The sequence below is a fragment of the Xyrauchen texanus genome, chromosome 22 (genome assembly GCF_025860055.1).
Source record: "Xyrauchen texanus isolate HMW12.3.18 chromosome 22, RBS_HiC_50CHRs, whole genome shotgun sequence".
NCBI classification, from domain to species: domain Eukaryota; kingdom Metazoa; phylum Chordata; class Actinopteri; order Cypriniformes; family Catostomidae; genus Xyrauchen; species Xyrauchen texanus.
Genome location: NC_068297.1, coordinates 8,452,605 through 8,566,119, shown reverse-complemented (window position 1 = coordinate 8,566,119; position 113,515 = coordinate 8,452,605). Strand labels below are relative to the sequence as shown.

Sequence of the window (113,515 nt, the reverse complement as noted above, 5' to 3'; positions counted from 1 at the left end):
TATATACATGATGCATAATAAATTGTGTTTTATAAAACTATATGATAATACTGTTAATGCTACTGCTACTACAACAACAAGTAATTATTATCATTAGGCTATTATCATTTTCCTTTTCTTGATCAACTTTCTTGATTATTTTAGAGATCGCATTATATTGAGCTTCATATAGAACCAGCTTAGCTTGCAGTCAACTGAAATATTGATTTCAGAACCAAGGACAGATCAGTGTTTCGGTTTGACGGTTCCATATGATTCATCTAGAATCCGCCGGGTGGCGCTGTAACTACTGTGATTTATCACGTCTCAACATCTATTTCTGGAGAACATTTATGCACGTTTTGAGAGCCGAGGTTAGCCATTCATGTTCCCAGGTGAATATCAGCAGGGACGTAACCAGTGTTTGAAATTTAGTGAGGTCCACGGTGAGGTGTCTTTACCAAAATTTAACCTACAAACGCAACAGATTCTATCTATACATAAAAATTAAATAAAAATTAAAGGACAGAAATCAATAATAATACAGAAATGATTTTGTAATCGCAAATGCAGTTAACTATATTAATACTGAATTTTTGTCTAATAGAAATGCACATTTGACAATAAAGCATTGATTTTGAGTTGGGCAGCAAAATGTAGGCCTACTCATACTAACTACAGAGAAATCAGCAAAAGTTACATGAGTGTACTTCTTATTCACCTTTATCAATTAAAGTTCATTAGAACTGAGTGTATTTACAACGGAGAAAACGACATAACTTCACACTTAATTCATGTGTGTCCAGGCTTTAAACTTTTTTGATAAATTCTGCTGTGTAGTTGCATTTATGACAATTTATCATTGTTCGTGCATATTATCCAGAGTTTAACTATGGTATTAATAAGATAAAACATTTTTTTTTTTTTTACTATGGTTAGATGTAATTATGATTTGTAAAAAAAATAAAATCTATGGAATTTGTCATGAAAACAATATCCTAAACACATGTAGAAATAATAAAAACAACCTCCATAAAAGTGATATTATTGCCCTAATATACAATATTTCCTATTTTTGTAAGCTAATAATATTAACATTTATTATAAATATATACACTATTTCTGGCAAAATACAATAGTTACTACTACAGTTAGCTAATGTTAATACAGTACCTATCAGGTATATTTCTATAAGGGTGCTGATTTGTGGAATGAGAAGCCTGTAATTAGTTTGAAATATTTTCCTGTTTACCTCGTCACTGTAGTTTAATATGATGGGGCTGTTTAATATTGATTCAACTATACAGCACAGAGCCTTTAAGTGTCTCATACCAGATTTGTTTATAACATAATTCTGTATCAAAATCAAATGACTCGCACGCGACTCGCACTGCGTTAACCTCGGGACAGCACTAGTTCCTTTTGTCAGAGAGCTTGTATGCATGTAAGAGTCTGAAGCATAATTTATATATATTCATTCAATAAAAGCTTTTATCCAGCGAGATGTGTGAGGAATAGTGCAACACAAGCAATTCAATCATAAGTCAATTACTTTGAAGTAGCTACTGCAATACATTTTCAAAAGTAAAAAAAAATAAAAATAAACTAGCCTTGTCACCAAAATTCAATAATAAATATACAAAAAAATAATAATAGATTTAGATTTAATTAACATGGGCTCCTGCTCAAGGTTGCCTCAGAAACAGCTTTATAGCTATATAGTGAGATATAGTATTCGGATTGTTTAACTCCACCCCATAAGAACTCCACCTCTCTGGAAAACCATCATATAATAGTGTCTGAGGTCTTTCAGGATTTAACCCACTGCAGTGTGACGTATTCTGTGCTGACACAAAGCCTACAGACTGACTGCTGGTGGTAATTTCCTCTGGCAGTGGTGGTTAGATGAAGTAGTACAGATGTTTAGTGTGTGAACTTTGCCCTCTGCTGCTCTTTCAATCATGGCACTGATACTGGTACCACTTCTGACCCAATGGAAAATATAAGGAGATTCTAAAGAGGTAATATGTATGTTATTGTTGTTATTAATGATTTCAGATTTAGTTGAAGTTCATGCTGTAGAGTGATTATTTGCTTTGGTTACTTGCTGTGATGATATAGGCTAGTTTTATAGTATGTAGCCTATGTGGTGATTCTAGGTCACTGATCTTAATTTTGAAGTTTAATTGTAATTCCTGCAAAATGTAGACTTAAACGAATCAATGTACACTATTATTTTATAGACTAGTCCTCACACAGTGCAATATAGTTAATAATATAGTGTACAGTTTAGTAAGTGGTTATGTTTACTTGAGTATATTTGTAGTACATGGTTCAGTCAGATTATGTGTAATATTACTTTTATGTAAAAATACTAACTCAACCATGTACACTTACACTAGAGTCTGCAGTGTGTATTTTTGTTACACATGCTCTCTCTCTCTCTCTCTCTCTCTCTCTCTCTCTCTCTCTCTCTCTATATATATATATACTGTATATAATGTAATAAATACTTGATGAAATATATTCAAACGTGTGTACTTTAGATCATATGTTGTAGCTTAATAACTGGTAATGAGTGATGTCAAAAGCCAAAACTGAATGTGCTATAAGTCATTTTGTTTTGTTCATAGCAGAGCATGGATCAATATAAGCTTTGGGGTCAGTTCATTTTATCAAAGATAAGCTTATAATGAGTCTCACACTATGAGCAGCAAGAATGCTGTTGTCACAAACAAAAGAAGCTTTACATCTGTTATGATTTCACTTTTCATAAACAGTAAATGGAGGATCAAGTTCTTTCATATAGGACAGTTATGAAGACCTGTGTCACTGACCTGAACAACGTTTTAACATTACAATATATGTTGACAAAATATAGATTTACAAAAGGAACCACTGTTGATCATAGTTTCGTTTTGTATTGAAACTGCTATTCCAATAGCAGTTTATGAAGAAATTATAGAGGTATAGAGGAATAGGAGTAAACCTTTTAATATTCAACTGCTAAAATTGAATATATAATTCATTATTATATAATGTTAGAAAAATGTTAGATGTAAGAAAATAAATATAATTTTCTATTATTTAAGGGACTATGATTATAGTAAAAATAATTAAATTGCAAAAATATGGAAATAAATTGAAGAGCGCCTAAGCTTAACAATCTCTTTTTGTGTTCCACGGAACAAACAGAATCATACAGGGTTGGAACAATATGAGGGTGAGTAAATTATTACATGATTTTTATTTTTGGTTGAACTATCCCTTTAAAGTAAAATAACAATAGGAGAAATTGTCAATGGATAGTCTATTTAGGTATTTAAGTTTTAATTTGCCAAGTGTACAGATCAGGTTGAAGTTGGTACTAATTCTGTCTCTGATCTAATCTGACATAGAGAGAAAGAAGTGGGTCAGGGTACAGGGCACAGGCACTAGCTGAGTAGACAGAGGTTGTTCAGATGTGTGATGCTAGTGGCTAAAGCAAGCGCCATGACCAAAACTTGCATTATTCTATGGTGGTCCTACCTCCGATCCATCTGGAAACATCTATAGAACATTTAACTTTCATTTTACATCATTTAACATTTAACTTTTCATGTTTTAATTATCATCATAGTTCCCCTGCGGGTTGAGAGATACAATATTTCCATTATTTTAAACCGCTTTATAAATCTGATCCATGAATTCTGTGTTATTGTGATTGCATGCAATATGAAAATCAATTTAAAGGAATTTTCTGGGTTCAATACAAGTTAAGCTCAATTGACAGCATAATGTTGAGTACACTGTTAACCCTTACTGTAGTTTATATGGTCAATAACTGTAAAATAACCAGTAAATTACTATAATATAATCATACAGTATTTAACTGTAATATGCATTGCATTGTGGGTAATTTCTATAATGTCACTCATTAATAACAGTAAATTACTTTTTAACTAATTAATACAGTAACAAACTGTAACTAAATACAGAAAATTACTGCAGATGTATATCGGCACAAAATCCATAACGTCTTTGGGTTGATGTCTTTCTGTGATCATTTGTGTTTTGTTTTGTTTTTAATTAGTCAATTCCGGTAATTATTTGCATTAACCTTCACCTAGGCACCTAGACTTGATCTCAGAGCATTTCTAGAGGAAAAATAAGCCATCAGCACCTCTGCCATCAGCCTTTATTGTGGAGTACACACTGAGACAACTGCAGGTAAGTTTCACAATGAAATGTTAAACGATAGGATAGTTTACCCCAAAATGAAAATTCTCCCATTATTTACTCACACTCATGCAGTCCAAGATATGTATGACTTTCTTCCTTCTGTAGAACACAAACAAAGATTTTTAGAAGAATATTTCAGCTATGTAGGTCCATACAATGTAAGTGAATGGTGACCAGAACTTTGTAGCTCCAAAAATCACATAAAGGCAGCATAAAAGTAATCCATAAGACTCCTGTGGTTAAATCTCCAGTTTCACTTCCAAATTCTTCTTCTTTTGAATTATTTGTGCATATAAACCACCTTTTGGTTGAGGCTGGTCAAGATGGAGATTTATAGAAAAAAATGAAATTTTTTTTAATTTCTTTTTTTTTTACAATTTTTGGATGAACTATCCCTTTAATGTTTTACTATATAGAATTACGGTATGTCGTGATCCAGTTCCCCTATTCTTGTCATGCTCCAAAAAAAATTATGTGTTTTCTTTATTATTAATAAATTGTATATAATAAAAATAAAATATAAAAACAATAAAATATAAAAATAAAGAGATATTTAAAGTAAATTTTCTGTACAATTGATATTTTTACAGTAATATATAATATAAGGTCTAACAGTGTACCTCAGATTTTATTTCGATTTGTCCCTACTTTTCTTAAAAAAAAGAGTTACAGTGAAGCACTTACTAAGGTGAATGTGGCCAATACATAAACGTTCAAAAATCGTTCAGCTGGGGGCCATATAGGGTCTGCCAGATGGTGCCCCGTCCCTGAGAAAGAAGGTCCTTCTTCAGGGGAATTCATCAGGGGGATTGGGGCTGTCGTGAGGAGCGTGAGGTCCGAGAACCAAGTCTGGGTGGGCCAGCAGGGTGCTACTAGGACGACCTGCTCCTTGTCCTCCCTGACCTTGCACAACGTCTGTGCAAGTAGGCTCACTGGGGGGAAGGCATACTTGTGTAGCCCCAGGAGCCAGCTGTGTGCCAGCACATCTGTGCCGAGGGGAGCCTTGGTCAGGGAATACCAGAGCGGGCAGTGGGAGGATTCCTTGGAAGCGAACAGGTCTACTTGCACCGGACCGAATTGACTCAAAATCAGCTGGACCACCTAGGGGTTGAGCCTCCACTCTCCCTTGAGCATGACCTGCCGTGACAGCATGTCCGCTGTGCTGTTGAGGTTGCCCGGGATGTGAGTGGCTCACAACAACCTGAGCTGCTGCTGACTCCAGAGGAGGAGACGGCGAGCGAGTTCGGACATGCTACGAGAGCGCACGTTGCCTTGGTGGTTGATGTATGCTACCGTCACAGTGTTGTCTGTCTGGACCAACACATGCTTACCCTGGAGCAATGGCCGAAGCCTCCGCAGGGCAAGAAACACTGCCAGCAATGCGAGGCAGTTGATGTGCCAACACAGTCGCAGGATAGTCCAGGGAACTGCGGCTGCATGCCCATTGCACACAGCCATTCTTGGAGGCATCTGTGGTAACCACGACACGCCTGGAGACCTGCTGAAGCCAGTGCTGAAGCGGTCTCATATGCATCAACACGAGCGGCATGACTGTCGTCAAGGATGCCATATGCCCCAGGTGCCTCTAAAATGTTTCAGTGGGACCGCCGTTCTCTGCCTGAATGCCTTCAGACAGTTCAGCACCGACTGCACGCTTGCTCGTGAGGTGTGCCATTGTCGAGACTGAGTCTAACTCCATGCAGAGAAAAGAGATGCTCCGAACCGGGCAGAGCTTGCACTTTTCCCAGTTGACCTGAAGCCCCAGCCGGCTGAGGTACCTGAGCACTAGGTCCCTGTGCTCACACTTTCCTTAACGGGACAAGGGCTGCCTCTGCAACTTTCGTGAAGGTGCGAGGTGACAGGGACAGACTGAAGGGGAGGACTTTGTACTGGTATGCCCGGCCCCTGAAAGCAAACCGTAGGAAGTGCCTGTGTCGACATAAATCCGAAACATGGAAGTACGCATCCTTCACGTACGCTAGATAAAGCATCAGCATCTTTGACGGGAGTCTGTGCAAGGCCTGTTTCAGAACTTGCAGGTCCAAGATTGTCCACAACCCACCATCTTTTTTTCGGTATGATGAAGTAGGCTGTAAAATCCCTTCTTCATTTCGGCTGAAGGGACAGGCTCCATCGTGTCCTTCGGTAGAAGGGACACAATCTCTGCGTGCAAGGCAGGTGAAGAGGACACCATTAAACCTGGGCAGGTGCCTGGCAAACTGAATCACGTAGCCGAGTTGGATGGTCCTGATCAGCCACTGCTACACGTTGGGGAGCGCCACTCGCCAATTCTCATTGGCCTTTTCTCAAAGATCAGTGGTTTTTGGGGCTCCCAAGGGCGACCCCTAGTGTCACTACATCGACACAATGTGGAGTGAGTGACAGATAAGGAACAGATACATATTTATTTATTTACGTATTTATTTCTTGTTTATCTGTTGTTTTAGTAGAATACTAACATAAGTATGCTTTGTTTGGTTGTTGTCTTTAACACATTAACAGATATTCTATTTAATCTTTATGTTGTTTATTTATTTTTCTTCTATGCAACTAGTCATCAGAGCTTTTCTCCATCTGTTCCACCATGTCCACAGCTGCAGCTATTAGGACCAACATCTGGGATATCTTGCTAAACCCTCTCACGAGATCAAACTCTGTAGTCTTAATGTAGTTTGTTTTTACAGCACATTTAGTCAAGGGTTAATATATCATTTATTTAATTAATATTTTAAAGCTTTTTCCATCAGATGGAAATCTCTTTAATACATCAGTTTATACTATATGCAATCATAGACTTTTTACTCAGGATGAGACAGTCACGTGCCCCTTTCCGAGAAATATTTGAGCCAGTAGTTGTGGGTCAGAAGTCCATACTGGTTCATGGGTGTTAAGACAGACCTGAAATTAATTCATAGAGATCTAATTCTAAGAATTCTTCTCCAGATATCTTCTCCAGAAATGTTCCCTCTCCCCCGTTTGTATGACCTGGAGTAAAGACTACAATGAATCTCCACAAGGGATTACCCACGTGATGTTTTTAATGTCTGAAAAGCCAGCTGGTCACACACACACACACAGTCCGTAAGTCCCCATGTGCTGGATTGTGCTGCATCAATGTGCGCTTTCTTTTATACGAACATGCGTGAATTGTTTTCCACAGGACGGTTGCTGTCCAGTGCACCTGATCTCATGTAACGGTCACACGGAGGCAGTGCTCGTTCTACAAAGAGCAGTCGGCGACAATCAGGGCAGTCTGGAACATGTAAACTCATGGTCTATCTTTTTTGTTTCTCTTTCTGTGTCTGTGTTGAGCTATTATTCCCTTGAGACAATACTATAAATGCTTAAAAGATTAGACCAGCCCATATTCTAAGATAAGATTTATTTGCAAAAGGCTGCAATTTTAAACATTTCTTTCCACTGGGAAAGATGAGAAGTATGATCTCTGGTGGCCTTTAGCTGAGATGTAATTGGAATATATGCAGAATGTACAGTATAAGCGCAAAACCGTGTTTCCTTGTTTTATGTTAACTGCATTGAAATGCTGTGTTTTTCTTTTCCCCATACAGGGTCACCAGACGGCCCTCCACCGGGCAGCCGTAGTAGGAAATAATGATGCCATCTCCGCCCTCATCCTTGGAGGCTGTGCACTTGATCTACAAGACAAGGTGTGTTCATGTGAAATCCAAAAATGCTTCTTAGATCTTGAATACAGTAAAAGCAGAACTATGTGGTTTTCAAGAAGCAACTTTAATTTACTTCACAAAACTTGGCGAGAAGGTGTGCTGCTGTTGTGCTCTAATACAGTGGTTTTCAACTGGTGAGTCGCAACCCAAAAATGGGTTTTGAAACTGCTCTGGAAAGCAATGCTATATGCAACCATATAATTGTGCCTGGATTTTGGTGCAAAATAAATATGCTTTACTTTTAAAAAAGAGGAGAAAACATTGTCCGCATCTTGTTATTGGCGTCAAAGGTTGTGAATTCAGTCAAACTCTTCACTTGATAGAAGCTGGCCAAATTGTGCAGGTGACAAAATGGCCAGGTTAAGTCACTCATCCACAAAATCCATGAACAAAACTATGCAAGGAAAAAAAAAAAATCACCAAAACTACATTGAATATTGGTTATGTTTGGTAAAGTGTTGGGTTGCCACTAGATTTCTTCTTGGTCTGGGCCCTGATGTAAAACACGATGAGATCAGAGCCACAGTTCTATTATATGCGAAGATATTTCTTATTAGCCTGTGAGACAAAAAGTCATCAGACTCAAGAGTATAATACATATTTTTGTTTTGAGATGCAATCAATTATGTTTCCTGAAAAACGATTTACTAATAGCACTGTCAATGATACAATCAGCGCTCTAGAATGTGAATTTTCTTCAACAGGAGGGTAACACTGCTTTACACGAGGTTTCATGGCATGGCTTCAATCCATGTGTAAAGCTGCTGGTCAAGGCTGGAGCCAATGTTCATGTAAAAAACAAAGTATGTGCATTTTTTGTAGAATTTCTTAATTATTTCTTAAAAGGTCTTTTCCCCCAAGTTTCCTTAAAAAAAAAGAATAATATTTATTTCCTGTGATGACATATATTTTGGTGAAACAGGAAGTTTTTAAAAAGCCAATAGCCTTTCATTTGCATCACAGCCCAGCAAAAACATGGTTTACTACTTGCTATTGCTGGTCGGTAACGTGTGGCATTGGAGTGAGGAGACATTCTCAGTCTTGAGAGCATAAACAGTATATTTGACAAAATTGTTAAGTTTTCCCGAATACTATTTTTAAATGCATATATCTGCTAAAAGTTTGCCATCTTTGTGGAGTACAATAGCACATACAGTAGATATCTTCAGCTAACAGCTAGCAGACTTGGACCAAAAGCCACAAAACTCCCATTTCCCAATTAAAATGTTCTGTGAGTTTATTATTAATATTCAAATTCAGTTTTAATGGATGACTCTAATGAATGATCATTATCTTCATTTTGTATTTTGTAAAGGCAGGAAACACACCTCTACATCTGGCATGTCAGAATGGACATTTACAGTCTGCTCGAGTGCTTCTGCTTGGTGGAGCTATGCCTGACAGCAAAAACAATGCATGTGCACCTTTTATATATATATAATTACAGCTAGAGTCATTAGAAATTAACTATTAATATTAGATTAATTTAAAATGAAGAGTCAAAAAATGTATGTAGATTTAAAAATGAATTATTTCATTCATTCTAGGCAGGTGATACATGTTTGCACATTGCTGCCCGCTACAATCACTTGGCCGTGATTAAAATCCTCTTGGGTTCTTTTTGCTCTGTGGCTGAGAAAAACCAGGTCTGGTGCTCCTTCACTCATTGTGATCGTTATGGATCCAACACCGAGAATGGTCATGTTGTTCACATTATTATTTTGCTGCTGTGTATAGTTTATGAATTTGTTTATGTCTGGGAAGTTAAAATATATTTAACTTTGATACATATACAATGAGTTCAACTAATGCCAATGCAAATGTAGTTTCCAAAATTTCATACATGTCATTCATTTTAATTAAGTACTTCACAATTATTCTGAATTTATAATGTCAATTAAATATAGCCTACTTCAGTTTCATTGACAATTGTCTTTCAATTGAAATGCGTAACTCATAAATGTAATATGAAATATTTTTGGAGTGTATTATATTATATTATATATTATATTATAGGTCATCATCTCTGTCACTCAGTTTGGGGGCCAGTTTGCACAAAATTCAAGAAAAAATAAAAAAAAAATTCTCTGCTTATGTTTTAATAATTTACTGTATATTTTGTATATCCATATACAATTTGAACAATTTAGATAATAGCCTTGTCCTGTTAATTTGGTCATCCTGATCTACATTTTCTTACAGGTAGGGGACACTGCTCTCCATGTCGCTGCCACCTTAAATCACAAGAAAACTGTCAGTCTGTTACTAGAGGCTGGAGCGGATGCAAGCATAAAAAACAATGTAAGTCGTGGAATCGCAAGACACACGTGAATGCTGCGTCAATTTGGGGGGAAATAAACGTCCCTGAACTGTAATCATTTGTAATTTGGTGATTATGAAGCTATCAGCATTTTACCCTTGATCAAGAGACTAAAAGTGATTGTTCACCCAAAAATGTAAATTCTGTCGGTCACTCTCCCTTATTTTGTTCCACATCATATGACTTTCTTTTTTCCACAGAACACATAAGATGTTAGGCAGAATGTCAGCCTCAGTCACCATTCACTTTCATTGCACCTTCAATGAAAGCAAATGATGACTCAAACTTCCAGTACATACAATTCTGCCTAACACTTCTTTTTGTGTTCCACAGAAGAAAGTCAGACAAGTTAAGAACATCATGAGGGTGAGTAAACGATAGCAGAATTTTCTTTTTTTGGGGGGTAAACTGTTATAAGTGTAATGTAAGTAGCTTTAGATGAAAGTATTTACTAGTATATATGTATATATATATATATATATATATATATATATATATATATATATATATATATATATATATATGATAAATCTACCAACAGGCAGGACACACTGCTCTTGATAAAGCCCGGGACAATAACAGCAGAGATTTAGCAATTCTTCTGGCAAAATCCAATCAGGTACGTATGGATAATCAAAAGTGTTCGCTTTACCACTTACAACCAGGAGTAACCCCCCTCCCCCCACACACAACAATCTTTGGGCTGATTCCTATTTAAAATCCATGGCTGAGCCCTTACGTAAAGAAAATATATTTCCTTATATATTAAAGCTCAATATATTTAATAATTTTCAGTATATTCATAATTATATAAAATAATACATTGTGTTAATATATTACAATATACTGAGTAATACATAAGGAATTGCCGCTTTTCATATATTGGGAAATATATGACAATATATTTCCTTATATATAGTAATGTATGTCATTTTTTTATTCAATAATACACTTCGTAATATGTAGATCTGCATTTGATGAAAAATGGTAGTGTGTGCTTAAATATATTTTAACATATTGTTGTACATATAGTCACATTTATATGAAAATATGTATGAGCAATATATGTACACAATTCTGAGGAAATATACTGTATATCCATATATGTGAATATATATATATATATATATATATATATATATATATATATATATATATATATATATATATATATATTGAGTATATATACATTTGAAGAAATATACACTATATTTTAACATATATATGGGAACATGTATGTTAAATAAATATATATACACAAATCTGAGAGAAAAAGAGTGCATTACGTAGTAGTTTTTGCCTTGTTATTGCTAAATATTTTTTTTATATGTATCAATATATAGCCAAACATGGTTCATGCATATATTGCAGAATATTGAAAAATAGCACTAGATTCCATATATGAAAATGTATTATTTAATTTATCACATTATATTTTCCAATATATTCACATATATATTGTTTCGTAAGGGAGTTCTCTTCCCAGTCCACCCCTGCTTACAACCAATTCATTGATTAATATTGATACTTTCTCTAACTCCAAAACTGTATTTTTCTGCACTGGTCCAGAGGTTTGCACGTGGCAAGACGGTGAGAAAAAGAAGAGACATACTGCGGGCACAAAGGAGATCTCAGTCCCTCCCCAGAGATCCAGAAGCAACCAGAGTGAAGGTGGGAACTTCAGATAAGGCTCAGTCATTTAGTATCACATCTGTCCCACTGAGATTCATCAGTTATAATATTGACTGGTGTTTAGAGGGCAGGAAGAAGAAAATGTCATGTGACTACTAAGCTTCTATTACCCTAAGAGATCAGAGGACATGTGATGTTTATAGAATAAAAATCCTTCTCATGTTGAGTGCTCCCATCATTGCAGGACTCTGTTGAGGTGGCTGGAGATACAAACAGCAGTGATCAAGTATTTCACAGGATACAACCCGAATGTAACAAAGTCGTTTCGAGCCCCTGCACAAGGAGAAAGATCAAGAAACCAAGCAGGAAGGTACTACTGTTTACTATTATATTATGTGCAATACTCCGTAAGGTATAATGTACCAGGATGTCATATGGTGATTTGATCTTGTATCATCCTGAAGGGGTGATAATGAACATTAACCCACTTAGTGTAAAACCAAATAAATAAACAAATGTACATGATATATTGAATTAAGTTGAAATTATTTTATTACGTGAGTACTACGAAAGACATGACACAAGCAGTGTTGGAAATTGGTTGCCAGGGACAACAAAAATATTTTACAAAAAAATGCATTGGCTGGCCAATCAGAATCAAGTATTCCAGAATGTATTAAATAAACTTTTATAGTAAACGATGATATTAAGTTCTATTATGAACTCATTCTATTACATAAATATATTCTTAAAAACAGAAATCTTAAAATACATTTAATTGCTGTAACACTTAATGCGTTGACATTAGTTTGTACATTAGGCATTGTGAACAAATAATGGATAGGTTTTTTTACAGCATTTATTAATCTTGATTTATTTTAATTTACGCAATATTGTACATTGTTGATGTTAGTTCAAAATGCATTAACTGATGTTAACAAACTGTATATACCTTTTAATGTTAAAATGTATGTAGAAATGAACATTAATCAAGATTAATAATGCTATAAATGTATTGTTCATAGTTGCTTTGTTATTTCATATCATCCCTTATATTTATTAATGTAAAGGTATACAATTTTATTGTACATTTTTGGTTTCCTAGAAAAACTCACTGCTATTAACTGCTGTGTTTACTACTTAAAAAGTCAGAGCATGTTTACCGGAGAGAGCATCACCTCCATGAGAGAGAATCGCCATCTCTGAGAGTAAAACACAACAGCCCCAGCTCTCAGGAAGAAGAGGAAACTCTACATGACAAAGCCTTTCAGCTTTATACTCTGTATCGTGACAAAGATGGGCAGATAAAGCAGGTAAAGTGTGAATTAGAGCTCTTGCGATGCATTTGTCTGTTTAAACCTCTTAACCAGTGACTCTGCACAGGCTCCTGCAAATGCATGCCACTGTAAGCCCCTCATCAAAAAGCTGGAGAGTAAGCTGAAAGCCACAAAGATGGAGATGAGATCACAAATTCACACTGTGGAAGAGGAGATCGACTGCAAACTGGGCAGAATAGAGCATAAAAACAAACATCAGGTTTGTTGGCATACATTGTACATATTAATGCAGAATTCAGTCTTAAACATGCATTAGAGGAGACCAGGGAATTTAAAGGCCTAGATATACTTATAGAGAAGTTCCCTTTCATTCTTCAATCAGGGGTAAAAAGAAGTTCTAAACAGACAAGCAATGGTATATTCAGACACCCTGTGGTAGGCGTTTAGAAGTACATTTAAATATGAGGACGTTACATGTAAAACCTTAACCAATGTGTTAAACTAAAATGTGTTATCAATGACTTTATGCCTCATTCTATGAGTAGACATCACACGAGGTCAGTAAAAGAAGCTGTTTTATCACACAATGATTATTTAAAGTAATATACACTCACCTAAAGGATTATTAGGAACACCATACTAATACTGTGTTTGACCCCCTTTCGCCTTCAGAACTGCCTTAATTCTACGTGGCATTGATTCAACAAGGTGCTGAAAGCATTCTTTAGAAATGTTGGCCCATATTGATAGGATAGCATCTTGCAGTTGATGGAGATTTGTGGGACGCACATCCAGGGCACGAAGCTCCCGTTCCACTACATCCCAAAGATGCTCTATTGGGTTGAGATCTGGTGACTGTGGGGGCCATTTTAGTACAGTGAACTCATTGTCATGTTCAAGAAACCAATTTGATATGATTCGAGCTTTGTGACATGGTGCAATATCCTGCTTTGAAGTAGCCATCAGAGGATGGGTACATGGTGGCCATAAAGGGATGGACATGGTCAGAAACAATGCTCAGGTAGGCCGTGGCATTTAAACGATGCCCAATTGGCACTAAGGGGCCTAAATTGTGCAAAGAAAACATCCCCCACACAATTACACCACCACCACCAGCCTGCACAGTGGTAACAAGACATGATGGATCCATGTTCTCATTCTGTTTACGCCAAATTCTGACTCTACCATCTGAATGTCTCAACAGAAATCGAGACTCATCAGACCAGGCAACATTTTTCCAGTCTTCAACTGTCCAATTTTGGTGAGCTCTTGCAAATTGTAGCCTCTTTTTCCTATTTGTAGTGGAGATGAGTGGTACCCGGTGGGGTCTTCTGCTGTTGTAGCCCATCCGCCTCAAGGTTGTGCATGTTGTGGCTTCACAAATGCTTTGCTGCATACCTTGGTTGTATCGAGTGGTTATTTCAGGCAAAGTTGCTCTTCTATCAGCTTGAATCAGTCGGCCCATTCTCCTCTGACCTCTAGCATCAACAAGGCATTTTCGCCCACAGGACTGCCGCATACTGGATGTTTTTCCCTTTTCACACCATTCTTTGTAAACCCTAGAAATGGTTGTGCGTGAAACCTTTCTTTCCCATTCTGACATTCAGTTTGGAGTTCAGGAGATTGTCTTGACCAGGACCACACTCCTAAATGCATTGAAGCAACTGCCATGTGATTGGTTGATTAGATAATTGCATTAATGAGAAATTGAACAGGTGTTCCTAATAATCCTTTAGGTGAGTGTATGTGCAGTAGAAAATGTTTAAGTTGTCTTGTTTATATTCTGATGTTGTGACGCTAATGCTCTAACATGCTAAACGTGGCCATTAAATGCGCCTGTTATTGTGATTTATAATGACGCTGATACTATTGCAAAGATATAGTGTATAAAAGTGATAATGTTCAGAATAAAGACAAAAGAATGATCATGAGCATATCTTAATTTAGACAGATGTGTGAATGGATTTTGATGCAGATGGCATATGACTGAATGGGCACTTGAGAGATCTGAGAAGATTTGATTTATTTTGTAGACTAATCAAAAAACGAATCGCATGGCATGGTCTTGGAAAATATATCTCAGCGAATGGTAGATTATCAAAAGCAATGATAGGTTTTAAGAGTGGCTTATGTGTTAAATACTTATGAGGTCACTTTAAAGGGATAGTCCACCCAAAAATATTAATCTTTATGATATCTACTCTCATTTACTTTCCCTCATGCCATCCCAAGATATTTATGACTTTATTTCTTCTGTAGAACACAAATAAAGATTTTAGAAGAATATCTGAGCTCTGGAGGTCCATACAATGCAAGGGAATGGTGACCAAACTTTAAAGCTAAAAACTAAAAACTAAAAAACACATAAAGGATGTATAAAAGTAATCCATACAAATCCAGTGGTTAAGTAGCTGATGTTTTCAGTAGCTAAATGATAGGCGTGGGTGAGAAAAACAGCTCAATATTTAAGTCCTTTTTTACTATAAATTCTCCTCCCTGCCCAGTAGGTGGCAATATACACTAAGAAAGTGAATCGCCAAAAACTTAAGAGAGAAGAGCACTTATGAGGGCTGTTTTGAAAGTGGAGATTTATAGTGAAAAAAAAAAAAAGGGACTTAAATATTTTATCTATTTCTCACTCACACTTACCATATTTCTTCTGAAGACATGGTTTTGGAAAATGTCTCTGAGCGAACAGATGTAGGTAAGTTGCACTAGGTCGCTAATAACTCTACACGCCGATGAGTTAATAGTGACTGATTTTGACTTGCTAAACAACAGAACTTGATTTCGGCATCAAGGTAGGTGGACCTCTAGGCCACACCTACAGATTTCGTTGACCAATTTCAGTAAGAAGGTGTTTTGCTGTCAAATTGAATTTTCCTAAATGTTCAGCCAAGCAAACTGTTACAAACCACCACAACGAACACAAAAACACATTCTTTTTGGCCAGATTTAGTTCTAAATGACGTCACACCCGTTCGTTCTTCAATTTCGTAGGAAGTATATCAAGGCCTTAACTTACATTTTCCCTCAGAATTCACAGACTACAAAAAAAAATCTAGTGGCAATCTTTAGGTATAAAAACATTTATATGTGCCCAAAATACTGTAATAGCACTGTACCAGTAAAGTGTTTACATTGGGAAAGATTTTTAATACAAATGTTACAAACAGGGGGCCTGGGTAGCTCAGCATTTAAAGACACTGACTACCACACCTAGAGTCGCGAGTTCAAATCCAGGGCATGCTGAGTGACTCCAATCAGGTCTCCTAAGCAACCAATTGGCCCGGTTGGTAGGTAGAGTAGGGTCACATTGGGTTAACCTCCTCGTGGTCGCTATAATGTGGTTCTCGCTCTCGGTGGGGCGTGATGTGAGTTGTGCGTGGACGCCACAGAGAATAGCGTTACGCCTCCACACGCGCTTGGTCTCCGCGGTAACGCACTCAATAAGCAACGTGATAAAATGCATGGATTGGCGGAGATTCATCCTCCGCAACCCAGATTGAAGCGAGTCACTACACTATGTCACCACGAGGACCTAGAGCGCATTGAGAATCGTGCATGCTAAATTGGGGAGAAAAGGGGAGAAAAAAAAGAACGAAAAACACTGTAAAAAAATGATATAAAATTGTGGTAACAAAAATGTGTTTCATGTTAGTTTTATTCAAGTAAAATATATAATATTAGGTTACAGTAACAGTAGATAAAAAAAAAAGAAAAAAAGAAGCATGATTTAGCTTTTTTTACAATGCATTTTACAATGTTGGGTAACATGAAAAATATATTTTTCCTGCTGTATCCCTAATAACTACACAGATCCAAGGAATAATATTATAATTTTAATAGTTATTTTATATATAGTACACAATAGTTTTCTCCATTATCTGGTACAATTAATTTAGCTGTCAGGAATAATATTTTTTTAAAGCAAATGTCTCAGCGGTACATACATTATAATTATTTGAAATATTTTTACTCAAATATATTGATCAGTTGATAAGTCCGGTACTTTAGGATCTAGAGGACGATACTTAAAGAAATAATGCTCATGACATGCTTTAAAGATTGAGCGATCTTTCAGTTTAGTCACAATTTTTATGTCGTAAACAAGTGTAACAACTGCCTCCGATCTCAAAATGAATGTAAAATCTTGTACGGTTGCTACCAGCAACAGTGAATCTATCACTGAAGTTAACTTTCAAGCAACAACCAAGAGATAAATTAGATTAAGTGCACGTAAAATATAATGGCATCCAATATGTAGAAAAAAAATTAGACATCTGAAAATAAAAAATAAAAATAAAAAACAAAATCACAAAATGAAACAACTGCTCTAGTTTTTTTTTTCTCAGGCAGAGAGAACACTACTTATTTTTGATACAAAAAATGTAGTGTTACAATTGCCCCCTTGTGGCCCTTTTCTGCCAAACAACAGGAAAGGGTGAAATATCTCAAGTAATTTATGAGATTATTGTGTTCAGTGCTATTAGAGACTGTTATATAGTGTATCTTTGTTGTGATCAGTTTAAAGTGCTTGAGAAACTGACGCAGGAGCGTGTATCAGCAGAGACGATGGAGTGTCATTATCGAATCAATCAGAGAGCCACAGTGGAACGAATGGAGGGCGACAGAAGACAGGTACAACAGAACAAGTGAAGAACTCCAACATCAAGATAATCAGACTTATAACTTAGATATATGTAGTTCACCCCAAAATGAAAATTCTATGATTATTTACTCACCCTCATGCTGTTTCAGACCCATATGCTGTTATTTTGTCTGTTGAACAGAAACATTATGTGACTCCGGCATCTAATAGTTAATAATAATAAAAAAAGAGCACTATAAATTAGAAGTCCATATTAGTTCTGCTCCATATTCCAAGTCTTCTGAATATATACAACAGTCTACTCATGTATTCCACTGAAAAAATAATGGCATATGGTTTTGGAATGACATGAGGGTGAGAAAACAATGACAAAATTACATTTTGTGGTGAACATCCTTTATATGATCTAGACTTAATTAAACTGATGCTGCTCTATTTTGTCTTTCAAGCAGGTAGCTGCTACCAATGAAGTGAAAAGCTGGTGCATGTCTAAGATACATGATCTTGAATTGCGAATGCCTGCCGAGACACAGTGCTACAAACTCCTGCAGTCTCCATCTGCAGATCACTCTCTGGTGGACACAGACTCAGAGGGTCTCCCACTGCTATCACTCATCTCTGATGAGAGCTCTAGCACGCTGGCCAACTACGTCAATGTGTTACCCATCCCAGGAGCAGGGCCACGCTCGGGTGTGAAAAGTCTTGAATTTGAGGACACGCTGGGGAAGAGATACTTTGAGATGAAGCTAGATGGTTCTTCAGGTTTGAAAAACACCTAAACATCCATAAGAATAGATACTTTTCACAGAAAAAAGTATTTGTTTTCAGAGTATGTATCTTGATTATGTGGTGGCTGCAAAAAATATCTTGAGTCTTAAAATATATAAATGTCATTGCATTTGAAAACAAAATATCAAACCAAGTGGCATCTGCTAACATATGATGCCTGACCATTTCTCAGAACTTTCTTCACTTTTCTGAGCAATTACTTTTAACCAATTGGTCCCAAGGTGAATTTTAGTAGATGTACCAAATGAAGTCAGTTCTTTCTCATCAAGTTCACACATGTGTCCTAGCACAGTGACCACAGGTGTAGTTCATTATATGAACTATGCACATGTTCATCTAATGTTTAATAACCAGAAAGTGTCCAAACACTTTTTGTCTTCATTTTGAACAACAGTATTTTTATTTGGTATTTTATCAAATGCAATGATACGTTTTAAGTGTGGCTTAAGTGTTAAATACTTATGTGGTCATGTTAAAGGGATAGTTCACCCAAAAATGAAAATTCACTCATTTAATTTCCCTCATGCCATCCCAGATATGTATGACATTCTTTCTTCTGCAAAACACAAATAAAGATTTTTAGAAGAATATCTGAGCTCTGGAGGTCCATACAAGGGAATAGTGACCAAAATTTAAAGCTAAAAAAAGCACATAAAGGCAGTATAAATGTAATCCATATGACCCCAGTGGTTAAATCCATGTCTTCAGAAGTCCTTTTTTACTATACATTCTCCTCCCTGCCCAGTAGGTGGCAATATGCACGAAGAATGGGAATCGGCAAAAAGAAGAACTCTTAGGAGAGAAGAGCACTTATGAGGGCTGTTTTGAAAATTTAGATTTATAGTAAAAAAGGACTTAAATATTGATCTATATCTCACTCACACCTATCATATTTCTTCTAAAGACATGGATTTAACCACTGGAATCGTATGGATTACTTTTATGCTGCCTTGATATGCTTTTTGGAGCTTCAAAGTTTGGACACTGTTAACTTGCACTATATGGACCTACACAGCTGGGATATTCTTCTAAAAATCTTCGTTCATGAGTTTGCTGGTAGATTTAGTCCATTGAGTTCACTAAGGTAAACATATTTTCCGTGCAGTCCATAGTGGAGGGAGGGGCTTGAGCAGAGGACTGGGTTTGAGCTCTGAGACATTTTGGATGAACTATTCCTTTAATAGTGAAAATAGGGAAATAATAGGGAAATAGTGAACTATTCCCTTGTTCATGCACAAATGGACAATATTTTCACTTGTGTTAAGAATTAAATTCCTCTCAATATAATATTTTGTAATATCTTATTTCTTATATCCCGAAGCCATCCTGTGGGTTTATGATGTACTAGATGAGACCTAGTTTACATTCTTAGCAAAACAGAGTATATTTCATATTTCACTCTGGAATATATGACTCTTTATCAATCGTACAAATAGTTAGTACTTTGTTTTGCTAAAATCTCTTTCCATGTTCACACATATGATTACTATAATTTGCCAGACCTATCCACGGTGAAACACAAACTGTTATCACGGAAGCTGGCTACAGCTGACCCCAAGTGGCGGAGAACAGAACTGCAGGAGGTAGATTTCTCAAAGCCCAGGCCAGACAAGAGGGATGAACTGTTTGACAGCAGTGCCAGCAGCAGCCAATCCACATTCAGCAAGCAATTCAATAACAGTGATACAGATCAGGCTCCCGGTCCAGCCTGGAAACATCCCAGACACCTGAAGGACAGGATTAAAGCACATCACGCTCACTCCCAAGATGGTGGGGCCATGAAGACCTTGGAGATTTTTGCAGATAGGCCCACAGAGGCCACCTTCATCCAGGAGCGAGCAAACTTGCATGCCATGGAAGTGACGCACCGTTTCTTTGAGACTGTATCCACGCAGCTGGAGCGCTGGTATGAAAGGAAGATTTTTGAGGCCCAGAAGGTGGCAGAACAGAAAGCGTTGCAGGACAGAGCCAGCCTGCTGGAGAAGATCAAAATACTGGAGGAAGAGCTACAGAGGCTTCGCACTAACTCTAAAACTAAAACCAACTCTTGACACCATTGAATAGGTTCAGAGTGTTGGTTTCCATCTCAGAAAAGTGGTGACAATATGAACTAGTTTAGAGCTTTCAGCTTTGTAAACTATAGTTTTCCAGTATTAAAGACCCCATGAAATGGCTTATAAAATAGCCAATAGGCTTTAGTTTACATTATAGCCATGACGTTTGGATTTGCTGCTTGCTATAGAGTGCAACAATTTTTTAACAGTGCTTGTTTCACAAATATTTTTTTCATTTTTCATAAAATAGTTCTAAGCCACAAAAACAACCAGCCTGAGATGATTCACAACATTACAAACTTTGATGTGAAGCAAATAAGTATTTGAAAATTGGACAAAAAGACAACGGTACAAGCCTGTGAACTTGAATGTGTTTCATGAGAGAATGAGCTGTAATTCCATGAAGTATTGCAAATGATGAAACTGAATTAAGAACTATTGATTTAAAGTGGTTTATTATAAGTATTGAATCAATGTGTTATAACTATATACACTACCGGTCAAAAGTTTTGAAACACTTGACTGAAATGTTTCTCGTGATCGTAAACATCTTTCGATCTTTTGATGAGGCGTATGCTTAAATGTTTGAAATTAGTTTTGTAGACAAAAATATCATTGTGCCACCATATTAATTTATTTCATTATAAAACTAAAATTTAATAAAATAAAAGTTTTTGAAATTGATGACTTGGACCAAATATTAAAGAAAAGAAGCCAATAACTGCCCAACATAGATGGGAACTCATTCAATACTGTTTAAAAAGCATCCCAGGGTTGGTTGAGAAAATGTCAAGAGTACATGTCTGCAAATTCTAGGCAAAGGGTGACTACTTTGAAGATGCTAAAATATAACACAGTTTTGATTTATTTTGGATTTTGTTTAGTCACAACATAATTCACATAGTTCGTGATGACTTTACTATTATTCTAAAATGTAAAAAATGTGTGTGTATATATATATATATATATATATATTAGGGCTGTCAATCGCTAATTTTTTTAAATCAAATGAATTACATGGTGTCCCGATTAATTAATCGCGATTAATCACATTTAATTGCATATACAAATATTTGCTGAGAAAGACCTCATATAACAATAATTCAATAAAAAATGATGAAATAATTATACATAGTTATCTTTAAATATAAAAATTATATATATATAATTATATATATATATATATATATATATATAAAGGAAAAAATAATCATAATTAAAATGCATTACATTCTTGTGGTAGAAGAGTTCATCATTGATAAGACAATACAAAAGGTGGTTTTAGAATACAATGTACAATACAATGTATTGTTTACTACCATATTATTGAACATAATTGAGCACACAGTTCACAGCAATCCATTTCACAAGTGAATTTGTCAATCAGTTCGAGATTTATTATGAGGGCTTGTTTAAGGACCCGTCAATGTACACCTGCGTTAGACATGCTTGTGTATTGTCTCGGGTGCGTCACATCATAAACATACATTTTTAGGTCACTGGGTCAAGTTAAATATAGTTTAATACATCTTGAGATCTCTTAGTTCGGATTTGCGCTCCATCAAGTGTTTTGAACGCAAGAACATAACACATGTTTGTGTTGTTCTGCTGCTGAAGGGTTGTTTTGTTCACTTTATAAACTGTGTGTTGCCCATACAGCTGAAGTTTCACTTACTGCCCTCTGGAGTAAACAGGTGGTACTACAAGCTAGCATTTCTTAGGAATGTTCCTTATTAGGGTCCGGGGGCATTGCAATTAATTGCGTAAATGTTTTTTAACGAGTTATTTTTTTATAAAATTAATCGCACCGAATTAACGCATTAAATCGACAGCCCTAATATATATATATAAATAAAATATAGAATGAGTGTTTCAAAACTTTTGACCGGTACTGTTAGTTTATTGCAAAATATTTCATACATTTACATATGTATACTGTAAGTAAATTTGAAGGTGTAGGAAGAACAACTCAATTGCTTCATTCGCAGTGCACCATAGCAGTGGACGATTGCTGCTGAGCTCTTTTACCGCCTTTTTTGCACCAACTTTCTGATAGTTTCTGGTAGATTTCCCCCTCAGGATCATGGGTAATGCAATTCTTGACTAGAACTTCCACTAATAAACTAATTTTAAAAAATGAAGCTGAAACAAAATTGACTGATGGCTTCAGCAGAATCATATACCATCAATTAACAACCTCTGAGCTCACACTAGCATAGCCAAAAAAGGCTGATTTTAATTTCATGGGGTCTTTTAAAACAACAATTTTTTTTTCTTTCCCAATTTGGAATGCCCAATTCCCACTACTTAGTTGGTCCTCGTGGTGGCGCACTTACTCACCTCTATGTGGGTGGCAGAGTAAAGTCTCAGCTGCCTCCACTTCTGCAACAAGTCAATCCGTGCATCTCTTCACATGGCTCATTGTGCATGACACTGCGGAGACTCCCAGCCCACGGAGGCTCATGCTACTCTCTGCAATCCACACACAAATTACCACGCGTTCCATTGAGAGCCAGAACCACTAATCACAGCCATGAGGAGGTTACCCCATGTGACTCTACCCTCCCTAGCAACTGAGCAAATTTGGTTGCTTAGGTGACCTGGCTGGGGTCACTCAGCACACCCTGGATTCGAACTCGCAACTCCAGGGGTGGTAGTCAGTGTCAATACTTGCTGAGCTACCCAGGCCCCTTAAAACAACTATTAACACAGTGATGGTACTACTAAACTCAGTTATTAAGCTGCCATTCACAAACCCCATTTCATCCATTTTAAGTTTCTTAAATGTGACTAAAAGTATCTTCACTCCAACAAAATTAAGCTGTCAAGGAAACTGTAATTATGGTAATATGTTGTATAGACATATGTGTTGTCAGTCAATGAATTAGTAATGGCCAGGTGAATAGAGAGCTCAGAAAATAAATGTTTTACATTTAGACTAAATCACTGAAATGTTATAATAATTTAGATTTTTTTTGTTGATGTTGTAAGTAAGATATATATATTGTTCAGTTGTTAAGTCTGTGTACCTGTACATACTCTATATATATATTATGTGTCAGTGGGTGGGTTTAAGTGGTTTTTGTGAGGGTTAGGGGATAGAATTTATAGTTTGTTCAGTATAAAAATCATTATGTCTATGAAGAATCCTTATAAGGATAGCTTCACCAACATGTGTATATATGTGTGTGTGTGTGTGTGTGTGTGTGTGTAAGCATGTATTTATCACTTTGTGGGGACCAAATGTCCCCATAAGGATAGTAAAACCAAATTTTTTGACCTTGTGGGGACATTTTGTCGGTCCCCATGAGGAAAACAGCTTATAAATCATACTAAATTATGTTTTTGAAAAGGTAAAAATGCAGAAAGTTTTCTGTGAGGGTTAGGTTTAGGGGTAGGGTTAGGTTTAGGGGATAGAATATAAAGTTTGTACAGTATGAAAACCATTATGTCTATGGAAAGTCCCCATAAAACATGGAAACACAACATGTGTGTGTGTGTGTGTGTGTGTGTGTGTGTGTGTGTGTGAGATGGAGAGTATTGCATTGCAATGTGATACTAGTTAAGCTTGAGAATAAAAAATATTCTTTAGAACTTTATGCAAAACAGTATATTTTGTCATAATAAATAATGATTACATGTCAAAGCAATTAAACATTTGGCCAGTCATATGTTGTACAACACATAGTTCATGACCTACGTAGCACCATGTTTCTATTTTAAACAGTACTGTAACTTTACCAGATACATCATACTTGGTTGTAAATGTAATACTGTATATGATGAAGTGAATCTGTAAATCTCTTTTTTCATGAAGAAAAAAATAATCTTTTCTACCAAATGACTCATGATTATGTTATTGGTACAAAACACAACTCTAGAGTGCCACAAAGAAAACGGATATAATAAAACTCTTAATATGTTTCTCTATGATGATCTAGCATTATTTGTAGATGTGTTTAAGTGAATGTCGTTCACACCCTGTTCTTTACCCCGTTCACACCCTAAACCTCTTTTCATTAAATATCCGCGGGCATGCTGGAATCTCATTATCTCCAAACAGGCAGATCAGGACTGCACGAGCCTGTATTGATTGAAATGTATCACAGTGAAGTAATCTATCAGCATGGTGGATGTTCATCCCACTGCTTCGAACATCCATTTTCTAACTCCCTGCCCCCCATACACTGTCTTTACACCACAACAAATATAAAATCCTGTCTTTTTTTTTCTTCTTCTATACAAATGTAAAGTAAAAAATCATGGCTACTCTTCTCTTACACTTTAGTGCATTTAGACCTGCAAAACTCAAAGGAAGATATCTATAAAATACAATGATGCACGTATTGCACTATTAGTTTTCCCTACTTTCAAAATACCATACAAAATTTTCAAAAAAAAACTCCCCTGAAATACACTGAGCACATCCCCCAACCCATTGAAGGCAATTAGCTCAAATGAACCACAACAAAACAAACACCAATGGATGCTTTTTTTATAGTTCACTTGATGCCGTATGAACTCATTATGTAATGTTCCCGATGTGACTTCTGGCATTTGCAGTTAAAGCTTCAACAAGGGAAAATCAAATCAATCCCTCATTGTCAATGTCAACATGTGATGGAAAGCTAATTAAAGGCCTTGAGGGGTGGCTGGTCATTTTATGAAGCATGTAGTGTGAGAAGCGCCATGATCCAGTTGTGCAGTGCCTGAAAGGCTCAAGGCAGGGACGAATCAGGATACCCAACTCCCATGCACGTGCTGATTGGTGGGGGTCTCTGTTTGCGCCACTTTTGTTTCAATATAAAACCATGTTTTTTTTCTTTTAGATCAATTGCTACTGGATTTCTAGGAGAAATGTGCAATATTGTGAAAATGTGCTTTTAACAAGATTTCCGTTACATAAAACTGAAAAAAATGAGCTAAATAAATCACTGCAGTATTGATGAATTTGGTTGTGGTGGTGGTGAGGGTAGGGGTGGGGGGTGGAGTGGGGTTGGGGGCTGATGCAATCCAGCGCAAGGTCTTTCATTTGACATTGAGTGCTGAGAAATGTAAACAACATGGCAAGCTTCGACACCAATTCAAATGGAAACAGAAAGGAAAAGATGAAACAGAGTTGATATATTTCACATTCTTGTCTGCGTTTCATGCAGTGTGGTGGGTTGGATATAAACGGCACCTTTTGTGCCATTTTGACAGACAAAGCAATTAACTCTGAAACTGGGATTGGCTCATTGACTGGCTCATCTGACATTATAGATTATACATTAGATTAATCAACTATGATAGATATGTGTGCTTGCCCTTTTTGTTGTTTGAGTCGGAGCTGAACTCAAATGAGCAGGATTGTGAGCAAACGGCCTGCTAGAGAGCAATTTCATGATATTTTGTTGAGCAGTACATTGTATTGACTGCATGAGGGGCATTCGGTTGGTTGGCACCACAAGCAACTTTTTATGTGTGGGGGGGTGCTGCTTTCAGCAATTGCTTGATAAGATCTGCCATGGGGCATTGTCCCATCAGTTTCTGATCAATTACTACATCCTGTGAACTTGCTGCATGCAACAACTGTGGGGAACATTCACTGTAGCCAACATTATGTGGAGAGACTGGCTGTGTTTTAATGGGCGAACTCTGTGGCTGTAAAATGAGGGAAGGATAGTCCTAGTTGGGGAAAACATGCTTGTTTGGAAACTAGACAGCACATCTCACTGAAATGTAAGTTTACTTTTGTTTTGATTAATCATCTGCACTTTAATTAGTTTGGATGTCATTTTGTTTACATCTAAGTACTGTAATTTTGTGAAAAGTTTAGCATGCTACAGGTAATTTTTTTCTGAAGCTTGTAGCTGCATGTGCCTGACTTCATGACATTTGAACTTGCAAATTACGTCAAAATAGGCTTTTTTTTTTTGACTCCATGCACAAAACCATGCACCAATGCATAATGAAGAAAAACAATGAAAAAGTGATTCCCCCATGCTGAACAGTAAGATAAACCTATTTAAATAATGACATTATTTTTCTTAAACCAAGCACGGACATGTGGCGGTGAAGATGGGGGACTGGAACTTGTTGGGGAGCATTTTAGAAGAGGTTCACATTCACTCCAGCATTGTGGGGAAAATCTGGCTGACAATCCTGTTCATATTTCGGATGTTGGTTCTTGGTGTAGCGGCAGAGGACGTTTGGGTGGACGAGCAGAGTGAGTTTGTCTGCAACACGGACCAACCGGGATGCAAGAACGTCTGCTACGACCAGGCGTTCCCAATATCGCTAATTCGCTTCTGGGTACTACAGATAATTTTTGTGTCCTCACCCTCATTAGTGTACATGGGACATGCTCTGTACCGGCTTAGGACTATGGAAAAAGAGCGGCACAAGAGAAAAATCCAGCTGAGAGCGGAGCTGGAAGAGATGGAGCCCCTTTTGGAGGAGTACAAGAAGTTGGAGAAGGAACTGAGAAGGTTAGAAGAACAGAAGAAAATTAAAAAGGCTCCTTTGAGGGGCTCCTTACTGCGGACATATATCATTCATATCCTTACCAGATCAGTGGTGGAAGTGGCGTTCATTGTGGGGCAGTATATCTTATATGGGATAGGTCTGGATCCTTTGTACAAGTGCAAGAGGGTGCCTTGCCCAAACAGCGTGGACTGTTACGTGTCAAGACCGACAGAGAAGACCCTCTTCATGGTTTTCATGATTGTCATCGCAGGGGTTTCTTTGTTCCTGAACCTACTGGAAATATCTCACTTAGGGGTGAGAAAAATTAAACGGACTCTAACCGGTCTCCATCTTGAGGACGATGTTCTTTGCAAACCAAAGCACCATTCAACCATTCAGCAACTGTGCGTGATGACAGAATTATCACCCCACAAAAAAACACAGTTGAAAGCTTTTATCCAAAAGGGGCAAAAGGACCCTCCACAAATGTTTCCAACCAGTGCTTATTCAGGTTCAAGCAATGATGTGCTGAGGCACAACAGTGTGGCTGCGGCCACCCTCCCGGTGTCCTGCATAACACAACAGCCTCGTCAAATGCTACAACCCAGCCAGGGCATGATCCATGAACTACATTCCCAAGCTTCCATGGACCAGCTCGAGGATAGGGACAACCAAAACCATCTAGAAAATAGTATTGACTCGGAAAGGGACATTAGGCCTTTAAACTCGGGTCATCAGGGTCAATATGCCCAATGGCCCAGCCATCCTGAAATACCAGCTTGCCTTCGCAACACTCTAAACAGGCCCAGTCGTGTGCCGGACCTGGGGGATGATGGTATGGAATCCTCTGAAAGCGACTACCATCCACAAAACAGGAAGGCCAGTTTCATGGCCCGTATGCCCTCAGATAGCATGTCCGGCAGTCCGTCCTGTCCATCCACAAGGAGTTCGGAGTCCGAGCTAGGCTCCCTCAATGACCTGCCTATGAACCCACCTCCAGGAGGACGACGGATGTCTATGGTAAGTAGAGGCAAAAGACACATGGCTACTGATTTGGTCAATAAGAGTCATGGACTTATAAGTCAATAAGACTTAACTTAAGATCTGATCAGTTAAGTTATGATTTTTCACAAATTGATTTTACAGAAACAAATCCTATCTATAGTTAAGATAAGATAATGCACTTAGGAAATTCTATTATTTAATAGCTTTTGTGCTAAATGAGATCCTTACTGAAATTACCATGGTAACCAAGCAGATATGTTAGGATCTTTCTGTAAGATGCCCCCAGTTCTCGCTATATTAATTTCTTTAAAAATAAGTCTCAAACACTCTGACTCTAGCTCATACCTGCAAGCTTCCTTATTTTTTGGAAAATAAAAATTTTAATGATTTTGCAATTATCAACAAAACAATTAAATTCTGGACATAAACCATACATTTTGATTACATTACAACATTACATTTTCAGCTACAAAAGGATATGTATTTTTATTCCGTATTTTTTTTTATTATACAATGGGCTATATACACATATATATATATATATATATATATATATATATATATATATATATATATAAAAATATATATATATATTTATATAACACAAATATAATTGTTTAAATTATATATCATATTTAGAACCAGTAGATATATATATATATATATATATATATATATAAGCATAATATTTTAGAGTAATATCATGTGTTATTTTTATTCTGGAGGAAACCAAAAGTGCTTTGTGAGTAAAAAGCTTCCATATGCTTCAGCCATTTTTTGTATCTTTTGGAAAAGCAAAATGTATTGATTTGCAAACTATCCCCAAAACATTTTTTATATAGAAGAATAATCTAATATAACTATTATACATAATTTTACTTTTTTTGAGTGACATTCTTCCCATATTCCACATTAAAACTGAATTTTTCAGCCACAAAATGAATGTAGCCCATTTTCATTCTATATTTTACAATTATATTCATGCATTTAATACCATTTATATAATTAGTTAAAATGATATAATGTCATTTAATATTTAGAATTATGTAAATCAACAATTCGATTATATTATGCAAAAATTCTATAAAAGTATTCTGGGAGTACAAATTTGTTTTCTGAATGGAAACGTTTGTGTTTTTACAGAGTGTGTTCTTGGATATCTCTTCCATCATGAAAAAATGAAAGAGAGGAGGACAGGAAAGACAACAGGAATGTAACAGTCCGTTCATGAGCAGAAATGAATGGCGATATCAGCGACAAAGTGTTTAACTCTGATCTGCTCTGCTTGGAAAGCACTGGTTTTAATGCAGCTTATTGTGGTACAAGTAGTGCTGTTTCATACCGTTTATTTTTTTTATAAGCACCTTAATTTACCAGTAAAGCATGGAGTACATCTTTTAGATTTCTAATGATGGAATATAAAGGACATCGGTGCATATTTATAAGAGCTTCATACTTACAGACAGCTGGCAAATAAGAACATTTTTAAATCATTTTAGCTTACATCCATAAAATGTGATGCAAGCTATTGTGTTCGTACATCCAATTAAGAAAATAAAAGTTTTCTTGATTCCAAGTGTGTTTGTGCTTGAATTCTGGACAATACCGCTACCTTTACATCATGTGGTCTGAGGATTATGAACACATTAAATCTGCATAAAACATGCTTGGCAATTTATTTAGACAAATTAAATGTGGACACGTTCAAGAATTTTACAAATACAGATTGATAAGATTATGAACACTGAGGTCACAACTTTTCAAGATTTGATTAACAAATAAAAGCAAAACAATAATTTATAAAGAATCCCACAAATACCTATAAACAGAATCATTATATGTACAATAAATACAAAATCTACATAAACAAAATGACTGTAAAACATCTTTTTAAAAGGTTGTAAACCAGTTCTGCTTCAGACCTTGTCTGAGACAAGAGGTATATCGATTTTACAGGTAGATCTGTGAATTTCCAAACTCTCCTTTTATTATGTAAACTCAAGAAAGATGAATCATCATATCCGCCCTTACTTCATATCACAATTATGTTGCATATAACAAAGGCATGATAAAAAGCGTTGTCCAAATCCATCCTTAAGCAAATGTACAAATTCTGAAAAATGTTCTATGGTAATTTGTAAATGTCAAAGATATTTGGATACTTGAGTCAAATATTTGAGTGCACAAATTAACCAATATTACTGGATTTCATAAATGTCCAAGCTACTTTAATTTTTTTGCCTAATATAAAAATAGAAACTGACTTAGGCGAACATACTGTAACATTTATGAGTGCCAAAGTTTTGTAGAAACAAAATACCAAAAATGCTTTTAGTTAATTAAAATCATGCAATTTACTATATAATTTATAGGATTAAATTAATCAGCTAAATTACTAACACCTTAAAAATGCCACCTTTAAACTTCAGTACTGTGACGGCACACAGGTGAGTAGCTCATAAACATGGTTAGAGCCAAAAAATTGTGAACAAAGCTTTTTTGTGTTTAGGGAGTAACATTGGAAAAACATAGATAATTGAAGGAGGGACCGAAATGTGTTTTTTTTTTTTCGAGGCGAGGAGAAAAAGATTAACATTTTCTACACCAGAAGTGTGACGTGTACTATTTCTTTAACATCAGGAAGTTTACATACTAAATTAGACTACATTCAGACCATTCAGGAGATTGAGACAAACAAGTCAGCAACCCTAACAAAACATAACCCATAAACAAACATAGGAGTGGAAAATAATATTGATTTGATTCTGACAATAGCAAAATGATGCTGTGTGCACATCAACACCCTGCAGGAATCAAAGCAGATCTAAAAGTTCTAAATGTGAGCTGCCAAAAATGTACAAAGTCGGTATGATATAACCCAATCATTTTAACAGTCTAGAAATCGGAGCTTCAAACAACCTCTAGAAGATTGCTGTTATATATGATGCTACTTCATCATAAAATATATGAGAGGACAATAGTAAATTGTTTAATGATTTAATGCGATCTTTATAAAATATCATGGAGATCAGATGTTCAAATAGGTTATATTTCTCCACTTTGCTGACAAAAAGACTAGGTTTCTGCCAGAAGTAAAATAATTATAAATTGTTATTATGAAGAATGGAAATGAACCCTAAAAAAAAATATCAGAAGATAAGCTAATTGCTTTCATGTGCAAGTGTTTCAATTAAACTTTTTCTCTTGGTGTACATAACGAATGCTAAAATTATGCAGCACAGGTACAAAACAGTTTGAAACCCATTAAAATCACATTTGTTTATGTTGCTTGATTTGAAGTTTCCACACCCACACACTCGCACACACACCCCCACACACCCCCACACACACACACCCCTGAGATAAATATTTAGAGATTTAGGTACCATACATATGGATGGAAAGTAAAAGATTTTAGGAAAAGAAAGATTTTTGCATCCTATACAGCATATACAAGATCTTATCCATATGCATGCACGCACACGCGGCACACACACACACACACACACATCACAATAATATACAGGTGTAATACATCATGAACCTGATAACATGCAGTCAACAAACAAAAGCAACAAACAAAACTTAATGCTGATGAAATAAGTGTAACATTTAAAAATCTGATTAAACCAATAGTTGTTTATTAAAGAAGGGAAAGTTCACAAACAAATGAACTACTCACCCTCAACTACTCCTGTATATCCAAACAAGACTTTCTTTCCTCCGTGAAACACAAATTGAGATGCAGAATGTCAGGCCCAGCCATCTTTTTACAAAAAAGTGAATGGGGACTCGGACTGAGAAAGAAAATCAGACTTTTGGAACAACATGAGGGTAAGTAAATGATGGCCAAAAAAATGAAATCCAGGAAACTAGATTCAGTTCCTCTGTGGTTGCTCTTCTGTCGTGCATTTCTCAGTCATTTCCTGGCAGAAATCCATCGTCACGCTCGAGCTGGGTGTCTGGAGTGAGGACTCAGACCTCAAAGAGGTGACACTGTCCTGGGACAGCACAGCCTCTCTGGTCACTCTTGGTTGTGGACATGGTGACTCAGCCATGGCCTGGCAGTCTGAGAAGTTTTGGGATGACACCATGCTGCCACTGGAAATGAGCGTGATATCTATACTGGTGGGACTGGGAGAGATTCTAAGGTCTGTACTGGTTGAACTGGATGAAACAGGTCCTGGATGCAGATGATACTGAGATAGGGTCTGGCCTGGACTCCCTTGTTCCTCCCTGTAGACCTCCTGAGACAAAAATGAAAAGTTTTCCCAGAGCTCTCCCATACAGACCTTCAACTGGTTCTGTTCGGTTAGGAGCTTCTGTCGCTCGCAAACCTAATTGAACAGAAAACAAAACACAAACAAAATAATTAATGAGACAGTAAAAAAATAAAACTGTATAAGGGTGATTCTTCAATTAGGGGAACACTTCGGTCCACTAGAATGATTTTAAAAGAAAAAGTTTTAAAGGGTAGAATGGTACAGCTCTACAACGTCTTCTTGTGTAATCATTTATTGTACATATAAACTTTTTTCACATTTTTACAAGGGGCCTTTCAAACCTTTCAAGCAGTGCTTCAAAACGTAAAAGTTGAAGTTCTTATTAACTTGACACACCTTCTTAAAAACAAAGCAAATCTGTACAAGATGCTAAAAATAAAGCAAAATGTGGCGCAAACATCAAATAAAACTATTAAGTGCATGTTTACATGGAAAATACAGCTGAAAATTAGCCCAAAAGATGCAAAAAAGCATTCAGTGTGAACAGCCCCTAGAATGCTGAAATGTTAATTTTAAAATAATTTCTCTATTTTGGGCTTGTCCCTCCACCTTGACTTAACGTCCTCTCTATAATACATTCATAAAGCATAATAAAAAAACAAGGGACATCTACTTTGCCTTTTTTGTTTGAGAACTTAAATAATATTTTGTTAATTTGTGTATTTACTGCACATTTTTTCTTTACAACAAAAATTGTTGTGCACAATACTGCTGTCATATACCATCATGCAAAATTTCACAATAATAATAAAAAAGTACATCAAGGCAAAGAGCAGATCAGAAGTTTAATTTTAGTCAGAAATAGTCAAAAGAGCCCCTAGTTGAAAAATCACCCATGTACAGTAATGACGCTTTTTACATTCTGGCAGCCTGTACAAGCAAACACTTCATGGTTGTTAGTGCAGCTTACCAGTTTGTGAATCTCACACTCCAAGTTCTGAATGCTGTCCAGCTTTCTTTTCCGGCAGCGCTGAGCTGCGATTCGGTTTTTACTGCGTCGTCGCATGTCGTGGATGAAGTCTAGCTGATCCGAGGTCAGTTTATGCATCTTTATCATCAGCTGAAAGTCATTCCGTGGAAGCTTTGTGATGTGATCTAATGAGAAAGGCAGTTTCACCTGCAAATATACAGAATTTTTTTGTTGTTGTTGTTTTGAGTAGGATTATATTACATTTTTACGAATTAAATACATTAAAGATTCTACTGCAAAAAATGTAAGAATGCACTTTCAACACCTTGCACATCTTACCAACCAAACTGAAAAATAAAATCTCAACTAGGCAAAACCACTGAAAATAATACAATGTTTCACCACTAGATGACACTGCCCTCTATTTATTTATCTTTGTTCAGTGTGCTAATGGAAGAAACCTTGGCTGTCAATCATAATATTTTTTCATTAATAATATAAAACAAATATATAATACTCGAGTCTACGCTGTGGCACAGTGGCAAGTATTTTATAAGTGCTTTAGACATGTTGAAACAGCAATGCTGTGAATGGAGGTTTGAATCCTACCTTCACCCATCCTTTTCTGTCTCTCCATGTAAAATAAAATATATAATATTTTAGATATAAATATTATAACAAAATATAAATATTTGAAGACTTAAATTATCAGAATATCTTCAGTTACACAAGTTAAATGATCAGTTATAAAAATTGTTTTCAGTCAATGTTTTTTTATGAATGAATGAACGAATGAATACAAAAGACAACATTTCTAATTGGCATTTTAATTGTCTACATATTGTGAATCTTATCTGTCAGAAGTGTTTATCTGCATTTGTCTTTGTTGCGCATCTTTACATATTTTCAGATTCCGTATAACTGCTATATGATAATAAAATTAGACACAAATTATACAACATCCTGAATTTAAATTTTCATTCAGATGCTCAAGTTACTAACCCATGGCTACAAAACTGCAAAGAGCTTCAGTTTAATTTTTCTTCAGATTGTTCCGCCAATCACAGCACAAATTTGAAAATATCATGCAAGGTGACCTTGTGCAACTGCTCAGTCTGTGTAAAATAGAAGTCTATATTTAACCACTCTACTATAGCGAGTTCTGTAATGAGGCTAGAATGACAGATTAGGCTTCCAGCGGCACATGCACGTTTTCTCCTCTCTGCAGTCAGGTTGTTTCTGGGAGAAGGCGCTCAAACAGTGAAGTAGGGCTCATCTGTTAGTCATTGAGGTGAAGCAGCCCATCATCAGATGAGAGTCTGGGGGGCCACTGCCCCACTTCTCTGTCTGGGGACCTGCAGCTGGGAGCTTTAAACGCTGGCACAGTGAAGGGCAGAATAAAGATGACTATAAAAAGTGTTTCTGCAGGGATTGCTACAATAGACCATACTAGACTGGAACTGATCAATTTTGTATTTAGTTGTAAAGGGATAGTACACCTAAAAATTTAATCACTATTATCATTTACTCACCCGCAGAGGTGTATAGTAACGAAGTACAAATACTTTGTTACTGTACTTAAGTATAGTTTCTTTAATATTTGTACTTTATTGACTATAAATATTTCTTTGGAATTTTACTTTCACTTTACTACATTTTGAAGAGAAAATGTATACTTTTACTCCGAAATTTCTCAAGACCCTTTCCTTACTTTACACCTAAAACAAATAAATTAAAAAATTAAAAACAGCAGTACGTGCAAAGATGCATGCAGATCGGAGATAGTGATGTGCGATTCATTGAAATAATCATTTGAGTTTAATATTTTACATTTGAACTAAACAAAAAGATTCATAAAGTGGTCTGAATTATTCATTTTGAGAATCAGGAATCTGAACCAAAATCACATGCGAAGCAAAACTAGTTTTCTGGTGTTTGCTAAAGTGTTATATTTGCTTTGTAGAACATTTATGCAACAGTATGTGGTAACTAGTGTTTTCTGGATGGTTGCTAAGGCATGCTTAGCAGATATCAAGGTGATCTCAGTTGTGTGTTTTGGCGCATTGCTACAGTATGTGGTTGCCAGGTTGTTACAATGCTGTTGCCAAGTAGGTTTCTGTGTTTTTTGCACATTGCTTTGCACTTGACATTGTGTTCTAGGTGGTTGTCAGGTTGTTGCTGTTAAGTTGTTTTAACTGTGTTTCAGCACATTGCTATGCAGTTGCCAGGGGGTTCTGTGTGGTTGCTTATTGGCACCATAATCCCATAAATATGATTATTCTGATGTGATTGAATGTGCCATTAAAGGGATAGTTAATTTAAAAATGAAAATTCTCTCACCCTCATTCGATCCAAGATGTTTATGACTTTAATTTTCTTTATGTTCTGTGGAACACAAAAAGAAAAACGTTTTCAGAAGTTGCTGTTATGTAGGTCAATTCAATGTAAGTGAATAGTGGCCAGAACTTTAAAGCTCCAAAAAGCACATAAATGCAGCATAAGGGTAATCCATAAGACTCCATAAGACAACAATGTCTTTGAATGGATCAACTAGATTTTTGGGTGAGAATAGACCAAAATACAACTCCTTTTTCAACTATACATTTTGACATTGGCACTCTTCTTGGCAATCAGGATTTCAAGTTCGATTACACTTCCTATAAAACCACCTAGGGCTCTGCGCATGCATCAAGCACTAGAAAGTGAAATCAAGCTTGAAATCATGATCGTTTTGAATGATCGAAATCATTTCACCCAAAACCAACTGAATCGCTTCAGAAGATATTCATTGAACCACTGTTGTAGTATGGATAACTTTATGCTCCCATAATGTGCTTTTTGTAGCTTGAAATGTCTGGCCACCATTCACTTGCATTGAACTGACCTATAGAGCTGAAATGTTCTTTTAAAATCTTTGTTTGCATTCTGCAGATGAAAGAAAGTCATACACATCTGGGATGGCATGAGGGCGAGTAAAAAATTAGCACCAACAATCAAATAAATTACCATGGGTTTAATGAACTATTCCCTAATTTATGCAATTTACCTGTAATTTTGATACTTTTACTTAAGTCATTTTGTCATGAGCTACTTTAAATTTTACTTGAGTCAATTTCAATGAAGGTAACTTTACTTTTACTCAAGTATGACAAATGGATACTTAATACAACACTGCTCACCCTCATGTTGTTCCAAATCCATATGACTTTTCTTCAGAAGAATACAAAAGGAGAAGTTAAGCAGAATTTTAGCTTCCGTCTCCATTCACTTTCATTTGGAAGTGGAAAAAAAAGATACTAGAAAATGTGATTGATCAGCCAGGCTAACATTCTACCAAACATCTCCTTTAGTGTTCCACGAAAACAAATAATTTGGGTTTGGAACAATGTAAAGGTGAGTAAATTATATATTACAAAATATATTTTTGGGTGAACTATCCCTTCCAACATTTTTTTTGTTGTTGTTGTTTTTTATGGTCATGGCCCTCTGGTAACACCATTGTATTTTTTTGAAGTTCCTTGTAGCACCAGGAAATAAATGAAAGTGCATGTATATGGCAACAGAGACCACTCAAGAAAAATGAATGGGTGAAATTGCTCTGAAAAGGAGAAATGGAAGACATGTATTTCAGCATAAACAAAGCAACACCTCTTTGATGCGTCATATTTCTTCCTCTAAAATGGGCATATAAGCCATAAGAGCCTGAACATTACAGTGATTTTACTACAGATAGAAATGTTCTTAGGCACAAAGCAAAGCGGTGTATTAAATATTGGCAATAGTATTATAACATCACCAAAGTTCAAAAAGAAGCTAGGTTTATAATTAATAATAATCAATATAAACAACTCTTACACCAAATAATATACATATACAGTAACTGAATGCTTTTTACGGTTTCCAAGCAACTTGCCACATTATCTTCCTGAGACCCATGCTGTGTGGATTTTCCATTTCCCATTTGAGTTGTAACTAGTAGCACCTAATAAACAAATTGGCCTCCATACGCTTCCATTGAAAGTGCCTCACTGTAAACCATTTTATTTTATTTTATTGTTTTTTAAAAAAAGAGGGGCAAGTCTAAATAATTGTTTGTGGTAATCAATATTATGCCATAAATGCTGTTCATTGAGCTTAACTTATATTGAACCCGGAACATTCCTTTAATAAATAGAACCATATCATGCAGTATATAAAATATAACAAAATTAAATTAAAAGCTAAATGACCCAGAGATGTGTGTGTAAACCTTTTTTTTTTTTTTTTTTACTTTTGAGGGAATAAGGTACCATTTTCCACATATGTGGACAACATCTTTATCAGTGGTTATTCTAGAATCATAAATGCGGTCCCAGGTGTGCATATCTGCTATTTTTCAATGACTAGAAGTTGGTTCATCCAATCAGATTGTAAATCTGAAGTTACCCATTTCGTAATTCTGCTTTGAAATATCTCTGTTTTTATGCAGTTGCCTGCAAATCCCTTTCTGATAATACCAGAAAATAAGTTATTTCTGTTTAATTCATGTTAAATCTTCCCTCTTAACTGGGTCATCAGAAATCAAACGAATAATTGAGACAGCAAAATATCATACACAGATTTTTGAACTGCCAGTGTATACAGTCTTGTCAGGAGGTGGTACAGTTATGTCAATGAGACCTACGGAACATGAACAGCTCAGAGCTTATTGCCATGGCAACACTACAGTGTTTGCCAAGTTCTTGCAGCTTGATACTCAGTATATGAAACTTGGGTATCAAAAAATATGCAAATGCTTTGTAAAGATGATTTTTTTTTTTTTTATTGATACCCCACAAAAGGCCATATTTGTTCAATTGGCAATTGGACTGGGAAAGATGTAGCGTTTTTTTCCCCACTTTCGGGCCAAATGGTTCTGAGCACTTTAAGTCACGGTTTCAGTAGCATTTCCACTTGAGCACAGTTCGGTACGGTTACAAATCGTTCCTGACCTGGACTTTTCAGAATGGTTGTCTAACTGTACTAACTCAGACAGAGAACTGTGCTGTTGGAACGTATATAGTGCGTGCCGATTCACGATTAGTCACTTGCTCAGTCTATTCTAATCCTGATTTTGCAGTAACACACAGCAAAACGAAACTGCAATTGTGATGAGCCCGGATCAGTATAAAAAGGCATGGTTCTGCAATGTGAATCGTTCAGCCCAGTGGTGAAAAATGTCACTTATGTTATAGCCTAACCATTAGTCACAAAGGATTTAGGGCAACCAACAAAATTTTGATTTTAAGGCCCTGATGGTTTGTGACCGTTGTGGTAGAATGGGATCAGGAATGGGATTAGAATCTATACCTTTATGACAGCACCATGGCTGGAAAACACATGTACGAACCACTGAACCACATCTTCGAGAAAAGTTTTAATTTCAACTAATGTTTTTGGGATAAAGAGGATATTCTTGTTTCTCTATCAATGTTATTTGAAATAGTTTTCAAGGGTGGAACAAACTGTATACCAACCTCTTGCCTGTGCTCTTTGGTGGGACATGATTCGCTATCTCCATCAGAGAAGGATCCAGACTCGTCACTGGAATTGGTGTCATACGACATCTCGCACTTGATCTTCGGTGGCCCTGACATGCTGTGCTCCTGGTGCTCAAGAGCCAGGCACCGAGCCATGGTGGAACAAGGAGATGTAGAGAGCTCAAACTGGGGAAGGCTGGATGACGAACCTCCACTGCCATCATCAGCGTAAGAGTAGGAAGAGCAAGAACTAGAGGTTCTGATGTGGCACTCAGTGCGAGAGGACCGGGGACAGATTTTGATGGGCACTGGACAGCTGCTTTTTGGGTGATAGGACAATGGAGGCTCTTGAGAGACAGAAGTAGGGGATAGTGTTAGGGAGCATGTGAATGACTGGCTAGAACCTGCCCATGGGTCTTCCGGGGTCTCCTTCCCCATACAGCTCTCTCCAGGGTAGGAATAAGCTGGTGCCTTCAGATGGTTGGGGGCCCGAGAGGAGAAAATGACACTCCTTCGGTCACTCTCCTGTTCAACTTCAGTTGAACAGATCCTTTCAAAGGACAGTGACTTGAAGGACAAACCATCGGTTAATTTCTCAACCTTCTTTGAGGAAGTCACAAGTCCCCCAACGAAAGCGTGATAGTCCTTTTGAAAGTCACCCTGAGCAACTTGTCCATCTCGAACGTGAGAGGTTCTATTGGCAAGTTGCACATCAGAGGTAAGACACTGATCCAAAGTTGTTACTTCCTTTTTAACAAGGGAGCGCAGGCACACTGGTGAACGTTTGCTTGGAGGCAGTTCAGTGGGTGTTGAACTTAGCTGCCTGCCATCTAACTCTGTTTCCATGTCTTTTTCCATGTCAGTCCCTCTACCCCTGACCAGAACATCCTGTTCCACCTGGCACAGGTCCAGTGGTAGGCACTCCTCCCCACCAGCTGGTTCTGTTTTCACGTTGGAGAGATCCAGGCCCCGGGCATCACTATTGGTGACGGTATCTTGCATCGATCCGTGTAAGCTTGAGGTACTGCTATTTGACGAGGTGGTTACGTTGTGCTTCGCATATACCTGATGGTACTTTCTATATTTGGGACAACGAGGGAGATCAAAGGAAGAAGCTTGGTCTGATTCATGCTGGTTGTTTGGGACATGCAATTGCTTTATGTCCTTGGAAGAGCTGAGGTCACAAGAGTGCAGCCTTGATCCAAAAAGTGGTGGTTTGGAATCATTTGGTCGCACAATTCCATACCTTATTCCATGATGGTTCTGACCCAGTGTATGAGGTAATAGGGGGTTCTGGCTGTTGTGCATGTCATCAACCTCACTTTTCAACTGAGCCTGTAGAAAGCGGAAGCAAGAGTCTTCCAGGTTATGCACACCTAAGAATTCTGCACAGCACATGACTTCCTGGATGTTGTCCCTGTTGAGTAACAGTTTAGCTGTGTAGGCAAACTGCAACAGTGGAGCAAAGCCTCTCTCTGTGATCTATAGAGAAAAAAAAAATAGAAGCTGACATTTCACAGACAACAGATTAACTTTAATCAAATGAATGGGGACATGCTCTTATTTTTTTTTTTATAGGATTTTATTTTTTCCCCAAAGTCCACTTATATTGTTAGTCAAAGTTTATTGCACCAAAGCAGTTTTACATGTCCTACCCTCTCTATGACCCTCAGAATTTAACAGGTTGTTTTTGCTATTGTACAGTCTTCTTTATGTAGATGATCTCTGTTATGGATAACTCTTTGCAAGTAAAAACTATCGGTGTAGTTCACATTGTCATTCATAAGGTTGGATTACAGTAGAACTCATTTTGCAGATTAGTTTCCATAACGGATTAGTTGCCACGGGTGGACTACTCTAGTAGATTGAACCCTTACTTAAAAAGCACAAGAAAATCCTTTTTTTATGATATGTCACCTTTAAATGCAGACAATTGGTGCACAGTCAAGTTGCTAGAGACCAAATGACTTTGCGTACTTCTTATCATCTAGCCAACCGATAAAGGTTAGAAATTAAAAAAAATGTGTTTGAGCTCCTTATCAAGGGCTTACAAGCTCTGTGTTGGGGAAAAGATGAAGAGAATCACAGAGTGTCTATGGAACTAAAATAAACCGCCCTTCTCATCACTTTCAATCATCCTATCACTCTCGTAGGTATCCATGAATGCTTGGGGCAGCACAGCCACATCAAGAACATCATCTTTAAAATAGAAAGTCATACGGCTCCCCCAGACAGCCGGTCCTCCCAGAGCTGCTAATAAATAGAAAAGCTAGGGGGGAAAATGCTGAGCATTCTGTGGATCTATTTTCAGCTGCCATCAGCAGCTGCCGCCTGCAGAAGCATGTCTTTATGGAACCCAAGCACCATATGAGACTCCTTTAATGTTATAACCAGCGATCCTAATGAGGGCAGCAGGCAGCGACGTACGCGCACACACACACACACACGCGCAAAAGAAAAGACTCTACACTATTAAGCAATAGGGAATCAACTCAGCATGGCTCTGAGGAGAGAAAGAGATATGAACCCCATTTCTCTGTCATAACAGACTACAATTCGACATTAAGCATTTTGTAGATAACCGACAATTAACATACAAGCAGAGACAAATGGGGTCCTTTTGACATATCTGGGATATTCTATGATAGGTCTGTGCTTTGAGATCACAAAGCACCTACAGAGTTACCACAATACAGAGAATTAACCATTAATAAATTATACATCCTGCAGCTCTCATAGTGAAGTTCTGAAAGGGAACTCTTAAAAGACCCCTGACAAAGACAACAGATGCCATTACACCAGCAATAAGATTCAGAAGATAAACATGTTTTATTCATTGACACTTTCTCTCTATTCATCTTCTCTATCCATCTATACATCTATTATGAATTTCAATTCAGGGTTCCATGAAGGAATAGTACAGTACATTGAAGTATAGTGTATGACATACAGTAGATAGTCAGCTCCGGTGTGATAGTGGTATACAATAGTATTAAAACATACATACAGAATTTTCTGTATACTTCACTATGAATTACTCCTTTTCACAGCCTGTGATGCAGTGTTTCCACATTATTTAGCAGTGTAAATCTAATACATTTTTAATATTTTAATTATTAAATGTACATTTATGACATTTTACTTTGTTATATTACCCGGGCATTAGTAAATTAATAATTAGGCAACACTGCTCCGATGGGGTTTCATATACAGCTGCTGAGGGAGTAAATTTGGCATCTTTCACTCTTCTGACTAGCGTAATCCACAACTTTCCATTTTTCTTTTCTCTTGGAAATTTGTGGAAATGCAATAGTAGATTTTTCTTTTGCTGCTGGAGCAAATGGAAATGCTAATTATGTACCTCTGTTATGTACCTCCATAGAACTTTACATTGTAGTTTACTTCCATATACCAAATTGGGAAATGTGAAAAGTATTTCCCAATTTGTAGGGGGCCTGGGTAGCTTAGCGAGTATTGATGCCGACTACCACCATCCAGGGCATGCTGAGGTCTCCTAAGCAACCAAACTGGCACGGTTGCTAGGGAGGGTAGAGTCATATGGGGTAACATCCTCTTGGTCACTATAATGTGTGGTTCTCGCTCTCAGTGGGGTGCGTGGTGAGTTGTGCATGGATGCCGAGGAGAATAGCGTGAAGCCTCCACATGCGCTATGTCTCTGCGGTAATGTGCTCAAGCCACAAAAGATACAGAGAATTGGGGAGAAAAAGTAAAGATTTTAGATTTCTTGCTTAATCACTGCTATCACATCGGAGTACTCAAGTGCTCGTGCCTTGCAGTTAATTCAGGTGCATTTGTGCAGGCGGTTGGTTAATGTATGCAAAATATGTAGCACCACCACATGAGGACACTCACCTTCTGTGGCAGGCTGATGACTGGCTCATGTTCTGTCTGGGCTCCGAGCAGCTGGGAGAAATACTGGCTACAGGCTGCCAGCACTGCCCTGTGAGCACGGATCTCCCTCCCTTCCACCAGCACGGTCACATCGCACAAGATGTCCTGCTTCCGCTGTTCATTCAGGCACAGTAGGATGTTGGCACAATGCACCGTCGACTCATACACATACATGGGAGCTTCAGGCTTCTCTTCTGAAGACATTCCTCGCTAAGAGCCTGGAGACAAAGCAAACATACAGGATCCATTTACGAAAGGAGCCGCAGTAGGTCAGCAGCCATGACATGGACTATTGCGCTTTCCTGAACCTGAGCATGCATTACTCGGTAAATATTGATCCATTGCATTTAATATTCTGGCTTTCATCATATTTTAGGTTTATCTTTCTTTATTAAAAGGAACACTCAGTAAATTATTATGTCATCTTGTCGTCTTGGACATGGACACCTAGGGGAATGGATGCAGCATAATTTAAATGCAAATGTTTTCAGTTACCAATGCCATTTTAGAATTTCACCATTCATGCAGTCTATTTATAATAAGCCTATTATTTCAGTCTTTGCACTGAAAAGAATGGCAATGAATTATTTTAAATATAGCACAGTGCTATTTCAGAGCATTTAGCCCCTGGTTAAACCAGATCGTTGGTGGTTAGAAAATCAGATGCAGGTTTTGTCGAATTCGTCCCTTTGATGTTCAAAGCCCACAAATCATGCTGGGGCGTACTGAACCAATCTAGCAATTCAATCACCAAATCATATCACAAAGAAAGGGGAGTAAAGTTAACTAAAGCTGAACATAAACCATAAACTACAACTCATTAACCCACTTAAAGGGAAGAAGTCATTTATTTGAAAGAGATTGCTGGTATCTCTAGAATCCAACTCCTACTGTTGAAACCACTAACAGAACACCACACAAATAAAAGGAGTAAATTGCAGTAAATCATAAATGTCAGTGCTACTGCACAGATGTTTCACATTGAGTTGATGGACAATTAGCAGTTTGTGTCAGCTATAAAAGTGGGCTGACAACTAGCACTTTGATTTGAGGATTTCCAAAGCAACATGATGCAGCTAGCGTTTCAAACATACAGATTCCAAACCTTTTCCAAGAATGCCAAGGCCAATGGTTAAAAATAATGATAGTTATTACATTCATGACATTGCAGTAAAGTAGAATAATTAAGAGTAGTCTTATTAAAAAATAAACATTATAAACATTTTGCAATTCTTCAAGGGGTACGTTAACTATACTGTTCTTATTAATTCAAATCATTCTGTAATCCCTCTTTCGTTTGTTCATTACTACAGGCATTGATAAGCTGAAAGGAGGAACTGTTGAAGGGGATATTCCAATTATTTTGAACCAGTCTACTGAAGATGAGCTTTTGGGTTGCAATTACTCTCTCTAACACACTTACAGGCATACAGAACATCACAACATCTCAGACCTTGGTAATCTCAGAATCAGCTTGTGAATCATTTACACTTCCCAATAAAGCACTTTTCTCTCTCTCACACACACACTGACATAGAAATGTCTGATAGCAGCTGTCATCGGCATGCTCTACCCAGACTAATAAGATATCAACACTATGTCAATTAATTCAGAGATGCTGCTCTGAAAAGAGAGAGAGAAAAAAAAAAAAACATGTAAATAAACTCAAGGAATTACATGATATTTCATCATCATCAACAACAACACTGTAGTGTATATCCATAGCAGACAACCATGACCATAAATACAGATGAGCAGTTTTACAATGGAGCTTTGTGTAGTAACATGGCACAGCAAAATAAACTAAGATATCAAAAGCATGTCAATTTTTGTCTTTTGACTTTGAATTGAGTCAATATTTTGTCATGTATTATTCATTCATTTTAGTCTGATTTAAATTACATACTGTACTGTAAAATTTTAGATAATGGAAACATTTTAGTTTCAAGTGACAAAAACTTAACAGACGAAACATCAGGTAATCATTTTCAAACATGCTTAAAAATGTATAATCATTTATTAATTATTTTTTTTTACCAAACATATAAAACATTCATCAACACAAACAAAATAGGCATTCTTATTGTTGTAATAACTCGAGTTCCTAAAAGATATCATGAGTATACTAAAATAATAATAACTTTTCAAAAGATAATGTATAGTGAATTCTTCATAATTTAGAGACAGTTATTAATTTTTCATGTTTTAGAGACAATTTAAGACATAGTTTTATGTGTAGCATATTTTTACGGCAACTAAGTATTCACAATGTGAGATTCACATTCCAGTACACAACTTAGTTCATTAACCTGTGCATTTTCTTCATTGTTGATGCAAATGCTGTAAAATCACATTTATTTTGTGGATATAGATCAATCGAAAAACCCTTAAGAAACAAATATTTTATCAGTAATTTTGTTGACGAGATGAACCTTGTAAAAGACTAGAGAGGTAAAAGATTAAGACGAAAAGATACATATGGAATAAATAATGCTGAGAAAAGTCATCTATTGAAAAACACAAGTGTAAAACTAGGTTTATTTCGATTGTGATCTGTACTACAGAGCTAGCCTACAGTGTTTCTGGTCCTCCAGGACTGAATGGAAATATAATTAGAGAGCATTTTCTAAAATGTCCACTGTGTTGACCAGCCCTGCAGTCTCGCTAATTTATGAAGCCCCTAATTCCCTGACCTAGATCCACAGCCAACATCAATATGGCTTGATATTAAGCCGTAATAATTCATTTGATGGACAAGACACTGTAATCAGCATGTACAAACTCTAGGAAACAAATTATTGTGTAATAATTGTTCTAACAAAACTCTACAGTATAATCCAGGAAAAATCAAGCTCAATTTGTTATACACATTATACATTTATTTAAACTACAATTCATTAAAAAAAAAAAAAAAAAAAAAAAAATTCCAGTGATTTGCAATTAAACTAAAAAATAAAATGAAACTCATTAAATCCTTCACGGACAAACATTAAATAATTGATTACAAGGCACAAACGTGGTGACCCCATTTTCCACATGATCACCAAGACATTAAAGGAAGTACATATAATTTAAGGCCTCCTTACTTCAGGGGGTAATATGGCTGTTATGACCACCAAGAGAAGCCTGGCCTAATTTCATCCTGACCTGATTAGAGGATATTCTTTCATTTCCAAGCACTTAAAACCTTTCTGAGAATAATAAAGAGTGTATTGTCTTTTATAAACAGCTAAAGTGAGATTTCAGTTACTAACCCACATCTTTAACAACTATGCCACCTCCAATTAATGCTAAATCTTAGGAGATATCTCATTGAACTACATATGAACTCTACGACTGTCTAGTGTTCTTGTGGAGAGATTTGATGAATACTTAAAAGATAGCGAATGAACATTTCCTCATAAAATATATAGGTTAACTATGGCTGCTTTGCAGATTCCATGAGCTCATCTTTTTTGTTGCAGGACGTGGCAGGTTGCTTGAGCAGTAATCTAGTGCTGGCTGCCACTTTTAACCCTGCAGGTTAACAGTGAAACCCACACAGAACCCAACAAAGAGACAACACAATTCACATAGAAGCTCATCTTGGAGGGATTTTCCAGCAGAAAATAAAACAATGACATCATAACTTTTAACAATGAACTATTGTGTTCAAAATAAGGTTAGCTGTCTCTTTTTCAGTGGGTCAAAGTCATGTTCAAAATCCAGTTTAAAGGATGTGAACAAATTAAGTTTGGAAGAATGGACCTCTTTGAAAAATGCAAGCAAAATTTTGGTACTCTGTGTGAAATTTTCCACAATACATTCATGATCGTGAACACATCTTCCCTGCTTGAGCTGTAAAGTCCTTAGTACAGCCTTTAGAGTAAACGTAATTCTGTCATTTAAATGAATCAAGCTGTTGGGGGTAATATTTGTCACTCTTGTCACCAAATGTAAGTGCAACAATAACTTAATAATGTTTTTTCAAACAAGTCTCCTAAAAACTCCCTGCTGCCTGCCATAGGTATAACAAAAAAATATATATAAATAAATAAAAACAGGCCTGCCCCAAACACTTTATTGGTTAAGTCAATGAGTGTGTTTGCATGCATGTTCCTACAGCAATAATGCTTAATTAGCAGACAACGTATGTGGTCATTTATACAAATTAAATGGCTTTCTTTATCGGTGTTAGATCATAAATGGCTTAAGAATAAACCGATTGACACCGGTAGATTTGTGTCCACTAACCCAATTTCACATTGCATGTAAACACCTTAACCGGCGTTCTTACCGGCTTATCCAATGTCCGCACATGTTGTGTGCATGCTTCTTCGCAGTTTGATATGAGGCAGAGAAAAACCTGATTATTTGTTAAGTGGTTTAACAATATCTCATGTAAACATGTTTTTTTAAATAAGCTGATATTTAGGAGTATTCAGCGTATTGGTGTGCATGTAAACAGTATCAATGTTGCAGTTTTCAACTCATCAGGGTGCTTAAACATACAGAGCAATGTTTTAAAAGTGCCACAGGGTTTACGCTTTTCAGGGAAATCAACTAACTAATGGCTTACAGCTGACTGCTAATAAAAGTGTGGGGTGGAAATTTCACACATAAATTACATTTTTAAAGAGCCCATATTATGCTAATTTACAGGTTCATAATTTTATTTTAGGGGTCTACTAGAATAGATTTACATGCTTTAATCTTCACATTTCTATTCCCTGCTCTTCGTATTCTGATTTACCTCCTGTTTTTTTAAAGCCCCCCTTTCCAAAAATACAAGTCTACTCTGATTGGTCAGCTGGCCTTGTCTGTTGTGATTGTTTAACCGCATAAAGCGTGTGTCGGAAATGTAACTCCCCTTATCATAACCCAGTTTCAGCTCCTGAAAACACTAATGTAACTATGGTAAGTGACATAAGTTTTTGCCTTTCCAGCTCGAGCCAGAGTCCGATAATTAATTAAATAATGACAGTTTGGAAGAACAAGCTGATCGACCCGAACCACCTTGGCAAGCACAACTTCAGCAGGACATTTCACAGTGGCAAGTTTTAATTTAGTAGCTTTCTTACAAGTACACTGTTGATTATTTTGAATCTAACAAAGCTTGAAGTAAAAGACATATAGCGCATCTAAGTTAGTCATTTTTTTCAGGAATGGGTGTAGCCAAACTGTTTTGCCCAAGCTGTGAATGGGGAACAGAGGCTTACTCCCGGTTGGACATTACCTGGGATATTAGAGAGTTATTGAGCAAGTTAGCCATAGACTACAGTTAGTGGCCGTAACATTACAGCTTGAAATTATATAAGACTCTTGAGATTGATAATTTTGTTACACAGTTTTAGGTAAAAGCCAGCCCATAGCTGAATAGTAAATCCTTACCAAAACATTAGCATTACACAGCAAGTTAGCCGAGCACTAACGTGGATCGCAAATGTAAACTGACCATTTGTAAAAATAAATCCATCCACACTTGATCACTATTCATGATAGTAAAACGACAAACAATCTGCATGATTCTACACAATTGTAGGCAAAAGTGGGCCAGCAGCTGATTAGCAAAAACATTTAAACACAATAAAATTTGCTAGCAGGTTAGCAGAGGCCTACAGCTGTGCACTGGATGCACACTGTAGCTACAACACAAAACTCTGTATTTGAACTCTTGTTTGCAGATAAATCCACAAATAATCAAACATACATACATACATACATACAGGTTGTGATTCTGAAGTGCCAGATTGTCCCAACATAATGGGAACTGCAACATCTTTCAGGAGTAATTGTCTTGAAAATCCGGATTGGTTGTACTGCTAAAAATGTAAATAAATTTTAACCACTGATTCTTCAATTAGTCTGCTTTTGGAAGTCCAAACAAAGAGGTTTTGCTTTCGCAGTGAAGGAAACAGCATCTTCTCGACATAGCGACAACACTAACCCAACTCATCCTGGCCTCTGCTATAATTACGTTTGTTACAAAGCGGTCCAAAGTAGCCCTTAGGTGGGTATTATGCAAATGTGTTACACAGTGACGTAGATACTTTACGGAAGAAATGGCTGGACTACAATCCAGCCGTTTCTTGTAGTTCTTGAGCAGTGTTGTCTGTGGGAGAGAAAAACTTCCTTTTGTGTGGACTTTGTACTTTGCAGAACTTTTAGATGCACAAAGAGCTATGTTACACACTAGGTAATATCCCCAAAAGCATAATAGGTCCTCTTTAAGGGAATTTTCTGGGTTCAGAACAAGTTAAGCTAAATCCACAAGTTAAGCTAAATCCTGTGGCATAATGCCGATTACAACACAAAAAAGTATTTTGAATCATCCCATCTTTTTATTAAAAAAGGCAAAAATCGAGGTTAAAATGAGGTACTTACAATGGAAGTGAATGTGGCCAATTTTTGGAAGGTTTAAAAAGGCAGAAATGTGAAGCTTATTATCTTATAAAAGCACATAAATTTATTGTTTTGTTAAAACTTGTGCATTATTTGAGCAGTAAGTTGTTTAAATTGACATTTTTACAGTCATTTTAGGGTTTGTTGAGATTACATCGTCATGGCAACGAAGTTGTAAAATTGAAGATAGCTTTACACAGAAAAGGGTAGTAATTTAATCAAACAAAAATCACGTTAACACATACTGTTATGTTTTGTGGCTATACTTTTGAAACAGTGAGTATTTAAATGTTAATAAATTGACCCTCATTCACTTCAGTGGCGGCTGCTGGTCTTTCAAAGAGGGGAAGCTCATTTTCGGTCTACATTATAAACTTATTTACCCTATTTTTTGCACTAAATCAATCTTAGGTGTTGATCTGCCCTGCTGTTTAATTCTAATTTTTTCCTCGTAAGGAAGACTTTCAAATGGCTTCGCCAAAATCAGGTCGACAATATTAGCACCGTCTGCCATCGTGCGCAGTTTCACCCGTACTGACGCTAGCCTAGCCTACTGTATGAATGAATGAATGAATGAATGAACGAACGAACTGAACGAATGCTCTAAAACAAAATATATTAAACTTGGAAAACTGAAACAAGGAATGTGGTGTATAATTGTGTGAAATGTATTATGCAAATTGACTAGCAATTTCGCCAAACAAATATAAAGAAATAGGTTGCAGCAGTTTGTCTTTCGACTACACTTGAGAAATCACTGATGGCACTGAGCCGAAATAGCTTCAGTGACTTCTTATAGTACAGATTAGCTGTCAATCAAAAGGAGATGCAGTCTTTCGACAGATCCTCCAATCATCACGCGGAAGCCCGAGTCCGGGCCAGCCCACTCCTCATTCACCCCCAGAGACGCTGAGCGTCCGTGGGCGGACATAATCGCAGCATTTATCCAATGATCGTCTATTTTCGAGCACTGAAAAAACTGTTCAGAGCAGCCCCATTGAAGTCAATGGACGCTCGGCTTCAACAGGGAAATGCACTGACGCTACGGGAATGTATGAGAAGTAAATCGAGTCAGCCGACCTGCTATATGTAATGTAGCTGATTCTGAACGAACTCGTCTTCGAGATGAACGTGTTCTAACGCATTTTTAGTCAATAAATTGTTTACACAATAGTACATATTTGACCATTATTTTTTTGACATTATAGGGGAAGCTGAGCTTCCCTTGCAGTCTTAAAGAAATCCCCACTGATTCACTTCCATTGTAAGTGCCTCACTTGAACCCAGATTTTCTTTTTTTTTTTTTAAGAAACGGAAGGAAGAGTCAAAATTATGTTTTGTGGTAATCAATATTATGCCACAAATGCTGTTGATAGAGCTGAACTTGTATTGAAACCGGAATATTCCTTTAAGGTTGTGTAAAGTACATTCGTTCACTAAAATACAATCAGGTGTTAGTTTATTCTATTCTAGCTAAACAGTTGCAATATCTCTCCCCAAGTCATACAGGGTATTCCTAAGAAGGCTTTCCAGTGTAGAGATAGGGGTAACACCATGCCAGATTATTTTGGGCTCTGGCTGCTGAAACATAGCTTGAATTAAACCTGATTTCTCAGACTGGAGTGAGAAGTGACTCATAACTTTCTTTAAATGGGTAAAAGCATCTGTGACACAGAAACACTCTATAAATATACACAGCAGCTCACAGTGTGGTTGATAAACATACTACAGTACAAGCAACCTTTAATACAATCAGCAGATGTTCACGAGCGAAACAAGAAAACTATATCAACCAGATTTTAGACTAAAGATTGTAAAGCAACTTTGGCAAATGCTTAAATCCAAAGTGATTTACAGTTAATTCCTTTTATCAATAGATGCGTTCCCCTATAATTGACTCCATGACATTGGCGTTGCTATTAGTGCCATGCTAGTTGAGCGACAAGAAAATAAGCCCTATACCGCATCTACACACCAAAACTAGAAAGCTCCCATTATAATCAGAAAAGTTGCTTACAGCGCAAGTGTACCTTTGCAATTCGACTACAGTTCAGCTACATTGATTATGGGAATGTTCTAGTTTTGAGGTGTTGCATCATGTTGGTCATTCTCAGTGTAAGAGTTGTCAGCATGACCAAGGTCTGGACATCCTCACTAAACAGATGGTAATTGAGACCAGCATGGGAGGTATTAACAGTCTGTGTTCAAACAGCAGTTACACCTGATTTTCTAACTAGAGTGAAATATCTCAATTCATATCATGAATTTCAAATGAATATAACATATACGGTATTTTCAAACATTTCAGCAGAAATGATTAACATAATGAACTAGGAATGATTGAAAAGCTTTGAAGATTACATTTATCTGTGATCTCTTGACTGATTGTGAAACATCACACAGAAAAAAAGGCAAATTCTGCTTGAGCATTTGTTACATTTTCTTCATACTCTACTAAAGGAGAATTTGATTAAGTTTGATATAAACATGCATTTTTAACAAAAATATGACTTTTTATATATCCACCTCAACCTGGACATGTAAAAAGACACGTTGGGACAACTAACTCAGTCAGTCTTCACCAACATTCAACATTCTTCTTCTAGTGTTTTTGATGATTCACGTTCTTCACGCATATCACACCAACTGGGAAGGGAGAATTTCTAGCAAAAATTACTTAAATATTGATCTGTTTCTCACCCACACTTATCATATCACTTCTGAAGAAATGTCTTAAAACACTGGAGACTTTTGGATTATAAACCCAAAATGATTAAAGTGCTAAATTGAGGTTATGGGGAATACCCGTAATGCCTTAAGTTGAATTAATTAATTATGTTTCCTTGGTCAAAGGGAACATATGGGTGCATTTAAATAGTTGTTATTAAGAATTAATTGATGTTTTAGCTCTTTTGTAGTATTATTTATGTTGTTTTGTTGCAAATAGTTACTTTGTGTTATCTCACCATTAGGGTGATTGATGTCCCCTTTGGTCAAGTTGGACCCTGTTAACACTGTCTCAGTTCTCTATGTGCAACAGACATTCAGGTGTATACTTCTATTGCACATGCACATGGAGAACTGAGACAGTGTTAACAGGGTCCAACTTGATATATATATATGTTTCTGTGGAGAATAAAGTTTAATTATTGACCTATAATTAGTTGTAATATTTGTTTAAACTGTTATTTTATTACCTAGATTTTACAGCAACCAATCAAACTTATTAAGTCTACTTGCATATACAGTAGGTACCATAACTTAATAGTTAAGTTTACTCAAGTTTACTAAAGTTAAAGGTGCATAAATTTTTTCCCCATTAAAAAAAGTTTTACTCTTAAAGAAATGTATTGTAATTTTGAAACAAATCATGACCACTCACATGAGATGAGGACTCTAGTCATATCAGTGACCTTATAAAAGCCGTTTTATTCTACATGGGGCAGGGGCGCCCTCATGGGGGCTGCCATTTTAGAATCACATGACCAGCTGAATACTACTCGCTTAATCTCAGTAACCATCTTGTTATTGGACACTTTCACTCTTGGATTAAATTAACCATGGCTGATTGTGAATAATGAATTTCTACAATGGCATCTGTAATGGAAAACAATTGATTTTGAATGATGCTGCATCCACACCACTAGGTGTCACTGTAAGTCCAAGAAGACACAACAAAAAGTTACCGATTGCACCTTTAAATTAACAGATACACATGTTTTATAGATGCCATTACTCGGTTAAATCGAGGGTTTACTCAATCAATTACGTAAAGTCAACTTATTTTAGAGTTTTCAGTGTATTTAAGAACTTGTTTTACAAGGATTTCCCTGTTAATATTCACAAGCATTATTACTCCTGATTTCAGTCTCAATTGTGTTTGTAAAACTCAGGAACCGATTTTACAATGACATTTACAATCACCACCCTGAAGCTGAGAAGTTGTTCAGTGTTGTCATTTCAATAGATCGTTCCCAAAATAAGAACAGGTATTTTAATCCACTGGGAATGTCCTTTCTTTCCTGTCACTCCATTTCCTAGGATGTCCCCCGCTCCTCTCTTATTTCAGCAGAGCCACTGACATCACATCTAGCCTGAGGTAAGTTTCCTGTGTGAAGCCAGTGTACAACTCGACTACTCACTTTTAGTCAGTAAATGAAAAGAGATTTCTGTAAGCATTCTCTGGAGGCACCAGAAAAATGTAGCAAAATAAGGTTTTCCAGTGAAATATTGTATATTTAAGATTAAATTATAATTTATGAAATGGATAACTGCAGTCCCAAATGCTGATTGGACAATAAAGCGCTCCAGCAGTGCTAAAATACACAATATGGTAACTGTTAGAACACAAAACATATTCACCTTGCTCCTGTTATACAGTATATATATATATATATATACACTCACCTAAAGGATTATTAGGAACACCTGTTCAATTTCTCATTAATGCAATTATCTAATCAACCAATCACATGGCAGTTGCTTCAATGCATTTAGGAGTGTGGTCCTGGTCAAGACAGTCTCCTGAACTCCAAACTGAATGTCAGAAAGGTGATTTAAGCAATTTTGAGCGTGGCATGTTTGTTGGTGCCAGATGGGCCGGTCTGAGTATTTCACAATCTGCTCAGTTACTGGGATTTTCACGCACAACCATTTCTAGGGTTTACAAAGAATGGTGTGAAAAGGGAAAAACATCCAGTATGCGGCAGTCCTGTGGGCGAAAATGTCTTGTTGATGCTAGAGGTCAGAGGAGAATGGGCCGACTGATTCAAGCTGATAGAAGAGCAACTTTGCCTGAAATAACCACTCGTTACAACCGAGGTATGCAGCAAAGCATTTGTGAAGCCACAACACGCACAACCTTGAGGCGGATGGGCAACAACAGCAGAAGACCCCACCGGGTACCACTCATCTCCACTACAAATAGGAAAAAGAGGCTACAATTTGCAAGAGCTCACCAAAATTGGACAGTTGAAGACTGGAAAAATGTTGCCTGGTCTGATGAGTCTCGATTTCTGTTGAGACATTCAGATGGTAGAGTCAGAATTTGATGTAACCAGAATGAGAACATGGATCCATCATGCCTTGTTACCACTGTGCAGGCTGCTGGCGGTGGTGGTGTAATGGTGTGGGGGATGTTTTCTTGGCACACTTTAGGTCCCTTAGTGCCAATTGGGCATCGTTTAAATGCCACGGCCTACCTGAGCATTGTTTCTGACCATGTCCATCCCTTTATGGCCACCATGTACCCATCCTCTGATGGCTACTTCCAGCAGGATAATGCACCATGTCACAAAGCTCGAATCATTTCAAATTGGTTTCTTGAACATGACAATGAGTTCACTGTACTAAAATGGCCCCCACAGTCACCAGATCTCAACCCAATAGAGCATCTTTGGGATGTGGTGGAACGGGAGCTTCGTGCCCTGGATGTGCATCCCACAAATCTCCATCAACTGCAAGATGCTATCCTATCAATATGGGCCAACATTTCTAAAGAATGCTTTCAGCACCTTGTTGAATCAATGCCACGTAGAATTAAGGCAGTTCTGAAGGCGAAAGGGGGTCAAACACAGTATTAGTATGGTGTTCCCAATAATCCTTTAGGTGAGTGTATATATACAATATATACAACTGAGCAGCACCCACAGAATAACTATTATTGTTTAGAAACTATATATTCTAACAGGGGAATGTTGCTTAATTTGCAACGTTCAAGTAAAATATTTTGTCCTCAACATTTTTATTATGAAGTAACTGTTTTAGGAGAATAAGACTGTACTATACTGTGAACACCATATTAAATAGCCTATTTGAAAACTAGAAAGTGTGACATCCCATATTCCTTTGTAACTTCTACCCGTTTCTTTAATCCTCCAAAAATATGCCGTACAGAAAGACACCCCTGTGATAGATAGTAACCCAACAATTTATTTCACTCTCAGTATAGTAGGTCTATACAACCCACATGTTTACTGAAACCTCAGTGTGTTTACTGCTTACTACGCAGCTGGTTTCCTGCATTTATAAGTCAGCTGATGACCTACTTCAAATACAGGATGAGAGTCAAAGACTCTCCTCTTTTATCGGTCAATCAAACGGTAAGATTCCAGTAAAACCTAAAAAATTGCAGCGGTAAGCATCACAACACTTATATTCAAAGGAATAATAGACATGAGATGGGAGTGTAGCTGGTGATTCTTGTGCGATATTTCCATTGGAATATATCTCGAGGCCACATATTTGGATTTGGTTGTTGAGGCTGCAATGGTTGAGATATGCAGAAACTGCTTAAAATACACTGCAAGATACAGACTTGTCTTAGGCAACTTAGGCCCTGTCAAATTATGCAATGTACATGATGCATGACTTTGGAAAAGATGAACCCAAATAACAATGCCAGAAATAAAGGCAATATATTATCTTCGAGCCAATTCAAATTGATAATTATAAACTGGACAGGTCAGTTTGTTACATCAAACTTTGATGTAACCTTGACAAAGCCTTGTTTAAAATATTTGTAAATGTCAACGGACATTCCCGGTGTAGACTGGATATAAGAGTCCAGTGGTTAAATTCATATCTTCTGAAGCCATATGATAAGTGTGGATGAGAAACAGATCAATATTTAAGTCCTTTTTTACTATAAATCTCCACTTTCATTTTTTATTTTATTTTTGGTGCATTGTTCCTGCATATTGCCACCACCGCTATAGTAAAAAAGGACTTAATGTTTCTGTTCAATCTGTTTCTCACCCATACCTATCATATTGCTTCTGAAGTCATGGATTTATTCACTGGAGTCTAATGGATTACTTTCATGCTGCCTTTATGTGCTTTTGGAGCTTCAAAGTTTTTAAAATAAACAAAATAATTAAAATTATGCTTATATTATTTACTATTTCTCATGTCATTCCAAACCCATATCCTGCAACTCTTTCCCGTGGAACACAAAAGGGGAATTTTTTAATAAAAATGCAGCTCTTTTCCACTCAACAACAGTTCATTAGTGACCACATCCCTCAAGCTTCAAAAAGAACAAAAAAGCACCATACAACTTGGTATTCCACTGAAATAATAAGAGCATATGGATTTAGAACAACATAAGGATGAGTAAATAATGACATCATTTACATTTTTGGGTTAAATATTCCCTTAATGATCCCATTAGCAGTGTTTGTATTCTTTGGATTGCATAATTTCCTCTCTCACAACCGTCCTCTTGAGACCGCATACAATGTCAGTCTCTAAGACTAACAGCACTCTAGCTGTTCTGCAGGAAATTCATCAGTACTTGATCAGTTCATTGAGTCTGTACGGTTAATAAATGTCAGCTGTGGCCAAGTCACCCAAGTCCTTTGGCATATCTGTGGGCATTAAAGGCATTAGTCTTCTTATATCATGACCCAGCTCTTCATTATATGCTGTGAACCACTTTAATTACAATGTATGGGTTACAGAGGGGGCAAACAATGAGTTAATGATACTGTGGTGAAAAACCATACCACAACATACAGTTAGCAAAACTAAAACTACATGAGCAAAAACAGAAAATCTGATTACATATTCAGTAATTTCATTGTGTAGAGATTGAATAAAATTCATGTCTTGTCCATATCACAGTCCTTGTTCTTATTATGCATGTACATATGTAGCATTTGAAATGTAAATGTTGTTTTCTTTCCTGCACAAGAGCGTTCCAAAGATGGCCACCAAGTGGGTCGACTTGCCTTGAAAGGGACTTTAGTGATTCTTTGCACATTTATATACGGTTGACAGGGTGTTATGGGTGGTGGCTAGGTGGTTACTTATTGGCCCAAGTCAGAAGATTCCAACTCCAAGTCTATATGATATTCTAAAACAATATTTGGCTTGAGTCTCTCCTTCAGTGTAATTCAATGGGATTTCATCAACTGCCACGTGAAAATAAATAGTGCAGCGCTCTATAACAAGCCACACAAATTGAGGTACCATTCATATCTATAGTATAAATGTTTTGGGACGAGTTACGCTCAGGATTCTAATACTTAAGTGTTATGGGTTTATTCAATTACCTAATTGTAAATATGATCAATAGTAATATGCTTGCCTTCCACTGTTAGGGTCACTAAAGGTCAAATATATGGTGACTCAATATTTTCATGACGCAGAACCTGACTTCTGTTTGTTTGCTCTATATCGAACTATTACAGAAGCATTTTTTACCAGCTAATGAAGAAACATTGTGATGTTGCAAACACAAGCAGAAGACAAAGAATGTTGGTTTCTCAACCGGTGATAAGCAACAAACCCACAACTGCTGACAAGACACACATCTGTAACACAGGTGCTTTTATTTGAAAACAAGGAGACATTGTGTTACAGTCAATAGTGAAGACTTACCATTGATTTGGAACTGGCCATTGATTGGGGGTGTTATAAATAGCACTATAACATATCCATGATCAAGATATGTAAAAAGTCATAAGCGCACTATATATTAGAAGTAATAGCAGTGAAGCTGAAACTCATTATCACATTAGGTCACGTGTTTAAATAAAGATCTATAAAGACACTGAAAAGTGTCAGAGAAAAGCGCTATACTTTGCAAATTAACTTCTAATATAGAAGGGTGATAAATCTATTCATTATAAATCTGAATAATTCAAGAATCTGATTAAAATTTCCAGAAAAAGTAAACAGGAAATGAGCTACACCTCTATGTGTTGCACCACAAAATACCTGTGAACATCTCAAAGGATGTAAACCACTAACACTTCATCCACCCTTATTGACTATATCATATCTGCTCTCTGCTAAAAAGCACATCAAATCTTGGTCTATGTGGTGTGATCATTTGTTTGATAACAGTTAAGCAATAGATATAAAATAAAACATGACACAATAGTAAATCCAATGTTGAATAAAGTAGATGTTTCTGCTCAACGGATTCTGTAGCATCTGTGTGCTGTATCCTTTAATTAATCCAGTTAAAAACATGATAATAAGATAAAGCAACATCTTGCAACAAACACAAGCTAAACCAAAACCTTGTTTTGACAGGCTGGCAGAACAGGTCCGCAAAGCCACCAACCAATGCCCTGTCACACCACTTCTTTCATACAACAATGATGCAACTCCTCTTATTTGTTATAGACGCTTCAGCATCCTACATCCTCAAAAGAAATGTTCAAGAATTTCCAAAAATTATAAAATCTGTTGTAACAGGGATTTAGTTAAGTGTATAATATTTTTATTTACTTTTGGATTTGTTTATAACTTTATCTTTAACAGCTTTGCATCCCCAAAGTCTTCACGCTTCTAATGAAAGAAACAGCCAATTTTACACAAATTCATGGTTTTAGAATTGTCAACATCAGTCAACTTTTACATTGAGCCTATGAGACAAGTACCAATTTGTTATTATGAGAGAGATAGATAGATAGATAGATAGATAGATAGATAGATAGATAGATAGATAGATAGATAGATAGATGAGCATACTGTACACAAAATAACATACACTAGTGCATAAAATATGGTCTAGCTGGTAGATAGATATATGCTATTTAATTATATTTAGAAGATAATATACAACAGTGCATTGCATATTAGTTTGCTGAATCACTGTTTCCCATTATCTCAGTCAGAGTGCATCTAATCCAATCCATAATTGTACCTGCCCTCCACTAGTGACTGAATGCACGCGAACCTCAAGACCTAAAAATGTCAGTGCAGACTGTGGATCCAAAAGCGTTGACGTAATCTTTCTCAATGCTGCTGAGACGTTGCCTCTTCTTTTCAAGGCTTAGACCACAATCAACTTACTCAGACAGACAAGTCGCTCACACAAAAACATAAATAAACTGTAATAAAAGTGCCTGAGTCGGCTTTGTCACCCACCTTAACTTTCACTTGTTCCTGCACGAATATATTTTGCAAGACGCCTTCACATGGTCTCTTTCTCCGCGCTTTAAATGACCACCTTTAACAGCTGGAGGAGCGTGCACGGTTATTCATTTCTGCTATCTTTGAAACGGGAGGAATCGCGCGCAGACTATGCTGAATTACATTCGATACCGCGTGGTTTTGCTTGGCTTCTTTGCTGATTGTGGCATTTCTAGCACGCGCCTCCTCTAAATTGCTACATTGTTGACATTGGGGCGATGACGTCATGGCGATGCGCCCCCGGTTTAGAAGAAAAAATCCTGTGTGCCATTCAGTGTTTCTACGATCTGTATATCTTACATTTTCACACTTGTATTAATGAATCACATTCTAAAGTGCCACATACTGCGGATGTAATATTACGCATTGTGCGCGCTAATGATTTCATAGATAATGGGATCTTTACACTTCATGCAGCTTTCATGCTTAATGTACTGGCTCTACAATGGAATTTATTATTATTATTATTATTATTATTATTATTATTATTAATAATAATAAATGCAAATGCACAGATTAATAAAAAACATATATATAGCCTACTATTTATGTTATTTGAAAGTATTTTGCGTGCATGCATATGTACATTATGTATTATTTCAATACATTAGTTTTTTACATTTTTTTATATTTAATTATCACATCTATCTATAAATAGTAACTAATCAGAACTTGTATAATAGCTAAATTAAGCTAAATTTTAAAGTGGACTGACAATTTTTAAACAGTCTAGAAATAGTTGTGTCTTTAAATAGGGAGAAACGTGATTGCTGTCCAAAGTTTCTTATGTATTTCTTTATTTTTTTAATTTATTTTTAAACTAAATCCAAAATATTTTCCCTCATTTTAAACACATATATTATTTTTAACATTTTAATATGACAAGGAAATTTGATTTTTAGAGTGCAATGACAATTCAAGTTATCTTGTATGAAAACAGAAAACATCTGGGGAAATCAGAGAAACATGGTGTTTCCTGTGGTATGTAGGCTATATGGATGAGAGCAAGGCCAGTCTATGTTAGAGTAGGCCTAAGCATATAGCAACACTTATAACTGTACCCCAAAGGAGCTGGCAAGCAATTATATGAATTATCAGGTTGTCGCAGACAGCCCTTGCTTCTCCTTTGATTCCCATCCAAACTATCCATAATTTCACAGTTAGGTTTAAAAATAACTGTGACTGATTCTCAAAGGCACAGAGTGGCACTGACATTAAAGTCATCTTTATAGTAGATAATGGGGACCTTAAAAATGCCTTGGTTCTCCATCCACATCACAAAGCATCAGTGGAACCTGTCACAGCAGTGTGATGCTCTTTGGAAAAGATTGCTTTCCAGCTTTATTTGAGTCATTAAATTCATTTCAAACAAGGGATTGGTTGTCATTTATGAAGCAGCTCAACAGTCACAGTTGATGGTGGCATATATCTTCTATGACATTTTCTCCTTTATTATAATTTTTTTCTATTTTGATATAATTTTAATAATTTGTGCTTTAGAGTTGCTCTGGAGCAACTTCATTAAACCAGCAGCAAGCTGCAGGGAAAATCGAAGTACTAGTAAATAGCAAATCCAGCAACACTCATCGAATGGAGAAAAATTAGGAAATGAAACTTATTTATTTTTCTCTATTTTTAATTTTATTTTTAATCCTTGTTTTTACCCATTCCAGGTGTGTTGATGGATTTTTTTTACTTGATTAAAATAATTACAAAGTTAATTTTCTTAAGGTTGCTGGGTTTTAAACGTGTAGATTTATATTTATTGTGTAGGCTCATATGTAGGATTGTAGCCTATTAAATATGAAGTTTATATATATATATATAGACCAGACTAGACTAGCAGTCTAAAAGCGATAAGGTGGTTAATCTTCCAGCATACATTTGACAACATTAATTGAACATCACTAACTGTGCTACTGTATGCTCTCGCTGCCATCTCAAATCCTTTTGTTTCAATGCAATCAGTGCCACCTTATGGCTACGATTGAGAATGCAATGCGTTTGGAATTTTAAATAAAACAAATACCCCAAACATTTGTGAATCGGGCTTCCCCCTTTTACTTGTAAAATAAACAAATAAGAAAACACAACCATAGAATGCTGTATTACTTTTGCAAGCTCTGTTATCCTAAACTGATTTCACATAAAATACATGTAAACTACATAAACTGATGTTGCCCGTGTTTATTTTGCTCAAAAAAAAACTCGAGAGAAGAAAGAGAGAAAAACGGTCCAACTGAAACAGACAATGAGTGAATAAGACAATATTTCTTATCAGTTTCTAACTATCCGTCTGAAAGCTGTCATAGCGATACAATCATTGCTTTCCAGTCCAGTCCGCAAATTGACGAATCCTACTATGATGAAGCATTTGCTCATGAATATTCAGCAGGTTACGGGACTTCCCGCTTATTTGCTAACTTTAATCAAATGTATTTAATATTCATGAGCTTAGACTTCGCAGTAGTAGGATTTGTGATTTCGCCTCCCGTCGAGTAGATGAGAGTAAATATCGCTATAATCAAGAAAATACTATGCACTGACACTTGCGCGTTATTTCTGCATTATAAGTTAATGTACAACGATAAACTTAGTTCAAACAGAATCATTAATTTCATTAAATGCTTAATGTCTGTCAGCGGAGGTATGATATTTTCACTATACAAGTTCTGTCACTAATGCATTTGCATTAGTTAAACTCGTGTAATTCTTTTTATGCCATTATATGGTCAACTGTGTTTCTTGTTTGTTTTGGATTTAATGCATGATCATTATTTTCTAACAACACTTTATTATATGGCTTTTCGTGTAAAACATGTTCATTGTTACTATGGGTTCCACTCAGCTTAATGCAGAGAGATCTTTGCACTTTCAGTATTGCAAATCATTTATGATGTTTAAATTAATGTTGTTAGTGTTGGCTGACTGCCCTTGCAATTTATATAAGGTTTGTCCCTTTGGATAAAAATGACCTTTGGTCAAAAAGTTAAAGATTTTATAGGGAAAAAAGCTAGTTGTGCAAGTTTAATATGGCAACACCCTCTGACAAACTACAGATTGCAAGGTTTTTTAAATGTTTTTTATTTTTATTTTATTTGTTTCACATCAAGAAATGGTGTATTCCAGGAAAAGTCAGATTCCGAGAGTTTTAATTAATACTTTGGCTGTGCTCCCTTTTGGTGGAATGAACTTTAACCAACCTCGGGGGAAATGGCACGGTTCAAACAGAAATTGGGTTGTGCTCTGATCACTTTATCCCTGTTTATATTAATTAAAACAATCATTCTAAAGTCTCTGAGCCCTGAAGATAACAGTTTGGCCAGTCAGTTTGCATAAAGACTTATTCCACCTTTCTGTGAAATGGAAAAAAAACAGCAGTGTTGTTGTATCCACTATGGCTGCGCAGATGATAACAAATATGTTACCTGCATAGAAAGCTGGTAACCTGGAGGACAAATTGCAAGATTTACATGAGCTTAATTACAATGTGCATGCATTCTACTATGCATGGTATGGAAACCCTGAATATGATGGGAAACGTGTACTATGGGATCATCCACTGTTGGCCCACCCTAAAGTGGCATCAGGTTATCCCACAGGAAGACACCAGCTGCCTGATGACATAGGAGCGAACTTCTACCCTGCCTTGGGACCATACAGCTCCAGAAATCGTAATTTATGAATGTAACTATGGATCTGTGAGACTGAAGGATGACCGTCACTACGGTCTAAATAGAATGATGACCTTCGTTATGCCTTTCCTCCAGACCTTATGTAAACAAATTCATGCCTATGACCCCGGTGGCGGAACTTCCCTCACTATAAAAGTGGGTTGAACTTCCTGCTTGTACTCTTACCTTGAACGCCCCAGTGTTCCGAGCAACAAGGAAAGTGACGTTCATCCTTCGGTCTCACAGATCCATTGTTACATTCATAACTTAAGATCTGTTTCAACCTCACTCTGACCGTCACTATGGTCTATAGGATGACTCATATCAAAAGGGTTGTGAGGAACCACAATATTTACATGATCAGAACCTGCCTGGGCAACAGATATCAGAACTGCATTGCTAACAGGTGTCACAGCTTGGTGCCTGCAAAGTGCAGCTTGGACACAAGCGACAAGTTCCCTTCAGGAACTGACACACTTTCTCGACCCAATGGCAGGTACTTCATCCCCTCATGAAATGCTGAGATAGCATACACTTTAATTGTACAAGCTGCTTTGCCCTGATCCAATTGAGACAGCAGGAAGCGAAGAACAAGCGGCACAGGACAGACTACACAGGACAGACTATGCAGGACAGACTACTGGGTCAACTTTTACACCCAAACACTAGTCTGAAAAGATTCTCTACCTTAGTGAGTAATTCACACAAGTAGATGGAGCTCTAGCATTGCTCAGTGTCTCACGGACAGTCTCGTCTAACTGCTGAGAGTCACACTCCACAGAGGCCATAATCGCAGGGCAGATGGGTTTGGTTGTCAAATCTGTCCCTTTGCTCGTGACAGAAGATCTGCTTGTGACAGTTGTTGCCACGTGAAACCCTGTATTAGCTGAATCATGTCTAGAAACCATGGTCTTCCTTGCAAGCGTGGAGCTACCAGCAGAACGGTGTATAATCCTCCCTGCCCCTCCTGAGTACTTGAGGAATCAGAGGAAAAGGGGGAAAGCATACAATAACCCTGTCGGCCATTCTTGTGACAGAGTATCTAGGCCTAAGCTGCCCCTCTGTACCATGAGGTATTACCACTCCTGGCAATTAGTTGTTTCCCTGGATGCAAAGTGATCGACCTGGGCTACCCAATATCAGGACCAAATTTGGGCCAATACATCCTGGTGTAACCACCACTCTCCTGGGAGAGGCCCTGTCCTGGACAAAACGTTGGCCACTCTGTTTGCCACACCTGGGATGCGAATGGCTCTCGGAGAGGTCAATCGGGGCCATGCCCATGTTAGTAGTTTTTTCGCCACATTGAGACAGCGTAATGACCTTGTTCCCCCTGGTGATTTATATGTTACACTGCCAGGGTGCTGTCCATTCTCACGTACATGCTTGTGGTGTATGAATGGTAACAGCCCCTTGAGAGCAAGATGCATGGCCCTCAGTTCCAGTACATTTATATATTCTGATAACCAAGGGAGCTTCCACATGCCCCTTACAGACCTGCATTCCTAGACTGCTCCCGTTGTGCATCCGTTGTGATCACTGATCTTCTGTGAGGAAGACTTCCCAGTGGGGTTCCTCTCAAAAGGAAGTCCCTGTCTCTTCAGGGGAGCAGGGCCCGTATGCAGGACTGTGCCACCTACAACCTCACCCCTTTGTACTTTTTTGGGTGGAGATTAAACAAATTGAACCAACACTGTACAGGACGTGCCTTCAACAGTCCCAATGGAATCACCACTGATGCTGGTGTTATCAATTCAGCAGTTTCTGAACCTTGTGAGCAGTCACCAGTTTCCATGGCTCAAAGTGACTCATGCCTTCTCCAACTTGTCTACCCTCCGAGGAGTAAGACGTGCATTCATTTTCACAGAATCGAAGTGGAGTCCAAGAAAGGGTGTCGCCACCAAAACTGCAGCCGATGCATGTGAGTTACTGTGGATAAAACCCATGGGTCCAACACAACTTCCTTCCAACTGGTCCAAGAATGTTGGAAGGAACAATAGACGGCCAGCCACAGACCCCTATGCAGGACCACCGCTACAGCCTGCACCCCTGCCCGAGTTCCTCTGTTGACCACCCCCTTGGGACTGAGGTCCCGTCTGTGAATGTGTGGTGGTATTCTGACTGTGGGTATGAAAACTCTGCTCCTGAACATCAGCAAGACCACCACTCGCATGCCTAGACCAAGCAGAATGCTGCGTTTTTTTAGGTAATCAAGACCTTTGTCTGAAGGCCTGGATTAGTTTACAAAAAGCCCGTTGAACAGTTTCTCACAATGTAATGGATTGCTCAGCCCTATCCAGCACATCCTGATAATCTGGATGAAAGTCTTGACCAGGCATTACTGACAAATTCATCAGTTCATTTCTCATGGCATCTAGCAAAGAAGTCTGTGCCAGCCATATTTGCCTGCAACATAAGACAGCTGATGACATACTCTCCCCTAAATTACGTGTCAGTTCTGAGTGAGCCGCCAAAGCTGAATCAATAAGAGTTTTGGAATACTGATCCTCTGCACCCATTGTTTTCCACAAGGCTGCCAGGACGATAGCCAAAGCATTTCCCATATGAGCCGAACGTGCAGCAGCATTAAAAGAGTGTGAGATCTTGTGGTCGTTTTAACACACTCCTTACCAGGACAGCGAGGATTAGCAGATACACAGTCTGGTCCTAGGGCTGTCCATGATGCTATTGACTGCTCTACCGGTGGCAGATCCCCAATACTGGTTTCTACTGGGTAACAGGCATTAGCTAATCGTCTACAGCCTGCATTAAATTGGGGATTTTGAGAGGTTTCTGCCATACAGTGATATATGGCACAACAGGGCTATAATACTTACCAAACTTTGCAATGAAGTAAATCACTGTATTTTTGTTGGTGGATACTCTGAAAGAAAACAAAAATTACCACCAACAGTTAATAGCCTAGTATATTATAACTAGCTTATGGAAATACAGCAAACATTGCAATGGTAGCTTAACATATATATTATATATAGAGATACACACACACACAATAATATATGAATGTGGCAGGGTGGAGGGCAGGGCCAGGTCGTGATGCTGCACACCCAGCCCCTAATTAGGCTAATCAAGCCTCCGAGAAGGATTAAGGCTGAGGTGGCAGTGCTAGAGAGAGAGATTTATGGACAGCTGTCCGACACCTGTGTGTGTTTGTTTGTCTTTTTGGTTGAGTTTTATATAAAAATATCATCAAATACGTCATGCCGTGGGCTCTCAGGCCTGAGAGAACAAGGGAGGAATGTGGCAGGGCAGAGTGCGGGGCTAATCAAGTCTCCGAGAGGGATAAGGACGGCAGTGTGTGTGAGAGAGTGTGAGAGAGAGAGGGAGAGAGACAGAGAGAGAGATATACGGACAGCTGTCCGAAACCTGTGTGTGTGTTTGTCTTTTTGGTTAAGTTTTATTTTAAACTATTATTTATAAGTTTCACAGCAACAGATTTTTTTTGTTGACTTGCTATATTTGCTCTTGTTAGGTCAGGTCAAGTTCAGTTTTTTGTCATTTACTGGCATTAAAATGCTTTTGATGAGGCTTAGAATGAGGAATTTGCTGAATAAATACATTAAGTCAATACATACACAAAGTTTACAAACATTTTACCAGTATAAAATACAGAAGATACAGATTTTGTGTAGTATCGAGTTAGTAGGTTCATTGTCATATGTAGATGCATGAAAGCTTGTAGGTAGAAACTGTTTACTGAATACATTTTTCTTATTCTTGGTCATTTCATGTGTTCTCACAATTTCTTGGTATCCACCTAGTATGAAGGACGACAATGGTGAAGAGATTGCCACCTTGGTTCCTTTGACTTTGGATGCAGCTGACAAATATCAATTGAAGGTGTTGAAGTAGCAGATTGAGGTATGAAATGTATAGCCTTTGGCTTTTGTCTGTTTAATCTCATCGATTTGTGTGTCCCTTACAGGTTGTTTTTGATATTGAGCCATACAAAGGACGAGATAATGCAAATATGCATGGAAAATAAAATATATTGTAGAGAGGTAAGTATGATTTATGTCATCTAGATCTTGCTATCCACAATTTTCCTGATTATTGTAAGTACCGGCGGTGCCATGAAGATTCTAATTGGCACTGGAGTGTTTTCTGGTTCCAGTCTCCTAAGAAACTACCAATACGAGTATTCCAGATGAATAACACTAACCATTTTAATTGTTAGTTGGAGTAAAAATCTGTTCGGGCTCAACTTGTGCCATTAGCTGTCATAACTCGAAGTAGGTATTAAAATCAACATTATTCACCTCGGTTCAATTCATCCACCCACTCCTTAAACTTTGACCAGTGAGAGACTGTAAAAAAACGGTTATCACTACTCTCTAAAGTATCAGCACTATTAAGCTACATGCTTTTTTGACAATTTGTACAAATTTGATATGCTAAACATCACATTATCCATTAAGAACATACACTGTTGCAAGTGAAAACACCAGAGACTGGAAAACGAATTTGCTCCCTTTATGTTGATTTTGGAGTCAAATTTTTGGCACCCATTCTCTTGCATTGTGAGGACCTACAGAGCTGAAATATTCTTCTAAATATCTTAATTTGTGTTCTGCAGAAGAAAGAAAGTCATACACGTCTGGGATGGCATGTGGGTGAGTAAATCATGAGAGAATTTTCATTTTTAGGTGAACTATCCCTTTAAGAATACTTTATTTATAGAATAATTTAATTTGCGTTGTTCTTATCCCTGACCCTTTAAGGGATCATTCCCCCAAAAATGAAACTTCTGTCATCATTCACTCATTCTCTTGTTGTTCCAAACCAGTAAATGAGATATTAGGCAGAATGAAAGCTTCAGAGAACATTCACTTTCATTGTATATATAAACAAAAGATGCAATGAAATTAAATGGTGTCTAAGGCTGCCGGTCCCTAACATTCTGTCCTTTTGTGTTACACAGAGAAAAGAAAGTCAAACGGTTGTGGAATAACCTGAGGGCGAGTAAAAGATGACAGAATTTTAAATTTTTGGGTGAACTTTCTCTTGCTAACTTCCACAGGTCTATCCCTAATATTAGCCTTTTTATTATATGAAATGTAATTTGTAAAGGTTTTTTTTAAAGTGAAAGTTTTAAAGATTTATTTAATTTTTTCCATGAAAGAAATTAAATTACATCTCAACTTGCATTTCACAGCCTTTGAACCTAAACTCTGTATTAGCTATTTATGCTGTTAAAGATCAATGTTTGCTCAGCTAATGAAAAAATGCACAAAGATGACACCCTTTATTGTGTTTTTGTTTGTTTTTCATTAAAACCTTTTGGGTTAGTTCACACAAAAATGAACATTTTCTCTAGATTTTTAGATCCCTCATGAAATCCCACAATCCTGTGCCTGTGGATCCACAGCAATTGAGCTGAAGAAAAAAATGGCGGCCGAAGAGACAGTTGATAGTCAATTTTTGTATAATGTACAAACGTTTATACAACTTCTGATTTCATTTCTAGTGAGAAATGAGTACTGTAGTTATGAAATATACACTTTGATATCGCCAAAATTCTCTTGATTTTCTAGATTATTAGACCATTTTGGCTCGATTGGATGAATGAAGCAGATGCGTTACCTTTAGTGGACACCAGCTGGCAATAATCAGTTGCTGGTAACGATATGACATTACACTGCCTCATTAGCCTTTCCAAAACCAGTTTCTGGAGGTGCCTTCATACGCAAATGCTGTCTGTTAAGTCATTGACTGTGAGGCAACAAGACAGCTACCTTTGGATTCAGACGCAGCCAGTATTGCGGTTACAGCTGCTAATAAGGGATCTACGTATGAATATCTACTCAGAGGAGGTTTACACACTTACGCCACGTGAGAGGCAGTTGGACCCCACCCTCTCAAAATACAAACCTCAAGATGGCTGGAAGCGAATATTTTTTGTAAAAAAAAAGTTTTAAATATTGATCGATTTTTACACACAGCTAGCGTTTCGCTTCAGAAGACATTAATTAGACCTCTGGAATCATATGTAGGGCTGTAACTATCGATTCTTTTGGTAGTAGAGTAATCTAACAATTATTCTGATGATTGTGTAATCAGAAAAAAATAATAGCTTAGATTGCTGAAAATTGTTGAGGTAAAGTCAATTTTGGCTAAAATGCATTAATTAGCCTACGTTTTGATGTATTTTACGATTGAATAACAACAACAAAACAATTGTGCAAACTGTATCTAAAGCCAACAGACACCCAAATCAGAGCTATAATATAAAAATATGTAAATAATTCAAGCTGACAGAGACTGACTTCTCCAGGTGGGCACAACTTTTTAAATTTGGGGGTTTCTATGTAAAATCCCAGCCGATTTATCTTCCCAGTCCACCCCTGGCTTTGCCTGACAGCATACAGACAGACCTGTGGTTTTATTCAGTAAATAAAGATCTCTGGATTCCCACAATCAGTTTTACCTGTAATAATGGCCATGAACTATAAAATATTTATCAGAAGTGGGGTATTGCGATACATTTTTTAAACAATCCTCACAAAATCTTATTTACACTAGGATTGCATTTAATTTAAATTGTAATTAATTTACACAGAACGTAACTCAAATGATAATGTGCTAAAAATAACCTTCTTAATCAAGTCCGATTGACGTCATGAAATTATTTTATGTTGTTTCATAAAAGCCTATATTCCGGGGCCTGGGTAGCTCAGTGAGTATTGATGCTGGAGTCGCAAGTTCAAATCCGGGGTGTGCTGAGTGATTCCAGCCAGGTCTCCTAAGCAACCAAATTGGCCCGGTTGCTAGGGAGGGTAGAGTCACATGGAGTAACCTCATGGTCGTGATTAGTGGTTCTCGCTCTCAATGGGGCATGTGGTAAGTTGTGCGTGGATCACGGAGGATAGCATGAGCCTCCACATGCAGCGTCTCTGCGATATCATGCACATGAGGCAACTGAGACTTGTCCTCCGGCACCCGGATTGAAGTGAGTAACTGCGCCACCACGAGGACCTACTAAGTAGTGGAAATTGAGCGTTCCAAATTGGGAGAAAAAGGGGATAAAAACAAGCAAAATTCGGCTATATTGCAAAACGATTGTGTAGATAAATCGGTTTAGATTGCATTCCAATGTGTTTTTGCTGAGTTCAGCGTGTTCCGCTCGGCAATGAAGAATTCTCTCACGTATCTGGAGACACAGCACTGCAGATGAGCTTACTGGGTGTGTGTGTGTGTGTGTGTACTGTCCAGCGGTTTTGTGAAAACTGAATGTCATCTTTTCAAGTGCTGTTACATTGCTTAATTGATGTTTTTTAGGACCTGCATTGCTTATAAAATCTGTTGAAAATAAAGTGAAGTACTGTCACACAGCTGACATCCCTTGCCGTTATGTGTTCGCACCCTCGTCCATCATCTGCTTCACTTTTGCATTATTTTCGATTAGCGGATAAGGCAATTTTGTAATCGAGGAACTTTTTCAATCGGGTAATCAAATTAAATCGATTAATCGTGACAGCCCTAATTAAATGGATAATGTTTATGATGGCTATTTGTACTATTTGGAGCTTTAAATGTTTGGCACCCATTCACTTGCATTTTATGGACCTACAGACCTGAAATATTCTTCTAAAATTCTTAAATTGTGTTCTGCTGAAAGAAAGACTTCAAACACATCTTGGATGGAATGAGGGTGAGCAAATGATGAGAGAATTTTCATTTTTGGGTGAACTATTCCTTTAAATGCATGGGTGTTTTGGCAAACATTATTACATACCTCGGGCATATATATACCTTCAGCAACCCAGCACATATCTTTATCACAAATGGATATACAAATAGTGTCACATTTTCAAAACAAATAGCATTTATAATCTGTATACACACAAATGGAATACTGATCATTCGCTATTGTCACACAGAAATATAGTACTCATTTGACCTGTAATAAACAAAGAAATATATATATCCTGTAATAGCAAACTTCATAATGGATATGAAATGAGCACAAAATTAATAAATTACACTATTACATATCTCAGGTCTATAATGACCCTTTACACTTATGCTAACTAAGCAGCTATAAAACATTTCTTTTTTTGTTTTAGAAACACTATTAAGAAAATAAAGGTTGAGGAATACTAAAGATGTGTGGACATATCTAAAAAAAATGGATGGGATACAGGGGGTGGAATGTGGTCCATGGGTCACTAAAGACCCAAGGTATGCTTTAAATAATTAAATTAATGCGTTGTACTTCACAGGTATGGAACTCAACCTGCTTTTTCTAGATACAAAATAAACACTGGCAAGTTTCTGCAATTGCACTGTATATATATGACTCCTACTTAGAAAGTCCAGATGTTTGAGCACAGCTGCTGTAGTCAGATGGTAAATACACCATCAGGGACTCACCATATGATGGCCTCTTCATTGCTGTTCTCCTGGAAGAGAGGCATAAGAAGAACATACTGACTGCTGGCTTTGGTGGACTCTACACCTACTTTGCAACCAATAGCTTTACTTACTGCTCATCACATCACAACTGGAGAGCCATGAAAACCTTCAATGATTACAATGACTTGGTGTTCATACCGAATGTAGGGCCAGTTTAAACCGACACTAGCATTAGGCCTCGGAACTCCAAAAATACAAGGAATCTCTTTAGTGGGAAATATTACGAGACTTCTTTTAATGTGGCAGTGGAGGCAAGGTCACAGATCATCTCTATAACTTCATTTAACGAATGGCATGAAGGAACACATATTTAAAGAGAAATCACGAAGATATGCGGTAAAACTACATTACCTTCCTTTATTTGGAGACAATGCAGAAGTGGGCTAGACGATTCAGTGAGGAGCAGAAGAAATGGCTTGAGTGAAGTTCTTAATGGTGCAAAAGGCTAATTGACACAATTGGGAAAGTTGTCACAGAGTATATCTCAGTAACGAGTCAAGATTCCTATTACACAAATGTGTGTTTACTCTAGCAGTGGTTTTGTGTGCTAGATTAAAACATCTAACTCAAAACTACCTCAAATTACAATATTTTTTTGTGAATTCTTTCCTACAAAGTAAATGTCAATATCAAAACATTTTGGCTACAGCTTGTCACATGTGTTTTAATGTAGGGAAGGCAATTATAAAAGTATACAAACAGTTCATTCCAAATTAGTTGGCCAATTTTTCGATTTGTACCTATGTTATATTTTTAAATGTTTTTTTTTTTGTTTTGTTTTTTAATAACTGTTTTGAGTTTTATAATTGTAGCCTACTGTTTAAATGTTATTTATTAATGGGCTTTTTCATACCAAGTTCCATTGTGACAATCCCCGGTTGAGTACACAGAAAAGGCATCCGTTGTGTTTATAACATGCATAGATTCAAAACGATGAACAAATAGATAATCCGTGTGTACGTTAATCTACCGATACTGTTACATCTTTCATCCCCAATCCATGCCTCCTCTTTTTTTTTTTTTTTTGCATTCTTTGCGTTATAGCATCAACACACACACACACACACACACACACACACACACACACACACACACACACACACACACACACACACACACACACACTCTCTCTCTCTCTCTCTCTCTCTCTCTCTCTCTCTCTCTCTCACTAAATCTGTCACTGTATCCAGGCGTTACCCGCAGTGACACTGGAAAGGTAACCGGGCGCGTGTAGAGAGGAGGAGGAGGAGGAGGAGAGGGTGACATTATTCTACATCACATCACACGGCGTTACATGGCGTCTTTTCCAGCGACGCACTTGCTTGTATTCGCTGTTTTTCACCCATAGACAATTTTATATTTTGACTTGCACGCGCAGATTTGTGTCATCATTGCGGACACGTTCCAACATGCATTGATGCACAGGCGAAGGCGATGGGTTCAGGTGCATCCTATTCCTGTCTGATCGTTTATCAAATAGAATCACCATCGGAGATATTTCTGCACCATACATATAAATGCGAGGTGTGTGGGATTTCTGCGGCTAAATAAATGAAGAACATGTGGCTTTCCCTCGAGAATGTTTGCTTATGGAGAGGTGAGCGAAATTATTTACTGAAACCGAAGAAAGGTGTCCCTTTATTTTTATTTATTTATTTATTTCATATATTGCACCAATGAGTCAAGGAATGCATGGGAATATAATGCCCGCGCTGCATGCACCGTCAGTGTTTCATTCATCCCTTGAGGGGATTTTTTTTTTTTTTTTGTTATAATAATTGAACATGGCACGAGCGCGGGGACATGCATTCTCCGCGGGATGCTTTATGCGTCCTTTTTGGGTAGCTATAACGCGGTTTTGCTTAAAATAGAACAAGCACTCTGGATATATTAGAGAGAGAGAGAGAGAGAGAGAGAGAGAGACATGTAATATTTAAGCGCAAAACTGGAATAACATGTCAAACGTGACAGTGTGTTTTAAAGATGACCTTCAGCATCACTGGCTAAAGCAAACCTCACCTTGCATTATTAGATCTCGATTAATTAAACATCTCTGGCAATTAACACCATATCACCGATAGACACTAATTTGTATTGCCTACTTAAAAACTACACTTATGCATCCAGTTGACTATATTAAATTTGACTTGTTTTGCATCTTCTTGTTTTCTTGAATTTTTTAGATGTGAACACTGTAGCCAACAACCAGCATGCAACTCTGAGTGTCCCAAATACATCACAACGCATTTCAAACAAAATTCAACAATGCAACTGTGTTCCTTTGTCATTTGTTTACATATGATCATGCATCACATGTAAAATGTGTATTGCTATGCAATAGATATGTATAGATATATCTGTTAGTTGCAAGTGAATACACTTCAATCCCCATGTTTGGGGAAAGAGGATGTGGAATGTCAAACACTTTGTAGTTGCATAGTAATTACAGGACCTTTATAGCCTAAAGTTAGAGAAGATATTTCATACATCTGCAATAATTGTAACATATTGTATTGAACTTGACCGATGTTTAATTTAATAGCAACTCAGTTTTAAGGCAACATATACATAATCTATATCTCACAAGTTGTAATTTTTTATTACAGTGTCTGTGACCCACTCATTTCCAAAGTGCTCATTCTGTGAGATGATTAAGTTGCAAAAGCACTTATAAACCTTTAAGTTTATGACTGAGAAACACTGACTGACATTAAAGAATCATAAATAATTTATAATACTGTATATAGACATTTCATTTTCTGTGTTGCCCCACAACTGGCTATTGCTCTACTCTTATTCACTCACACTGTTTTCCAGTTCATGTACCTCCACAGAAATCCACACGTATAGTTCAACTTGTACATTAATGGGTGTTCTGATTATTATTATTATTTTTTTTTTTTCAATTTCTTCAAGGAATTAATGTTAGAAAGAGGAACTGAGAAGTTTTTGTTAATTGGTGGACTAAAAATGAAGAGAGGCAGAGATATGCTAGTAAAATTGTACAGTTAATTGAGTTGTTTATTCTTTAGAGTTTTTAATGTCTGTCAATAAAATGATGATTTCTACTAAAACTGATTTTTAAACACTTGTGTTTCAGTTATTGATCAGCATTTGAAGAATTTGCATACCATGTACTGTGCTGATACTGTGCAGTTTTAGACAACAGTTGCAGTAGGAACATACTGGATACTGTTTTCAGTTATTTCAGCACAAGTGTCATTTGGATGAAGTTAGAAGTTTTTAATGCTGCTGTATGGTGTCAAATTCACTAAACGTGCACTACTTTAAAGTAAGGTTGCAGCAGGGTTGCAGAAAGGTTACAACAAAGGCTTACCCTTGTAAACAACCAATCAAACATTCTGTTTACAAAAAAAAAAAAAAGATTTGGGCAACCAAAAACGAACCTTAAATGTAATATTCTGGGAATGTATACAGAGAAACAAAAGCTACTGTTTCTTGAGCTCTTTCATTTTAGTTCTTTAATTTGAACATCATTCTATGTCCAAAGAAGTCGCTTTTGGTTCGAGTAGGTCTTAGATTCTACCATCTTCTGATATCCTGAAGATGGCAGTGCTCCCATGCATAGCCTCTTCCACAAACCTTGTGTTGTAGTATAAAAGTCTGAGTGGTTTTGTAATGATGCAGACTGTCATGAGCTGATCTATTATTATTGAGGATACAGTCCTTTACACAGGGCTATTACCCCATATACATTCAGAAAAGTGGTCAATCAAAATGGGGTTTTCAGTGAACCATTAACAAATTTTACAACTGATCCCCTAAATATACAAGTGTTTCTTTTATGTTCAGCTATATCTTTTGTGTCACGCAAATCAGTTTCAGTCAGTCTGCAGTTTTAAGACTTTAAATGCTTTATATAAAACCACTGATATTTGATTGTGCCGTTTAAGTGATCTATTCAATCTCCTGTCTTTTCTCCCTGGATCCTTAATGAGAAGACCTATGATTTTAAGGCAGACATTCTGGTAATTAATAGAAAAACCTGCAACATACAATACTTTTACCCTCTGGATATCAGCAAATCGATCAGGTGAATTATTAATATTATTCACTACATTGCCCATTAAAGGAATAGTTCACCCAAAAATATTCTCATCATTTACTCACCCTCTTGCCGTGTCAAACTCGTATGACTTTCTTTCTTCTGCAGAACACAAGATAGATATTTTGAAGAAAGTATGCAGTGTTTTTGTCCATACAATGTAAGTCAATGGGGTCCAAAAATTACGTAAAGGCAGCATAAAAGTAATCCATTCAATTTGAGTGATTTAATCCATGTCCTCTGAAGCGATACGATCACTTTGGATGAGAAACTGACAAAAAAGAAAGTCCTTATCTTAACATCCATAGTCTCCAAGCTCATTAACACACTTCCTCACGCTTGGCGCATGTAGAGTGCTGTACAAAATCCAGACAGTGTTTCCAGGTTAGAGGTTTTCATGCGGTATTTTGAAAATGCAAATGCGAGTTAAAATGATTAGAGCCACGTCTGAGTTTTTTCAGGATACTTTTAAAATGTTCCGCAGCTGACAAAAGGTTGATGGTAAACACTAGAAAATTATAATGCAACATCTCATTGATGTACAATAATAGCAGGATTGAAGACCTGATTTATATTGAATAGGGACTTAAATTTTGATCTGTATCTCAACCAAATAGATTGTATTTCTTCAGAAGACATGGATTAAACCACTCGAGTCATATGGATAACCTTCATGCTGCCTTTATGTCCTTTTTGGAGTTTGAAAATTGTGGACCCCATTGACTTGCATTTAATGGACAAAATAACACCATACATTCATAGAAATATCTTTGTTTGTGTTCCGCATATTAAAAAGTAATACGACTTTGCATGAGGGTGAGTAAATGATGAGAGAAATAAAATTTTGGAGTAAACTAACCCTTTGAGAAGTCATTTGATTGCTTCCATATTGGATTTATCAGTGTTTACCAGTGCATTACATCTTTTCTACCTTCATCTTCCATTTTTCTCTTTCAAGGCCAGAGTATGCCATCTTCACCAACGTATAGAATCCTGCGACCCCTCCTGCTTGGTACCTTTTTACTGGGATGCTTTGTGACTCTCTTTTTAATGTACATCAAGCCATCTACAAGCTGGCTGTCGGGCCCCGTTGATTCCGAAACATCCACGGTGCGAGTGAAAAGCCTCCTTACCAACCGAAGTGACCAGAACCAGACCACAATCCTAGTTTGGCTTTGGCCTTTTGGGGAAACCTACGACCTGAATGTCTGCAGCACTTTGCTCAGCATCGATGGCTGCTTCATCACCGCCGACCGAAACCTTTACAACAAATCCGATGCCGTCGTCATACATCACAGGGACATCACCAGCGACCTGACCAACATGCCACCTGCATATCGCCCTATGCTGCAGAGATGGATTTGGATGAACTTTGAGTCACCGTCGCATTCATCTCAGTTAGCTGGTATTGAAAACCTGTTTAATTTAACTCTCAACTATCGTCAGGATGCTGATATAGAAGTGCCTTATGGGTCGATTGTCTCAGCCCAAGGAGAGGAGGACTTTGTGCCACCAAGCAAGAATAAGCTAATTTGTTGGATTGTCAGCAATTGGAATCCGGATCACGTACGAGTGAAGTACTACAACGAATTGTACAAACACATTGAGGTTCATGCATATGGGCAAGCGTTTGGTGAGTACATTTCTGACCAAGACTATTTCCCGACAATCGCAAGCTGTAAGTTCTACCTGGCATTTGAGAACTCTATTCACAAAGACTATATTACAGAGAAATTGTACAATCCGCTCTCTGTTGGTACGGTACCAGTGGTGCTCGGACCACCAAGGGAGAACTATCAGAACTTTGTGCAGGGAAATGCATTCATTCATGTCGATGATTTCCCTTCTCCAAAGGAGCTGGCTGATTACCTCCTGTTCCTTGACAAAAATGAGGAGCTTTACCTGAAGTACTTTGACTGGCATAAACACTTTAAGGTGAAAAAGGCATACTTCTGGGCTGAACATACATGTCTTGCTTGTGATTATGTGAGAAGGCACAACGAGTATAAGGCAATTAACAACCTTGACAAGTGGTACTGGGGTTAATCCACACATAAACCTCTGGACCAGCTTAATAAAAGTTGCTCGACGATAAGAACTTCATGTTACTGAATTCCAGTGACGGCCTGTTGTTGGCACTTACAGACAATTACTTTATTTTTGTATAATATCCCAAAAAGTTGTTAATTTATTTTGAGGTCAGTTTTGTTCATGCATATTTATTAATCTGGATGCAAATAATTTTTTATTATTTCTGCTTTTTGTTTTAAGCATGTGTTTGTTAAGCTAATTTTAAACCAAAATGAATTTAAAATTGAATTCCACAAGTTCAAAGCTTATTCATACACCTACTGTAAGTACACATCCAGGAGGTACCACCGAGACAATAATGTTTATTTAATGACAACAGAGCACTATTTGTAACTGAGATATTTTTTGCTTTATTTAAATCATAGTTGTGTACATGTTAGTGATAGAGTCATCTTTGCAGTGTTTACAAAATTTCGTTGTGCAAAATGTCCATGTACTGTAAATGTAATGAGTATTGTGTGTATTTTGAGGAACCCTGCCTTCCATTTCCATGGTTTTGTATGGATGATGTTTTGCACGACAATTAACGCACTCATTTTTTACCATAGTGATCAACGTAGGAGTGTCATTGCTGATTATAATGTTTTACTGTATTGTATAACTGCTGATTATATCACTGTTAATTAGCTTACATGGCTTGGATACATTTCAAAAGTACTGTGAAGCTGTTTTTTAAATATTTAAATGTTACATTACCTTTGTTCAACAGTGAGATGTAGATTTGAGAACAAGCGGCTAATACTGTACATATACAGTCATGTGTGGGTGGTGCCATATTTCACAGGCATGCAGAAAATCTTTCTCCAAAAGTTGCCAAAAGAGTAGACGCTCTGTACAGTTCGAGAAAAATGAAATCATAATGTGAGAGGCATAATGACTGACTTTTCCAATTTAGACACAATCTGGTGTTGGAATGAAAAGTTGCCATCTTGTTTCGGTTAGAAAGCAATGCTCCAGTTTCAGATGTTTGCTGCCAAAAGTTTCTTTTTCAAAAGAGATGCTTCTCTCTGATCTTTTGCTCTGGAGTTCACACCATCGCATTTCTCAGATCAGCCTTCCTTTAAAGGTGCAAGACTGTTTTTGTTATGGTTACATAAACAGAATCAATCTAATATTAGATGAGGGTTTCTGTGGAGAAATCCATTATTGATCAATAAAGGAAGGAGAAAGTTCAGCGTCTGATAGCAGATGTTGTAATTCCACATTGCTTATACTCTTTGTACGGATATACACATTAACAGATGCTTTTTGGAGCTGGCGTTTTGTATGTAGGAGTTATTGGTTATTTACAGACTCAATTCTCGCTGTTTTGATGCCTGAATAACACAAACGCTTGTGGGTTATTGAAAGACCCAATGAAATCAGAATTGGAGTTTTGTGACTTTCATTCAATGCTCTTTTGCTTTGAGGCCATTTTTATTTTAGTCTACTCATAAAAGTTGACAATATCATCTTTTACATGAAGTTAATGGGTAGATTATCAGTTCATAATCACATACTTTTCAGCCGCTTCCTCACACAATGCGATCTTATGACAGCTAAACAATTTTACAATGTATATGACTTGTAAGGAGACCAGCTGCATTTATAAGCTCATTCAAGCACAAATTATACGGTTGCTCAACTAGTGTCAAGTGTCATGGAAGCACCACAAAATGCTGAGTTGCTTCAGCATTGTGTTTTTCATCTCACATTTTCTTTTTCTGACACTATCGATTAGGTTTTTTAAGGGTTAAGGTTGGGAGGTAGGTTTGTTGACTTAAAACTGGATAGAGTATTAACCTTAAAAATCTCATCTGTTTGGGAAAAAATGTAACTTGCATTAGCACCACTCTATGGAAGTTTTACCTCGAAACTGCCGCAATGTGTGCAATATAACCACGTAATGGCTATTCAAATAAAAGGGAGGATGCACTTTTTTTATATGTCCCACCCAAATTTATCGTTTTAATAGGAACATCCATCAACACTGGAAGGAAAACCACTTGTCATGCGATTTCATGTGATCTTAAAATCCTCATTGACAATACCTAATTTTTAACTTTTGTATTTACCATGCCATCAGGGACCATGCTATTAAAAGGCTATTTTAACAATGTTGTTATCTGTATATTACTCAAATGTTCAGAAACTGTTTAATGAGCTGTACTCTTTTATATGAATAAGGAAAAACCAAGAAAATGTGTAGTCATACAAGCTACACTACTCATCTCAGATTAATGTTTGTTTGAAGATAATCATTTTGCTGTGAATGCTCTTTATGTTTTGTAAATAGCTGTAATATTGGATGATCTCTAACCTGTGGTGAATGCCATGAGGATAAATGCGCTGAAATGAAATGAATAGAGTAAGCCTTTGCACCAAGGAAGAAAAGAGGAGACGTCTGCTGCTGAAGACAAAGATGACAGTGTTATGCAGGGGCCATTTTCCGTCCCAAAGGTATTTTCAACAATGAAAATCTGTATGTTTTTTTGGGGGATAAGTGCTAATCCTTTTGGAAATACTGGACTGTTGTCATAGAGAACTGTAGATGAAAGTTTTTCTCATTCTCACGAGTGTGATTTTTTGTGCTGGTGATTGTTTCAGACTTAGTCAGAAACACATTTAAAGGGATAGCTCACCCAAAAATGAAAGTTCTGTTATCATGTACTCATCTCCATTTTGTTCCAACTTTATTTCTTCCGTGGAGCACAATAGGAGATGTTAGGCAGAATGTGAAGGACAGACAGCCTCAATAACTATTCACTTCCATTACAGCTTTTTTTTCCCAGTCAGTAAAAGTGAACAGTGACTGTGGCTGTCAGTCCCTAACATTCTGCATAACATCTCCTCACTGTTTCGAATGACATGAGGTTGCGTAAATGATGACAGAATTTTCATTTACGAGGTAATCTAATTAAAGAATGTGAACTGTAATATAAGAAAGTCATGTTAATGGTTTCATGTTGTACAAAGTGAATCAGAGATTGCTTATTTGCTTGTGGACCTTAATTACTGACTTGTTTTGTTGTCACTCTCTCTCTCTCTCTCTCTCTCTCTCTCTCTCTCTCTCTCTCTCTCTCTCTCTCTCTCTCTCTCTATCTATCTATCTCCTGTGCACAATTGTTTGCTGTGACCTCTTGGTACCCTTTAAAACAGCCTTTGCATTTTGAGTGTGTTAGTGGTGTCTGACTCACAGCCCCTGCTGACTCATACATTGTAGGCTGGTCGCACAGATGCTGGCATGGAGTATGATATCTCCTGTATGCATTATGGACTTGAATGCAAAATGACCCACATTCCTATTGTGCAAAGGAACGCGAGGGTGTATAGAACTGTTCATTACAATGTAAATGGACAAAACATTGTTATTGCCAAATGATTTTCTGTAGATGTCTGTTATTTAAAATAAAGACATACAAAATAAAAATTACATTTGCAGAACATTGTGGTTATTTTTTTTATTCTGAGATCCCCTGAAAAACTGTCTAAAAGTCTGACACCAGTGAAAATGTTTCTTTTTCACAATTAGTTTTTCTAATTTAATGAAAAAATTTACATTTCATATTATTATCAGCATAAAAATTTGATAGAAAATGTTTAATTAAACAAATAACATCAAAGCCCCCTTTTGATTTAATGACATCATGTATTCAAACTGGCATGGACTCCACACGTTTGGTCAAAACCTAGTGATCCATGTTATCTAGCATGATTTAAGAAGGTTCTAAAAAACATCTTGTGTGGAAACAAGAAAATCTGACCTTTTGTACAAAGGACTTAACATAAGCAGGACTCCAGGTGTAGCTGGAAAGAGTGTCCGCCCACATCTGATTGGCAGACTCACACATGCCAAAGAGCAAGGGCTATAATAGGCAATGTCACAAATGTGCTTTTATTTGAGTAAAGTGTCCTAGAAATAGTGCAATTGAAAAAATTCTAAAGCTTTCTTTCTTGCTTTTTTTTAAAGACTTATTTTATAGCTACATATTTAAATATTAAATATATTTTAATATATTAACATAAAATTAACATGTAGATAAATACACTCACCTAAAGGATTATTAGGAACACCATACTAATACTGTGTTTGACCCCCTTTCGCCTTCAGAACTGCCTTAATTCTACGTGGCATTGATTCAACAAGGTGCTGAAAGCATTCTTTAGAAATGTTGGCCCATATTGATAGGATAGCATCTTGCAGTTGATGGAGATTTGTGGGATGCACATCTAGGGCACGAAGCTCCCGTTCCACCACATCCCAAAGATGCTCTATTGGGTTGAGATCTGGTGACTGTGGGGGCCATTTTAGTACAGTGAACTCATTGTCATGTTCAAGAAACCAATTTGAAATGATTCAAGCTTTGTGACATGGTGCATTATCCTGCTGGAAGTAGCCATCAGAGGATGGGTACATGGTGGCCATAAAGGGATGGACATGGTCAGAAACAATGCTCAGGTAGGCCGTGGCATTTAAACGATGCCCAATTGGCACTAAGGGGCCTAAAGTGTGCCAAGAAAACATCCTCCACACCATTACACCACCATCACCAGCCTGCACAGTGGTAACAAGGCATGATGGATCCATGTTCTCATTCTGTTTACGCCAAATTCTGACTCTACCATCTGAATGTCTCAACAGAAATCGAGACTCATCAGACCAGGCAACATTTTTCCAGTCTTCAACTGTCCAATTTTGGTGAGCTCTTGCAAATTGTAGCCTCTTTTTCCTATTTGTAGTGGAGATGAGTGGTACCGGTGGGGTCTTCTGCTGTTGTAGCCCATCCGCCTCAAGATTGTGCGTGTTGTGGCTTCACAAATGCTTTGCTGCATACCTCGGTTGTAACGAGTGGTTATTTCAGGCAAAGTTGCTCTTCTATCAGCTTGAATCAGTCAGCCCATTCTCCTCTGACCTCTAGCATCAACAAGGCATTTTCGCCCACAGGACTGCCGCATACTGGATGTTTTTCCCTTTTCACACCATTCTTTGTAAACCCTAGAAATGGTTGTGCGTGAAAATCCCAGTAACTGAGCAGATTGTGAAATACTCAGCCCGGCCCGTCTGGCACCAACAACCATGCCTAATTTTGCTTAAATCACCTTTCTTTCCCATTCTGACATTCAGTTTGGAGTTCAGGAGATTGTCTTGACCAGGACCACACCCCTAAATGCATTGAAGCAACTGCCATGTGATTGGTTGATTAGATAATTGCATTAATAAGAAATTGAACAGGTGTTCCTAATAATCCTTTAGGTGAGTGTATATAATACATATATTGTTATAGTAATACATATGTAAATAAATATTTGGTTATATATAATTGTTATATAATCAACATATCCACACACACACACATACACATACACACACACACACACACATGCATGAAAAAAGATTTTTACTGAAAGAATTATAAATTCTATCCCCTAACTCTAAACCTACCCCTAAACCTACACTTTGTGTGTGTGCATGAGTGGGTGTGTGTATATATACATATTTATATTTACTTGTATCTATATAGAAATGCTTAGTATATATAAAATAATATATATATATATATATATATATATATATATATATATATATATATATATATATATATATATATATATATAATACATAATACATAATATTAAAACTAATACAATGTTTAGTTTAAACGTGGGTTTTTTGTTACGTTTCAATGGTCTCACACTTTTGGAGCACACTGTATTTTCCTTGGTGAGTGCATAAGCAAAATAACAGTTTCTCTGCAAGCTTACTGAATTTCACCATCCACATTAATCAAACAGCAATATGCTTTTTTAGCAACATATCTCAGGCAGGTAAAAATAGCCCTCCAAATCCACTGTAAGTTGAATGATGACACCAAAAGGACAGTTCAGTGTGCTGGCACAAAATCAACCACAGTTGTTGTGACCTCACCATGTTGATACTCCTGAACCCACAAGGTGAAGCAGTCTTATCCTACTCCTCAATACAATAAGACTGACAGTTGTTCAGAGTGTGTCTGTGCCAGATGAACGGGTAGAGTTCATCAAGTTACCACATGTATCAGTATTATGCTGAAGAATGTAATGTTTTTATCTTTCTTTGTATGCGTGTGTGTGTGTGTGTGTGTGTGTGTGTGTGTGTGTGTGTGTGTGTGTGTGTGTGTGTGTGTGTGTGTGTGTGTGTGTGCAGAGGACCACAATATAATCAGTCTACAAATCCTTAAAGGACAGAGATTAAGCATTACATTCTATTCTGCTCTGAGATATTTAAAGATCTGATGAACAAAATCCACAAACAGCGGAAAATATGTAGATCTCCAAGAAGATTAATGTTTTACACAATACCAACCAAAGTATTGGTGCCACACTGCAATGAAAACTATCCATGAAATTCAAAGCCCTTTAATTTCTCTGCAAGTTAATGAGAAGGCAACAAAACTATTGTTTGCATTAACTACAGGAATATATGATTGCTCCAGGCTCTTTCAAAGAACCCAGATGATCTAAATTTGAGGAAAGAAAAAAATTCAATATGTGGCCATGGATACAGGTAAAATCAATATGATTGAATCTGATTTTACAGCATATTCAGTCACCTTCACAGTTACTGCTTGGGCATTACCGAGAGAGCATCTCAGAATCCCTGAAGGGGTATAGAGTTCTGCAACATCATAAGATTTGCGACTGTGCCTCTTTGTTACCATGTCCACCAAGCCTATCCTGTTTCCAACAGAGAGCTTTGCTGAGACTCGGCTACTCAGAGCAGCTAGGAAAGGTTATCATCAAGTTCAGAGGAGTTGAATAGTATGAGGTCACTTCTTGCTGTACAGGCCACCTGATCTCAACCCAATGACTCCAACTCTGCTTTCAACACTTTGTTAAGCGTTATAGACCAGAGTAGAGTGTGTTGATTGAGAGAGAACTGGCTGAAGAGTTGCTTTCTCTTTCTTGTCATAATCAGTTGTCAGATCTAGCAGCGTTTTATTCCAACTTTATATCACAAAAGAAATGATAATGACTGAGAGTTGTGGGTCATCATTTCCCAGAAGATTATTGCTCAGAGGTATATTTCATTGGTGGGTCAATCATGTGACACTCATGGTCCAGAACAGAGTTTTTTTTTTTCATGCATCTCATCTCCATTTAGCAAGTATGCAAATTTTTTAGGGTTCCCCCACCTTAAAGATCCCAATTCAAACCCTGTGTACACTCTCAAGGAAGGTATTTAAGTGTAATGCCTTTTACGTTATGGTTGCACCACATGGCATTTTTGAAGTCAATAAATCGTTTTTGTTGTAGAAATACAAATATGAAACCAAATTGGACAAATTGGAAAAGATGACATTTCTACCACCTGACACACATGCATTTTTAACTACATTTTTAAAAGATTTCAGATTTTTATCACTAATGATAACCTTATTTAACCATGGTATCAAAGTTGTTACACGTTTCTTTTAACATTATTTTGTTATTTAGTGCTGATTTAGGGCCATTTAGAATGATTGCGAGTGTGACATTGCTTATATATACAACAGTTCAATAAACTGTTTATTATGAAGTACATTTTTTTAAATGAGGAAAAACTGAGTATGTTCATAAAAATGCATCTGTGCATGGAACTGCTTTATTACGCGGCGGATCAGAATCTGACGTTGCTGGTTAAAACCAAATGATGTGTACAAGACTCAAAAATGTCACTTCAGAAATAGAATCATGGCTTGTGCTGTTTCTAACAAATTATTGGATAAACAAGGATGTGTGTTTGTGAGAGAGAGAGAGAGAGAGAGAGAGAGTGTGTGTGAGAGAGAGAGCGAGAGAGAGAGAGAGAGAGAGAAAGAGAGAGACATGCGCGATCACCTGTTGCCACACCCAAGCAGAGATACTGTCAGCTTTCTGAAGATCAGCTTTCTCAGTGGAAAAGTAGCTTTCCATGTGGTGGTATTTCTCCCTATTTTGCGGAAGCCGGTGCACAAGAGTCTTTCAATATAGAAATTGAGTTGTGTAATTAATCAGTCTGTTTTTTCTCTCAGCTGTGATGGCCTTAATGCTGAAGTTGTTTGTTGAAAGCCATTTAAAGCTATTTCCTGGTTTTAGAAGTGTAGTAGTAATGTAGTAGTAATACGAGCGATCACGGAGCACTATTGTATGTAAACACTGGCTGACTTGGATTCATTTCACGTCACCTAACTGGCTCATATTACACATAAAAATTATATTTTGCCACCACCTGCTGGCTAACATATGCAATGTAAAACTTTTTTTTTTTTAAGGCACACATACAGTAGCTCTTAACACATCTGCACTGCTCTTACATTTTAGTTTAGAACAGCATGAACACAAGCGGAGTGATACACACACAGTGAAGCGTCCGAGTCCTGATGGTGTCAGACCATCAGTGCTCATGGAACGTCTCTTGTCCAATCAGATTCTAGGACCAGAACTAACTGTATATATATTTTTTCAGATTACAGAGATTTGCTCTAAATGCGCATGGGGCTGCAGGAGCGCAACTGATGGCACGGGCAAAACAGACAGTCAGAGTAAGTTCAGACGTCATTGGATATTTGCTAATCAATAATATTTTCCATTTCAGTAAGGGGTGGGACATTTCCAGCGTCTGATGCACAAGCATCCCTGGAGTAACCATAATTTGCACTGTAAATTTATTTCCCTGCTAAATGTAAATGTATACACTGGAGGCCAAAAGTTTGGTATAATTTACATTTGGCAGACGATTTGATCCAAAGCGACTTACAGTGCACTTATTACAGGGACAATTCCCCCTGGAGCAACCTGGAGTTAAGTGCCTTGCTAAAGGACACAATGGTGGTGGCTGTGGGGATTGAACCAGCAACCTTCTGATTAACAGTCATGTGCTTTAGCCCACTACGCCACCACCACTCCTGTATAATGTACAGGTTTTGCTCTTATGGAAAGAATTTGGTACTTTTATTCACCAAAGTGGCATTCAACTGATCACAATGTATAGCCAGGACATTAATAACATGAAAAATTACTATTACAATTTGGAAAAATGTTCAGAACTTCTTAAACTACTTAAAAATATCCTCTATGTGCAGCAATGACAGCTTTGCAGATCCTTGATATTCTAGCTGTCAGTTTGTCCAGATTCTCAGGTGACATTTCACCCCACACTTCCTGTAGCACTTGCCATAGATGTGGCTGTCTTGTCAGGCACTTCTCTCACACCTTACAGTCTATCTGATCCCACAAAAACTCAATGGGGTTAAGATCCATAACACTCTTTTCCAATTATCTGTTGTCCAATGTCTGTGTTTCTTTGCCCACTCTAACCTTTTATTTGTGTTTTCTGTTTCAAAAGTGGCTTTTTCATTTCAATTCTTCCCATAAGGCCTGCAGCCCCTGAGTCATCTCTTTACTGTTGTACATGAAACTGGTGTTGAGCGGGTAGAATTCAATGAAGCTGTCAGCTGAGAACATGTGAGGCATCTATTTCTCTAACTATAGACTCTGATGTACTTATCCTCTTGTTTAGTTGTACATCTGGCCTTCCACATCTCTTTCTGTCCTTGTTTGAGCCAGCTGTCCTTTGTCTTTGAAGACTGTAGGATACATCTTTGTATGAAATATTCAACAATTTTAAGCATTGTATAGCCTTCATTCCTCAAAACAATGATTGACTGACAAGTTTCTAGAGGAATTTATTTTCCCATTTTTTACCTAATATTTACCTTAAGACAAGCCAGTCTACTGCATACTGTGGCAACTAACAAACAAACACAAAGACAATGTTAAGCTTCATTTAATGAACCAAATAGCTTTCAACTGTGTTTGATATAATGGCAAGTGATTTTCTAGTACCGAATTAGCAATTTAGCATTATTACTAAAGGATAAGGTGTTGGAGTGATGGCTGCTGGAAATGGGGCCTGTCTAGATTTTATCAAAAAAATACATTTTTTCAAACAGTCAATGTCCTGACTATATTTTGTGATCAGATGAATGCTACTTTGGTGAATTAATGTACCAATTTCCTTCCGAAACAGCAAAATCTGTACATTATTCCAAATTCTGATGTACAGGATTTACTTTTGAAAAGTATTCCACTACAGATTACAGAATACATTCTGTAAAATGACAAAATGTCACTAAATACTTTGGATTACTTTTTCAGCACTGGAAGATTTTTTCACTTGTTAAAAATACATTCTCTGAAAAACCTAAATATCTCAAACAAGATTCTAAACAAGATAAATCAAATTATTCTCGTTTTAAAGATTTCTTGATAAAAAAAATATGAACGTGTCTGGTAACATGTGCATGTAAAATGGCTAAAAATTGCATTTTAGATTAGAGTAAAGCCGACAATTGCACAAGGTTTATTTCTATTTATTCTGCTTAAAACCTTTCAAACGTACTTCTCTTGTCTGCTCGTATGAATGTAACACAACATAAGAAAGTGTTTCATTACTGTTCAAATGCACTTTAGATCGCATAATTTATATGTATAAATGTTTTCCATCTAAAAGGAATAAATATTAAATGAAACAAATTACAATAAAAAATAAATCTCTTCAGTAATCAAAATACTTTTAGAATGTGACTGTATTCCAATTACCAATGATCCCATTACATGTATTCCATTACTCCCCAACTATATATATATATATATGTGTGTGTGTGTGTGTGTGTGTGTGTGTGTGTGTGTGTGTATGTGAATATATATATATATATATATATATATATATATATATATATATATATATATATATATATATATATATATATATATATATATTTAAATTTAACTTATGCAATTAAACTTTGTGAAAAATACTGCATGTTATTGCACATTAAACAGCTCGCTGTGCAGCTGGATCTTGGACTTCCTGTCAAGCAGATGCCAGATGGTTGGGCACCAACATCTCCTCATCACTGACCCTCAACTCTGGAGCCCCGAGGTGCTGTGTTCTCAGCCCACTCCTGCATTCCCTGTACACACATGACTGTGTGGCAACACACAGCTCCAATGACATAATTAAGTTTGCTGATGATACGACGGTGGTAGGTCTGATTCACTGACAATGATGAAACAGATTACAGAGAGGAGGTGCACACTCTGACACGCTGGTGTCAGGAGCACAACCTCTCCCTCAACGTCTGTAAGACCAAGGGGCTTGTGGTGAGCTTCAGGAGGAAAGTCAGATAAAACAGCCTCATCACCATCAATGGAGCACCGGTGGAGAGAGTCAGCAGCTTCAAGTTCCTCTGTGTCCACATCACTGAGGAAATCACACTGAGGCCGTTGTGAAGCCTCATCTTCCTGAGATGGCTGAGGAAGTTTGGAATGAACCACCACATCCTCACACGGTTCTACACCAGCATTGTAGAGAGCATCCTGACTGGCTGCATCACCACCTGGTACGGCAACAGCACCACCCTCAACTGCAAAGCCCTGCAAAGTGGGGTGCGAACTGCCAGACACATCATCGGAGGTGAGCTTCCCTCCCTCCAAGACATATATACCAGGTGGCGTGTGAAAAAAGCCCGGAGAATCATCAGCATCTCCAGCCACCAGGACCATGTGCTGCTCTCACTGCTACCATCAGGCAGGCGGTATCATAAGATCAGGACCCGCACCAGCTGAATTCATGACAGCTTCTTTCCCCAAGCATTTATTTCTGATTCTTATTTTGCGCATACTGTATATTGTATTTTATTAGGTGTATATTGTGTATTGTGTTGTGTAACAAGATGTGTAAACGGTGTTATGTGTAAATCAGATGTTTATTGTAATTGTCATACTGCCATGTTGCTTGGAACCACACCCAAGACTTTCCCCCACTGTTGCACTTGTGTATATGGTTGAGTGACAATAAAGGGATTTGATTTGATTGGTTGACCCCTGCTAGTTTTTGATGCTTCTTTTTTGCCTTTTACTACTGTATAGAGTACTAGATAGATTGACAGACAGACAGACAGACAGACAGACAGACAGACAGACAGACAGACAGAGATGGACAGACAGACAGACAGACAGATAGATAGATAGATAGATAGATATAATAGATAGATAGATAGATAGATAGATAGATAGATAGATAGATAGATAGATAGATAGATAGATAGATAGATAGATAGATAGATAGATAGATAGATAGATAGATAGATAGATAGATAGATAGATAGATAGATAGATTTATCAGGTTTCTGTGTGAAACCTGTTGCTGTAAAATGCTGCACAGTTCCTTTCAATAGATATCCAATTATGCCAGGGCAAGTTTAGTGGTTGCTGAAAAATTTGGCAATCTGAAAACATTTGGCTCTCACTCTCTTTAAGCCTTCTGCAGTTGCTTGAATGCTCAGATGTCGTCGCAGTGTGGTATCGTTTGTCTGTGGACAGTGCAATTTCACAGACAAATGAGACAAGGAGTATCGTTACTAATATGGAAAAAGATACTGAAACATTTCTCTCAATTTGCTTACCAAAAAGTGTGATTTCTGTAACACTTTAGATGCCCTAACAGGAATGCAAATGAAATGTAAAGAAAAAAGTACAAAAATGTCTCTCAGCTGCACACTGATTAAAGAACATAAAACAGTTCAGAAAACAAAAACTTTCAGTGGCACCAAACACATATCACCTAGACCATAAGATGTGTGATGAAAGGTGCACAGATAAGAAACTGAGCCATTCTCCCCAGGGCTTACAGCTAACAAGAGCAATAGTATTTATAGACGGTCATTTTACTGCATCCACTCAATCCCTGGCCATCTCATCCTACAGCCCTTTGGGAGCCCATTGACTCACTGGAGATAAAGTTTTACTCACTGTTACAGATGGCTATCTGCTTTTCCCATTCTCATAAAGGACGTTTTAGATGCTACTGAAGACACCTAGTTGTAGAGACCATTATTATAGTGGTTGCTATCTATTTCAAGAGATATTCGTATTTTGTGGATGGCACTTTTCTGATTGCTTTAGCCTGGAATGTTGTAACATTTTATGGTTGTGTTTACTGCTTTTAAAGCATGCAACAAGGAATCATGTCTATGGAACGATTCGACTACCATTACTGCAAGGGCACTTTGCTCCGAAATAAATATATTATAAAAGAGGACACACAATACAGCACTAAAAGTTTTCAGAATGTGTTTGCTAACTGCAGTGAGGTGTGTTCTTTTCCAATAAGGTGCAACTTTAAGGCCAAAAGGAAACTTTTCTGAATGCATCATAATCTACATTAGAATTAAATTGTGACATTTAAGTATTTTAAATGTAACTGAACAAAGAAATATAAGGTTTGTAAGAACAATTAATTAAAGTTTGAAAAAGCTGTAAAAGTGGCAGAAAGTCAGAGCAGATTTGCAAGCATTTTAACTGAACTTTCTCTGCATGCATAATTTAGGACCTTTTCTTCAAGGACCGATACTGGCACAAAAATTGCCTCAAGTGTGCCAAATGCTGTAGATCACTGGTGGACAAACCATTTGCTGCTAAAGATAACCTTCTGCTGTGCACAGAATGCTATTCCCATGAGTATTCCTTGAAATGCACCACATGCAGGAAAACCATCATGCCAGGTAGAACCTATTTTTCCTTTTTCTAAAAAATATGGTTGACATTTTAACCTTATAAAAGGCTACTCTATAAGAGAACAGAGCATACAGTATTCCAAATGTAAAAAAAAACTTGTAGAAGAGGCTTTCGCAACTTTTGCAAATTTACTTTGGTAATGTGTCTGATTGAAATTGGATATTTAAACAAAAAAACAAACAAATGTATCCATCAGGTATAATTGGATTGTGAAAAGTGTTCTCTGTATGACAGGTGGTGTGTGGAAAGAGGTTGAATCATAAGACCATTGTAGAGGTGGAGCTAGTTTTTACATTTTGATTAAAGATTTTAAAGATAGAAAAGACTGTGGCAGGGCGGAGGGCGGGGCCGGGTCGTGATTCTACACACCCGGTCCTTTATCAGGCTAATCAAGCCTCCGAGAGGGATAAAGGCCGACTGCGGAGGATGCTGCGGGAGAGAGAGATCGTTTACGGACATGTCTATCATGTGTGTGTGTGTGTGTGTGTGTGTGTGTGTGTGTGTGTTTGTCTTTTGTTTAAGTTACTCATTAAACTATTATTTATATTGTCAAGTCGGTTGTCACCTCCTCCTTGCCCGTCTGAATCGCCTTACACTGGTGCCGAAACCGGGAAGGAGGAGGGATACGCCGTAGTAGAGTTCTCGCCACTACTGTCCACCCCTATGGAGCAGCCGCGGCCATCTGCTGGGGGACAAGGAGCCCGGCCGCCTGGAAGCGGAGGAACGGCCGCCAACCGCGAGGGGAGAAGGGGCTCCTAACTGACCGCCTGGAGCGGTCAGGGCCGCTGCCAGGGGCGGAGGAGTCCCCTTCCAGCCGCTGAAACGCGGTGGGGTCTGAGACCGCCGACCGCAAGAGGGGAGGCGCTCGCTGACAGGGGCGGGGGAGACCCCTTCTGTTCCTCGAGCACGCGGCGGGGCGTTCGGTCCGCCAGGGGCTGGAGGACTGCCTCCGATCCGCCGGAGAGGCATGGCTGTCGTACGTTAGAGGGTGGAGGAGTGGCCGAGGAACAAGCTACGGCGTATCTGAAATTTTTTTTCTCATCTCTCTCTCCTCTCGCTCACTGGCCTTTTCCCTCTCGTTTAAATTTTACAGTGTTTTTTTGGGGGGGTACTACACTGTTACAGGAAGTACCCCCCCATTTTTATTATTTCTGTTTCCCTCCCCTTGTCCCCTCCCTCATCCAGGTACATTGGGATGACCTGCCGGCAGACGGCCTGAAAGGCACGCCCCTCCCCAGGGAAAGGGGGGGGGGGGGGTGTACGTCATGCCGGGGGCTGAGAGAACGAGGGAGGAATGTGGCATTGTGGAGGGCGGGGCCGGGTCGTGATTCTACACACCCGGTCCCTTATCAGGCTAATCAAGCCTCCGAGAGGGATAAAGCCTGACTGTGGCAGATGGTGTGGGAGAGAGAGATCGGTTACGGACATGTCCGTCATGTGTGTGTGTTTGTCTTTTGTTTAAGTTATTCATTAAAATATTATTTATGTCGTCAAGCCGGTTCTCGCCTCCTCCTTTCCATTGAACTGCATTCAAGCATACCTGGTTCTTCTCATCATAGGAGCTATGTTGCCCATTACAGCTCATTACAGGCGTTGAACCATCGTCAGCCGTCCTTGCTGCATATCTTCGTTTGTGTGTGTAACGGAGGAATTGCTGGCACTGTTTTGACTCCTTTACACATTTAATTAGCTCTTAATTTTTTCTCAGTTGGTAAAAATACCACCATATATACATATATAAATCTTAAAAGCACATTTCACCCAGCAGCCATTATTGTTTTGGATGTTCGCCAAGTTCAGTTGCAAAATGGAGTGGTGGTGGCGTAATGGGCTAAAGCACATAACTGTTAATCAGAAGGTTGCTGGTTCGATCCCCACAGTCACCACCATTGTGTCCTTGAGCCAGGCACTTAACTCCAGGTTGCTCCGGGGGGATTTTCCCTATAATAAGTGCACTGCAAGTCGCTTTGGATAAAAAAATGTAAATGTAAAATATACATCATAAAATCTGTCCAATCTGGAAGTGACTTTTTCCTGATGCCTTTTGCTTTGTAGCTTTAGGTTCGTGTTAAAAATGCCAGTGTGAACACTAAGCAAACCAGGACTAAATGTTTCATTTTCTTTTTTGGCCAGGACCAAGAAGACCAAGAGAACCGAACTACAAGTGTGAACACACCCTTGAACAATATTGCAGACATAATTGTACTGACATAAGCATCTCTCCTAATTCTGTGTAGGCCATTACATCAGGTGGGGTGGCATATCACGATAAGCCCTGCCACTGTGAGTGTTTCACTTGCATTGGATGCAAGAGACAACTGGCAGGCCAGCATTTCACCTCAAGAGAGAACTACCCCTACTGTCTAGATTGCTTCAGCAACCTATATGCCAAGAAATGCGTCGGCTGCACTAAGCCAATTACTAGTCTGTTGCCATCTTAAAACATTACATTTGGCAGATTTTTAAATGTCATCAAATTGAAATGAGAATTAATTTTATTTTTGATGATTTATTTTTAGATCTTTTTTTTTATGTGCAGTTTCATGACTGGAACTGTTTTTGTGTGTGTGGTCCAGGTTTGGCAGGTGCTAATGCATCTCCTTTAAAGAGTGACGGTGGCACAGTGAGTGTTTCACATGTATGCAGGGCTCTGTGTCTCTGGTGGGCTGTGGATATTTTACCCAATGTGATGACATCTTGTGCACTGACTGTGGAAGAGAGAAGTGAGATCAACTTTGTGTGTTACACAACAGCACAAGAGCAACTCAAACTTCAAATCTCTGCAGGAAAGCCTCCCACAATGCTTGTTAGCAGTTTTTGTTGTTTTTGCTAGAGGGTAAAAGTATGATTTTCTATATTTGGATTTCGGCTGAAATAAATTGAATGATGTTGTACAGTAAGAGTGAGACAGAGGAATAAACATGAAAGATGAATAGATTACTGAACAGATTAATTACCAGTGCCGTCTGGCGATTAGGCTGCTTAATAAGTTGTTTAATAAGCTTAATTAGTTTACAGCAATGAATCAGAAACAATTATACTCATAAAACCTGAACCAGTATGGAAGAAGTACTACAAAATATACACACATGAGAAGAACTTTGTGCTTTGGCAATATTTTTTGTCAATAAACTTATTTGACTCATTTCTGTAGCATACTTTTGGGGGAAGGTAAGTCTAATTTGGTCCAGGAAGTAATCACGTTCACAAAATCAATAAGCACAATATTAAGATTGCATTTACCCTTTAAGATTGCATTTTTTACTCCACTGACATTAAGGTTTAGGGTTGAGGTTTGGGCTAGGAAGAAAGGTTAATAAAAGTGACATTGGTCAATTACATAATTTGTAACTTAAAATGCAACTCGTTTAACTGTTGTCCTGTTTTGGGCAGCAGTCAAATTTCAGAAAGAACAGACTGATTTCAGCTGAAGAACTTCAATCAACTGTTCCAGAATTCATGATTTCATGGGGTCTTTTAAATATAATCCATACTCAGACAAAAAGCTTTTTAGAAATATTGAACTATGTTGAGCAACACTACTTAAACTATGTCTTTCTTCTTTCTTGGGTATTTGTTATAGTACAACCATTCACTAAATGCCAGTATAAGCAGTATAAAACTGCTGACAGCAACTTCCTCTCAGGATGAGAGTCACATGGCAAGGTCAAAATACACTTGAAGGAAAAACGTCCAGAACACTAACAGACTTTCTACGCTAATGAGGTGAGACCGTTTTGTACTTTCATTTAACATTATGACCTAGAAACACATGATATTTAAAAATATTCTTTTTACCATTTAACACGCTTGTTACACTGTCAAAACCTTGCTATTTCTGATTGATCTGACCCTTAACATGCCTTTTGTTGGTATAACCTAATGCAATCAGGTTGATTCAGACATGTTAAATAACAATTTGGAAACACTTTACACTTTTCATCAACTCTAGTTAACTACACTACAGTACTTGAGTAAACATGAACCGACAACAAACAATTATTTTACAGGACTTATTATTCTTGATTAATTACAAAATTTATTAATACATTTGAAAAAGTTGTATGTTACCATTAGTTCCTGCATTTTGAACTTAAAGTAAAGTGTTTCGACAAAAGCAGATTTTTAGATTACCTGACATTTTTAGTGTACTTTTAGACATTTTTGCTTCTGAAACCTGTTTTTCTTTGCTAAATTTCCTAGGTGTTCATTTAAGGTGTATTTTTTGCCCCAGACACCTAAAAACGAGTAAATAACCATGAAAGTCTTTACCTCTCTGCTGGTCTTTCAAAAATTGCCCTCTCGGAAAGGCAGAGACAAATACAGCATTCAATGTTTAGAGTGTTTTGGTAAAAACCTCTATATTGGGACCAGAGAGGGAGTTGTCGAGTATCTTACTGTAAACAGTGTGAGTGGTGAAAAAAGCCTTGCAGTCCGGGAGGTGGGGAACAGACAGATGGGCCGAAGTGGTGCCATCGGCCAGCTGACGGCAATCCCTGTTCTGAATCATCTTCTAGTACTGTGGGATGGTTCGGTCACAGTGCTTAACATGTTCTCCTTGGAACCCATTCCTGCCCTGAAGAAAATCCAGAATGTGTCACTCTTTTATGTAAATGAATCAGTGGTTCAGACTCAGTCTGTTTCTGTGGAGCTCTTTGTAGCTTCCACCAAGAGGAAAACAGTAAGCATTTACAAGGTGTGTGTGGACAGATGGGAATGTGTGAGACAGGTGGCTTTGCCGCAGGAACCCGTGGCTTTAACCGTGCATGAGACGTGTCTGTGTGTAGCGACTTGTGACAGATACTTTCTCCATGATTATGAGAGCCAAACCACGCTTGATCTTTTCCCACATAACCTGGGAAAGCAAAGTATAATTGCCAACAAATGTGGAAAAGGAGAGTTTCTTTTAAATGGACCCGGATGTTTGGGTAAGAAGCTTTAATAATGAAATAATAATCTTATGCATGTGTACCTACAGGAAAGAAAAAACACAAATGAGATCTTGTTAATATCTCAGTTGTTTGATCTAGATTGCAATTAGATTAAATAGAGAGCAAATGGAGACTTTAAGTTTGAAATTAAAAGTCTGAAATATCAATATGAATTCGACAACTTCTCATAAATGTTTCCCCAAGACTAAATTATTTGAGGTATGCTACTGTAACCATGTTAATTTTCTATCTCTATATTCCTAATGCATGTTAATTGTCTAATTCGTGTAAATTTGTATTTATCTGAAGGAATTTGAGTGCACCTACTACTGTAATGTAGTATGAGCTATGAAATAGTGACCTCTGAGCAATAAAGTTGTTCTGGGTTCACAGTGCCTCTATGGCACGAATGAAGAATTGTGTTTGTATTTTGGCTGTGCCTTATAAAGTAATGAAATACATATATGAATTATATGACATGCAGGCATGTTTGTGATGAAGAATGGAACTTCTCAGCTTCCTCCTGTGCAGTGGCCTGAGGGGGTGGTGGGTGCTGCAGTTTATTTCCCATATGTGCTCACGCTACAGAATCACACTGTCCATATCTACAGCATACTGGACCAGCAACTGAAGCAAACTGTCCCCATTGGAAGCGCCAAATCTCTCATTTCAACAGAAGGTTCATTTTACAAATCAACTTTAAAAATCAATTCACAGTGAACTCAGAGGTATCATTATTTTTGGGGATTGTTTGTATATATATATATATATATATATATATATATATATATATATATATATATATAAATTATATATATATATTTTTATAAGTGTTTAATGAACAAAATAAGTATTGTTTAGTTTTTAAAATAATGTAAAAACAGTAATCATAAAAAAGCTATTTATGAAATACTACATATTCTGCAAAGATTCAGATCTGTTTATTCAAGAATATTGTAGATTACCACCAAAAAATATTACAAATACAGGGCAATAAATCATTTTCAATGAATTGTGTCATTATAGCTACTCTTAACTCAAGTCTTCCTATTGCATTTACATGCCCATGACCAGCAGATGTCCTCAGTGTATGGTAATTTGAGCGCTTTGAAACAGTGAATCATTTTCCAAAGCAATTGGTTCAATTGATTAAAAGTTTAATCAATTGGCTTCATTTTTCCCATTACTACTTACTACTAAGTGGGTAAAGTAGCCAAAAACTTTACTCGAGTAAAAGTACAATTACTTAAAAAAAATTATTCAAGTAGAAGTAGAAGTAATAATGTTAAAAATTACTCTAGTAAGAGTAAGAAAGTTTGCAATTAAAATAATACTCAAGTAGTGAGTAACTTGTTGCTTTCACATATAATGTAATGGATGCTTGCTCTCTTATATTGCAGTACATTATACATATTTAAAATGCTTTACAGAATTATTATTAATAATAATAATGATAATTATTAATATTATTGTTAATAATGGAAATTGTCATCATTCACCAACATGTTGTCCAAACACATATGACTTCTTTTTTCCGTGCATCAAATTAAAGGAAAGTGCACCAAAAATGTTAAATGCTTTCATTTTCTCACCCTCATGCCATCCCAGAATACTAGCCTTAATCATCATTTACTTTCATTGTAGACAGTCAGTCCCTAACATTCTGTCTAAACTCTATTTGGTTCCACAGAGTACATACAATTTCATGGGGTTGGACGAACATGAGGGTGGGGAAATGATGATGTAATATGAATTAAAGGATGAACGATCACTTTAAGGATGCTTCTCAGATTTGGACAAATCTGTGAATTAGAAGAGAATTTTGGAAACCTTTTTCTAGTAATTATTATGGTGAAAATCATGGAAAAATGTCACACAGTCCCAAATAATAGACAATGTTTAATTATACACTGAAGCAAGATCATGCTTCATTCATGCCTTCTGTCATTATTTCACAGCATTTTACGTCCTGCGTGAATTTAGTTCAAGTGTAGTTCCTGCATTTTCAGTGTTGAAAGAATTTGGAAATTAGTTCTGTACACTAAGGGTAAACGGCAACGTATCACTTTGCTTGGAAAAGCTCACAATTGCAATGTGATATTTAGCAGCTCTGATATAAAAATATAAACTTAGAAACTGAGGTCATAAGAGCCCATAGTTACAGATTCATGCTGAAAATGAATGAGCAGCACAATGACACATACAAGCCCATATTTCCACAATCCTAAAATTTACCTCACAGTGTTTTCTTAAGTTGGAGTTACGTTTTTGTTTTGTGCGCTTGCTACTGTAGTGTTGAATACATCTCGAGTGGCAGCATGCAGCTGTGAAGTCCCATTAAAAAAATCTAAAATTACACATTTATTAAAACATATTAAATTAAAACCAGTAATGTAATGACAGGAATGCTACCCATTGTAATGAAATAAAAGTAAATTGTAAGAGTGAAAAATACCCACCATAAAACTTCCAAAAAGTTACTCGAGTAAATGTAGCGTGTTACTACCCACCTCTGTGTGTATCACATCACAGAAATTGGTGAAATGGATTGCAAATGCTGTTTCCAATTGACTTTACAGTAAACATGAATAATTGAGTACAAGAATTGAATGGTTGATTAATACCATATCATAAATTGTAGACACAATATTAATAAACAACTGTTTTTTGAATATAGCTATTTAATGACACTTCTGTTATTTGCCTCTTTGTGTAGCAAGTGTTTTTGTTGTTGCTGAAAAAGAGATTTATCAGCTGTCACCTGTTCCCATGGAGGATCAGATTCATGAGCTGGTAAGCAGAGAGAGAGTTGATGAAGCCCTGACATTGCTGGATAGAGTTCAAGATCTCCTGCCAAAGGAGTCGTATAAGGTAAGAATGAGGATAAAGAACTAAACAGTGGATTTATATCTTATCTTCCTTTTGATAGGTTGGCAAACCCTAATCCACTTCCAATCTGCCATTGCAAATCAAGGAAGTCTGCAATACCTGTAGAAAACTCTATATAAGCATTACCGTTCATCTCAATGGCAGTTGCTTGGGTGGGACATGACCCTCTGGGAATACGTGACCTGCTTGAAGCCATCTATGCGCATGGACATGCAGTTCTGGGCACACATTTTCTGAGCCATAAAAATCATGCAAACATGGGGTCAAGGTTTGTCTGGTTAGATAGATGTCGTAATTATACCACTATGGGAGCAAAATGCAACTTTCTCCTATGATGGCCTTTTAAAGGTGCAATCAGTCTATAAATTCACAGTATGCCCAACTCTTCAGTCACTACTACACCACTGCCCTGACCCATGTCAAATAAAACAGCTTTTATAAGGTTGCTGATGTGTCATGTGTCCTTATCTCATGTGAGTGGTCATGATTTTATGATTAAAACTTTCTTTAATGGGGCAAATTAGTAGGCGCACCTTTAAAAGCAGTTGTGTAACCAAAAAAATCTAAAATAATAATATATATATATATATATATATATATATATATATATATATATATATATATATATATATATATATATATATATATATAAATGTGTGTGTGTGTGTGTGTGTGTGTGTGTGTGTGTGTGTGTGTGTTAGCAGTTGTTTTACCAGTGATTTTTTTTAAAGACATGTTGTTATAGACGTCACAGTTAAGGATAGACACATTTCACATTTTTAAGAGCCCAAAAAAAAAAAAATTAATTAAGCACTGGCAAAACATTGAATGTATCTGAAATATTTATGTTTTATCCATGTAAAATAAATAAATTAATTAATTAATTAATGTCAGAATATACAGCTTCTATATGACCGTCAATGGAGAAACAGAGCTTTTGGTAGCATAATGGTGTAATTACGACATCTACAGTACCATCTGGGGCTAACTGGTTAGCCAGTAGTGAGTCAATACCCCAAAACATTAATTAATTTATAAAAACTTGGATTATGTATTGATGAGTAGGTATATCTTTAAAGACATAGGTTCTTATGAATATAATATTCAAACATATAGGTTACTATACTGTATGTAATATTTACTATATGCAATATGATTAACCGAGTCATTGGATCACTAAAAATAGGTCTATGGCTGAGCTCCTTAAAGTCACTGAAGAAGATAATTCACATACTGTAAGCACTGCCACCAGATGGGCAGATGTTATTTCATTTTGATGAAATCCTAAAACAGTATTAAAAGCAAAGATCTGTCAAACTGGCATCTTGACTCTCATTAAATACACACTAGATTTGCAGTTGGATATGCTGAGCTTATGAGTTTTGATATTAGCTAACCTTATTAAAAAAAAAAAAAAAAAAAAAAAAGATATTAGCTAACCAATGCTATTTCATATTTGAACAACTAATCACCTTCAAGATCAGAGTAGAAGTCGATATATGATTACGAGACTATTTAAAATACTGTCAGAAATGTATCTCAGTTACATTTTGTTTATGCTGAATGGTGCTGTTCATCACTTCACTTTTAGGATTTGCATAAAAATGTCATCTGTACATCTGGAATGATCAAATTCTACAGGGAAGCTTTTGTGGATGCAAAAGAGCTTTTCATGTAAGTACTGCTTTAACATTTTGTTGAAATTGAGAAACTTTCGACTAAAGAAGAGCTTTTTGTTTTCAAATGAATAAATACCACAATTAAAAGCCAGCTAATCTTTTTTTTACAGTAAAGGTGAACTGGACCCAAGGGAAATTATTAGCCTTTATCCAGCTATGTTTGCCATGAGTGACGATTTCACACCTCAGACAACAGCAGTCAGCAATGCCAAGGATCTTTGGTCCTTAAGTCGACACGACTGGCCAACATTTCGGCAATACCTAAGCTTCTTGGATGAGTTCTTGAGAGAAGTCAGGCCAACAACACAGGGCCAAATCTGTTCTGAGGAGATCGACTCAGCGCTTTTTAAGCTCTATTTGGAACAAGGAGAATATGGGAAACTGGACCAGTTTGTGTCATCTCAGAATAACTGCAACCTCCAGATTTGCGTGCCTGACTTGGAGAAACACAAAAGGTTGATGCAAGTCTTGCAGTGGTTACAGTATATTTTGATGTACTCATAAGAACCTGAACTAATTTGCTGCCATTTTAGGTTTTTCACACTTGGATTGCTCTATCAAGGCCAAGGCCAGCATTTCAATGCAATTCAGGTACCTTGGAATCAAATTCAAAAATCCACAGGTTAATGACTGATCATAAAATAGGGACGAAGGTAAAGAAAGCTTGAACAGATGTTCTTACCTTTTGTTTTTTCTTTCAGACATGGGTTAAAATTGTGGAGGACCAGAGTAATGAACCGTCACACATCAGTGTATTCCAACATATAGTTAATACTCTCTCCCATCTGGAACACAAACCTATCATCTGGAAATTTGTAGACTGGGTGTTTCAGAGAGACCAAGAGGCAAGCATTCTAATGTTTACATGCAGTGTCCCAACTTCAGAGAGCAGAGTTATTCAACAACTGAACGTTTTTTCAAGCAATCCAAGAATTGGAAATGATTACATATCTTATATCTCAATAAATTGGAATTACTGCAGTTTAAAGTAATTACTTAAAAACATGCTTGTAAACCATTTTATCTTTAATATATATAGGCTGGAATACTCATCTTTACTAAGAGGCATGGAAGAGACCGAAACACATTTGCACCAGAGGAAGTGCTTACTGTCCTTGCCAACTACCCAGTTGCCACGACTCTTTACTTGGAATATTTAGTCAATGACTTAAACAGCAAGGTGAAAATTCTAGTTTTAATTGATGGCTGTTTTAAAGTCAGCATGAAATCCAAATGGACCTTATGCACATTCTTAATGCACATTCCTGGTCTTAATGTGAATCATTCATCATTGCATATTACTGAAGAAAAAAATTGTCTTCATTGTTCATCAAAATATAAAATCTTGCACCATCTCTAAAATGACTTTCTTTTTCAGCTGACATCACCAAGCACACTTATCTTTTTTCAACCCCTCCCCTCAAACCACCTGTCATATAGAGGGATCAATGGCGTCGGAACTATTAAGTTATTCATAAATGCAATTCACACAAAACAATAACGGGTATTTAAATACACCTGGGATTTTCAGCCTGGGATTTTACATGTCAACTGGCCCGTGTGTGTGTGTGTGTGGGGGGGGGGGGTGGGGTTGGTATTCGCTGTCCTTTTCTGCATATCGAGTCGCCGTTTTTGTGGTCAGTTCTGCATATTGGGGTGGCTCATTTCACCTTGTCTCGACCAATTCGCCACGTTTCACGGCCGACCCACCAGCACGCTCGATTCTTCCGATGGCCAGTTCGCCCCTGATTGGCCCCAAAGAGTGTCGGACCACCAGGAAAATGCCCGGTATGCCAGATTTCCAGCCGTGATCTCCTCTGTGATGAAAACTTAATTTCATAGTCATATTGATATTTTTCTGGGGTGTAAAGAAATATTCCAAGGAAATCACAAAAATGTATTTTAAAATGGCCCTCCTTTTCTTTATAAAAAAGTACAAATCGGATATACAGTGAGACACATCCAGTGGAAGTGAATGGGGCCACTTTATAAACGTTAAAATAAGTATTAAAAATTTTTTCAGAAGTATAGCCACAAGACATAAATTATGTTTTTAACATGATTTTAGTGTGATAAAATTTCTTACTAACCTTTTTTTTTACGAAGTTAAATCCAACTTTACAACTTCATTGCCATGATGATGTAATGTCAACAAACCCCAAAACAAAATGTAAAACGACTTCACATTTCTGCCTTTTAAACCCTACCAAAAATTGGCCCAGATCACTTCCATTGTAAGTGTTTCACTGTAACCTCGATTTTTTATTTATTTATTTTTTTAAAGAAAAGGATGGATGAGTTTAAATTCATTATTGTAGTAATCAGCATTATGCCAGAAATGCTGTCAGTTGAGCTTAACTTGTACTGAGCACGGAATATATGTTAAAAAAATGTCATATGGCGTAACTGTCCGGAGACAGTTGGAAAAAATAAATCAAATCTCATTAAATTCTTGAAAACCGAAATGTTGGCATGAATAGTGAATAATAATCTTTTATAATGATAGAAAATAGGTAAATTATGTTTTAAAATATGATTTATATTTGAAAATTATTTTTACACATCAGGTTGTTTTTCAAGTCAGGTGGTGTGACCAAAATGAACAGCAAGTCAAGAGAGAGGACCCCTTTAGGCTGTGTGTGAAGTTTTAAAAGAATATCAGATATTTTGCCATCTTTTATGAAAAGCCTAATTTTGTTTAGGTCATATGGAGAAACCATTAGCAAACTTCTTAATGTTCTTGAATAAAAAATATTTGTACCTAATTTTATAAAGACATTTATAACTATTCACATTCACTTTGGGTCTTCACGATGAACTAATAAAATCCCATCCTTCATTTGTTTCCCCTATACAGTATATATACTATTTTTGCAAATGCCATTTGATGTTGATTTTAATGTCAGTTTTAGATTTGACTGAAAATCTAATTTCAAATGCACATTTTCTGATCACAGGAAGAGAAGCACCACACTCTGCTTATCACAGCATATGTCAAAAAGATACTGCAGTCAACTAAGGGTGCTGCGAACAATTATACAAGCGAGGATGAGATAAGACATAAACTACAGAAACTACTTTGGCAATCTTCTGTCTACAGTGCTGGTGCCATATATGGTGAGGACAAAGCCTGTTGAAAATTACTTTTGAGAGCTTAATTACACTGCAAAACTTTACTGAAAGTTGGATGATAGTATGTTTACACTTTATTTATATTTTCTGAAAACAATTTGAGAGGTGCTCGCTCGAGCAAAAACCTCCATGATTGCGTGGGCTGTTGCCAGGGTGCTGCTGTGTGGTTGCTAAGATTTTTTGGGTGGTTGCTAGGGAATTGCTGGGTGATTGCTAGGGTTTACTAAGTGGTTGCTAAGTAATTTGCTTACTGTCACTAACTCATTTTAGAGATGCTACTAACTTAAAAATGTTCAGTTGCTGAAGCTTTTTTTTCATACGAGTAGCAGTGTATCTTTACAAAACACTAAATTTGTCACATTGTATTGCGAACACAGCAATGAAGTAGTACTCAAATGCGCTCACCTGAAAACTGTCCTTTCCCCCTACAATAAGTAGCGTTCGTTGGGAAATCGGAATCTTTTAAGTGAATTGAAAATGAACCGTTCAAAATAAATGATTCACTGTATTTACTGCTGGGGAACAAATTAATTTTAATGAGTCGGTTTGTTTGGTTGCTTCATTTAAATGAACTAGTTCTCATAAAGGATTCACTAATTCACATGCTGAGCCCCTGTTCAGACTTAAAGGGATAGTTCACCCAAAATTGAAAATTCTCTCACCATTTACTCAACCTCATGCCATCTCAGATGTGTATGGCTTTCTTTCTTCTGCTGTACACAAATATTTTAGAAGAATATTTTATGTCTGTAGATCTATACAATGCAATCAAATGGTGACCAGAACATTGAAGCTCCACAAAGCACATAAAGGCAGCATAAAAGTAATCCATATGTATCCAGTGGTTTAATCAATGTCTTATAAATCCAGCTTGAAATCATGATTGCCGCCAAGGAGACTGCTGATGTAAATGTTTGTAGTGAAAATGTTTAGGCGAAAATTAGGGCCCACCCAAAAGTGATTTCCTGGCTACGCCCTTGCCAGGGACTAAAAGTTATGTACAACACTCTCTTTATTGTTACAGACCAAATAATGTCCTCATTTCTTCATGTGGAGAAAGCAATCTTACTTGGGAAATCCAGTAAACACAAAAAGGCCCTGCAGATATTGGTGAATGATGAAAAAGACCAACAAGCTGCAGAAAGCTACTGTTGGAGGACCTCTGCTGGACAAGACAGGAAGTTCACACAGAGAATATTTCTCATCCTGCTTCAAATTTACCTCGAGTCCACACAGCATGTGATCGCAGCAGTGGACTTGTTAAATAAAAATGCATTTGCTTTTGACGTAGTGAGTGTGCTGAGGGTGCTGCCAAGCTCCTGGTCTCTGCAGTTGGTGCTGCGGTTCCTGTGTGAATCACTGAGGGGAACAGTGCATGACAAAAGAATGAGAGGTCTTGAGATGAGCCTAGCCAAGGTGGAAAACCTAAGAAACAAGCATGCCTGGGTAAGCCGCACTATAAATAAAGCCATTTAATTATGGCATCACTGAGAAACAATTAAAGGGATAGTTCATCCAAAAATGAAAATGCTATCATGTATTTACTCTCTATCATGTTGTTCCATATACAAAGTATCTTTCTTTCCTCTGTGGAACACAAAAGGAGCATTATAGCAGTATTTCCAAGCTATTCTTTTTCTTACAATGAAAGTGAATGGCTACCAAAGTTGTCAAGTAAGAATATCAGTGAATAAAGACTATTTATTCTGCTACACATACAAAGCTAGCATATGGCTGCAGAGGACTTGGAATATAGTGTACATTATATGGACTACTTTGTGATGATTTTTTGGTGATTTTATTTTCCATTTTTGAGCTTGAAAGCCACTGGTCCCTATCCACTTTCAATAAAAAAGAGCAGCTTTGATATTGTGTTAAACTTCTAATTTTGTGTTTCACAGAAGAAAGAAAATCATATGTGTGTTGACACAATTTAAAGGTGTGCTGTTGTTTACCCAAAAATGAATTTTGTGAAAATGGTCAACTGACAGCTTCAGTCACTATTCACTTTCATTAAATAAATAAAAGGAAAAAAACAATGAATGTGAATGGTGACTGAGACAAACATTCTTACTAACCCCCTTTGATGTTCCATGAAAGAAAGTCATTCAGGTTTGGCACGACATGAGCATGAATACATGCTGACAGAATTTTCATTTTTGGGTGTACTATCACTTTAAGTGGTGTACCACATCCAGCATGCCTGTTTTTTTCTGCTAACCATTGTGGATAAATTAAACATATCAAATGTTCAGTAAATCAAAACCTCAATGGTATTCTTTTTGCTCCCAGATGGAAGCAACACATGAAGAAATCAAAGTTGACCGAGGATGTATTTGCCATAGCTGCCAGAAACCTCTTACAGGCCCTCAGTTCCTGCGCAGGCCAACAGGAGAGCTGACACACATATACTGTCATGCTGGAGAGAGCAGTCACTGAACAACCGAGACACCATTATTCACATCTATTGGCTTGGCAGACATTTACACTACATTTAGGCACTTAGCAGATGTCTGTAGTTGTTTACAATAAAGACAGTAATTTCTAGGACAGTAAGTCAGGTTGCTGAGGATTTATGTTATACAGTCAGCTAGGCCACAAACACCAAAAAAGAAACCCACAGCAGTTGCACATAGGCCAATATTGAACTTCAGCTAAACTAAAAGATGGCTTGGATGCTACAGTACAATCAGTTGTTTCAGATAAGTCTCTAGACAACTAAAGACTATGTGCACAGTTCATTTATAGTGCAGATGTGGAGGAGATTTGGTGACTGATGAAAACATATCCAGGTCTCATTTCACCCCTAATTCAAAAGCCAAAATGTAAAAAACAAAAATATTTTGCATAAAGAAAGTGAAGCCTAATTGAAACATCATTAATAGTTTTGGTATTTTGGGATGATAGATGACCTGAAAGTGTTCTTTACAGGCTTTGTGAGATTTAACCAAGTGTTTTTTATTTTTATTTTACAAAAGGTATACTTTGTACTTCCTCTGCAAATAGCAAATCGTAGACATTCCAATACAAATAATAAACTATTCTTTTCAACTGTACATTCATTCATGCTTCATATAGATTCACCGAGCTGTAAAATTGATTTATAGTTGTTAGGCTGAAATGTTAAATGACCTTTGTATCCTATATCCCTCCACATACACATTTTCACATCGGTGCCAGAAAACAAACTGTATTCTAAACAGCTCAACATCTCTTTTACACCCACTGGACTAGGGTTGGCCCTGTGCTGTCTGATTTAGCCCAAGCATGGTGTGGAACTGGCAGCCTGACAAACACAGGGCTGTACACCACTTCAGGACATAGTGCTCTCCAGACAAGCAACCTTATGTCGATATATTCGCAGACCAGTCTGTTTAGTTTATGGACATGAAAAAATAAATGACAAAATACCTCCAAAATTGTATGCAGGTGAATCATAATAAAGTAAACGGACTGATATGTCAGAGTCAATCACTGTTGCATTGAGCCATGTTGAACTGCAGGAAGTCTTCGGCCTCACTTCCTGTTTTGAATAAATCTGACATCACTCTTCTTTACCTTTTGTACTGGCATGGTTTCTTATAATGGCATGTTTACAAATAAAGAGACATGGCTTTTGAAAGCTCTCAATGAGCTTTAACACAGATTGCTGTGCCAGACATACACTGTTTATTTTAATAAAAAATTAGCCAGTGGGATGGATTTTGAAAGCATCTGGTGTGTGTATTGTTATATTATACATTTACTGGCACAAAAAAAATATCCATGTCACATTTCAATCTGAAATCAGCTTTTATATATATATATATATATATATATATATATATATATATATATATATATATATATATATATTGTAAATATGTAAATATTTACAATTATTTATTAATTATTTAGTATATGTTTTTATTAGAATTTGCACAATTGTTGTTTTGTATTGTGACGTTCATAACAATGAGCATATGCACAATGCATCCAGATGTTGTTGTTTATTATTATTATTATTATTATTATTATTATTATTATTATTATTATTGTATTCACATTATTCCTAGTGTTTCACTGTTTCACTGTCTTTAAAATCAGCATCAACTACCGGTCTGGATAAATACATTATTTATCATAATTATGTATGATATTATCAATATTTATACACAACAATTCAAAATATATATTTTTGTGAATGTTTTGTTGCACGGTAAATGCGGATGTGCTTCACTGTCATGAAAAGTCTTAATGATCCTAAAAATAAACTTTATTTCTTGTTTTATTGTGGGATGAAATATGACCCAAACATATTCATGACAGATTTCATGAGATTATTACCATTATTACATTCAGCTACTCATTTGCTATGAGTAAAGTGTGCATATGCTTTAATGTAGAGTTGTGTATTACTGCAAAAAAGTGACTACTGTATGTATAAACCATAAATATTCATGTTTAATCAAAGACTGAATAATTAACCTTATACACTGTATTTATGTGTTGGCCGTGGCTCATTCTGCCCCCAGTTAAGATATCTATTTGTGTTCAGGGCAAGGCCCATGATCATTTGGGTGGACTCTGAATTTATTCTGGGATTCCTCCCTTCTTTTCCTTTGATAGCTGCCTTGTGGGGCCACCAATGTTTGGACATTTAAGAGCTAAGTAGGCTTTTGCAAACCCATGAGCTTGCATTATTACAACAGTTTTAACTAGGAACAGTTATGATTTAAACTAGCCTCATTTGACCTTTCAGGTGTTATGTTCACCTATCCTCATAACAAAGCAATCTGGTGCACATACTTGCTTATATGGCCAGTCAGCTTCTCCCCTGAAGAGAGGCCTGGGATCTTTAAAGGGCTATGCACAGATGGTCATTTTACACATGAGGAAACAGGATGGATGCAAAAATCAACAGTTACAGAACAAATTGTATTAGAAAACTAGGCATGAATCCCTCTATATTAATATCTACATCACAGAGAGAGGGACATAAATTCAAAACAAAAACATGTTCCTTTCATGATTCTAAATATAAAAGTCTAAAATGATGGTGTTTACTTCAAAACACTCTTAATTCAAACATTTCGAAACGATTTGAAAACATGCCCTGCGTTTCAAATGAAATCTGTTTTATACTTTGTTTGCACTTATTTATGGATGTATTTTAAAGCCATACTGTATACAGTAAATGGTGCCACTTTATGGTTTAAAAGAGAAGTTCACCCAAAAATTAAAGTTATGTCATCATTTACTTACCTTCATGTAATTCCAAACCTGTATGCTGTTTATTTTTTCTGAAATACACAAAAGGAGAAAAAAAAAATCTTTATGCACCTCTTACCATACAATTTCATAAAAATGTCAAGACTAAAAATAAATAAATAGATAAGAAAAGTAAAAAAGAATCAAAAGAATAGTCCATACAACTTGTGTGCCATATTCCAAGTCTTCTAAAACTATACGATACTTTACATCTGCGAACTAATGCAAAAACATTTTGGTGCTAATGTCATAAATGCAGAATTTCGGCAATGGTTGAGATTATCAGTCAATAATTACATAAATTATGGTCTGTTCCCTAAAGCTATCTGCTACATTTCTGTGCTTTTATATTTTTTTTAATATTCTTTTTATCCTTTTTGGAGCTTGATAGATCTTGTTTTCAATTAATTGTTGTTAAAGCTGTGTTTATGATTCTTCAAAGAATTCTACTTTCATTTATGGGCAAACTATTCCTTTAAGACAAATACCAAGTCAGCTGTTGCCAGTGATGCCAACATGCAATAATCCTGAGACATCTGTTGGGCATCACACTGTGAGCGCACACTGTTAGCATTAGGTAGCACCATAAATACAAGCATGGGAACTGGTACATAAGAGGAAGTGCATCTTAGCCATTTTTAGTAAATAAGCCACAAACGATAACAACTTATTCTTTATGACACATTTCTTTGGTCTCAGGGGTTGCTGAGAGTCAAGGAGAATCTTAATTTGAATTTGCAACCAAGACAGCAATAATGGTAAGGTACCAAAAAAAAAAAAAAAAGAAAAGTAAAGAAAATTGTGAAGATAGAGCCTTCTCCTAATTTGTAGTTTCTTTGAAAGAGCTAATGCTATAGCGAGTAAAGTAAATATGAGAATAAATATCCCAGAGGATGATCAAAACATATCAATTTTTTTTACCCCTATATGCAACGTTATCATTTCCATAGCTTTCTTTACCTTTGGTTTTGGAGCTGGGCCACCAGGGGATCGTCGCAGCACGGACCACTGGAGAGACCGTGGGAGAGGCAGAGACCACAGGTTCCTACCATGCATCCTGGCTCCCAGACATAGCCTGTTGTGTGGTGTATAGAATAATCCCACATTGGGGCATATGGGATTCGTTTTTTTTACCAGAACACACACTGACATCCCTTTTAGGTTTAGTTACTAAGAGCTTGCACAATGTTCCAAATGTTTAATGGTATGACAGTCTTGCCATTAGTCTAATTTTAATTTCAAAATAAACTTTATTCAAAATTCGTTTATCTTTGTAATAATATACATTGCTTTAATAAAGTTCAAGCACGTGCAAAATAACTTTTTGTGCACTCAAAATATCATTTTGCTCATGCAGATTTTTTTTTTTGCACGCATAATATCATCTTGCGCATGCAAAATATCTTTTTGTGCACTAAAAATGTTATCTGGCACATATATGTGGCATATAAATAACATTATTGTGTCTTGTCATTTGTTGTGTGAGTGCACTTGGCTTTGTGTTTCTCATTGTCATTTGCACTCGTGTTAGTTCAATCGTGAGTGATACCCCTCCCCCTTGTTACCTTGTTATCAGTTTATTTGCCTCACCTGCCTTCCCTCTTTACCCTCTTCAATTCCTTCCCTATTTAACCTCCCTGTCTTTGCAGTCCCGTGCCAGTTCATTGTGGATTTTTCCCTGTTTAGTTGTTGCGTCTATTTGCTCCTGCACGCATAATATCATCTTGCGCATGCAAAATATCTTTTTGTGCACTAAAAATGTTATCTGGCACATATATGTGGCATATAAATAACATTATTGTGTCTTGTCATTTGTTGTGTGAGTGCACTTGGCTTTGTGTTTCTCATTGTCATTTGCACTCGTGTTAGTTCAATCGTGAGTGATACCCCTCCCCCTTGTTACCTTGTTATCAGTTTATTTGCCTCACCTGCCTTCCCTCTTTACCCTCTTCAATTCCTTCCCTATTTAACCTCCCTGTCTTTGCAGTCCCGTGCCAGTTCATTGTGGATTTTTCCCTGTTTAGTTGTTGCGTCTATTTGCTCCTGCTCTGGAAGCCTCATTCTTGTTACCCTTCTGGTCCTGGCCTGTTTGGCTCTGGATTGCGCTGCCTGTGGGTTTTTCTCTCTCCAGCCCAGCCAGTCTTATCGAATCCCTGCCCTGGGACTGTGTTTTTCCCTTTCGGGGTACTTTTGTTTGTTATTGTTTGTTTTATATTAATGGAGCCCATTCACTGCTACTGTGCTTGAGTCCTCACCACTCTACTCCCACTCCTGACACTCCCACACTCCTGATGCATTGGGCTTCCGGTCGCACACTTGAAAACACACTTGAGTTGATGCAAAAATGTCAGATGGGAGATGGTGCTTTCAGTCAGCATAATGTTGCTTGGTTACTGGAACTTTCAGAACAACATGCCAACTTCCCATGTGATCATGGAAATCGTGTGAGTTGTTGATGTTACAGTTTTTCTTAAGTTTAACCACTAACCTAAATTTAAACCTAACCATGAAGTCTAATCCTTTACCCAAACCCTAATCCATGATTTTAATAGGAAAATCGACGTTGTGTACCACTAAAGAGAGCGAATTACAGGTTCTTGACATACATCAGTCATTTGTATTGCATAAATAAATATGGAATGAGTATCCAAATATGTTCACAGACATTTCTTTCTTAAAATAAAGTGTTGCATAGGAGGCTATAAAAAAATTTAAATGCCTGCATTGTATACATTTCAAAGACTGTTTGTTGATTGGTTGGTCTCTATAAAAGTAGTACCTTTTCGTATTTCATATAAACGGGTACACCAGACTTTCAGAAATATGCTGTGGTCAATCTCAAGCACTTAAATGTTAAAAAAATATTTCACCCATAAATGTTCAGACACTATATGATATGGGTGAGAAGCAGACAAATATTTAAGTAATTTTTTTGGCATAAATACTCCTCCCTTCCAATTATGGAGTGATATGCAAGAAGGATATGAATGAACAAAAACATAAGAGAGAATTTACATTAAACAAAAAAAAAAAGAAGGCCTTAAATATCAATCTGTTTCTCACCCACACCTATAAAGTTGCTTCATAATATCTTTGTTTTTTAACACAAGAGTCATCTGGAGTACTTTTATTTTGCAATTATGTGCATTATCGAGCTTCAAAATTTTGGCACCCATTCACTCACATTGTATGAACCTAAAGAGCAGAGAAATATTCTAAAAATCCTTTATTGTGTTCAGCAGAAGTCATACAAATCTGGGATGGCACAACAGTGAGTAAATGATGAGAGAATTGTAATTTTTGGGTGAACTTACCCTTTAATAACTATAACTTGATTATATAAACAATGGCAAGTATTTTAACAGGATGGAAACAAAAGAGTTTAAGTTAACCATTGTAAATCAATTTATACCACAAAATGTCACAGAGTTCATATAATCCAATGCAAATACGTGATGTTTGTGCTGTTGCTTTCCCATCACAAATTATGTCACTTCCTGGAGGAGGATGTCTTTAAGAAACTGGCTTTTGTTAGTTAAAGTGATATTACGGTTTTACTAGCAGCATGGATAGTGATATTGAGGACACACACACAAACTTTGATTAAGTCAAAACCAATTAGTCATCAGAGTGCTATATATGTGCGAAAATGAACTTTGCTTAGTTTGCAGAAAAACTATGTAAGCTAGAAAGGTGAATTGGCTTAAACACTTTTCAGTAAATGAAGCTTTTTGCATTAAGTTGTTGTTGAGAAGTAAATATAGATACATGAACAAGCTGTACTTCTGTACTTCAACTCGATTGGAAACCTGTTTATCTACTACTTATGGGTTATTAACATAATGAGTTGCACTAAAAGGACTAATGACTCTATTAAATTGGTTGATGTCCATAGAAAACTCATGGCTCTAGTGTGTCAGTTAAGGGAAAATTAAGACATTGAGCTTAAAAAGAACTAAGCTCTTCTTTCATCAAACTGTCCTTCCTCTTCAGGTCATGAAATAAATAAGGATATTTACAGATCTTGGAATTTTAAAACAATATTGCCATGCTGGCACCATACCGAGTGTATGCTCAAGGGTGGTTCCCTTGGCTGGCTGTTGAACTGAGTGTAATGTACATTTAAAGTAGTTTTCCTAACCCTACTCCATCCCTTATTTCTGGGAAGGAAAGTTATAGCTTTTGCTGACTCATGAAAGTCCACATTATGGCATTGTTGTCCTCGCTTTGGGAGCCACATTTCATGGCATTAAAGAGGGGCATCAGTTTGGAAGATGGTTGTCACATACAAATTATGCAAAGTATGCAGAAATCACCAACTCATACTTTTGTTTGCTACAGTAACAATAAAGAAAGTTTTAATATCCAGTCTGTGTTTTTTTCTCATCTTAAATAAAGTACACTGTACAGACAGAATTTTACAAGATGAATAAATGGTAACACACTTTATAATTAGGTTCCATTAACATTAGTAAATGCATTAGGGATCATGAACAAACAATTACAAATATACTGAATGTTTCACAGCATTTATTAAACCTTGTTAGCGTTAGTTAAAAAATACAATTATTCATTATTAATTCATGTTAGTTAGTGCATTAACTAATGTTAACAAATAACACTTTTGATTTTAAAATTAACATTAACTAAGATAAATAAATGGCATAATTGTATTGTTCATGGTTAGTTCATTTGAACTAATGTTTTTTTAACCAATTTTAACAAATGGAACCTTGTTGTAACGTGTTACCAATAAATTACTGTATTCAGATTTTTTCTGTAAAATCAATGAAGGTCATTTTCTGTCATAAGTACTGTGTAAAATGTCAATATCTCACTGCATTGATATCACCACCGCTCAGATCAAATCCAAGACTCAG

The 113,515-nt window shown here is 37.0% G+C and overlaps 5 protein-coding genes, 1 long non-coding RNA gene and 2 pseudogenes across 6 annotated transcripts; 7 read left to right on the top strand and 1 right to left on the bottom strand.

Moving 5' to 3' along the window:
* Positions 1 to 5,770: 5,770 nt before the first annotated feature.
* Positions 5,771 to 20,567, top strand: ankrd6a (ankyrin repeat domain 6a). The gene is made up of 16 exons (XM_052153444.1): positions 5,771 to 5,861; positions 6,322 to 6,467; positions 7,361 to 7,462; positions 7,770 to 7,868; positions 8,591 to 8,689; positions 9,202 to 9,300; positions 9,434 to 9,532; positions 10,089 to 10,187; positions 10,748 to 10,845; positions 11,778 to 11,877; positions 12,083 to 12,208; positions 12,987 to 13,151; positions 13,222 to 13,374; positions 17,643 to 17,756; positions 18,177 to 18,489; positions 19,996 to 20,567. The coding sequence occupies exons 1-16, from the start codon at positions 5,771 to 5,773 to the stop codon at positions 20,565 to 20,567; spliced, it is 2,475 nt and encodes an 824-aa protein (XP_052009404.1).
* A 5,601-nt stretch (positions 20,568 to 26,168) lies between these two features.
* On the top strand, positions 26,169 to 29,435 carry gja10a (gap junction protein alpha 10 a). The gene is made up of 3 exons (XM_052153751.1): positions 26,169 to 26,291; positions 26,610 to 28,037; positions 29,166 to 29,435. Exons 2-3 carry the CDS (start codon positions 26,631 to 26,633, stop codon positions 29,202 to 29,204), a joined length of 1,446 nt encoding a protein of 481 aa, XP_052009711.1. The 5' UTR covers positions 26,169 to 26,291; positions 26,610 to 26,630; the 3' UTR covers positions 29,205 to 29,435.
* A 1,922-nt stretch (positions 29,436 to 31,357) lies between these two features.
* bach2a (BTB and CNC homology 1, basic leucine zipper transcription factor 2a) lies at positions 31,358 to 59,134 on the bottom strand. The gene is made up of 5 exons (XM_052153749.1): positions 58,889 to 59,134; positions 42,587 to 42,843; positions 38,711 to 40,195; positions 33,216 to 33,422; positions 31,358 to 32,359 (listed from the first exon to the last, which is right to left on the bottom strand). The coding sequence occupies exons 2-5, from the start codon at positions 42,827 to 42,829 to the stop codon at positions 31,901 to 31,903; spliced, it is 2,394 nt and encodes a 797-aa protein (XP_052009709.1). The 5' UTR covers positions 42,830 to 42,843; positions 58,889 to 59,134; the 3' UTR covers positions 31,358 to 31,900.
* Positions 42,823 to 44,445, top strand: LOC127662533 (uncharacterized). Its single transcript, XR_007972895.1, has 2 exons — positions 42,823 to 42,951; positions 43,939 to 44,445. It is a non-coding gene; the product is annotated as an uncharacterized LOC127662533 (long non-coding RNA).
* A 3,012-nt stretch (positions 59,135 to 62,146) lies between the features above and the next one.
* Positions 62,147 to 71,467, top strand: LOC127662311 (glycoprotein endo-alpha-1,2-mannosidase-like; annotated as a pseudogene).
* Positions 71,468 to 72,258: 791 nt separating this feature from the next.
* On the top strand, positions 72,259 to 80,616 carry fut9a (fucosyltransferase 9a). The gene is made up of 3 exons (XM_052153752.1): positions 72,259 to 72,640; positions 75,006 to 75,097; positions 76,068 to 80,616. Exon 3 carries the CDS (start codon positions 76,076 to 76,078, stop codon positions 77,153 to 77,155), a length of 1,080 nt encoding a protein of 359 aa, XP_052009712.1. The 5' UTR covers positions 72,259 to 72,640; positions 75,006 to 75,097; positions 76,068 to 76,075; the 3' UTR covers positions 77,156 to 80,616.
* A 9,588-nt stretch (positions 80,617 to 90,204) lies between these two features.
* Positions 90,205 to 93,481, top strand: LOC127662751 (four and a half LIM domains protein 2-like; annotated as a pseudogene).
* A 964-nt stretch (positions 93,482 to 94,445) lies between these two features.
* Positions 94,446 to 107,127, top strand: si:ch211-266g18.9 (transforming growth factor-beta receptor-associated protein 1). Its single transcript, XM_052153095.1, has 12 exons — positions 94,446 to 94,480; positions 94,958 to 95,682; positions 96,170 to 96,364; positions 98,402 to 98,556; positions 100,166 to 100,248; positions 100,364 to 100,708; positions 100,787 to 100,844; positions 100,955 to 101,098; positions 101,293 to 101,433; positions 103,211 to 103,370; positions 104,410 to 104,831; positions 105,678 to 107,127. The coding sequence occupies exons 2-12, from the start codon at positions 95,013 to 95,015 to the stop codon at positions 105,822 to 105,824; spliced, it is 2,520 nt and encodes an 839-aa protein (XP_052009055.1). The 5' UTR covers positions 94,446 to 94,480; positions 94,958 to 95,012; the 3' UTR covers positions 105,825 to 107,127.
* Positions 107,128 to 113,515: the final 6,388 nt, after the last annotated feature.

Bases quoted from the DNA above. Each gene is read 5' to 3' on its own strand.
- gja10a (XM_052153751.1), top strand. From the start codon at position 26,631: ATGGGGGACTGGAACTTGTTGGGGAGCATTTTAGAAGAGGTTCACATT. The intron at 28,038-29,165 runs GTAAGTAGAGGC...GTGTTTTTACAG, and splicing joins GAGGACGACGGATGTCTATG to AGTGTGTTCTTGGATATCTC.
- ankrd6a (XM_052153444.1), top strand. From the start codon at position 5,771: ATGCCCCAGGTGCCTCTAAAATGTTTCAGTGGGACCGCCGTTCTCTGC. The intron at 13,152-13,221 runs GTAAAGTGTGAA...GACTCTGCACAG, and splicing joins AAGATGGGCAGATAAAGCAG to GCTCCTGCAAATGCATGCCA. The intron at 18,490-19,995 runs GTTTGAAAAACA...ATGTTCACACAT, and splicing joins GAAGCTAGATGGTTCTTCAG to ATGATTACTATAATTTGCCA.
- si:ch211-266g18.9 (XM_052153095.1), top strand. From the start codon at position 95,013: ATGAAAGTCTTTACCTCTCTGCTGGTCTTTCAAAAATTGCCCTCTCGG. The intron at 101,099-101,292 runs GCAAGCATTCTA...TAATATATATAG, and splicing joins TGTTTCAGAGAGACCAAGAG to GCTGGAATACTCATCTTTAC. The intron at 101,434-103,210 runs GTGAAAATTCTA...TTCTGATCACAG, and splicing joins TCAATGACTTAAACAGCAAG to GAAGAGAAGCACCACACTCT.
- fut9a (XM_052153752.1), top strand. From the start codon at position 76,076: ATGCCATCTTCACCAACGTATAGAATCCTGCGACCCCTCCTGCTTGGT.
- bach2a (XM_052153749.1), bottom strand. From the start codon at position 42,829: ATGTCTTCAGAAGAGAAGCCTGAAGCTCCCATGTATGTGTATGAGTCG. The intron at 40,196-42,586 runs GTGAGTGTCCTC...TTTTCTCTATAG, and splicing joins TCATCAGCCTGCCACAGAAG to ATCACAGAGAGAGGCTTTGC. The intron at 32,360-33,215 runs GTAAGCTGCACT...CTGTTCAATTAG, and splicing joins AGTGTGAGATTCACAAACTG to GTTTGCGAGCGACAGAAGCT.